Source organism: Oncorhynchus mykiss, chromosome 19, assembly GCF_057628025.1.
Source record: "Oncorhynchus mykiss isolate SJ-2025 chromosome 19, ASM5762802v1, whole genome shotgun sequence".
Lineage (NCBI taxonomy): Eukaryota > Metazoa > Chordata > Actinopteri > Salmoniformes > Salmonidae > Oncorhynchus > Oncorhynchus mykiss.
This window is the reverse complement of record NC_143040.1, coordinates 70398795-70540650: the sequence shown is the minus strand read 5'-3', so window position 1 is coordinate 70540650 and position 141856 is coordinate 70398795. Positions and strand designations below refer to the sequence as shown.

The 141856-nt window shown below is 44.4% G+C and overlaps 13 protein-coding genes and 2 long non-coding RNA genes across 22 annotated transcripts in view; 9 read left to right on the top strand and 6 right to left on the bottom strand.

Annotated features, from left to right (window-relative positions):
* trim9 (tripartite motif containing 9) overlaps positions 1-8639 on the bottom strand; it is a 118197-nt gene extending 109558 nt beyond the window's left edge. For 2 of the 4 annotated variants that reach the window (XM_036955298.2, XM_036955299.2), the window contains exon 1: positions 7663-8623. In XM_036955298.2, coding sequence (XP_036811193.1) covers positions 7663-8499 — 837 coding nt within the window. In that variant the 5' untranslated portion in view covers positions 8500-8623. Of the gene's footprint in view, positions 1-7662 lie in introns of all 4 variants that reach the window. The other 2 variants (XM_036955301.2, XM_036955300.2) reach the window with 2 other exon arrangements.
* A 35390-nt stretch (positions 8640-44029) lies between these two features.
* On the bottom strand, positions 44030-51354 carry LOC110498259 (uncharacterized). Its single transcript, XM_090211650.1, has 4 exons — positions 51135-51354; positions 49251-49371; positions 48297-48410; positions 44030-47927 (listed from the first exon to the last, which is right to left on the bottom strand). Exons 1-4 carry the CDS (start codon positions 51171-51173, stop codon positions 47158-47160), a joined length of 1044 nt encoding a protein of 347 aa, XP_090067776.1. The 5' UTR covers positions 51174-51354; the 3' UTR covers positions 44030-47157.
* A 2192-nt stretch (positions 51355-53546) lies between these two features.
* Positions 53547-57664, top strand: LOC149975322 (uncharacterized). The gene has a single exon (XM_090211649.1). The coding sequence runs from the start codon at positions 54913-54915 to the stop codon at positions 57478-57480; it is 2568 nt and encodes an 855-aa protein (XP_090067775.1). The 5' UTR covers positions 53547-54912; the 3' UTR covers positions 57481-57664.
* A 350-nt stretch (positions 57665-58014) lies between these two features.
* On the top strand, positions 58015-58763 carry LOC149975321 (uncharacterized). The gene is made up of 2 exons (XM_090209742.1): positions 58015-58036; positions 58156-58763. Exons 1-2 carry the CDS (start codon positions 58015-58017, stop codon positions 58761-58763), a joined length of 630 nt encoding a protein of 209 aa, XP_090065868.1.
* A 5101-nt stretch (positions 58764-63864) lies between these two features.
* Positions 63865-67283, bottom strand: LOC118941519 (uncharacterized). Its single transcript, XM_036955296.2, has 2 exons — positions 65286-67283; positions 63865-64464 (listed from the first exon to the last, which is right to left on the bottom strand). The coding sequence occupies exons 1-2, from the start codon at positions 67270-67272 to the stop codon at positions 63920-63922; spliced, it is 2532 nt and encodes an 843-aa protein (XP_036811191.2). The 5' UTR covers positions 67273-67283; the 3' UTR covers positions 63865-63919.
* A 1610-nt stretch (positions 67284-68893) lies between these two features.
* Positions 68894-70175, bottom strand: LOC149975320 (uncharacterized). Its single transcript, XM_090209666.1, has 2 exons — positions 70093-70175; positions 68894-69797 (listed from the first exon to the last, which is right to left on the bottom strand). The coding sequence occupies exons 1-2, from the start codon at positions 70173-70175 to the stop codon at positions 68894-68896; spliced, it is 987 nt and encodes a 328-aa protein (XP_090065792.1).
* A 10927-nt stretch (positions 70176-81102) lies between these two features.
* Positions 81103-89726, top strand: LOC118941516 (uncharacterized). Of its 3 annotated transcripts, XR_016489100.1 has the most exons (4): positions 81103-81294; positions 86536-86595; positions 86761-86845; positions 88427-89726. It is a non-coding gene; the product is annotated as an uncharacterized LOC118941516 (long non-coding RNA). The 3 variants fall into 3 exon arrangements; XR_016489099.1 differs by having other exon boundaries at positions 81104-86595; positions 86764-86845; XR_016489098.1 differs by having other exon boundaries at positions 81104-86595.
* A 6066-nt stretch (positions 89727-95792) lies between these two features.
* On the top strand, positions 95793-97038 carry LOC149975319 (uncharacterized). Its single transcript, XM_090211648.1, has 2 exons — positions 95793-95875; positions 96171-97038. The coding sequence occupies exons 1-2, from the start codon at positions 95793-95795 to the stop codon at positions 97036-97038; spliced, it is 951 nt and encodes a 316-aa protein (XP_090067774.1).
* Positions 97039-98224: 1186 nt separating this feature from the next.
* On the top strand, positions 98225-99575 carry LOC149975318 (uncharacterized; the record flags this gene model as incomplete). The annotated part of the gene is made up of 1 exon (XM_090209741.1): positions 98225-99575. A coding segment is annotated over exon 1 (1323 nt), but the record flags the coding sequence as incomplete, so codon positions are not given.
* A 105-nt stretch (positions 99576-99680) lies between these two features.
* Positions 99681-105797, top strand: LOC149975317 (uncharacterized). The gene is made up of 5 exons (XM_090209740.1): positions 99681-100497; positions 101319-101922; positions 104848-105094; positions 105389-105463; positions 105651-105797. Exons 1-5 carry the CDS (start codon positions 99681-99683, stop codon positions 105795-105797), a joined length of 1890 nt encoding a protein of 629 aa, XP_090065866.1.
* A 1263-nt stretch (positions 105798-107060) lies between these two features.
* On the bottom strand, positions 107061-111632 carry LOC110498257 (uncharacterized). Its single transcript, XM_021574885.3, has 2 exons — positions 108482-111632; positions 107061-107660 (listed from the first exon to the last, which is right to left on the bottom strand). The coding sequence occupies exons 1-2, from the start codon at positions 111630-111632 to the stop codon at positions 107116-107118; spliced, it is 3696 nt and encodes a 1231-aa protein (XP_021430560.3). The 3' UTR covers positions 107061-107115.
* Positions 110779-113365, bottom strand: LOC149975316 (uncharacterized). The gene is made up of 2 exons (XM_090209665.1): positions 113283-113365; positions 110779-112987 (listed from the first exon to the last, which is right to left on the bottom strand). Exons 1-2 carry the CDS (start codon positions 113363-113365, stop codon positions 112084-112086), a joined length of 987 nt encoding a protein of 328 aa, XP_090065791.1. The 3' UTR covers positions 110779-112083.
* Positions 113366-124524: 11159 nt separating this feature from the next.
* Positions 124525-133142, top strand: LOC118941510 (uncharacterized). 3 transcript variants are annotated; one of them, XR_016489097.1, is made up of 4 exons: positions 124525-124716; positions 129952-130011; positions 130177-130261; positions 131843-133142. It is a non-coding gene; the product is annotated as an uncharacterized LOC118941510 (long non-coding RNA). The 3 variants fall into 3 exon arrangements; XR_016489096.1 differs by having other exon boundaries at positions 124526-130011; positions 130180-130261; XR_016489095.1 differs by having other exon boundaries at positions 124526-130011.
* A 6079-nt stretch (positions 133143-139221) lies between these two features.
* On the top strand, positions 139222-140521 carry LOC149975315 (uncharacterized). The gene is made up of 2 exons (XM_090211646.1): positions 139222-139304; positions 139600-140521. The coding sequence occupies exons 1-2, from the start codon at positions 139222-139224 to the stop codon at positions 140519-140521; spliced, it is 1005 nt and encodes a 334-aa protein (XP_090067772.1).
* Positions 140522-140961: 440 nt separating this feature from the next.
* LOC110498221 (uncharacterized) overlaps positions 140962-141856 on the top strand; it is a 4059-nt gene continuing 3164 nt past the window's right edge. Inside the window, exon 1 of the mRNA XM_021574855.3 lies at positions 140962-141856. This exon is cut by the window's right edge and continues 1686 nt beyond it. Coding sequence (XP_021430530.3) covers positions 140962-141856 — 895 coding nt within the window.

Here is a 141856-nt window from a genome sequence, read left to right as displayed (position 1 = left end):
ATTTCACTGTAAGGTCTACTACACCTGTTGTATTCAGCATTTCACTGTAAGGTCTACTACACCTGTTGTATTCAACATTTCACTGTAAGGTCTACTACACCTGTTGTATTCAGTATTTTACTGTAAGGTCTACTACACCTGTTGTATTCAACATTTCACTGTAAGGTCTACTACACCTGTTGTATTCGGCGCGCGTGACAAATAAACTTTGATTTGATGTTTGTTTTGTCTCATTCCGTTTTCTTCTTCCTGCTCCAGTTAATCTTCTAAAGTTTGCACTTCCTGTTCATCCACTAGCCCCGCCCACTGTATTTGCATATCTGACACTCCACTTCCCTTTTTGAGCAAATCTACCTTCTTTTTCTTTTTAACAACAGATAGTAACAGTTCATTTGTTTTTGGTTTTGGCGTTGGGAACATTTTAGCTATATCCTGGATTTCTTTTAGCTGCTGGTTAATCTCAGTTGTTTCTTGTCGTTTCCTTTAAGGGAAGCCATGGCTTGTTGGATTGTTCCTTTTCCTTTACGGGAAGCCATGGCTTGTTGAGTTGTTCCTAGTCTTTTTCTTTAAGGGAAGCCATGGCTTGTTGAGTTGTTCCTAGTCTTTTTCTTTAAGGGAAGCCATGGCTTGTTGGGTTGTTCCTTGTCTTTTCCTTTACGGGAAGCCAAGGCTTGTTGAGTTGTTCCTAGTCTTTTTCTTTAAGGGAAGCCATGGCTTGTTGAGTTGTTCCTAGTCGTTTCCTTTAAGGGAAGCCATGGCTTGTTGGGTTGTTCCTTGTCTTTTCCTTTAAGGGAAGCCATGGCTTGTTGGATTGTTCCTTTTCCTTTAAGGGAAGCCATGGCTTGTTGGATTGTTCCTTTTCCTTTAAGGGAAGCCATGGCTTGTTGGATTGTTCCTTGTCGTTTCCTTTAAGGGAAGCCATGGCTTGTTGGATTGTTCCTTGTCGTTTCCTTTAAGGGAAGCCATGGCTTGTTGGGTTGTTCCTTGTCTTTTCCTTTAAGGGAAGCCTTGGCTTGTTGGGTTGTTCCTTTTCCTTTAAGGGAAGCCATGGCTTGTTGGATTGTTCCTTGTCTTTTCCTTTAAGGGAAGTCATGGCTTGTTGGGTTGTTCCTTTTCCTTTAAGGGAAGCCATGGCTTGTTGGATTGTTCCTAGTCTTTTCCTTTAAGGGAAGCCTTGGCTTGTTGGGTTCGAGTCACAGCGTCGCTTTACCCACAGATTGGTTTGCTGTTGTATTTACCCAACACAGCGTTGGGTTCGAGTCACAGCGTTGTATTCGAGTCACAGCGTTGGGTTCGAGTCACAGCGTTGGGTTCGAGTCACAGCGTTGGGTTCGAGTCACAGCGTTGGGTTCGAGTCACAGCGTTGGGTTCGAGTCACAGCGTTGGGTTCGAGTCACAGCGTTGGGTTCGAGTCACAGCGTTGGGTTCGAGTCACAGCGTCACCTGACTCTCTCCCAGTTGCTTATATTGACCTATTGATTTGAGAGGCTTCATTTAAAACTATGTTGTCTGTAGAAACAGAATATAATCACAGTTTTAACGATACATAACGGAGCTACGTACTCTCCCTGTGTATTACTTGATTGTGTGAGAGAAATTGTTTTTTGGGGAGGGCGCGGTGTGTTTTACATTACACTGAATCCCCAAAAAAGTGTTTTTATGTCGCTTAAGCAGAACCGTGTGTGTGTGTGTGTGTGTGTGTGTGTGTGTGTGTGTGTGTGTGTGTGTGTGTGTGTGTGTGTGTGTGTGTGTGTGTGTGTGTGTGTGTGTGTGTGTGTGTGTGTGTGTGTGTGTGTGTGAATCAGTGTTAGTGTATGTGTGTGTGTGTGTGTGTTTTAGTGTCAGTGTGTATCAGTGTGTGTGTGTGTGTGTGTGTTTTAGTGTCAGTGTGTATCAGTGTGTGTTTGCGTATAACTATCAGTGTTTGTGACACTGTGAGTGTATGCAAGTGCCAATGGAGAAGCCTCCTGTCTGTCTGTCCTAGAGGGTGTTCAGTCAGGAAGGCCCCAGGAATGCCTGTTGGGTCTGAAAGCTGCCCATCCATATCTACCAGGCCTGCCAGCTCTCCCTCCCTCTTCCTCTTCCTCTCTCTGCCTCCTTTCCCCCCTCTCGCTCCCCTTCTTTCCCCCCCTCTCCCTCCCTCTCCCTCCCTCCCTCTTTCTCCCTCCCTCTCTCTACCTCCTTTTCTCCCCCCCCTCTCCCTCCCTCCCCTCCCTCTCCCTTACCGTCTCTCTCTCCCCCTCTCTCTCTCTCATTTTCAATTTAAGTGATTATATTGGCATGGGTAACATGTGTTTGTAATGTCTTTATTCTTTTGGAACTTCTGTGAGTGTAATGTTTACTGTTAATTTCTATTCTAGTTTTTTTTCTCACTTATATATGTATATTATCTACCTCACTTGCTTTGGCAATGTTAACATATGTTACCCATGTCAATAAAGCCCCTTGAAATGAAAATGAGAGAGAGAGAGAGAGAGGGGGAGAGAGAGACGGTAAGGGAGAGGGAGGGAGAGGGGGGGTAAGAAGGAGAGCGAGAGGGGGGAGAGAGAGACGGTAAGGGAGAGGGAGGGAGAGGGGGTGGGGTAAGAAGGGGAGCGAGAGGGGGGAGAGAGAGACGGTAAGGGAGAGGGAGGGAGAGGGGGGGTAAGAAGGAGAGCGAGAGGGGGGAGAGAGAGACGGTAAGGGAGAGGGAGGGAGAGGGGGGGTAAGAAGGAGAGCGAGAGGGGGGAGAGAGAGACGGTAAGGGAGAGGGAGGGAGAGGGGGGGTAAGAAGGGGAGCGAGAGGGGGGAGAGAGAGACGGTAAGGGAGAGGGAGGGAGAGGGGGGGGGTAAGAAGGGGAGCGAGAGGGGGGAGAGAGAGACAGTAAGGGAGAGGGAGGGAGAGGGGGGGTAAGAAGGGGAGCGAGAGGGGGGAGAGAGAGACGGTAATGGAGAGGGAGGGAGAGGGGGGAGAGAGAGAGACGGTAATGGAGAGGGAGGGAGAGGGGGGGTAAGAAGGGGAGCGAGAGGGGGGGAGAGAGAGACGGTAATGGAGAGGGAGGGAGAGGGGGGAGAGAGAGAGACGGTAATGGAGAGGGAGGGAGAGGGGGGGTAAGAAGGGGAGCGAGAGGGGGGGAGAGAGAGACGGTAATGGAGAGGGAGGGAGAGGGGGGAGAGAGAGAGACGGTAATGGAGAGGGAGGGAGAGGGGGGGTAAGAAGGGGAGCGAGAGGGGGGGAGAGAGAGACGGTAAGGGAGAGGGAGGGAGAGGGGGGGGTAAGAAGGGGAGCGAGAGGGGGGAGAGAGAGACGGTAAGGGAGAGGGAGGGAGAGGGGGGGGTAAGAAGGGGAGCGAGAGGGGGGAGAGAGAGACGGTAAGGGAGAGGGAGGGAGAGGGGGGGTAAGAAGGGGAGCGAGAGGGGGGAGAGAGAGACGGTAATAACGATGTTCAAATACAAAAGACAAAATAAATAAATAAATAAATAATAAATATTGATTGTATTTACAATGGTGTGTGTTCTTCACTGGTTGCCCTTTTCTTGTGGCAACAGGTCACACATCTTGCTGCTGTGATGGCACACTGTGATATTTCACACAATTGAGTTGAGTTCATCAAAATTGGATTTGTTTCCTAATTCTTTGTGGATCTGTGTAATCTGAGGGAGTTATGTGTCTCTAATAAGGTCATGCATTTGGCAGGAGGTTAGGAAGTGCAGCTCAGTTTCCACCTCATTTTGTTTCCACCTCATCTTGAGAGCCAGGTCTGCCTTCGTGTTGTTGTTTGTTCAGAGTTTTCCAATTTTCCCAGAAGTGGTTAGATTCTAGGAATTCTTCAATTACATTGAGCTGATTTCTGACGTGCTGTTCCTTTTTTTTCCGTAGTGTATTTCTGTATTGTTTTAGTGATTCCCCATAGTGAAGGCGTAGACTCAGGTTTTCCGGGTCTCTATGTTTTTGGGTGGACAGGTTTCTCTATTTCTTTCTGAGGTTTTTGCATTCTTCATCAAACCATTTGTCATTGTTATTAACTTTCTTAGGTTGTCTGCTTGACATTTTTAGATTTGATAGGGAAGCTGAGAGGTCAAATATACTGTTTATGTTTTTGTTCTTTCATAGATTTTTGTTTGATCTCACATTGTTTTACTAGTTTTCACTTCACTGTGCACAATATGTCTGTGTATTTGTGCTGCAGTTCAAGCATACACGTTGTTATGCATGATATCTGTAGAGAGAGTGTGTGTGAGTGGGGGGGGGGGGGGGTGTTAGTGTGTAGGCTGGGGATGGTTGCTATATCAGGCCCTCTCCTCCTACTCATGGAATGACACACTGGGTGCTGAGAGAGAGCTGGAAGGGAGAGAGAGAGAGAGAGCTGGAAGGGAGAGAGAGAGAGCTGGGAGGGAGAGAGAGAGAGCTGGGAGGGAGAGAGAGAGAGAGCTGGGAGGGAGAGAGAGAGAGAGCTGGGAGGAAGAGAGAGAGCTGGGAGTGAGAGAGAGAGAGAGAGAGCTGGGAGGGAGAGAGAGAGCTGGGAGGGAGAGAGAGAGAGAGCTGGGTGGGAGGGAGAGAGAGAGAGAGAGCTGGGAGGGAGAGAGAGAGAGAGAGCTGGGAGGGAGAGAGAGAGCTGGGAGTGAGAGAGAGAGAGCTGGGTGGGAGGGAGAGAGAGAGAGAGAGCTGGGAGGGAGAGAGAGAGAGAGAGCTGGGAGGGAGAGAGAGAGCTGGGAGGGAGAGAGAGAGCTGGGAGGGAGGGAGCTGGGAGGGAGAGCGAGAGAGAGCTGGGTGTGAGGGAGAGAGAGAGCTGGGTGGGAGGGAGAGAGAGAGCTGGGTGGGAGAGAGAGCTGGGTGGGAGAGAGAGAGCTGGGTGGGAGAGAGAGCTGGGTGGGAGAGAGAGCTGGGTAGGAGAGAGAGCTGGGAGGGAGAGAGAGAGCTGGGAGGGAGAGAGAGAGCTGGGAGGGAGAGAGAGAGCTGGGAGGGAGAGAGAGAGCTGGGAGGGAAAGAGAGAGAACTGGGAGGGAGAGAGAGAGAACTGGGAGGGAGAACTATGAGAGAGAGCTGGGAGGGAGAGGGAGAACTGGGAGGGAGAGAGGAGCCGGGAGAGTGTGTTGCCCATGACAACTCAGACTCTCTAAAGTGGGCTTGACATCTGTAGCCCACTGAAACACAGCCATGCGAGACCATCTGTAGCCCACTGAAACTAAGCCATGCAAGACCATCTGTAGCCCACTGAAACACAGCCATGCAAGACCATCTGTAGCCCACTGAAACACAGCCATGCGAGACCATCTGTAGCCCACTGAAACACAGCCATGCGAGACCATCTGTAGCCCACTGAAACACAGCAATGCGAGACCATCTGTAGCCCACTGAAACACAGCCATGCGAGACCATCTGTAGCCCACTGAAACACAGCCATGCGAGACCATCTGAAGCCCACTGAAACACAGCCATGCGAGACCATCTGTAGCCCACTGAAACACAGCCATGCGAGACCATCTGTAGCCCACTGAAACACAGCCATGCGAGACCATCTGTAGCCCACTGAAACACAGTCATGCGAGACCATCTGTAGCCCACTGAAACACAGCCATGCGAGACCATCTGTAGCCCACTGAAACACAGCCATGCGAGACCATCTGTAGCCCACTGAAACACAGCCATGCGAGACCATCTGAAGCCCACTGAAACACAGCCATGCGAGACCATCTGTAGCCCACTGAAACACAGCCATGCGAGACCATCTGTAGCCCACTGAAACACAGCCATGCGAGACCATCTGTAGCCCACTGAAACACAGCCATGCGAGACCATCTGTAGCCCACTGAAACACAGCCATGCGAGACCATCTGTAGCCCACTGAAACACAGTCATGCGAGACCATCTGTAGCCCACTGAAACACAGCCATGCGAGACCATCTGTAGCCCACTGAAACACAGCCATGCGAGACCATCTGTAGCCCACTGAAACACAGCCATGCGAGACCATCTGTAGCCCACTGAAACACAGCCATGCGAGACCATCTGTAGCCCACTGAAACACAGCCATGCGAGACCATCTGTAGCCCACTGAAACACAGCCATGCGAGACCATCTGTAGCCCACTGAAACACAGCCATGCGAGACCATCTGTAGCCCACTGAAACACAGCCATGCGAGACCATCTGTAGCCCACTGAAACACAGCCATGCGAGACCATCTGTAGCCCACTGAAACACAGCCATGCGAGACCATCTGTAGCCCACTGAAACACAGCCATGCGAGACCATCTGTAGCCCACTGAAACACAGCCATGCGAGACCATCTGTAGCCCACTGAAACACAGCCATGCGAGACCATCTGTAGCCCACTGAAACACAGCCATGCGAGATCATCTGTAGCCCACTGAAACACAGCCATGCGAGACCATCTGTAGCCCACTGAAACACAGCCATGCGAGACCATCTGCAGCCCACTGAAACACAGCCATGCGAGACCATCTGTAGCCCACTGAAACACAGCCATGCGAGTACCGCAATGATAGAAAAGACAAGGAAAGGGGAAACACTACAACTACGTCCAAATTGGCACCCTAATCGCTTTATAGTGCACTACTTGGGCCCTGTTCAAATGTAGTGCACTATCAAGAGATGCTTTTGCGCATATATATATATATATATATATATATATATATATATATATATATTTACACATATATATTTACATATATCTTAGGCTTTATATATATTATATATGAGGTTTTATATATATTATATATATCTGAGGCTTTAAATATATATATAAGCCTCATATATATATATCTGAGGTTTTATATATCTGAGGTTTTATATATATATTTTATATATCTGAGGCTTATAGAGGGAGAACTGTATACATATATATATATATAGGCACGTTGAACAGCTGAGAATGTGAAGGGGACCAGAAAATACTAGAGTATGGAGATAGAAACCCCACGCTTCTGTCCTAAACGGCACCCTATCCCCTTATAATGCTCCTATATTACCATAATATAGTGCGGGCCCTTGTCAAAAGTCGTGCACTATAGAGGGTATTGGGTGCCAATTGGGAAGCAAGCCAATGTCACCTATTCCTAAGCCACAGTATAATGTATTTCTCATACGTCACAGTTAATAATCAAACCGTGTCCAAACTTTACAGGGTTACAGAAAAGAGGATGGTAGCTTTCCCCGTGACGCAGCAATACTGCTGCTGGTCCTCTCTCAACAAGAACCCTATGACTCTACCTCTGCGTCTGGCCCCTCGACAATTTATTATCCCCGGGAGACGGACGGGAGCGCCTCTTGTAAAAATGTGATTTCGCCACAGTCTTGCCCAAGTGGATTTACTGACAACCTCGGAGCAGATAAAGGATAGAAGCTCATCCCAACAGGCTACTTACTGAGACTGAAGTGAAGTGTGAGCAAAACATGTAATAGTTTTTAGGCTATTATCACACAATATGTAATCTTATTTAATCAAATTGTTTTCACACACAATCAATTCAACTTGGAACTTAAAAGTTACGCTTATATTAAAATGTAGAATAGCCTACACGCTATTCGTTTCCACAATTGCATCAACGAACGAAATTCATAGGGACACATTTAAGGACTATAATTTGTGAGTTTATGCGCGCGTTATGACATTGGAAAAATAGAGGTACAAATGTAACGATTTGGAACACGTGACCCTACCTTGTGCAGTTTCCACATAGCTCCTAGAGCCTTGACTTCGTGTGTCCCATGTTTCCCTTCCTCTAAACACTGGTAACACACCGGCATCTTGCACTGAACACAGTACATGCTCAGGTTCTCCAGTTCGTGCTCTGTACAGGTGGAGATCTTTCGGGGACTTGTCCGACGGCTTATACTGCCCTGTGCCGGGGGTACAAGGCGATGCTTGGCTAGCGGACCTCTGGGAGGGTGGCACCTCAAGCGACAAGGGTCACAGTAGAACACATCACATTGCTCGCACATCACAGTGGCCTCTTTGGGACTCTTCTCGCAGAGCTGACACTTGAGAGCGGCTGTTTTGCTCTGCTGGTACCGGTCCACGACCCCTTCCAGCACCCTGTTCTTGGCAAACCCGCGGAGCCCCCTCTCGTCCAAGATGAGGCTGCGATGACACTGCGGGCATGTGAGGCAGGAGTTGCGTGGGATTGGAGGTAGGGAACCTGGGTGTCCTAGCAAGTGGTGCTGAGAAGGGGGTTGGGGGACGGCAGGGGGGAAAACACGCACCCCGTTTGGGGATTTCTGGCAAGGGGTGGTCGGGGCACTAACGAAGCCACCATACGAACCGTATCCACTGTCCGCCTCGCTGTACAAGCTCATCTTATCGAGATCCAGATAATCATAGTCGGAGACTCCCGAGCCAGAAGCACGGCTACTCTGCGGAGATTCAGCGTCCGGGGTCTGCACTAGGATATTCCGAGCGCAAGCCAGGCAGATGTTGTGGGAGCACGGTAGAATGATCGGCTCCCGGAAAAACGATCCGCAGACAGGGCATTTTAATTCTTCCTCCATCTCATCCATTTTAAATTCTCTTCGGAGTGAAATACTTCCTCTCAATTCCAGAAAATTAGCTATATGTGATAACTCAAAATGCTATTGCGCACAGACAGCGGACTTATCTTTCAGCATCTACCACCGCAAATGCATCCTTGGAAGTAAGCAGGCAACGATATCCTGCAAACTATCCAAGACAACGCACTTTCTGACCAATAGACAAACGGTATTGCAAATGCAGGTGAATCCAGAGCAGTTATTGGACAAGGCAGCTGTCAGTGTAATGGTTATTGTCCAATCAGACGTCAGCTACGACCACAACATTTCCATATGACGATAATAGCGCCTTGCACGAACGATCCTCTAATTGATATTGATTGGAAACACAACACGCAATTTTAAAACAGTATAGGCTATTACACTATGAGCATCAACCAATAATGTACATTCTATATTGCACATTCTATATTGCACATTCTATAATGCATGTGGGACATGTTCAGCAACAAGTAATTTTCCATGAATTCTGTTATATTCTAATAGTATTATATTCTACTCAGTTCTCTCTTTCTATCTCTCAACTACTCTGCGTGTTTTATTGAACCCAGGAGGATTCATGTCTCGTCAAAAACAAAAACAAAAAAACAAGTTCCTCTTCAGTTGATGACATAATTAACATCGCAATGGAGACCAACACCTTGTCTACCCACAGTAGAAGGAAATGCCGTAGAATGCTCTAGGCGTTACGGCAGAGCCGGAGGCACCAGACCTCTCCATCTCTCCGCTCAAATAGCACCAGCCATTTCTAAGGCTTCCATGGCAACCCAGACGGGATCTATAAGAGCAGGAGGGGGGGTCTTGAGAGGAAGGGATTACACTCCTTTAATAACGGACAATCTGAGATTGGTACATCCATAATGGTAAATAGCCGTTGATTCTAAAATAATAGAACTTGTAAATGAGCTACTGAGCTTAGTTCAACTGTCCGACCCCATCCATAACGTGTGGCTATGTTTCTCCAGTCCCATCTCTGTTTACGAAAACAAGTGGTGGACGAATCCCACATTGCCTCCCTACTACTATTGAATAGGAAGTCTGTTAAAGAGGACCTGGACACCAAAAGCTTTTTAATATATTCATTTATCCTTTATTTAACTAGGCAAGTCAGTTAAGAATAAATTCTTATTTACAATGACGACCTACCGGGGAACAGTATGTTAACTGCCTTGTTCATGGGGGCAGAACGACAGATTTTTACCTTGTCAGCTCGGGGATTCATTCCAGCAACCTGCTGGTTACTGGCCCAACGCTCTAACCACTAGGCTACCTGCTGGTTACTGGCCCAACGCTCTAACCACTAGGCTACCTGCTGGTTACTGGCACAACGCTCTAACCACTAGGCTACCTGCTAGTTACTGGCCCAGCGCTCTAACCACTAGACTACCTGCTGGTTACTGGCCCAACGCTATAACCACTAGGCTACCTGCTGGTTACTGGCCCAACGCTCTAACCACTAGGCTACCTGCTAGTTACTGGCCCAACGCTCTAACCACTAGACTACCTGCTGGTTACTGGCCCAACGCTCTAACCACTAGACTACCTGCTGGTTACTGGCCCAACGCTATAACCACTAGGCTACCTGCTGGTTACTGGCCCAATGCTCTAACCACTTGTCTACCTGCTGGTTACTGGCCCAACGCTATAACCACTAGGCTACCTGCTGGTTACTGGCCCAACGCTCTAACCACTAGGCTACCTGCTAGTTACTGGCCCAACGCTCTAACCACTAGACTACCTGCTGGTTACTGGCCCAACGCTCTAACCACCAGGCTACCTGCTGGTTACTCGCCCAACACTCCAACCACTAGGCTACCTGCTGGTTACAGGCCCAACGCTCTAACCACTTGTCTACCTGCTGGTTACTGGCCCAACGCTCTAACCACTAGGCTGCCTGCTGGTTACTAGTCCAACGCTCTAACCACTAGGCTACCTGCTGGTTACTAGTCCAACGCTCTAACCACTAGGCTACCTGCTGGTTAATGGCCCAACACTCTAACCACTAGGATACCTTCTGGTTACTGGCCCAACACTCTAACCACTAGGATACCTTCTGGTTACTGGCCCAACGCTCTAACCACTAGGCTACCTGCTGGTTACTGGCCCAACGCTCTAACCACCAGGCTACCTGATGGTTACTCGCCCAACACTCCAACCACTAGGCTACCTGCTGGTTACTGGCCCAATGCTCTAACCACTAGGCTACCTGCTGGTTACTGGCCCAGCGCTCTAACCACTAGGCTACCTGCTGGTTACTGGCCCAACGCTCTAACCACTAGGCTACCTGCTGGTTACTGGCCCAACGCTCTAACCACCAGGCTACCTGATGGTTACTCGCCCAACACTCCAACCACTAGGCTACCTGCTGGTTACTGGCCCAATGCTCTAACCACTAGGCTACCTGCTGGTTACTGGCCCAGCGCTCTAACCACTAGGCTACCTGCTGGTTACTGGCCCAACGCTCTAACCACTAGGCTACCTGCTGGTTACTGGCCCAGCGCTCTAACCAAAAGGCTACCTGCTGGTTACTTGCCCAACGCTCTAACCACTAGGCTACCTGCTGGTTACTGGCCCAACGCTCTAACCACTAGGCTACCTTCTGGTTACTGCCCCAACACTCTAACCACTAGGCTACCTGCTGGTTACTGGCCCAACGCTGTAAACACTAGGCTACCTGCTGGTTACTAGTCCAATGCTCTAACCACTAGGCTACCTGCTGGTTACTGGCCCAACGCTCTAACCACTAGGCTACCTGCTGGTTACTGGCCCAACGCTCTAACCACTAGGCTACCTGCTGGTTACTGGCCCAACGCTCTAACAACTAGGCTACCTGCTGGTTACAGGCCCAACGCCCCTAACCACTAGGCTACCTGCTGGTTACTGGCCCAACGCTCTAACCACTAGACTACCTGCTGGTTACTGGCCCAACGCTATAACCACTAGGCTACCTGCTGGTTACTGGCCCAATGCTCTAACCACTTGTCTACCTGCTGGTTACTGGCCCAACGCTCTAACCACTAGGCTGCCTGCTGGTTACTGGCCCAACGCTCTAACCACTAGGCTGCCTGCTGGTTACTAGTCCAACGCTCTAACCACTAGACTACCTGCTGGTTACTGGCCCAACGCTCTAACCACTAGGCTACCTGCTAGTTATTGGCCCAACGCTCTAACCACTAGACTACCTGCTGGTTACTGGCCCAACGCTCTAACCACCAGGCTACCTGCTGATTACTCGCCCAACACTCCAACCACTAGGCTACCTGCTGGTTACTGGCCCAACGCTCTAACCACTTGTCTACCTGCTGGTTACTGGCCCAACGCTCTAACCACTAGGCTGCCTGCTGGTTACTGCCCCAACGCTCTAACCACTAGGCTGCCTGCTGGTTACTAGTCCAACGCTCTAACCACTAGGCTACCTGCTGGTTACTAGTCCAACGCTCTAACCACTAGGCTACCTGCTGGTTAATGGCCCAACACTCTAACCACTAGGATACCTTCTGGTTACTGGCCCAACGCTCTAACCACTAGGCTACCTGCTGGTTACTGGCCCAACGCTCTAACCACCAGGCTACCTGCTGGTTACTCGCCCAACACTCCAACCACTAGGCTACCTGCTGGTTACTGGCCCAACGCTCTAACCACTAGGCTACCTGCTGGTTACTGGCCCAGCGCTCTAACCACTAGGCTACCTGCTGGTTACTGGCCCAACGCTCTAACCACTAGGCTACCTGCTGGTTACTGGCCCAGCGCTCTAACCAAAAGGCTACCTGCTGGTTACTTGCCCAACGCTCTAACCACTAGGCTACCTGCTGGTTACCGGCCCAACGCTCTAACCACTAGGCTACCTTCTGGTTACTGGCCCAACACTCTAACCACTAGGCTACCTGCTGGTTACTGGCCCAACGCTGTAAACACTAGGCTACCTGCTGGTTACTAGTCCAACGCTCTAACCACTAGGCTACCTGCTGGTTACTGGCCCAACGCTCTAACCACTAGGCTACCTGCTGGTTACTGGCCCAACGCTCTAACAACTAGGCTACCTGCTGGTTACTGGCCCAACGCCCCTAACCACTAGGCTACCTGCTGGTTACTGGCCCAACGCTCTAACCACTAGTCTACCTGCTGGTTACTGGCCCAACGCTCTAACAACAGATCAGAGCCAGTAGGGATGACCAGGGATGTTCTCTGTTTAGTGAGTCCACCAGATCAGAGGCAGTAGGGATGCCCAGGGATGCTCTCTTGACAAGTGTGTTTCCTGTCCTGCTAAGCATTCAAAATGTTCCACAATTTTGTCTGTCAGGGGGAAACGTACAGAGTAAAAAGTGCACAATTTAAAGTAGTTCACTAGGAAGGGGAATCGGGTGTCATTTGGGACGCAGATTGAGTCTAGCCTGGCAGGGTTACAGTATCGGCGTTAGACGAACACAAAGAGAAGTAGAAATGGAACGGGATTGGCTGCTTGTTCTACACCAATAAACACAGGTGGACACATGGGATGTGTCTCAGGTAGTGCAATAAATTGGGAAAAAGGGTTCCAGCACATAGAACCACAACCACTCTTTACCCAGCACATTGAACCACAACCAGTCTTTACCCAGCACATCAGAGGCAGCACATAGAACCACAACCAGTCTTTACCCAGCACATAGAACCACAACCACTCTTTACCCAGCACATCAGAGGCAGCACATAGAACCACAACCAGTTTTTACCCAGCACATAGAACCACAACCAGTCTTTACCCAGCACATAGAACCACAACCAGTTTTTACCCAGCACATAGAACCACAACCAGTCTTTACCCAGCACATAGAACCACAACCAGTCTTTACCCAGCACATAGAACCACAACCAGTCTTTACCCAGCACATAGAACCACAACCAGTCTTTACCCAGCACATAGAACCACAACCAGTCTTTACCCAGCACATAGAACCACAACCAGTCTTTACCCAGCACATAGAACCACAACCAGTCTTTACCCAGCACATCAGAGGCAGCACATAGAACCACAACCAGTCTTTACCCAGCACATAGAACCACAACCAGTCTTTACCCAGCACATAGAACCACAACCAGTTTTTACCCAGCACATAGAACCACAACCAGTCTTTACCCAGCACATAGAACCACAACCAGTCTTTACCCAGCACATAGAACCACAACCAGTCTTTACCCAGCACATAGAACCACAACCAGTCTTTACCCAGCACATAGAACCACAACCAGTCTTTAACCAGCACATAGAACCACAACCAGTCTTTACCCAGCACATAGAACCACAGGGTAGTGGTTAGCCTTCCTGACTGCAGATCACATGTTCCAGCTCTATCTCTGGCCCTCTACTTCCTACTAACCCCCTCTACACTTTCCCATCTCTGACCCTCTACTTCCCACTAACCCCCTCTACTTCCTACTAACCCCCTCTACTTCCCACTAAACCCCTCTACCTCCCACTAACCCCCTCTATACTTTCCCATCTCTGGCCCTCTACTTCACACTAACCCCCTCTACTTCCCACTAACCCCCTCTACACTTTCCCATCTCTGGCCCTCTACTTCCCACTAACCCCCTCTACTTCCCACTAACCCCCTCTACTTCCCACTAACCCCCTCTACAATTTCCCATCGCTGGCCCTCTACTTCCCACTAACCCCCTCTACTTCCCACTAACCCCCTCAACACTTTCCCACTGTTTCTGTTTTTTTTAATCAATCAAATTGACATACTAAAAAAGGTAGATCAGACATCCAATGTCCTTAAAAAAAAATGAATAGCCACAAGCACAACTGACTGTTCCGTGGTCATGGAGACATTAGGATAGGGATACAGATAAGGATTGTCATCAACATCAACATTATTTAATTGCCGCTCAACCACAGTATTTGCTTGCGGTATAGTGTATATATACAGTTGAAGTCAGAAGTTTACAGACACTTAGGTTGGAGTCATTAAAACTTGTTTTTCAACCCCTCCACAAAGTTCTTGTTAACAAACTGTAGTTTTGACAAGTCGGTTAGGACATCTACTTTCTGCATGACACAAGTAATTTATCCAACAATTGTTTACAGACAGATTATTTCATTGTATCACAATTCCAGTGGGTCAGAAGTTTACATACACTAAGTTGACTGTGCCTTTAAACAGCTTGGAAAATTACAGAAAATGATGTCATGGCATTAGAAGCTTCTGATAGGCTAATTTACATCATTTGAGTCAATTGGAGGTGTACCTGTGGATGTATTTCAAGGACTACCTTCAAACTCAGTGTCTCTTTGCTTGACATCATGGGAAAATCAAAAGAAATCAACCAAGACCTACAAGAAAAAAAATTGTGGACCTCCACAAGTCTGGTTCATCATTGGGAGCAATTTCCAAACGCTTGAAGGTACCACGTTCATCTGTACAAACAGTAGTAAGCAAGTATAAACACCTTGGGACCACGTAGCCGTCATACCGCTCAGGAAGGAGACTGCGTTCTGTCTCCTGGAGATGAACGTACTTTGGTGCGAAAAGTGCAAATCAATCCCAGAACAACAGCAAAGGACCTTGTGAAGATGCTGGAGGAAAGAGGTACAAAAGTATCTATATCCACAGTAAAATTAGTCCTATATCGACATAACCTGAAAGGCCGCTCAGCAAGGAAGAAGCCACTGCTCCAAAACCGTCATAAAAAAGCCAGACTACGGTTTGCAACTGCACATGGGGACAAAGATCGTACTTTTTGGAGAAATGTCCTCTGGTCTGATGAATCAAAAATAGAACTGTTTGGCCATAATGAACATCGTTATGTTTGGAGGAAAAAGGGGGGCGCTTGTAAGCTGAAGAACACCATCCCAACCGTGAAGCACGGGGGTGGCAGCATCATGTTGTGGGGGTGCTTTGCTGCAGGTTGGGACTGGTGCACTTCACAAAACAGATGGAAATTTGAAAGAAATTATACCAAATACAAATTGAGTGTATGTACACTTCTGACCCACTGGGAATGTGATGAAAGAAATCAAATCTGAAATAAATAATTATCTCTACTGTTATTCTGACATTTCACAATCTTAAAATAAAGTGGTGATCTCAACTGACCTAAGACAGGGGATTTTTACTAGGATCAAATGTCAGGAATTGTGAAAAACTAAGTTTAAATGTAGTTGGCTAAGGTGTATGTAAACTTCCGACTTCAACTGTATATACAGTTGAAGTCGAAATATATATTTACATATTTACATAAGAATTCTGACCGTTTGCGATGCAACTCAAATGGAGCTCAGGTGCATCCTGTTTCCATTGATCATCCTTGAGATGTTTCTACAACTTGGAGTCCACCTGTGGTAAATTCAATTGATTGGACATGATTTGGAAAGACACACAATGCATGTCAGTGCAAAAACCAAGCCATGAGGTCAAAGGTATTGTCGGTAGAGCTCTGAGACAGGATTGTGTCGAGACACAGATCTAGGGAAGACTAACAAGGGAGGTGACCAAGAACCTTGATGGTCACTCTGACAGAGCGAGTTCCTCTGTGGAGATGGGAGAACCTTCCAGAAGGACAAACATCTCTGCAGCACCACTTTATTGTGGAGTGGCCACAGCCGAAGCCACTCCTCAGTAAAAGGCACATGACAGCCCGCATGGAGTTTGCCAAAAGGCACCTAAAGACTCTCAGACCATGAAAAACACGATTCTCTGGTCTGATGAAACCAAGATTGAACTTTTTGGCCTGAATGCCAAGCATCACGTCTGGAGGAAACCTGGCACCATCCCTACGGTAAAGCACACTGGTGGTAGCATCATGCTATGGGGATGTTTTTCAGCGGCAGGGACTGGGAGACTAGTCACAATCGAGGGAAAGATCAACAGAGCAACAGAGATCAGAGCAAAGTACAGAGATCCTTGATATAAAGCTGCTCCAGAGCGCTCAGGACCTCAGACTGGGGTGAAGGTTCACCTTCCAACAGGACAACGACCCTAAGCACACAGCCAAGACAACACAGGAGTGGGTTCGGGACAAGTCTCTGAATGTCCTTGAGTGACCCATCCAGAGCCTGGACCTGAACCCAATTGAACATCTCTGGAGAGACTTGAAGGTAGCTGTGCAGCGACGCTCCCCATCCAACCTGACAGAGCTTGAGAAGATCTGCAGAGAAGAATGGGAGAAACTCCCCAAATACAGGTGTGCCAAGCTTGTAGCCAAGAAGACTCGATGCTGTAATCGCTGCAAAAGGTGCTTTACAAAATACTGAGTACTTGTGTGTCTGAATACTTAAATAAATGTGATTTCAGTTTTTTATTTGTAATAAACAAGCAAAAATCTCTTAAATCCTGTGTTTGATTTGTCATTATGGGGTATTGGGATGTCATTATGGGGTATTGGGATGTCATTGTGGGGTATTGGGATGTCATTGTGGGGTATTGGGATGTCATTATGGGGTATTGTGATGTCATTATGGGGTATTGGGATGTCATTATGGGGTATTGGGATGTCATTATGGGGTATTGGGATGTCATTATGGGGTATTCGGATGTCATTATGGGGTATTGGGATGTCATTGTGGGGTATTGGGATGTCAATATGGGGTATTGTGATGTCATTATGGGGTATTGTGATGTCATTGTGGGGTATTGTGATGTCATTATGGGGTATTGTGATGTCATTATGGGGTATTGTGATGTCATTATGGGGTATTGTGATGTCATTATGGGGTATTGTGATGTCATTGTGGGGTATTGGGATGTCATTATGGGGTATTGGAATGTCATTGTGGGGTATTGGGATGTCATTATGGGGTATTGTGATGTCATTATGGGGTATTGGGATGTCATTGTGGGGTATTGGGATGTCATTATGGGGTATTGGGATGTCATTATGGGGTATTGGGATGTCATTATGGGGTATTGTATGTAGATTGATGAGGGGAAAAAAGCGAGACATTTTCCGCAGGAAGGAAGCTCCTATTGTTTAAGGTTACATAAAGTGGGCTGCTGTCAAAGCAGTGATCTATAAGAAGAGGAATCGTCCACGTCATATCAAACACCGTGGTTAAAAGAAGTAAGGCCGGAAGGAAACAGCTTACATAACACAACAGAAATACCTATATGTGAGGATATAAATGAATGTGTATGTGTGTGTGTGTCAGTTCTCCTCCCACTCACTGCTTTCTACATTCCCGCTCTTCTCCCAGATATCAACGAGACACGAGAGAGAGACAGAGAGAGAGAGAGAGACAGAGAGAGAGAGAGAGAGAGAGACAGAGAGAGAGAGAGAGAGAGACAGAGAGAGAGAGAGAGAGAGAGACAGAGAGAGAGAGAGAGAGAGACAGAGAGAGAGAGAGAGAGAGAGAGACAGAGAGAGAGAGAGAGAGACAGAGAGAGAGAGAGAGAGACAGAGAGAGAGAGAGAGAGAGACAGAGAGAGAGAGAGACAGAGAGAGAGAGACAGAGAGAGAGAGAGATCTATTCATTGAGTCATACTGTACATACATGGGCATGCTCAGACTCAGAGATGATCTGACCTAAAGACATCTTTCTTATATAAACCTCTTTAGATGTCAAGAGTCCATTGTTTACTGAAATGCCAGAACACTGAAGGTGGTGGAGCAGGCAGTTGGAAGAAAAAATCCCATGTTATTGTTTGAAGCTGTGTGGTTTGAAGCTGTGTGGTTTGAAGCTGTGTGGTTTGTGGTTTGAAGCTGTGTGGTTTGAAGCTGTGTGGTTTGAAGCTGTGTGGTTTGAAGCTGTGTGGTTTGAAGCTGTGTGGTTTGAAGCTGTGTGGTTTGAAGCTGTGTGGTTTGAAGCTGTGTGGTTTGAAGCTGTGTGGTTTGAAGCTGTGTGATTTGAAGCTGTGTGATTTGAAGCTGTGTGGTTTGAAGCTGTGTGGTTTGTGGTTTGAAGCTGTGTGGTTTGAAGCTGTGTGGTGTGAAGCTGTGTGGTTTGAAGCTGTGTGGTTTGTGGTTTGAAGCTGTGTGGTTTGAAGCTGTGTGGTTTGAAGCTGTGTGATTTGAAGCTGTGTGGTTTGAAGCTGTGTGGTTTGAAGCTGTGTGATTTGTGGTTTGAAGCTGTGTGGTTTGAAGCTGTGTGGTTTGTGGTTTGAAGCTGTGTGGTTTGAAGCTGTGTGGTTTGTGGTTTGAAGCTGTGTGGTTTGAAGCTGTGTGGTTTGAAGCTGTGTGGTTTGAAGCTGTGTGGTTTGAAGCTGTGTGATTTGAAGCTGTGTGGTTTGAAGCTGTGTGGTTTGAAGCTGTGTGGTTTGAAGCTGTGTGATTTGAAGCTGTGTGGTTTGAAGCTGTGTGGTTTTCAGATTGCATTGTTTTCATCACATGGGATCTGTAAAGTCATCTAGGCCCTGTTGCAGTAAGTTCGTTCAATTCCTCCCTTGGTCAGGACTGGTCCTGTGTGGCTCAGTAGGTAAGAGTATGGCCCTAGCAACGATCCATTTAGGATAGAAGGATCATCTGCTCAGTGAAACATAGAATAGTTCAACACAGCTCCATTTCATGGACATTATAGATGGATGGTGTTTGAATGGTGGCAGAGACGTCCTGCCGACGGGGTTGGTCAATAGTGTGAAAACAGTCAATCAGTTCACATCGACTCAATCTCCAATCAATTCACATCGACTCAATGTTCAATCAGTTCACATCGACTCAATCTCCAATCAATTCACATCGACTCAATGTCCAATAAGAAGCCAACAAGATAGAGCACACCCTCTTGCCCCCAATCCCCCCTTCCCCAAAACACGGGTAAATATAAAATTGTGCCTTCCTGTATTATACTGATGCTAAAATGTTTATTCTCTTCTACTGAGCCGTTTACTTCATGTTGGTATTCTGATATTTAATGATTTGTTGTTGTTGCTCTGTCCAGAAGGAACATCAAGGAAAAAGAGGAGGTATCCCGTGTGTATCCCGTGTGTATCCCGTGTGTATCCCGTGGGTATCCCGTGGGTATCCCGTGGGTATCCCGTGGGTATCCCGTGTGTATCCCGTGTTTATCCCGTGGGTATCCCGTGGGTATCCCGTGTGTATCCCGTGTTTATCCCGTGGGTATCCCATGTGTATCCCGTGTGTATCCCGTGGGTATCCCATGTGTATCCCGTGGGTATCCCGTGTGTATCCCGTGTGTATCCCGTGTGTATCCCGTGGGTATCCCGTGTGTATCCCGTGGGTATCCCGTGTGTATCCCGTGTGTATCCCGTGGGTATCCCGTGTGTATCCCGTGTGTATCCCGTGGGTATCCCGTGTGTATCCCGTGTGTATCCCGTGGGTATCCCGTGTGTATCCCGTGTGTATCCCGTGTGTATCCCGTGGGTATCCCGTGTGTATCCCGTGTGTATCCCGTGTGTATCCCGTGGGTATCCCGTGTGTATCCCGTGTGTATCCCGTGGGTATCCCGTGTGTATCCCGTGGGTATCCCGTGTGTATCCCGTGTGTATCCCGTGGGTATCCCGTGTGTATCCCATGGGGAATCCCGTGGGTATCCCGTGTGTATCCCGTGTGTATCCCGTGGGTATCCCGTGTGTATCCTGTACATTAGACTAATACAACTTGAAACTCTTGACACAAGCCTTAGGCCTGCGTCACAAATGGCACCCTATCCCCTATATAGTGCACTAGGTTTGATCAGAGTCCTATTCCCTATATAGTGCACTAGGTTTGATCAGAGTCCTATTCCCTATATAGTGCACTAGGTTTGATCAGAGTCCTATTCCCTATATAGTGCACTAGGTTTGATCAGAGTCCTATTCCCTATCCCCTATATAGTGCACTAGGTTTGATCAGAGTCCTATTCCCTATATAGTGCACTAGGTTTGATCAGAGTCCTATTCCCTATCCCCTATATAGTGCACTAGGTTTGATCAGAGCCCTATATAGTGCACTAGGTTTGATCAGAGTCCTATTCCCTATATAGTGCACTAGGTTTGATCAGAGTCCTATTCCCTATCCCCTATATAGTGCACTAGGTTTGATCAGAGCCCTATATAGTGCACTAGGTTTGATCAGATCCCTATTCCCTTTTCCCTATATAGTGCACTAGGTTTGATCAGAGCCCTATATAGTGCACTAGGTTTGATCAGATCCCTATTCCCTTTTCCCTATATAGTGCACTACGTTTGATCAGAGCCCTATGGGAATAGGGGGCCATTTGGGACGGTTCATCAGGGTTAGAACTATCTCTTCTAGAGTGTGTGTATACCTGAGTGTCGGGGTGAGGAAAGAAAAGGTGCCTGACCAAAGAAGAACTGAGACCGTGTCCCAAACAACACCTTTCATAGAGCCATTTGGGCAACACACTGAGTCTTGCTAACCAGAAGGACCTGAGGAGACATCACCGTCATGGACACCTTGAGGAGAGGAGAGCTGAGCCTGTGTAGACAGATTTCTATTGATAATAAATGGCAAACCAATCAATTAACCCGGACTGACAAGAGCGTAGGACCAGCTGGACACCTCAATCCATATTTTAAAGACCCCTGAGAAGCTCGGATTACAACATTACAGACCACAAGTACACACGAATTCACTAACGTGAGCGTACATGTTTAAGAAACCCCATTTTTAGAATGATGTCTCCTAGACAAGGTACACATCCGGTGTTAGAAAGAGCCTGTCCTCTCAGGCAGTTTGGGAATGTTCCCGAATGGAACCCTAATCCTGGATTGTTCCCCAATGGAACCCTGATCCTGGAATGTGCCCCAATGGAGCCCTAATCCTGGAATGTTCCCAAATGGAACCCTAATCCTGGAATGTTCCCCAATGGAACCCTAATCCTGGAATGTTCCCCAATGGAGCCCTAATTCTGGAATGTTCCCCAATGGAACCCTGATCCTGGAATGTTCCCCAATGGAACCCTAATCCTGGAATGTTCCCCAATGGAACCCTAATCCTGGAATGTTCCTCAAATGGAACCCTATTCCTGGAATGTTCCCCAAACGGAACCCTAATCCTGGAACCCTAGTCTTAACCCGAATGGGCCCTGTTGCAAAAGTAGAACACAATGACGACCTACCAGGGAATAGTGGGTTAACTGCCTTGCTCACGGGAGCAAGAACAGACGATTTTTACCTTGTCAGCTCGGGGATTTGATTTAGCAACCTTTCGGTTAGTGTCCCAACGCTCTAACCACTAGGCTACCTGCCACCCGAAACCAACGGTCCTGGCAACAATCATTACACCACACTTGGACACCACACAGCCTGATTACTCTCCCTTGATTTAGCCCTCAGTAGTTTCAGGCAGTATTGATTTTGTGTCATTCTGTACGCTTCTCCCGTTTGGTATTATCGACCTACTTTTATTATTAAACTCACCTCCTGGACCTGCTTCCTGACGTGCAGTCGAGTGTTTTCCTCCTGGACCTGCTTCCTGACGTGCAGTCGAGTGTTTTCCTCCTGGACCTGCTTCCTGACGTGCAGTCGAGTGTTTTCCTCCTGGACCTGCTTCCTGACGTGCAGTCGAGTGTTTTCCTCCTGGACCTGCTTCCTGTTTTTTAGGTCGAATCATTAAGTGGGTCATTAACCGTGTAAGTGAGATAAAATAATGTTAATTGCAACATGCATTAGTTTCACAGTTTCCTGTCACACATTCCCCTTCACAGTTCACACACCGCAGTTCGTTTAAGAGATAGTTTAGCCATTTGTTTCCTTGCCTTGAAAGCAGTCTATGGTAAGGGGTTCCCAAAGTCCTTTGGCCCACGACCCCATGTTGATGTCTGAGAATTCTCGCGACTCCAACCATGCGTAAAAATAATTATGTGATTAACAGCCAATGTTAACTTTTTTTTTTAAATTTGGGGCTATGATTGTCAATAGAAAAACATTGTAACAGTATTTCTGATTGTCTTCTCAACTCTGCATCACATACTGTTCATGTGGGACTATGACAGTCAATTGTAAATGAGTCTGACATGTGACGCCCCTCACACTCTCTCATTCCCTATATAGTGCACTACTGGAACCCTATTCCCTATATAGTGCTCTACTGGAACCCTATTCCCTATATAGTGCTCTACTGGAACCCCATTCCCTATATAGTGCTCTACTGGCACCCTATTCCCTATATAGTGCTCTACTGGAACCCTATTCTCTATATAGTGCACTACTGGAACCCTATTCCCTATATAGTGCTCTACTGGAACCCTATTCCCTATATAGTGCTCTACTGGAACCCTATTCCCTATATAGTGCACTACTGGAACCATATTCCCTATATAGTGCTCTACTGGAACCCTATTCCCTATATAGTGCTCTACTGGAACCCTATTCCCTATATAGTGCTCTACTGGAACCCTATTCCCTATATAGTGCACTACTGGAACCATATTCCCTATATAGTGCTCTACTGGAACCCTATTCCCTATTGTGACGGCCCTCCCACTATGTCTGCCGTATTCTTTCTCTTTGCTCTTGTTTTCCTTATTAGGATGTCGGAGGGCGGAGCTGTGAGTGTCGTCAGCGACATGGGACACACCTGGGTCCCAGGATAAATACACCACTTCCCCATTCACTGAGGAGACTCTCGCCATGCAGACACACTGATAGATTTTGGTTGTGGCATTTTTTTGTGTGGTTGTTTTGTTTGTTTGCGTTGGCACCTTTCAACACCCCTCATTATCACATTTATGCACGCAACCACTCACTTACACTACTGATTACTGACTACACACACAATACTAATTGCATTTAGTTTACTTCAGTTAATAAATATATTTTGTTATTCCTTATCTCCACGTTGTCTCCCTTTTTGTTCGTGACAGACATCATTTTCTCTTATCTAACCACCACTAATGAGATGGGTGTGGCTTGATGCATGTCTCGTCGGTCGGAGCTTCTCAAAGTCAGGGGGCGTGGTCGACGGGGGGCGTGGTCGACGGGGGGCGTGGTCGACGGGGGGCGTGGTCGACGGGGGGCGTGGTCGACAGGGGGCGTGGTCGACAGTACGCACCTCAGCTCTGCTGTCACATCCAACCTGGATGGATATTTGGTTTTAATGCAGACGAGAGCACTGAATCCAGCTTCACACAGATATGAGCTGGCGAAGGGTACCATGAGTTGTAATGCTCAGGGGAGGGGGGGCAGGGTATTCCCTTTGAATTTAACCTGTGAAACAAGTTGTGACCTGTGAAATAAGTTGTGATCTGTGAAACAAGTTGTGACCTGTGAAAGAAGTTGTGATCTGTGAAATAAGTTGTCTGCAACCTTTGGTTGCACCTCAATCAGCTGTTTGATTTCACTTTCCCGGCATGTCAACAGAGCCAGGATCACAGTCAAACGGATTGAGAAGTCGGTCTCAAAGTGCTTTTTCCAAAAAAACGTTGGAGGTGAGCAGTCAGTACTGGTGTGGGACACTTACTGATGCAGGTTTCTGATAGAAACAGGCACAGCCGAGGGAAGGGGGTACGGATCACTTTTGAAAAGACTCTCTCCAAAAAAGAATTATTTCCTCTGAATCCACTGATTCGTTCATCTGTAGAATGTTTTTTGTACCCCCCCCCCCCCCGCATGCTTGCGTTCAGTTCATTCAGTTTCCCAAAAACGTCTGTTACAAGGAGAAACATTTTCTTTTCATTACACAGAGAGTCAAACAAGTCTTTTTTTTATATTTCTTACTTGCACTGTGAACAACAACCTCTCTCAATTTAATGTTTTTTTTCTCCCAACACTCCCCCTCGATAACCACCAAGCCTCGGTGTGAATAGAACACTGTCATGCCCTGATCCCATATCTCCACATAGTTAACCACCAAGCCTCGGTGGGAATAGAACGTTGTCATGCTCTGATCCCATATCTCCACATAGTTAACCACCAAGCCTCGGTGTGAATAGAACGCTGTCATGCCCTGATCCCATATCTCCACATAGTTAACCACCAAGCCTCGGTGGGAATAGAACGTTGTCATGCTCTGATCCCATATCTCCACATAGTTAACCACCAAGCCTCGGTGTGAATAGAACGCTGTCATGCCCTGATCCCATATCTCCACATAGTTAACCACCAAGCCTCGGTGTGAATAGAACGCTGCCATGCCCTGATCCCATATCTCCACATAGTTAACCACCAAGCCTCGGTGTGAATAGAACACTGTCATGCCCTGATCCCATATCTCCACATAGTTAACCACCAAGCCTCGGTGTGAATAGAACACTGTCATGCCCTGATCCCATATCTCCACATAGTTAACCACCAAGCCTCGGTGTGAATAGAACACTGTCATGCCCTGATCCCATATCTCCACATAGTTAACCACCAAGCCTCAGTGTGAATAGAACGTTGTCATGCTCTGATCCCATATCTCCATATAGTTAACCACCAAGCCTCGGTGTGAATAGAACGTTGTCATGCCCTGATCCCATATCTCCACATAGTTAACCACCAAGCCTCGGTGTGAATAGAACGTTGTCATGCCCTGATCCCATATCTCCACATAGTTAACCACCAAGCCTCGGTGTGAATAGAACGTTGTCATGCCCTGATCCCATATCTCCACATAGTTAACCACCAAGCCTCGGTGTGAATAGAACGTTGTCATGCTCTGATCCCATATCTCCACATAGTTAACCACCAAGCCTCCGTGTGAATAGAACGCTGTCATGCCCTGATCCCATATCTCCACATAGTTAACCACCAAGCCTCGGTGTGAATAGAACATGCCCTGATCCCATATCTCCATATAGTTAACCACCAAGCCTCGGTGTGAATAGAACATGCCCTGATCCCATATCTCCACATAGTTAACCACCAAGCCTCGGTGTGAATAGAACATTGTCATGCCCTGATCCCATATCTCCACCTAGTTAACCACCAAGCCTCGGTGTGAATAGAACATTGTCATGCCCCGATCCCATATCTCCACCTAGTTAACCACCAAGCCTCGGTGTGAATAGAACACTGTCATGCCCTGATCCCATATCTCCACCTAGTTAACCACCAAGCCTCGGTGTGAATAGAACACTGTCATGCCCTGATCCCATATCTCCACATAGTTAACCACCAAGCCTCGGTGTGAATAGAACGTTGTCATGCTCTGATCCCATATCTCCACATAGTTAACCACCAAGCCTCGGTGTGAATAGAACGTTGTCATGCTCTGATCCCATATCTCCACATAGTTAACCACCAAGCCTCGGTGTGAATAGAACACTGTCATGCACTGATCCCATATCTCCTCATAGTTTAGTGAAGAAGTGTGCAGTGGATGTGGTTTGATGTAGTTTTAACAATGGAAGTTACCTGCTGTAGTATACAGTATATCTCTGAGTTCTGTGCTCAGCTCTTTTGCCACCAGTTGCCCTCTGTGTATCATACAACACGTCCATATGACAGAGGGAGACTCATTTATAACTAGAGTGCAGAGGCTCTAACAGTACAACAGGTCCCAGCTTGGCCCCTCTAACAGTACAACAGGTCCCAGCTTGGCCCCTCTAACAGTACAACTGGCCCCAGCTTGGCCCCTCTAACAGTACAACAGGTCCCAGCTTGGCCCCTCTAACAGTACAACTGGCCCCAGCTTGGCCCCTCTAACAGTACAACAGGTCCCAGCTTGGCCCCTCTAACAGTACAACTGGCCCCAGCTTGGCCCCTCTAACAGTACAACTGGCCCCAGCTTGGCCCCTCTAACAGTACAACAGGTCCCAGCTTGGCCCCTCTAACAGTACAACAGGTCCCAGCTTGGCCCCTCTAACAGTACAACAGGTCCCAGCTTGGCCCCTCTAACAGTACAACTGGCCCCAGCTTGGCCCCTCTAACAGTACAACTGGCCCCAGCTTGGCCCCTCTAACAGTACAACAGGTCCCAGCTTGGCCCCTCTAACAGTACAACAGGTCCCAGCTTGGCCCCTCTAACAGTACAACTGGCCCCAGCTTGGCCCCTCTAACAGTACAACTGGCCCCAGCTTGGCCCCTCTAACAGTACAACTGGCCCCTCTAACAGTACAACTGGCCCCTCTAACAGTACAACTGGCCCCAGCTTGGCCCCTCTAACAGTACAACTGGCCCCAGCTTGGCCCCTCTAACAGTACAACTGGCCCCAGCTTGGCCCCTCTAACAGTACAACTGGCCCCAGCTTGGCCCCTCTAACAGTACAACTGGCCCCAGCTTGGCCCCTCTAACAGTACAACTGGCCCCAGCTTGGCCCCTCTAACAGTACAACTGGCCCCAGCTTGGCCCCTCTAACAGTACAACTGGCCCCTCTAACAGTACAACTGGCCCCTCTAAAAGTACAACTGGCCCCAGCTTGGCCCCTCTAACAGTACAACTGGCCCCAGCTTGGCCCCTCTAACAGTACAACTGGCCCCAGCTAGGCCCCTCTAACAGTACAACTGGCCCCAGCTTGGCCCCTCTAACAGTACAACTGGCCCCAGCTTGGCCCCTCTAACAGTACAACTGGCCCCAGCTTGGCCCCTCTAACAGTACAACTGGCCCCAGCTTGGCCCCTCTAACAGTACAACTGGCCCCAGCTTGGCCCCTCTAACAGTACAACTGGCCCCAGCTTGGCCCCTCTAACAGTACAACTGGCCCCAGCTTGGCCCCTCTAACAGTACAACTGGCCCCAGCTTGGCCCCTCTAACAGTACAACTGGCCCCAGCTTGGCCCCTCTAACAGTACAACTGGCCCCAGCTTGGCCCCTCTAACAGTACAACTGGCCCCAGCTTGGCCCCTCTAACAGTACAACAGGTCCCAGCTTGGCCCCTCTAACAGTACAACAGGTCCCTGCTTGGCCCCTCTAACAGTACAACTGGCCCCAGCTTGGCCCCTCTAACAGTACAACAGGTCCCAGCTTGGCCCCTCTAACAGTACAACTGGCCCCAGCTTGGCCCCTCTAACAGTACAACTGGCCCCAGCTTGGCCCCTCTAACAGTACAACAGGTCCCAGCTTGGCCCCTCTAACAGTACAACAGGTCCCAGCTTGGCCCCTCTAACAGTACAACTGGCCCCAGCTTGGCCCCTCTAACAGTACAACTGGCCCCAGCTTGGCCCCTCTAACAGTACAACTGGCCCCTCTAACAGTACAACTGGCCCCAGCTAGGCCCCTCTAACAGTACAACTGGCCCCAGCTTGGCCCCTCTAACAGTACAACTGGCCCCAGCTTGGCCCCTCTAACAGTACAACTGGCCCCAGCTTGGCCCCTCTAACAGTACAACTGGCCCCAGCTTGGCCCCTCTAACAGTACAACTGGCCCCAGCTTGGCCCCTCTAACAGTACAACTGGCCCCAGCTTGGCCCCTCTAACAGTACAACTGGCCCCAGCTTGGCCCCTCTAACAGTACAACTGGCCCCAGCTTGGCCCCTCTAACAGTACAACTGGCCCCAGCTTGGCCCCTCTAACAGTACAACTGGCCCCAGCTTGGCCCCTCTAACAGTACAACTGGCCCCAGCTTGGCCCCTCTAACAGTACAACAGGTCCCAGCTTGGCCCCTCTAACAGTACAACAGGTCCCTGCTTGGCCCCTCTAACAGTACAACTGGCCCCAGCTTGGCCCCTCTAACAGTACAACAGGTCCCAGCTTGGCCCCTCTAACAGTACAACTGGCCCCAGCTTGGCCCCTCTAACAGTACAACTGGCCCCAGCTTGGCCCCTCTAACAGTACAACAGGTCCCAGCTTGGCCCCTCTAACAGTACAACAGGTCCCAGCTTGGCCCCTCTAACAGTACAACTGGCCCCAGCTTGGCCCCTCTAACAGTACAACTGGCCCCAGCTTGGCCCCTCTAACAGTACAACTGGCCCCTCTAACAGTACAACTGGCCCCAGCTAGGCCCCTCTAACAGTACAACTGGCCCCAGCTTGGCCCCTCTAACAGTACAACTGGCCCCAGCTTGGCCCCTCTAACAGTACAACTGGCCCCAGCTTGGCCCCTCTAACAGTACAACTGGCCCCAGCTTGGCCCCTCTAACAGTACAACTGGCCCCAGCTTGGCCCCTCTAACAGTACAACTGGCCCCAGCTTGGCCCCTCTAACAGTACAACTGGCCCCAGCTTGGCCCCTCTAACAGTACAACTGGCCCCAGCTTGGCCCCTCTAACAGTACAACTGGCCCCAGCTTGGCCCCTCTAACAGTACAACTGGCCCCAGCTTGGCCCCTCTAACAGTACAACTGGCCCCAGCTTGGCCCCTCTAACAGTACAACAGGTCCCAGCTTGGCCCCTCTAACAGTACAACAGGTCCCTGCTTGGCCCCTCTAACAGTACAACTGGCCCCAGCTTGGCCCCTCTAACAGTACAACAGGTCCCAGCTTGGCCCCTCTAACAGTACAACTGGCCCCAGCTTGGCCCCTCTAACAGTACAACTGGCCCCAGCTTGGCCCCTCTAACAGTACAACAGGTCCCAGCTTGGCCCCTCTAACAGTACAACAGGTCCCAGCTTGGCCCCTCTAACAGTACAACTGGCCCCAGCTTGGCCCCTCTAACAGTACAACTGGCCCCAGCTTGGCCCCTCTAACAGTTTAACTGGCCCCAGCTTGGCCCCTCTAACAGTACAACTGGCCCCAGCTTGGCCCCAGCTTGCCCCCCCCCCCCCCCCCCCCAGTTGAAATAGTATAGAACTGCCACTGCAGCTAACGTCCATTTGGAGCGCATAAGCTGGGGAGTTTTTTGAGTCGTTCAGTCAGAGTTTCCTCTTTATGGCTAGCAATAGCATCAATTATTAGTTTAGCAGTTGTTATCTGACAAAGGTATTAATGTGAGTTTCTGTTCCCTCTGCCTCCCCACTCACTGTTTTCACCATATCAATTGCGGCCAGTAATATCAAAGTCTCTGCAATGATTCACCATGGCAATTATTCAATAGGGTGTGGTTTCATAGTGTATCAGACCTAGTGATACAATAGGGTGTGGTTTCATAGTGTATCAGACCTAGTGATACAATAGGGTGTGGTTTCATAGTGTATCAGACCTAGTGATACAATAGGGTGTGGTTTCATAGTGTTTCAGACCTAGTGATTCAATAGGGTGTGGTTTCATAGTGTATCAGACCTAGTGACACAATAGGGTGTGGTTTCATAGTGTATCAGACCTAGTGACACAATAGGGTGTGGTTTCATAGTGTATCAGACCTAGTGATTCAATGGGGTGTGGTTTAATAGTGTATCAGACCTAGTGATTCAATGGGGTGTGGTTTAATAGTGTATCAGACCTAGTGATACAATAGGGTGTGGTTTCATAGTGTATCAGATCTAGTGATTCAATAGTGTGTGGTTTCATAGTGTATCAGACCTAGTGATACAATAGTGTGTGGTTTCATAGTGTATCAGACCTAGTGATTCAATAGGGTGTGGTTTCATAGTGTATCAGACCTAGTGATACAATAGGGTGTGGTTTCATAGTGTATCAGACCTAGTGATACAATAGTCAAACAAGGAATGGAAAGTCTTTCCTGTTTCCACGACATATTAATAGTCAGCAGAGTATCACACTGTCACTATATCGACCACCCTTCTTCTCTGTGTATGACATCACAGGGGACGTAGTGAGAACAGGAAGAGTTGGACGAAGACCCCGGTAGTAAAAGAGGAAGATGAGATATCTTCTCTATTGTTCAGAGTGAATCCCAGGGTCCCAAATGGCATCCAATTCACTATACAGTGCACTACTTCTGACCAGACCCCTGTACCTCGGTCTAAAGTACAGTAATGACCAGACAGACCCCTGTAGGCCTCGGTCAGGACAGTAATGACCAGACCCCTGTAGGCCTCGGTCAGTACAGTAATGACCAGACTGTAAGCCTGTAGTGCCGGTCTGAGTCTCAGTATGATCGTGTGTGTGTGTGTGTGTGTGTGTGTGTGTGTGTGTGTGTGTGTGTTTGTGCGTGCGTGCGTGCGTGTGTGTGTGTAGTGGAAATGTACAACTTTGGAGACAGAACAGGAGATGTAAGTCCCTGTCACCTGGGTCATTGAAACAGTAACTCATCTTAGATCCTGTACAGAACATCAGTAATGGGATTAAAATGTAAAATGAGGACAGATTATAGAAAGCAATAAAACACATCCTATTTTGGCTGCGAGTGAGCAGAGCAATCTCACCCCCTGGTCCTTCCTCAGCCTCAGCCAGCAACCCACGCACCAGCTCAGTTCCAACCCTTAGTCCCAGCCTCCCTCCTCAGTCCCAAGCCTTAGTCCCAGCCTCCCTCCTCAGTCCCAAACCTTAGTCCCAGCTTCCCTCCACAGTCCCAACCCTTAGTCCCAGCCTCCCTCCTCAGTCCCACCCTTAGTCCCAGTCTCCCTCCTCAGTCCCAACCCTTAGTCCCAGCCTCTCTCCTCAGTCCCAACCCTTAGTCCCAGCCTCCCTCCTCAGTCCCAACTGTTAGTCCCAGCCTCCCTCCTCAGTTCCAACCCTTAGTCCCAGCCTCCCTCCTCAGTCCCAACCCTTAGTCCCAGCCTCCCTCCTCAGTCCCAACCCTTAGTCCCAGCCTCCCTCCTCAGTCCCAACCCTTAGTACCAGCCTCCCTCCTCAGTCCCAACTGTTAGTCCCAGCCTCCCTCCTCAGTCCCAACTGTTAGTCCCAGCCTCCCTCCTCAGTCCCAACCCTTAGTCCCAGCCTCCCTCCTCAGTCCCAACCCTTAGTACCAGCCTCCCTCCTCAGTCCCAACTGTTAGTCCCAGCCTCCCTCCTCAGTCCCAACTGTTAGTCCCAGCCTCCCTCCTCAGTTCCAACCCTTAGTCCCAGCCTCCCTCCACAGTCCCAACCCTTAGTCCCAGCCTCCCTCCTCAGTCCCAACCCTTAGTACCAGCCTCCCTCCTCAGTCCCAACCCTTAGTCCCAGCCTCCCTCCTCAGTCCCAACTGTTAGTCCCAGCCTCCCTCCTCAGTCCCAACCCTTAGTACCAGCCTCCCTCCTCAGTCCCAACCCTTAGTCCCAGCCTCCCTCCTCAGCCCCAACCCGGAGGAGAGAGGATGGAGGAGAGAGGATGGAGGAGAGAGGACGGGGGAGAGAGGACGGAGGACAGAGGACGGAGGAGAGAGGACGGAGGAGAGAGGACGGAGGAGAGAGGACGGAGGAGAGAGGACGGAGGAGAGAGGACGGGGGACAGAGGACGGAGGAGAGAGGACGGAGGAGAGAGGACGGAGGAGAGAGGACGGAGGAGAGAGGACAGGGGAGAGAGGACGGAGGACAGAGGACGGAGGAGAGAGGACGGAGGACAGAGGACGGAGGAGAGAGGACGGAGGAGAGAGGACGGAGGAGTTGAGCATATCCAAATGAGAAAAGGCCATGGGCTAGCTAGCTAGTTAGCTTAGTCTGCTGGCTATCCATTTCAATGCCCATGTTGCTAAATAAAAGGCCATGGGCTAGCTAGCTAGTTAGCTTAGTCTGCTGGCTATCCATTTCAATGCCTATGTTGCTAAATAAAAGGCCAACATTTTCTGGAAACATTGTACGCTGCATTAAATCAGACATACTGTATCTTCTCCATTCTACCAATATTTTTGGTAAAGGGGATATTTGTTCTTGTTTTCACCGCCTCATCTTTCCTGGAAGTTTTAGGTACTTGAGAACTTTCAAATTTGAATTCAGTGACATCACAATGAAGGAGGAGGGGCCAGCTAGTAGCTACCTCCCACAAAATGGCGGCAGCGAAGACTTCCACATTCTAGTTACTAATCTGCACCATTTCCTCATGTCATCCTCTTATTAACTAGTTGTTTTGCTACAGTAAGATGTGGGATGGATTCACCATCAGATCTGTGCTAGTTTACTAAGGGCTCTATTCAATCCATAGTGTGGAAGTTCAGTTTAACAGTGGGATTTTACATTTAAAGGCAATGTTTCCGTTTTTTAGCAAAGACAGCATTCAAGGTAAATTGCTGCGTATGTCGGCTCAATCGGAAAATGACCTTTAAATTTCTGTCCACAGTCTGTAACGCTTCTGAAAAACTGATCGAACAGAGCCCTAAATGATGTTCCCATGTTTACTAGTTTAGTCGTGATGCCAGAACGGACATTTTTGCAATCAGGAGTCGTACACAGTTACTCTGGTTTTTACAGTGAAATTATGTTTTCACTACAACAGTCTGGTTGTAATAACCTCTGAAACCAGCCAGGAAGAATTCATTTGATGTAAGGACAGCAGCATTTTCAAATTCGAACCCTATTCCCTACGTAGTGCACTACTTTAGACTAAAGTCCTCCGGTCAACAGTAGTGCACTCAACGAGGAATAGGGTACGGTTTGGGATGCAGACTAGGTCTCTAATGCTCATTAAGACATTAGGCAGCGGGCCCCAGATGTGGCTGTAGCACCAGCTGCTGCTGTTCGGCTGTAATTAACATGGCAACAGCTCAGCTCTGGTGGGACCAGTATACAGCTCCTGACACTGGCACACACCCCACTGGTACCTGAGATAGGCAGATGTAAAAGTCCACACCCAACCCACTGTTTCAAACACATCATAATAGCAGGAAAATGTGTAGGCCTGCTCAATTTACAAATACACTGAAGAGAGAGAGAAAGGGATGAGATGGAGAGAGACAGAGGGATGGGATGGAGAGAGAGAGGGATGGGATGGAGAGAGAGAGGGATGGAGAGAGAGAGAGAAAGGGATGGGATGGAGAGAGAGAGGGATGGGATGGAGAGAGAGAGGGATGGGATGGAGAGGGATGAGATGGAGAGGGATGGGCTGGAGAGAGACAGAGGGATGGGATGGAGAGAGAGAGGGATGGGATGGAGAGAGAGAGGGATGGGATGGAGAGGGATGGGATGGAGAGAGACAGAGGGATGGGATGGAGAGAGAGAGGGATGGGATGGAGAGAGAGAGGGATGGAGAGAGAGAAAGGGATGGGATGGAGAGAGAGAGGGATGGGATGGAGAGAGAGAGGGATGGGATGGAGAGGGATGAGATGGAGAAGGATGGGATGGAGAGGGATGAGATGGAGAGAGAGAAAGGGATGAGATGGAGAGAGAGAAAGGGATGAGATGGAGAGAGAGAAAGGGATGGGATGGAGAGAGAGAAAGGGATGGGATGGAGAGAGAGAAAGGGATGAGATGGAGAGAGAAAGGGATGAGATGGAGAGAGAGAAAGGGATGGGATGGAGAGAGAGAAAGGGATGGGATGGAGAGAGAGAAAGGGATGAGATGGAGACAGGCAGAGGGATGAGATGGAGACAGACAGAGGGATGAGATGGAGAGAGAGAAAGGGATGAGATGGAGACAGACAGAGGGATGAGATGGAGAGAGAGAAAGGGATGAGATGAGAGAGAGAGAGGGATGAGATGGAGACAGACAGAGGGATGAGATGGAGAGAGCGAAAGGGATGAGATGGAGAGAGAGAAAGGGATGAGATGGAGAGAGAGAAAAGGATGAGATGGAGAGAGAGAAAGGGATGAGATGGAGAGAGAGAAAAGGATGAGATGGAGAGAGAGAAAGGGATGAGATGGAGACAGACAGAGGGATGAGATGGAGAGAGAGAAAGGGATGAGATGGAGACAGACAGAGGGATGAGATGGAGAGAGAGAAAGGGATGAGATGGAGAGAGAGAAAGGGATGAGATGGAGAGAGAGAAAGGGATGGGATGGAGAGAAACAGAGGGATAGGATGGAGAGAGAGAGGGATGGGATGGAGAGAGAGAGGGATGGGATGGAGAGAGAAAGGGATGGGATGGAGAGAGAGAGGGATGGGATGGAGAGAGAAAGGGATGGGATGGAGAGAGAAAGGGATGGGATGGAGAGAGAGAAAGGGATGGGATGGAGAGAGAGAAAGGGATGGGATGGAGAGAGAGAAAGGGATGGGATGGAGAGAGACAGAGGGATTGGATGGAGAGAGACAGATGGATGGGATGGAGAGAGACAGAGGGATGGGATGGAGAGAGAGAAAGGGATGGGATGGAGACAGACAGAGGGATGAGATGGAGAGAGAGAAAGGGATGAGATGGAGAGAGAGAGAAAGGGATGAGATGGAGACAGACAGAGGGATGAGATGGAGAGAGAGAAAGGGATGAGATGGAGAGAGAGAAAGGGATGAGATGGAGAGAGAGAAAAGGATGAGATGGAGAGAGAGAAAGGGATGAGATGGAGAGAGAGAAAGGGATGAGATGGAGAGAGAGAAAGGGATGGGATGGAGAGAAACCGAGGGATGGGATGGAGAGAGAAAGGGATAGGATGGAGAGAGAGAGGGATGGGATGGAGAGAGAGGGATGGGATGGAGAGAGAAAGGGATGGGATGGAGAGAGAGAGGGATGGGATGGAGAAAGAAAGGGATGGGATGGAGAGAGAAAGGGATGGGATGGAGAGAGAGAAAGGGATGGGATGGAGAGAGAGAAAGGGATGGGATGGAGAGAGAGAGGGATGGGATGGAGAGAGACAGAGGGATGGGATGGAGAGAGACAGAGGGATGGGATGGAGAGAGACAGAGGGATGGGATGGAGAGAGAGAAAGGGATGGGATGGAGAGAGAGAGGGATGGGATGGAGAGAGAAAGGGATGGGATGGAGAGAGAAAGGGATGGGATGGAGAGAGAGAAAGGGATGGGATGGAGAGAGAGAAAGGGATGGGATGGAGAGAGAGAAAGGGATGGGATGGAGAGAGAGAAAGGGATGGGATCAGAAACCTCTGAATCCCTGGACAAAATCCATCTACGATCAAAAAACGGTGCCATGGCCATAGAAATAGAGTTACTAGAATAGACATTCCCATTAAAGTCAATTTCTTCATTTGTTGTAATCGTTATATCTCTACGGCTGTGGCAGCCTCAGTGACATGGGAGATCCCTAGAGAACATCACAGGCACTGACTTAGATTCTATGGTGATGATAACCCATACAAAATTATCTGTGTTCTGTGTTCTGTGTTCTGTGTTCTGTGTTCTGTGCTCTGTGCTCTGTGTTCTGTGTTCTGTGCTCTGTGTTCTGTGCTCTGTGTTCTGTGTTCTGTGCTCTGTGTTCTGTGTTCTGTGCTCTGTGTTCTGTGTTCTGTGTTCTGTGTTTCTGGGTTAGAAAGCCAAAGGGAGGCAATATAATAATGTAGAAGGAGGGAGAGAAGGGGAAGCTCCGTGTTTCATTCTGTTCTTTAATTGGAACATACGTGATGACAGGAGAAAGGGGCCATCACAGGGACACAAAGGAATGGCATCTACAGTTTATTTTTGGAACGTGAGGTGTGCAGATGATTGCTGATCTGCCTTGGGGTTCTCAGCCTATATAGCGACAGAGAGACAAGTAGACAAAGACAGGCAGACGGACAGCAAAGGCAGACAGACAGACAGACAGACAGACAGCAAAGGCAGACAGGCAGACAGACAGCAAAGGCAGACAGACAGCAAAGGCAGACAGGCAGGCAGGCAGGCAGGCAGACAGACAGACAGACAGACAGACAGACAGACAGACAGACAGAGAGAGAGAGAGCAACAGACAGGCAGAGAGAGAGAGAGCAACAGACAGGCAGAGAGAGAGAGAGCAACAGACAGGCAGAGAGAGAGAGAGCAACAGACAGGCAGCCAGACAAGCAGGCAGGCAGACAGTGTTGAGTGTCCCCCCTTCACAAAACAACTAAAATAATAAAACTTAGACTACAGTGTGGCCTGTAGATTTGAAACTGTGGTGGGTGCTGTGGTAGGATTCTGTCACTTCCTACTTGGACAGAGCGCCAACTTTTAGAGCTTTATGATTTATGATCATTTTAGGGTGTTTCTAACGTACAAGAACACAAACACACACTCACAACAACACACACACACACACACACACACACTCACAACAACACACACAAACACACACTCACAACAACACACACACACACACACACACACACTTTCTTTAAGGCAACAGTGCCACCTCCTGGTGCTTTAGATAAAGCAGGAACGGATGATTTTATGAACGGATGATTTTATGAACGGATGATTTTATGACAGTTATATCTATATATATTGTATTTAACTTTGTTTTAACCAGGTAAGTCAGTTAGGAACAAATTATTATGTTACAATGACGGCCTACCAGAAGACAAAAGGCCTCCTGTGGGGGCGGGGCCTGGGATTAAAAATAAAAATATAGGACAAAACATCACGACAAGAGAGACACCACAACACTACATGAAGAGAGACACCACAACACTACATGAAGAGAGACACCACAACACTACATAAAGAGAGACACCACAACACTACATGAAGAGAGACACCACAACACTACATAAAGAGAGACACCACAACACTACATAAAGAGAGACAACACAACACTACATAAAGAGAGACACCACAACACTACATAAAGAGAGACACCACAACACTACATAAAGAGAGACACCACAACACTACATAAAGAGAGACACCACAACACTACATAAAGAGAGACACCACAACACTACATAAAGAGAGACACCACAACACCACATAAAGAGAGACACCACAACACTGCATAAAGAGACACCACAACACTACATAAAGAGACACCACAACACTACATAAAGAGAGACACCACAACACTACATAAAGAGAGACACCACAACACTACATAAAGAGAGACACCACAACACTACATAAAGAGAGACAACACTACATAAAGAGAGACACCACAACACTACATAAAGAGAGACACCACAACACTACATAAAGAGAGACACCACAACACTACATAAAGAGAGACACCACAACACTACATAAAGAGAGACACCACAACACTACATAAAGAGAGACACCACAACACTACATAAAGAGAGACACCACAACACTACATAAAGAGAGACACCACAACACTACATAAAGAGAGACACCACAACACTACATAAAGAGAGACACCACAACACTACATAAAGAGAGACAACACTACATAAAGAGAGACACCACAACACTACATAAAGAGAGACACCACAACACTACATAAAGAGAGACACCACAACACTACATAAAGAGAGACAACACTACATAAAGAGAGACAACACTACATAAAGAGAGACACCACAACACTACATAAAGAGAGACACCACAACACTACATAAAGAGAGACAACACAACACTACATAAAGAGAGACACCACAACACTACATAAAGAGAGACACCAAAACACTACATGAAGAGAGACACCACAACACTACATAAAGAGAGACACCACAACACTACATAAAGAGAGACACCACAACACTACATAAAGAGAGACACCACAACACTACATAAAGAGAGACACCACAACACTACATGAAGAGAGACACCACAACACTACATAAAGAGAGACACCACAACACTACATAAAGAGAGACACCACAACACTACATAAAGAGAGACACCACAACACTACATAAAGAGAGACACCACAACACTACATGAAGAGAGACACCACAACACTACATAAAGAGAGACACCACAACACTACATAAAGAGAGACACCACAACACTACATGAAGAGAGACACCACAACACTACATAAAGACACCACAACACTACATGAAGAGAGACACCACAACACTACATAAAGAGAGACACCACAACACTACATAAAGAGAGACACCACAACACTACATAAAGAGAGACCTAACACAACAACATAGCAAGGCAGCAACACATGACAACACAGCATGGTAGCAACACAACATGACAACAACATGGTAGCAACACAACATGACAACACAGTATGGTAGCAACACAACATGACAACAACATGGTAGCAACACAACATGACAACACAGTATGGTAGCAACACAACATGACAACAACATGGTAGCAACACAACATGACAACACAGCATGGTAGCAAAACAACATGACAACAACATGGTAGCAGCACAACATGGTAGAAGAACAACATGGTAGCAATACAACATGACAACAACATGGTAGCAACACAACATGACAACAACATGGTAGCAACACAACATGACAACAACATGGTAGCAAAACAACATGACAACAACATGGTAGCAACACAACATGACAACAACATAGTAGCAACACAACATGACAACAACATGGTAGCAACACAACATGGTACAAACATTATTGGTCACAGACAACAGCACAAAGGGCAAGAAGGTAGAGACAACAATACATCACGCAAAGCAGCCACAACTGTCAGTAAAAGTGTCCATGATTGAGTCTTTGAATGAAGAGATTGAGATAAAACTGTCCAGTTTGAGTGTTTGTTGCAGCTCGTTCCAGTCACTAGCTGCAGCGAACTGAAAAGAGGAGGGACCCAGGGATGTGTGTGCTTTGGAGACCTTTAACAGAATGTGACTGGCAGAACAGGTGTTGTATGTGGAGGATGAGGGCTGAAGTAGATATCTCAGATAGAGGGGAGTGAGGCCTAAGAGGGTTTTATAAATAAGCATCAACCAGTGGGTCTTGAGACGGGTATAGAGAGATGACCAGTTTACAGAGGAGTATAGAGTGCAGTGATGTGTCCTATAAGGAGCATTGGTGGCAAATCTGATGGCAGATTGGTAAAGAACATCTAGCCTCTCGAGAGCACCCTAACCTGCGGATCTATAAATGATGTCTCCGTAATCTAGCATGGGTATGATGGTCATCTAAATCAGGGTTAGTTTAGCAGCTGGGGTGAAAGAGGAACGATTACGATAGAGGAAACCAAGTCTAGATGTAACTTTAGCCAAACGTTGCAGTCTTGAAAAAAAAAGCTAACTAATCACAATTGAACGTGATACATTTAGTGTTTAATTTGCATTGTTTTTTCGTTGTAAATGCCTGCAACAGGCACCTCTCTGAATCCTGCAGCCGAGAGTATCAGGTGTGCCACTTCTGCTTCCATTTCCCCCAGTAAGTAGTTGATTGATTGGTTAGATTTATTAGATAACCAAAACTAGGCAGCTGCTTCAGCCTGAGAGTTACAGTTACATACATCAACAAGTATAAAAACATATTAAAGCATAAAAGTCTATTTCAGTGTGAAGTGCGATCTGAGGATCGTCATACAATTCATAACAGGTTATTAAAACGGAATAAAATGAGTTAACAAGAAATAACAAGAAATAAGACCAAAAAAATGAAAACTTGAGCGTGCCTAACTATTCACCCCGCCCAAACTCAATACTTTGTAGAGCCACCTTTTGCAGCAATTATATCTGCAAGTCTCTTGGGTATGTCTCTATAAGCTTGACACATCTAGTCACTGGGATTTTTGCCCATTCTTCAAGGCAAAACTTCTCCAGCTCCTTCAAGTTGGATGGGTTCCACAGGTGTACAGCCATCTTTAAGTCATACCACAGATTCTCAATTGGAATGAGGTCTGGGCTTTGACTCGGCCATTCCAAGACATTTAAATGTTTCCCCTTAAACCACTCACGTGTGGCTTTAGCAGTATGCTTAGGGTCATTGTCCTGCTGGAAGGTGAACCTCCCTCCCAGTCTCAAATCTCTGGAAGACTGAAACATGTTTCCCTCAACAATTTCCCTGTATTTAGCACCATCCATCATTCCTTCAATTCTGACCAGTTTCCCAGTCCCTGCCGATAAAAAAAATCCCCACAGCATGATGCTGCCACCGCCATGCTTCACTGTGAGAATGGTGTTCTCAGGGTGATGAGAGGTGTTGGGTTTGCGCTAGACATAGTGTTTTCCTTGATGGCCAAAAAGCCCAATTTTTTTCTCATCTGACCAGAGTACTTTCTGCCATATGTTTGGGGAGTCTCCCAGATGCCTTTTGGCGAACACCAAACGTGTTTTCTTGTTTTTTTCTTTAAGCAATGGCTTTTTTTCTGGCCACTCTTCTGTAAAGCCCAGCTCTGTGGAGTGTACAGCTTAAAGTGGCCGTATGGACAGGTACTCCAATCTCTGCTGTGGAGCTTTACAGCTCCTTCAGGGTTATTTTTGGTTTCTTTGTTGCCTCTCTGATTAATGTCCTCCTTGCCTGGTCCGTGAGTTTTGGTGGGCGGCCCTCTCTTGGCAGGTTTGTTGTGGTGCCATATTCTTTCACTTTTTAATAATGGATTTAATGGTGCTCCGTGGGATGTTCAAAGTCTCTGATATTTTGTTATAACTCAACCCTGATCTGTACTTCTCCACAACTTTGTCCCTGACCTGTTTGGAGATCTCCTTGGTCTTCATGGTGCTGCTTTCTTGGTTGTGTTGCAAACTTTGGGGCCTTTCAGAACAGGTGTATATATACTGAGATCATGTGACACTTAGATTGCACACAGGTGGACTTTATTTAACTAATTATGTGACTTCTGAAGGTAATTGGTTGCACCAGATCTTATTTAGGGGCTTCATAACAAAGGGGGTGAATACATATGCACACACCACTTTTCACATTTAAAAAAAACATTTTTTTTTAAACAAGTTATTTTTTAAATGTCACCTTACAAATTTGAATTATTTTGTGCATTACATGAAATCCAAATAAAAATACATTTAAATTACAGGTTGTAATGCAATAAAATAGGAAAAACGCCAAGGGGGATGAATACTTTTGCAAGGCACTGCATGTGATAGGTTAATGGGAAACAACAGTGATATGTGGTTTTGAAACAACACTGATATGTGTTACATGGTTGTGAAATGACAGTTTGTTTACATCCATGTTAGTGAGCATTTCTCCTTTGCCAAGATAATCCATCCACCTGTCAGGTGTGGAAGCTGATTAACTTCCTATGGCTGCAGGGGCAGTATTGAGTAGCTTGGATGAAAGGTGCCCAGAGGTGCCCAGAGTAAACGGCCTGCTCCTCAGTCCCAGTTGCTAATATATGCATATTATCATTAGTATTGGATAGAAAACACTCTGAAGTTTCTTAAACTGTTTGAATGATGTCTGTGAGTATAACAGAACTCGTATGGCAGGAAAAAACCAGAGAAGAAGTCCAAACAGGAAGTGGGAAATCTGAGGTTTGTAGTTTTTCAACCCCGCCCTTATTGAAAACACAGTGGGATATTGGTTATGTTGCACTTCCTAAGGCTTCCACTAGATGTCAACAGTCTTTAGAAACTTGTTTGAGGATTCTACTGTGAAGTGGGACCGAATGAGACCGGAATGAGTCAGAGATCTGTCAGAAACCGTCTCAGGGAAGCTCCTCTGCGTGCTCGTCTTCCTCACCATGGTCTTGACCCGACTGTAGCTCTGCATTGTAACTGACTTCAGTGAGAAAATGCTCACATTTGATGGCCATTGGCCTCGCTGGAGAAGTGTCCTCTTTATGGATGAATCCACGGTTCAACAGCACCGGGCAGATGGCAGACAGAGTGTATGGTGTTGTGGGGGTGAGCGGTTTGCTGATAACATTGTGAACAGAGTGCCCCATGGTGGCTGTGGGGTTATGGTATGTGGCAGGTATGAGCTATGTACAACGAACACAATTGCATTTTATCAATGTTTTGGAGAGAGTCTCAGTCTTAAATCATTTTCCACACACAGTCTGTGCCTGTATTTAGTTTTCATGCTAGTGAGGGCTGAGAATCCACTCTCACATAGGTATGTGGTTGCAAAGGGCATCAGTGTCTTAACAGTGTGATTTGCCAAGACAGGATACTCTGAGGGCAGCTAAATCCAGAAATCTGGCAGTGACTTCTGATTAAATTATATTTTAACAGAACCGCTGGTTGCAATTTCCGTGAGTCTCTCTTGTTCAGATATCGGTAAGTGGACTGGAGGCAGGGCATGAAAGGGATAACGAATCCAGTTGTTTGTGTCATCCATTTCGGGAAAGTACCTGCGTAATTGCGCACCAAACTCACTCAGGTGCTTCACTATATCACATTTGACATTGTCCGTAAGCTTGAGTTCATTTACACATAAAAAAATCATACAATGATGGAAAGACCTGTGTGTTGTCCTTGTTAATGCAGACAGAGAAGAGCTCCAACTTCTTAATCATAGCCTTAATTTTGTCCCGCACATTGAATATAGTTGCGGAGAGTCTCTGTAATCCTATATTCAGATCATTCAGGCAAGAAAAAACATCACCCAGGCAGGCCAGTCGTGTGAGAAACTGAGAAACATGCAAGTAATCAGAAAATTATGGTCAGTAAAGAGAACTTTAAGCTCGTTTCTCAATTTTAAAAAACATGTCAATACTTTGCCCCTTGATAACCAGCACTCCTCTATGTTGTAAAAGCGTTACATGGTCGCAGCTCATATCATTGCATAATGAAGAAAATACACGAGAGTTCAGGGGCCTTGCTTTAACAAAGTTAACCATATTCACTGTAGTGTCCAAAACGTCTTTCAAGCTGTCAGTCATTCCCTTGGCAGCAAGAGCCTCTCGGTGGATGCTGCAGTGGACCCAAGAGCCTCTCAGGGGATGCTGTAGTCTACCCAAAAGCCTCTCGGTGGATGCTGCAGTGTACCCAAGAGCCTCTCGGTGGATGCTGTAGTCTACCCAAGAGCCTCTCGGTGGATGCTGCAGTGTACCCAAGAGCCTCTCGGTGGATGCTGCAGTGTACCCAAGAGCCTCTCGGTGGATGCTGCAGTGTACCCAAGAGCCTCTCGGTGGATGCTGCAGTGTACCCAAGAGCCTCTCGGTGGATGCTGCAGTGTACCCAAGAGCCTCTCGGTGGATGCTGTAGTGTACCCAAGAGCCTCTCGGTGGATGCTGCAGTGGACCCAAGAGCCTCTCGGTGACTGCTGCAGTGTACCCAAGAGCCTCTCGGTGGATGCTGCAGTGTACCCAAGAGCCTCTCGGTGGATGCTGTAGTGTACCCAAGAGCCTCTCGGTGGATGCTGCAGTGGACCCAAGAGCCTCTCGGTGACTGCTGCAGTGTACCCAAGAGCCTCTCGGTGGATGCTGCAGTGAACCCAAGTCGGGAGCAACTGCTTGCACCCACGTTACCACTCCACTATGTCTCCCTGTCATGGCTTTTGCTCCATCAGTACAGATACCAACATGAGCAGCAGCTACGTTTGGCTCCACGAGAGAGTAACGGTTAATGTGATTGGATGTTAATTACTTGACTAGGCTTCCTGTATTTGACATTGTGTTGTTATTTCACTGAACACTAGATTATTTTTGGCAGTGAAATGAGGCTACTCAGGTGTGAAGAAAAACCTCAACCAAATGTATAGCCCCATTGGAAAATATAAATGGACTGTTTGAAAATGTGAAGAATAGAAACTTAAAATAAAAAAATAAAAAAATGTGAATTACATTTTTATTTGGCGTACCCCAGTTTGGGATGCTCTGGATCGACGTGTACGACAGCGCGTTTCAGATCCCGACAATATCCAACAACTTCATACAGCCGTTGAAGAGGAGTGGGACAACATTCCACAGGCCACAATCAACGTCCTGATCAACTCTATGTGAAGGAGATGTGTCACACTGCACAAGGCAAAGTATGGTCACACCAGATACTGACTGGTTTTCTGATCCATGCCCCTACTTTGTTTTTTAAAGGTATCTGTTGACCAACAGATGCATACAACAACAGACGTGAATTTCCTACGATACTTTGTACAATTGAATAATTTCCTCATCATTAAAATAAAATCAGGCTTTACTTACACACAGTTGAAGTCGGAAGTTTACATACACCTTAGCCAAATACATTTAAACTCAGTTTTTCACAATTCCTGACATTTAATCCTAGTAAAAAATCCATTTTAGGTCAGTTACGATCACCACTTTATTTTAAGAATGTGGAATGTCAGAATAATAGTAGAGAGAATGATTTATTTCAGATTTGATTTATTTTATCACAATCCCAGTGGGTCAGAAGTTTACATACACTCAATTAGTATTTGGTAGCATTACCTTTAAATTGTTTAACTTGGGTCAAAAGTTTTGGGTAGCCTTCCACAAGCTTCCCACAATAAGTTGGGTGAATTTTGGCCCATTCCTCCTGACAGAGCTGGCGTAACTGAGTCTGGTGTGTAGGCCTCCTTGCTCGCACACGCTTTTTCAGTTCTGCACACACATTTTCTATAGGATTGAGGTCAGGGCTTTGTGATGGCCACTCCAATACCTTGACTTTGTTGTCCTTAAGCCCTTTTGCCACAACTTTGGAAGTGTGCTTGGGGTCATTGTCCATTTGGAAGACCCATTTCCAACCAAGCTTTAACTTCCTGACTGATGTCTTGAGATGTTGCTTCAATATATCCACATAATTTTCCTAACTCATGATGCCATCTATTTTGTGAAGTGCACCAGTCCCTCCTGCAGCAAAGCATCCCCACAACATGATGCTGCCACCCCCGTGCTTCACGATTGGGATGGTGTTCTTCAGCTTGCAAGCCTCCCCCTTTTTCCTCTAAATAATATGATGGTCATTATGGCCAAACAGTTCTATTTTTGTTTCATCAGACCAGAGGACATTTCTCCAAAAAAGTACGATCTTTGTCTCCATGTGCAGTTGCAAACCGTAGTCTGGCATTTTGTATGGCGGTTTTGGAGCAGTGGCTTCTTCCTTGCTGAGCTGCCTTTCAGGTTATGTCGATATAGGACCCGTTTTACTGTGGAAATAGATACTTTTGAACCTGTTTCCTCCAGCATCTTCACAAGGTCCTTTACTGTTGTTCTGGGATTGATTTGCACTTTTCGCACCAAAGTACGATCACCTCTAGGAGACAGAACGCGTCTCCTTCCTTCTCCTTAGTCCCCTTTCTGCATCTACAACCAGGTTTTCATTCAACCTTTTTTATTCCATTCCCATCCTTGGCCTTAGCTATCAGACACTATTCCCAGCTCTGTGGTGGACATTGAAAGGAATATGTTCTCTATAATAGACACAGAAGCAGACAAGGGGGGGGGGGGGGGGGGGGGTGTAGGGATGCACATCAACCCTCTCACAGGAGACCTGAGCTCGAGTTGGAGGAGAAATCTGCTGTGTAGAAATCTGAACACACGCAAGAAACAGGTCGGGAGGGTATCTAAAAATCAGTTCACACACACACACACACACACACACACACAACCAATGGAACAAATAAAACAGAAATGGACAGAAACATATTGTTGGCTTAAAAGTTCCAAGAAATATTATATTTTGGTTTTGTCATTATGTGGTAATTGTATGTAGATTGATGAGGGTAAAAAACAACAACAATTTAATCCATTTTAGAATAAGGCTGTAACGTAACAAAATGTGGGAAAAGTCAAGGGGTCTGAATACTTTCCGAATGCCCTGTATATAATTTTTGTTTGTTTGTTTGTCTGTATAGTGTCCAAGCAACTTACTGCTCTGAAACCCAGGTTACGTCCCAAATCACACTCTATTCCCGATATAGTGCACTACTGTTACAAATAGGAGAAGGACTTGAGCGAAATTGCAAGCTAATACAGGTAACAAAAAAAGCAGCTAAAAACGAAGCCGTTCGCCAGGAAACAGATTTCCATGACCTTTATTACCAGGAAGTTGTTTTTACGACATTGTGCAAGTAACCTATTGGTTAGGACGGTGTTTCCCAACCCTGGTCTCCAACACTACACATTTTTGTTCTAGCCCTACACCTCATTCAGCTCATTGAGGCAAGGTAGGCTAGTGGTTAGATCGTTAGGACCAGTAGTAACCGAAAGGGTTGCTGGATCGAATCCCCCGAGCTGACAAGGTAAAAATCTGTCGTTCTTCCCCTGAACAAGGCAGTTAACCCACTCGTTCCTAGGCCGTCATTGAAAATAAGAATTTGTTCTTAAAACTGACTTGCCTTGTTAAATAAAGGTTAAAGTAAAAAAATAAAATTTGAGAACTTGATGATTAGTTGACAAGTTGAATCAGGTGTGCTTGTCCAATAAGAATGTGTCCTGTTGGGGGGGGTACTGGAGGAATGCTGCCACTCCAAGGCTGTGGCTCATTGGACACGCCCATCCCCTCTAACATTGGACACGCCCATCCCCTCTAACATTGGACACTCCCATCCCCTCTAACATTGGACACTCCCATCCCCTCTAACATTGGACACTCCCATCCCCTCTAACATTGGACACGCCCATCCCCTCTAACATTGGACACGCCCATCCCCTCTAACATTGGACACGCCCATCCCCTCTAACATTGGACACGCCCATCCCCTCTAACATTGGACACGCCCATCCCCTCTAACATTGGACACTCCCATCCCCTCTAACACTGGACACGCCCATCCCCTCTAACACTGGACACGCCCATCCCCTCTGACATTGGACACGCCCATCCCCTCTAACATTGGACACGCCCATCCCCTCTAACATTGGACACGCCCATCCCCTCTAACATTGGACACGCCCATCCCCTCTAACATTGGACACGCCCATCCCCTCTAACATTGGACACGCCCATCCCCTCTGACACTGGACACGCCCATCCCCTCTGACATTGGACACGCCCATCCCCTCTAACATTGGACACGCCCATCCCCTCTAACATTGGACACGCCCATCCCCTCTAACATTGGACACGCCCATCCCCTCTAACATTGGACACGCCCATCCCCTCTAACATTGGACACGCCCATCCCCTCTAACATTGGACACGCCCATCCCCTCTAACATTGGACACGCCCACCCCCATGTCAAGAGTACCAAAACTTGGAAGAGAGAAAAGATGACTTGAAGGTGGAATATAATTGTCATTGCAAGGACTAAATCCAAGAGCGAAAACAAGTTATTTGACCAAATCAACTTTAAAGATTGGATGCAAACATCAACTGAATGCTTTGAAAATCATTTTCAATGTGTTTGAATTCTACATTTTTTTTCCCATACAATTCACTTTTTTGTTTACATAATTGTTTTTGTTTTTTACATTTCAGTTTCACCGTGCATCACTTCACAATTATACTTTTCCTTTCCGTTCTTTTTCTTTTTGGGTAAATTCTTTTGAACTCAAATTGGCTCCAAGGCTTCTCCCCCGTGTGCACTCTGATGTAGCGTTAGATTGCTTGATGTGGTGAAGCATTTCCCGCAGTCGGCGCAGCAGTAAGGCTTCTCTCCAGAATGTTTCCGCAGGTGTCTTTCAAGATATGACGGGAATGGGAAACTCTTCCCACAGTCAGAGCAGGAGTAAGGCTTCTCCCCTGTGTGAGTTCTCCGATGAGAGGTTAGATGACTTGATGTTGTGAAGCATTTCCCACAGTCGGAGCAGGAGTACGGTTTCTCTCCAGAATGTTTCCGCAGGTGTATTTCAAGATAAGATGGGAATGGGAAACTCTTCTCACAGTGAGGACAGTGGTGAGGCTTCTCTCCAGTATGCGTTCGATGGTGCACGTTCAAGCCACTCAGTTGGGAGAAACTCATCCCACAGTCAGAACAGGAATAAGGCTTCTCTCCAGAATGTTTACGCACGTGTCTTTCAAGATATGATGGAAATGGGAAACTCTCCTCACAGTGAGGACAGCGGTGAGGCTTCTCTCCAGTGTGCGTTCGATGGTGCACGTTCAAGCCACTCAGTTGGGAGAAACTCATCCCACAGTCAGAACAGGAATAAGGCTTCTCTCCAGAATGTTTACGCACGTGTCTTTCAAGATATGAAAGGAAAGGGAAACTCTTCTCACAGTGGGGACAGCGGTGAGGCTTCTTTACTTTGGTCACTTTCCGACGTTGCTTGACTGAAGCTGGAAATGTCTCAACTTGGTCAGAGGAGTTAGGGGTCTCTCCTGTGTAAAATGACAGCAGAACAACAGATGAACAGGTGTAACACAATCATTGCATCAAATTCTAATAAAAGACGTGCACAATTAAGCAGTACTGAAAATGGATATAGACAACTCTGCTTTAAATGGGAGGTTTCTCTGCTTGAAGTGTATGGAGATCCATGGTGGGGCTACCTTTTTATTTTGTTTTATTCTACCTAGTTTTATTTTACCTTAATTTAATTAGGCTATGTATTCTATTTACAATGAGTTCTACTACCACTGGTGAGCACCTTTAATCTGAGATTAATCAACTCATTAAAAAAAATAATAATATGAATAATATGAATACTCTGACAGGCCTAAAAATTCTACATAAAACCTGATTTTTACCAGGATCAACAGATTCACCAACGTCTTCCTTCTCCTCTCTGTTAACGATGACATTCAGCCCCAGTGTTTGACTGCTGTCGGCCATCTTTTCTGACTGCGCCTCTGGACTCTCTCCTGTGTGAACGAGAACAGACGAACATTATCAGAAGCTTGCAATACACATCAAAACTATAGTGTTGAAAGTAGTCAACTTGCAGGGGATAAATGTATTTATTTATTACTAAAACCACGTCACAAAGTGGCACTGCAAACAACTAAATAACCCAAGTATGTATTTTAATCTGACGTGCTCAAGCCACAACAGCACATGAAAAATAGGATAGTGTCTTTAAAAAAAAAAAATAACGTAATCAATCTGTCTGGCTAAAAAGGTAAGTAATGAAAACCAGCAGACACCGTTGCCCTCGGACGAGAAAACCTGTTCTTCCTTACCTGGGTAATCGTCACATTCCCTTCCTTACCTGGGTAATCGTCACATTCCCTTCCTTACCTGGGTAATCGTCACATTCCCTTCCTTACCTGGGTAATCGTCACATTCCCTTCCTTACCTGGGTAATCGTCACATTCCCTTCCTTACCTGGGTAATCGTCACATTCCCTTCCTTACCTGGGTAATCGTCACATTCCCTTCCTTACCTGGGTAATCGTCACATTCCCTTCCTTACCTGGGTAATCGTCACATTCCCTTCCTTACCTGGGTAATCGTCACATTCCCTTCCTTACCTGGGTAATCGTCACATTCCCTTCCTTACCTGGGTAATCGTCACATTCCCTTCCTTACCTGGGTAATCGTCACATTCCCTTCCTTACCTGGGTAATCGTCACATTCCCTTCCTTACCTGGGTAATCGTCACATTCCCTTCCTTACCTGGGTAATCGTCACATTCCCTTCCTTACCTGGGTAATCGTCACATTCCCTTCCTTACCTGGGTAATCGTCACATTCCCTTCCTTACCTGGGTAATCGTCACATTCCCAAATCTTCACTTCCTCCTCTTTATCTTTCGTGATGACATTGAGCAGGAGTGTTTGACTGCTGTCTTTCACTGACGCCATCTCTCCTGTGATGCACAAAACCTGTCAAATAAAAATAAAAAAGTCTGTATGAAATGTAGGACTGTTACATAATTTGATGGCTTGCTAGCTAGTTACCTCCTAGTTACCCCCCCCGCCAATCCCTCCTTACCCCAAACATGTGTAAAATTGATATACCATATGCATCCTATACATACGACCAATACATTTTTTAAAAAACTAATCCGCAATCACACGTCCCTTGCTTAAAAAAAATAAGATAAAAACATCCCGTATTTTCCGATGTATTCAATTATTGCCACGGAAAGTCAGTTCCCTATCCCGGGCCTTTGGCTGGCTAAGCTACTAAATAAAGTCTAAAATTGTAAGGTACATGTAGCTGGCTAACGTTAGCTATATGGGGTTTGGGTTCTTATCTAGCCCTGTAATGGACTGAAGGAGCCTAACTGGACTCTTTAAGCGGAATGCTTCCCAGGCGAAACAATTGGCACATATATTACTACAACATTTGGTGATGTTTTTGTTCGTTTTGGTGTTCGGCTGTTCGTGCCGACACACATTTTTGTTGTTGTTGTTGTTGAGGCAAGGCAAAGGTCAGTAGCTGAAGGATACACCCCTTTGTCAGTGATCGGTCAACAGTACTACTCCTAGTAGGAGTGGGAAAATTAAGTGTTGGTTGTCATTCAAAGAAGAGAAGACTAGTTTCCATGCAATTTTTTTTCACTTGAGAAATACTGCACCAAACATGTTAGGTAGATGTAAAATTGCGCCACTAATACCTCTTCGGCAAAACCGTCAAAATTAATGACAGATTCCATGATTTATCAATGATTAAATCCGACTATTTTGAGGAAGTGTTTCTGGCTATACTGTTGCTACGGTGGCTCAACAGGGACAAACCTAAATATTACCGCTTTTTTTTCCCTCCAAGTTTTTCAAGCGAAGGTCATTAGGGAGTATGCGAGCAGACGGTCGCTTCTCTTAGCCGAGTTCTGCTAGGAGCAAACTGAACCTGTATGCGAACACCTTCATAGTCCAATGACCTTACATGCTCTCCTTAGAGGCGAAACGGCACTGGCAGCCAAGTACTCCATCTAAACTTGAATAAATTCCTAATTGCGGTACGATTTTAGAAACACAAGGCCCTCTACTTTCATATCACGTCAAAAATAATTTCACAAATGCAAAATATACACTTACTTACTCTATCTGTTTTAAAACAGTGGCAGCAGACAGTATTAAAAAAAAAAAAAAAAGTATACATGAGTTTATTATGGATAAGAGCAGGAATATTTTTATTTGTCAAAAAGGCAGTAAACCCATCAGTCACCATGACACCAGAATTAGACCATTGAGGTTTATTGGAAAGGTGCATCAAGCTCATCACCGTGCACTTTCACCACCCTGTGAAATTCACCATAATATACTTAATTTGGAGTTTAATAAAACTACACGGTCTGCTGATCCATAGTGGCAGAACCACACGGCATCACGTGTGAATCACAAATTCACTTCGATATGATATGTTTCCCCACAAGCTATTTCTCACATAATTACATTTTACTGACACAAAAAATATCCCACCATGTCAAACGAACAAATGTGTATCTATTGCCACAGCTGTAGGGTTTGTGATTTTTCTTTTTATATACAGTACGACTTCACAATAAATAAATAAAAAACAGTGGATGGAAATGTGGTTTACTGAGAAGATACTATCGTCAATAGGTTGCTAAAGGTAGCTAGGCCATGCCTGGCCATCTGCCTTACAACAGACCCCTTCGACTAATGGGGGAGATTCTTACCTGAAGCCTTGTTTTGGTAGTTAAAGCGAAATCATACATTTATTTTTTTTTGTAAAGTTTTTTGTTCATTGTTTGACGAGTAGTGTTATTTATGCCTTGACATCGCCTTCCCCCACCAAAAAAATAAAGATCCCCAAAACAAACGCAATGTCAATTTCCGCATTTTCTCCTTCGACAGACTAGGCCTGTTGTCAAGCTACACAGATGTAGACTTACGCCACCTGTTGTACGGGAGTGGGAATCACAGGCGTGATATAATCATTATGCAATGTTGGATTCTGCTCCTTGGCAAACCGAACAACAACACACACACCAGAAGAGGTTATACAAATGGAACGGGGTCAAACGTGGTTTCAATATGTTTGATGTGTTTTATGATACCGTTCCATTTATCCCATTCCAGCCAATACAGAGGACGTCCTGCTATAGCTCCTCCCACCAGCCTCCACTAACACACACACACACACACACACACACACACGCACACAAAATAGCGATAGTTTAGCCTTTCTGGCCACCAAGTTCTCTAAATGAACAAAGATTATTAGCCTGTCCATCAAAGATGTTTCGAAACCATAAGAGGTATGTATGTATGTGCGCCACAAAAGGTACTAGGTGCACTACATCATCATTGGGGTGGCCTAGTGGTTAGAGTGTAGAGGCGGCAGGGTAGCCTAGTGGTTAGCGTGTTGGCCTAGTAACCGGAAGGTTGCAAGTTCAAACCCCCAAGGTACAAATCTGTCGTTCTACCCCTGATCAGGCATTGAAAATTTGAGTTTGTTCTTAACCGACTTGCCTGGTAAAATAAATCACACGCAGCCTTTTACCTGTTTACACAATTGGATGGAAACACGTCTCTGGAGGGAAAAATGAGCACATCGTTTTGGGGATTTTAGAAATGTCTCTTGAAAATCTGTCTCCAATTGGATGGAAACCTAGCTACAGTTCTGTGAATATTGTTAAACCGACCCAATCCTCCTAGATTGTTCTACCATTGTACCACAGATAATTCACTGCGTGTATAAATGAGAAGCATCCGGTTGGTAGTGAGAGGAAGCCCGGTGGCCATCAGTGGGAAAAGATTGAACGAGATGGATTTTGACCAATATTCAGTTCAATTTCTCATCTATGAAACATTTGATCTCCATACATCTTTCTGTTTCCAAAACTAAAATCTGTAACAGAGTGTGTTATGGGTGTAATATGGCACAGTGTTGCCATCTGTTGGTAAATGTTCATTACTGCAACTCTTGTGTTTTACCGGGGTGCTTGAGATACCCGGATGTGTTGTGATGTACTGAACAAGACTGGTTACTCGCATCAATGCCTCTGTGTCGTCATTTAACATTCAAACAATTATGACGCTCAAGCGTTCCAAATGACGCAACAATACAGCTCCAGACCAGAGAAAGTTAATGCCGAAGTTATTATTCGGTTCAACACTAAAACTGAGGTTTGACACGTGTGATTTGAGGTGAGTCAAATATTTACAAAAGTTTACAATACATTAACCATCCGCTTCGTTATTTCTGTTGCTATCAATCACTCCGTCTGTATCTACTCTTCTGTCTGTCTGTCGGACTATCTGAATTGTCTGTGTACTGTCTAGCCAGCATATGCCAGAAAGGCTCATATTCACAAAGTCTCATAGAAGGAGTGCTGATCAATAATCAGTTTGGTCTTTTAAATCAAACTGAATACGTTTTGATGGACAGGAGGCGACCTGATCCTAGATCAGCACTCCTACCCTGAAACACTTTGTGAACACAATCCAGGTGTACTGTGATTATGAAGTTGTGATGAGGTATTATTATATTAGTTGTGCTGATGCATGATGGGTTGTAGGCTAGAGCTTGAGGACTCAACTCTGAAGACTGTTTCTGAATTCACTGACCTGGTGAGTAAATGTTGTGTACAATGGCACCATCTAGTGACAGAAACATAGAAACACACATTGTTGCTGAACGAAGGCATCTCTTTATTTTCCAGAAATAAAACTTGTAGACCTTTCCTGCAGTCTCTGAGGAGATGGACACCTCTTCTTCTTCTGGACGATCTCCGTCTCCTACTGGGACTGTCTTCTTACCCCCTCCTATCATGTGGAACAGTCTGTAAGTCATTCATCACATAACCTAGCTCTGGTCCAGGGCATTATGTGCGGCTTGCTGAAGGAAGGCTCAGTGTCTGCAAGCTGTACGTAACGCCCTGGACCAGAGTGACACATTACCCACCTCTGGCCATCATGGACAGTCAACTCATCACATTCACGTACTGTAAGTCACAGTTGTGTGATTTGTGTTATTAAAGACAGTTAAATTGAGCAGAAGTTTAATTATTAGTTTAATATTGTAGTAAATTGTCTGAGTTCACTTCCTAAATAATGTGTTGACATTCCTTTGCTCCCAGCTACAAGCAGGCAGAGATGGAGGTTCACTTCCCGAGAGAAGAGAAGAAGACCTGTACAGAGAAGGAAGCCCACATGCTTGAGTTGAGGGGGAAGGATCGAACGATCCGAAACCAGAAGAAGGAGATGGACAGACTTCAAGTGTGCCTCTGGGAGGAGGAAAAGAAGAAGAGGAATGGTGGAACGGAGAAGGACAAGATCATTGAACAATTACAGTCTGAGTCAGACAGTCTCCGAGCCCTTTTAAAAGATGAAAGGAGGAGAAGAAGAGTAGAAAGGGGTATAATGACAGAGTGGAAGGCTGAGATCCTGAGACTGAGGGAGGCAGAGAGCCAGAGGGAGGCAGAGAGCCAGAGGGAGGCAGAGAGCCAGAGGGAGGCAGAGTGCCAGAGGGAGGCAGAGTGCCAGAGAGATGCAGAGAGAGAGAGAGAGAAGCAGAGAGACAGAGAGAAGCAGAGAGCCAGAGAGATGCAGAGAGACAGAGAGAAGCAGAGAGACAGAGAGAAGCAGAGAGACAGAGAGAAGCAGAGAGACAGAGAGAAGCAGAGAGACAGAGAGAAGCAGAGAGACAGAGAGCAGCAGAGAGACAGAGGGAAGCAGAGATAGCCACAGAAGCAATGGAGCACCAGAGAAAAATGCAGGAGATCCACAGACTCAAAAAACTGCTGGATCTACTGATGGTGGACCTACAACTGGCCCACGTAAGACATGTCATTGTTATTATTAAAAGGCAGTGTATATTTACCCAGCTGAAAATGAATAGTGGCAGACAGCGGTACGCTAACCCAATGTTAACTTTTATTCCTTTCCTTAACCCTTACCTTAACCTCACTGAAACTATACCTAACCTTTACCTTAACCCAACCCTAGGTCCTGAACCTAACCTTCATTTATCTCAACCCCTATGCCTTTCTTTTGCCGGTTGAATATCCACTTCCTTATTAACGTCATTACTGTTGTTGTTGTTGACTGTATCTGTGCAGGTTGTAAATAGCTGCATTAGTGAAGCATCATTTGTAGGAGTAATTTCTACAAGCATAAACATCAGAGGCAACATTGTTGTAACATCACACAAATTGTAACAGGAATTTCTCAAACCCCTAACTGAATGGGCAAGAAGGTTGTGTGTTTGTATTTGAACACATTTTGGACATAATTGATTCCATAAAATGTCTCGTAATTTTTTCAAACAATGATAATACATTAATTGACATTGAATTGTCCAGATGAATTGATCAAAATGACCCTGCTATTGATGTTGTCCAGTGTTTGATTCAATTACCTAGCTCTAGGTTGTATTTCTATGTATCATTCTCTGCAAATCCTTTGAAAGTATGTCTTGGTCATAGATTATCACAAATTTTACCTTTTAAAATGAAGCAAGAGATAGAGAGATTGAGGCTATGGCAGAAAGTCATGGAGGATCAGCGACCAAGACTGGCCTGGAACAACAAACCTATTGAGACAGGAAGAGAGAGGGAAAGAGAGAGGGAAAGAGAGAGAGAAAGGGAGATGGAAAGTGAGAGAAAAGCAGAATTGGAAAGACAAGAAATGAAGAAGAAAGTGGAACAGGCAGAAGAAACGATAAAAGTGTTAGAACGAGAGATTGAGAGATTGAAAGAGATTGAGAAGGAAATCACATTTGAAAGAGAAAGAGACGTGCGTATTGGAGAGAATGAGAAAGTCAAACTGGTTAACGAAAAGGTAAAAGAGTTAGAGAGAGAGGTTGACAGACTGAAAGAAGATATGACAACAAAAGAGATTCAATACAAAATCAAATTTGAAAGAGTGAAAGAAGCGTTTAGAAGACAGAATGAGAGAGTGAAACAGGTTAACCAAAATGTGCTAGTGTTAGACAGAGAGGTTGTGAGAATGAAAGAAGAGATTAGATTGAAAGACGAGACTGAACCAGAGAGAACATTTGATAGAGACAGAGAGAGAGAAAATGATTGGAGACGAAGTGAAGAGGAGATGAAAAATAGAGTGGAGAGAGAGATGGAGATGGAGACAGACCTCATCAATGACAAAAATACGTCTGAATTGGAGGAAGTCTGCAAGAAAATCAAGGAACAGCGGATAGAATTAGAAAATATGGAAACAGACAAATATAAATGGAAACAGAACCAAATGGACATGGAGGAGAAGATGGAGGGTGAGCACAACAAACAGAAAGAGGTAGAAAGAAAGAGAATGGAGAAAATACTAAAACAGAGACAATGGGAAGATGAGAAGAAGAAGGAGATGGAGAGAGAAGAAGAAGAGAGACGCAAACAGAAGAACATAGAGATGGAAGAGGAAGAAAGAGAGAGGGAGAAAGAGAGACAGAGGGAGATCAAAAGGAAGAGAATGGAGAAGAGACAGAAAATTATGAAAAGAGAAGAAGAGAGACAGAGAGAGATTGAAAGAGAGATTGAAGAAGAAAGATGTAAACAGAAGCAAATAGAGATGGAAGAGGAAGAAAGAGAGAGGGAGAAAGAGAGACAGAGAGAGATTGAAAGAGAGATTGAAGAAGAAATATGTAAACAGAAGCAAATAGAGATGGAAGAGATAGAACGAGAAAGGGAGAAAGAGAGACAGAGCGAGATCAAAAGGAAGAGAATGGAGAAGAGACAGAAAATTATGGAAAGAGAAGAAGAGAGACAGAGAGAGATTGAAGAAGAAAGATGTAAACAGAAGCAAATAGAGATGGAAGAGGAAGAAAGAGAAAGGGAGAAAGAGAGACAGAGAGAGATCAAAAGGAAGAGAATGGAGAATAGACAGAAAAATATGGAAAGAGAAGAAGAGAGACAGAGAGAGATTGAAAGAGAGATTGAAGAAGAAAGATGTAAACAGAAGCAAATAGAGATGGAAGAGGAAGAAAGAGAAGAAGAGAGACAGAGAGAGATGGGTGAGAAAGAGAGACAACAACAACAAGAGGAGAGACAGAAACAAAAGGAGAAGGAGAAAGAAAGGGAGAAAGACAATGAGAATCAGAGAGAGATGGAATTAAGAGATCAGCAACAGAAAGAGATGGAGAGAGAAAAGATGACTATGAGAGAAAGGGAGGAAGCAGGAAGAAGAAAGGAGGGGCAGAAAAATATTTTGGGGGAAGTTGAGGGACAGAATGAACTGGAGATAGAACAGGAGAGAGAGATGGAAGAAAAGCAGGAAGTGATTAAGGAAGCAGAGGAAGAGTACAGGGAAAGAGAAGAGAGAGGAAAGGAAGTAAGCATGAAGAAACATGTAGTAGTTAATGTTAAAGCAAAAGCACGGGAAGTCTTCAATAGGCGTAAAGAGAGGAGGTTAGAAGTGTTGAAGGGGGAACGAGAACACATAGAAAGAGGACAACAAATCAGGAGGGAGAAGGAGGAAAGACGGCTGGAGATGGAAAGAAAACAGGAGAGGGCAAGACAACAAGAGGAGCAGGATAGAAAACAAGAGATTGAAATTGCTAGACAGAAAGAAATGTTGAGACTAAGAGAGGAGGAGAGGCAGAGAGAGGATGAGAGAGAGGAGCAGAGAAAGAGAGCCATTGAAGGCCATTTAGCTTTAATCAGAGAGAGAGAAAATATAATACAGGCAAAAAAAAGAGAGGAGATGGTGGAAGAGGAAAGAAGGGAGATCCTTGAGTACAAGAGGGGTGACTTAGAGAAGGAGGAGAAGGAAGATGACAAGGAGGACATTCTCCCACCTGATAATAGTATCCGAAGGAGAGCTGTGGGCTGGGTGAACAAGAAGTGGGAGAAGAGGAACCTCAAAAAGATAGAGAGAACCTGTCAGAGAGAAGCTGAGGAGGGCCATAAGATCGTCCACATAGGTAAGACCTGTTTTCCCTCTACTTATGACATCATCCTCTGTAGTCTCCTCTACACACATACGTTCCACACCAGTCATCATGTTGCATCATTGTTTCAATATAAAACTACTGTCCAAAATGGTCAAGCTGATCTGGTATCAACTTAAATGTAATGTACACAGGGAATTTAGAATGGAAAACTCAACTGGATCTCAATGACCCTGGTCTAAAGTAGTGCATCATCGCCTTTTGAGGCCCTAAGAAACATTTTGTTCAGGTTTTTGACAACATTTCCTCCCAATCTACACTTTGCAACGGGGCGTAGAGAACATATTGCATTTTTTAAGCAAGTTTGCTGCAATTCTACACATTTTCCCATGGGGTGGAGAGAAGAATTAGCCATTTTGAAATCTATTTCCTTCAATTCTACACATTTTGCCATGACTTATGGCATGTTAAGATAATATCTGAATGAAATTGACTAACAAAATTAATGGGGGCTCACTGTAGTTCAAGGCCCCTGGATAATTTGACCAAAAAAGGTTTTTTGGGGGGTCAGGGGGCCCCTAGTTGCCATGGGGCCCTAAGCAATCGCATATGCCCTGGCACTTTACAAAGAATAGGTGCCATTTGGGACTCGTGTTAAACTTTGGGTCAGGTCAATTCGGGATGGGAATTATTTAAATGTATTGACAAATTCCATGCCATGCTCAAATGAGAAGAGTAAAGAATCATTGAGATCCAACTGGGTTTTCTATTCTTCATTCCCTGTGTCCATTACATTTAAGTTGATACCAGATCCACTAAGTTGAATGAGAACTCTACTTCTTCTCCCCTTCCAGTCATCCCTGGACCCATAAGGATAACCATGACCCGGGCAGAGAGAGAGAGGGAGAAGAGGAAGGAGCTGCTGAAGGCTGAGGAGAGAAGGAAGAAGATGGAGGATTTCAATAAGCAGTGGAGAGAGCGGTCCCTGCTTAAAAAACAGACTCATGAAAAACTGAAGGAGGAGAGGGAGAAGATGAAGGAAAAGTACCTGGAGCAGATGAATCTGGAGGCTGATGAGCAAATCCAGAAGTTCAGCACCCAGTACATCACCCGTTGTCCAACCACCCAACACAGCCACGACTACAACCAAGGTCAGGAATTGCCGCGGTGGGCGACAGGCCAACAAGTAAGCCACGAGCCTGTTGCATCTGGAGATGGCCAGCAGGAGGGGCCAAGGAGGCAACAGGCATGGGCAGAGAACCAGGAGGGGAGTTCAGAGAACCAGCAGGAGGGGCCAGAGAACCAACAGGGGGGGCCAGAGAACCAACAGGAGGGGCCAGAGAACCAACAGGAGGGGCCAGACAGCCAGCATCTAGAAGCTCCAGAAGAGGTTGAAACATCAGAGCCAACTTCCAAGAACAAGAAAAAGCCAAGCATCTGGAAGAAAATTAGGATGAGGTAAAGAATGTTTAAACATCTATTCATGTTTTACACTGTTAATATATACATGTCATCACTTTAAAAAGTGACATTATCCAAATGTGAGGGTTTAGTGTACATGCAACACACATGTAAATATATAGATACTTACCTGTCTCTGTGATGTCTTACAGCCTTCCTGATGTGCTGTCTGCCTAGAGCTGGAACTCGATGAAGCCACAGTTCCACTGAGGTTACGTTGGTAATTAAAAGTGTCGCCCAATAATTCCTCCTCCTCTTTAAGTCATCAAGCCACATTTCCTCCTCAAAACATTATAGTCTCCTCAAGCCAGCAAGTATCCTCTTTATCAGGCAACAAACCATCGAAGGTCAGTGACCCTCCTCCCCAGAGCAGAGACTCTCATCTTTATCCTAGTTAAATTAATCTCTGATCACCACCTCTACAGTCCTAGAAAATATCCCCAAAATGGAAATGGTTTCAACAGAAGTCCTCCCCTCAGACCAGTGGCTCCACAGACCAGAGTTTCTCATCTTTATTCAAGTTGAATGCAACTCTGATCATTTCCACCACCTCTCCTGTTAAGGGGAGGTGCTGAAAAGGAGGTCTGGGAGGAGGTCTGCAGGTAGCCTGGACCGGACCGGTAGCAGCTAAGTTGCTGGCTCCATCCCCGGGCAGAGCTGCTCAAGTCAGGCCACTGATGTTTGATGATGTCATTTTTGTTATCAAATTTATTAAAAAACAATATTGTTGTTACGGTGTGGATTGTTTTGTTATTTATTAGAATTGAAACATCCAGTAGTCATGGTAGATGTTAGACTTTCAATGAGACACCTAACATTCCATCAGTTTGATACAATGTGTGACATGTTATACTAGGGAGGAGTCCTCTATACACATCTATTTTAGACCATAGGAGAAATATCAGATTGAAATAGCTTCTCTAAGAATCTGAGGAGAGAGCAACAGTAGACGCATCGTTAGCTCTCCCACCTCCAGTTCAGTACTCGGGTCATTCCACCTTTTGGGGAGTGTAACTTTTATTTCTCCTAATTCTAACATTCTGTCATAAAGAGCACATGTTCAACTTAATATAAAACATGTTTCCCATCTCAAGAGTAACAAATACATACTATAGTAAGTGCCTATTAAGGGCCAAATAAAGTGACAGGGTTGACTGTAACAGAGTTGACTATTTCATCTAGAATCAACCATAGATCCCCATGTGACAGGGGGAATGGAATGCAAGCTTACCAAACACATGTAAATAGTTTCAACATGTCTAGACTGTCTATCTATAGGTAACAGGGTTGGTGTGTTATAATTCACCCACCCAGTGGTGATTGCAGCATGTACATCTTGGTGGTTAAAACTCCCCCCCCAAAATGTTTTAGATGAATGCCAGCAAAGCCACTACACAACACAACACTAAACAATACATTAATGGCACTATAACTTTAACAAACGATGCCCACAAACTGTTAGGGTCGACCTAAAGCTGTCCCAACAGCAGAGCTTTCTTTACAGCACCATGGAGTCACGGCTTCAATAAGTAGTGAGTGCAGGAGTCAGGCGCAGAGAGCAGGGTAGTTCAAAAGATGTGGATCTTTAATATTCCAACAAAACCATTACATTTTTACATTTTTTATTTTTATTTCACCTTTATTTAACCAGTAGGCTAGTTGAGAACATGTTCTCATTTGCACCTGCGACCTGGCCAAGATAAAGCATAGCAGTGTGAACAGACAACACAGAGTTACACATGGAGTAAACAATTAACAAGTCAATAACACAGTAGAAAAAAAAGAGAGTCTATATACATTGTGTGCAAAAGGCATGAGGAGGTAGGCAGATAATTACAATTTTGCAGATTAACACTGGAGTGATAAATGATCAGATGGTCATGTACAGGTAGAGATACTGGTGTGCAAAAGAGCAGAAAAGTAAATAAATATAAACAGTATGGGGATGAGGTAGGTAAAATTGGGTGGGCTATTTACCGATAGACTATGCACAGCTGCAGCGATCGGTTAGCTGCTCAGATAGCAGATGTTTGAAGTTGGTGAGGGAGATAAAAGTCTCCAACTTCAGCGATTTTTGCAATTCGTTCCAGCCACAGGAAGCAGAGAACTGGAACGAAAGGCGGCCAAACGAGGTGTTGGCTTTAGGGATGATCAGTGAGATACACCTGCTGGAGCACGTGCTACGGGTGGGTGTTGCCATCGTGACCAGTGAACTGAGATAAGGCGGAGCTTTACCTAGCATGGACTTGTAGATGACCTGGAGCCAGTGGGTCTGGCGAATACTTTCAAGGGGGCCGAATACTTTCGCAAGGCACTGTATACAACAAGTAATGAGGGAAATGATAACCAGGTATGTGGGAAAACAAGACAAAACAAATGGAAAATGAAAAGTGGATCGATGATGGCTAGAAGACCGGCGACGCACACTGCAGTACGACCCCCGAACAAGGAGAAGGACCGACTTCGGCGGAAGTCGTGACAGTACCTCACCCCCCCCTCCACCGACACCCGGAGGGCGAGGTGCAGGGCGATCCGGACGGAGACGGTGGAACTCCCGCAGCATTGAAGGGTCCAACACGTCCTCCACCGAAACCCAGCATCTCTCCTCCGGACCGTACCCCTCCCACTCCATGAGGTACTGAAGGCCCCTCGCCCGACGCCTTGAATCCAGTATGGATGGAGCGAAAGGAATACACTGGGGCCCCCTCAATGTCCAGAGGGGGCAGAGGAACCTCCCGCACCTCAGACTCCTGGAGCGGGCCAGCCACCACTGGCCTGAGGAGAGACACATTGAACGAGGGGTTAAAAAGGTAATCTGGGGGAAGCTATAACCTGTAACTAACCTTATTCAGTCTCCTCAGGATTTTAAGTGGCCCCAGCTTCCGGCAGGCGGAGGGGCAGGTTTTGGGTAGAGAGCCAGACCCCGGTCCCCCGGTGCGAAAACCGGGCCCTCACCGTGGTGATGGTCTGCGCTGGCTTTCCTGCGCAGCACGGCCCGCTGGAGGTGAACATGAGCTGCTTCCCATGTCTCCTCCACGCGCCTGAACCAGTCGTCCACCGCAAGAGCCTCGATCTGACTCTGATGCCAAGGTGCCAAAACCGGCTGGAATCCCAGTACTCACTGGAATGGGGAGAGGTTAGTGGAGGAGTGGCGGAGCGAGTTCTGGGCCATCTTTGCCCAGGGCACGAACGCAGCCCACTCCTCCGGCCGGTCCTGGCAATAAGACCTCAGAAACCTACCCACATCCTGGTTAACTCTCTCCACCTGCCCATTACTCTCGGGGTGAAAACCTGAGGTAAGTCTGATCGACACCCCCAGACGTTCCATGAACGCCCTCCAGACCCTCGAAGTGAACTGAGGACCCCGATCAGACACTATATCCTCAGGCACCCCGTAGTGCCGGAAGACGTGTGACCTCTTCGGCCACAGATGGTGCACGAGATGGAACCTCCTCCGGTCTCCCTAAACGCAGCACCTCCCAGCACCATGGGCATCGGAGCGGTGGTGCTGGGGGATGGAACTGACAGACCCCGATCTGGATGTCCGCGGGTAGCCAGCAGGTTATCCAGCCGAATGGACAGGTCCACCAGCTGATTGAAGGTGAGGGTGAAGGCCAGCTCCCGACAGACATCCTCGCGCAAACTGCAACGATAGTGGTCGATCAGGGCCCTGTCGTTCCATCCCGCTCCAGGGGCCAGTGGAGGCCCCTGTTGTGCTGGTGGAGGTGCTGGAGGGTTTGGACGACGCGGTCCATGGCAGCGCCAAGATGGTGGAGCATCGCTGCGTGCTCCCGGACGCGGTCCTCGACCCCTATACCAAGGGCACCTGCTACTGCTGACTCCATATAGTTGTTGTGGAATTCTGTAAGGGGTGCGTAACTGGCGGCAGGGAAGTCAGGCGCAGGAGAGCAGAACTGGGTAATAACCGGAGCAGTTTATTTAACAAAACAAACGGCATCCAGAACAACAAAATGTGGGTACAAAATAACCCGTTGTGCACCAGTCAAACGTGCACTTACAACAAACAATTCCACACAAGCACTTGCTATAGTATGTATTTGTTACTCTTGAGATGGTAAACATGTTTTATATTGAGTTGAACATGTGCTCTTTATGACAGAATGTTAGAATTAGGAGAAATAAAAGTTACACTCCCCAAAAGGTGGAATGACCCGAGTACTGAACTGGAGGTGGGAGAGCTAACGATGCGTCTACTGTTGCTCTCTCCTCAGATTCTTAGAGAAGCTATTTCAATCTGATATTTCTCCTATGGTCTAAAATAGATGTGTATAGAGGACTCCTCTCTAATATAACATGTCACACATTGTATCAAACTGATGGAATGTTAGGTGTCTCATTGAAAGTCTAACATCTACCATGACTACTGGATGTTTCAATTCTAATAAATAACAAAACAATCCACACCGTAACAACAATATTGTTTTTTAATAAATTTGATAACAAAATGACATCATCAAACATCAGTGGCCTGACTTGAGCAGCTCTGCCCGGGGATGGAGCCAGCAACTTAGCTGCTACCGGTCCGGTCCAGGCTACCTGCAGACCTCCTCCCAGACCTCCTTTTCAGCACCTCCCCTTAACAGGAGAGGTGGTGGAAATGATCAGAGTTGCATTCAACTTGAATAAAGATGAGAAACTCTGGTCTGTGGAGCCACTGGTCTGAGGGGAGGACTTCTGTTGAAACCATTTCCATTTTGGGGATATTTTCTAGGACTGTAGAGGTGGTGATCAGAGATTAATTTAACTAGGATAAAGATGAGAGTCTCTGTTCTGGGGAGGAGGGTCACTGACCTTCGATGGTTGTTGCCTGATAAAGAGGATACTTGCTGGCTTGAGGAGACTATAATGTTTTGAGGAGGAAATGTGGCTCGATGACTTAAAGAGGAGGAGGAATTATTGGGCGACACTTTTAATTACCAACGTAACCTCAGTGGAACTGTGGCTTCATCGAGTTCCAGCTCTAGGCAGACAGCACATCAGGAAGGCTGTAAGACATCACAGAGACAGGTAAGTATCTATATATTTACATGTGTGTTGCATGTGCACTAAACCCTCACATTTGGATAATGTCACTTTTTAAAGTGATAACATGTATATATTAACAGTGTAAAACATGAATAGATGTTTAAACATTCTTTACCCCATCCTAATTTTCTTCCAGATGCTTGGCTTTTTCTTGTTCTTGGAGGTTGGCTCTGATGTTTCAACCTCTTCTGGAGCATCTAGCTGCTGCCTGTCTGGCCCCTCCTGTTGGTTCTCTGGCCCCTCCTGCTGGTTCTCTGAACTCCCCTCCTGGTTCTCTGCCCATGCCTGTTGCCTCCTTGGCCTTTCCTGGTGGCCATCTGCAGATCCAGTGGGATCTTGGCTTACCTGCTGGCCTGTGGCCCATCCGGGCAACTCCTGACCATGGTTGTAATCATGGCTGTGTTGGGTGGTTAGACACCGGGTGTTGATTTGAGCATCAGCCTCCAGATTCATCTGCTCCAGGTAGTTTTCCTTCATCCTCTCCCTCTCCTCCTTCAGTTTTTCATGAGTCTGTTTTTTAAGCAGGGACCGCTCTCTCCACTGCTTATTGAAATCCTCCATCTTCTTCCTTCTCTCCTCAGCCTTCAGCAGCTCCTTCCTCTTCTCCCTCTCTCTCTCTGCCCGGGTCATGGTTATCCTTATGGGTCCAGGGATGACTGGAAGGGGAGAAGAAGTAGAGTTCTCATTCAACTTAGTGGATCTGGTGTCAACTTAAATGTAATGGACACAGGGAATGAAGAATAGAAAACCCAGTTGGATCTCAATGATTCTTTACTCTTCTCATTTGAGCATGGCATGGAATTTGTCAATACATTTAAATAATTCCCATCCCGAATTGACCTGACCCAAAGTTTAACACGAGTCCCAAATGGCACCTATTCTTTGTAAAGTGCCAGGGCATATGCGATTGCTTAGGGCCCCATGGCAACTAGGGGCCCCCTGACCCCCCCAAAAACCTTTTTTGGTCAAATTACCCAGGGGCCTTGAACTACAGTGAGCCCCCATTAATTTTGTTAGTCAATTTCATTCAGATATTATCTTAACATGCCATAAGTCATGGCAAAATGTGTAGAATTGAAGGAAATAGATTTCAAAACGGCTAATTCTTCTCTCCAACCCATGGGAAAATGTGTAGAATTGCAGCAAACTTGCTTAAAAAATGCAATATGTTCTCTACGCCCCGTTGCAAAGTGTAGATTGGGAGGAAATGTTGTCAAAAACCTGAACAAAATGTTTCTTAGGGCCTCAAAAGGCTATGATGCACTACTTTAGACCAGGGTCATTGAGATCCAGTTGAGTTTTCCATTCTAAATTCCCTGTGTACATTACATTTAAGTTGATACCAGATCAGCCTAACCATTTTGGACAGTAGTTTTATATTGAAACAATGATGCAACATGATGACTGGTGTGGAACGTATGTGTGTAGAGGAGACTACAGAGGATGATGTCATAAGTAGAGGGAAAACAGGTCTTACCTATGTGGACGATCTTATGGCCCTCCTCAGCTTCTCTCTGACAGGTTCTCTCTATCTTTTTGAGGTTCCTCTTCTCCCACTTCTTGTTCACCCAGCCCACAGCTCTCCTTCGGATACTATTATCAGGTGGGAGAATGTCCTCCTTGTCATCTTCCTTCTCCTCCTCCTCTAACTCACCCCTCTTGTACTCAAGGATCTCCCTTCTTTCCTCTTCCACCATCTCCTCTCTTTTTTTTGCCTGTATTATATTTTCTCTCTCTCTGATTAAAGCTAAATGGCCTTCAATGGCTCTCTTTCTCTGCTCCTCTCTCTCATCCTCTCTCTGCCTCTCCTCCTCTCTTAGTCTCAACATTTCTTTCTGTCTAGCAATTTCAATCTCTTGTTTTCTATCCTGCTCCTCTTGTTGTCTTGCCCTCTCCTGTTTTCTTTCCATCTCCAGCCGTCTTTCCTCCTTCTCCCTCCTGATTTGTTGTCCTCTTTCTATGTGTTCTCGTTCCCCCTTCAACACTTCTAACCTCCTCTCTTTACGCCTATTGAAGACTTCCCGTGCTTTTGCTTTAACATTAACTACTACATGTTTCTTCATGCTTACTTCCTTTCCTCTCTCTTCTCTTTCCCTGTACTCTTCCTCTGCTTCCTTAATCACTTCCTGCTTTTCTTCCATCTCTCTCTCCTGTTCTATCTCCAGTTCATTCTGTCCCTCAACTTCCCCCAAAATATTTTTCTGCCCCTCCTTTCTTCTTCCTGCTTCCTCCCTTTCTCTCATAGTCATCTTTTCTCTCTCCATCTCTTTCTGTTGCTGATCTCTTAATTCCATCTCTCTCTGATTCTCATTGTCTTTCTCCCTTTCTTTCTCCTTCTCCTTTTGTTTCTGTCTCTCCTCTTGTTGTTGTTGTCTCTCTTTCTCACCCATCTCTCTCTGTCTCTCTTCTTCTCTTTCTTCCTCTTCCATCTCTATTTGCTTCTGTTTACTTCTTTCTTCTTCAATCTCTCTTTCAATCTCTCTCTGTCTCTCTTCTTCTCTTTCCATAATTTTCTGTCTCTTCTCCATTCTCTTCCTTTTGATCTCGCTCTGTCTCTCTTTCTCCCTTTCTCGTTCTATCTCTTCCATCTCTATTTGCTTCTGTTTACATCTTTCTTCTTCAATCTCTCTTTCAATCTCTCTCTGTCTCTCTTCTTCTCTTTTCATTATTTTCTGTCTCTTCTCCATTCTCTTCCTTTTGATCTCGTTCTGTCTCTCTTTCTCCCTTTCTCGTTCTATCTCTTCCATCTCTATTTGCTTCTGTTTACATCTTTCTTCTTCAATCTCTCTTTCAATCTCTCTCTGTCTCTCTTCTTCTCTTTCCATAATTTTCTGTCTATTCTCCATTCTCTTCCTTTTGATCTCGCTCTGTCTCTCTTTCTCCCTTTCTCGTTCTATCTCTTCCATCTCTATTTGCTTCTGTTTACATCTTTCTTCTTCAATCTCTCTTTCAATCTCTCTCTGTCTCTCTTCTTCTCTTTCCATAATTTTCTGTCTATTCTCCATTCTCTTCCTTTTGATCTCGCTCTGTCTCTCTTTCTCCCTCTCTCTTTCTTCCTCTTCCATCTCTATTTGCTTCTGTTTACATCTTTCTTCTTCAATCTCTCTTTCAATCTCTCTCTGTCTCTCTTCTTCTCTTTCCATAATTTTCTGTCTATTCTCCATTCTCTTCCTTTTGATCTCGCTCTGTCTCTCTTTCTCTCTTTCTCTTTCTTCCTCTTCCATCTCTATTTGCTTCTGTTTACATCTTTCTTCTTCAATCTCTCTCTGTCTCTCTTCTTCTCTTTCCATAATTTTCTGTCTCTTCTCCATTCTCTTCCTTTTGATCTCGCTCTGTCTCTCTTTCTCCCTTTCTCGTTCTATCTCTTCCATCTCTATTTGCTTCTGTTTACATCTTTCTTCTTCAATCTCTCTTTCAATCTCTCTCTGTCTCTCTTTCTCCCTCTCTCTTTCTTCCTCTTCCATCTCTATTTGCTTCTGTTTACATCTTTCTTCTTCAATCTCTCTTTCAATCTCTCTCTGTCTCTCTTTCTCCCTCTCTCTTTCTTCCTCTTCCTCTTCAATCTCTATTTGCTTCTGTTTACATCTTTCTTCTTCAATCTCTCTTTCAATCTCTCTCTGTCTCTCTTCTTCTCTTTTCATTATTTTCTGTCTCTTCTCCATTCTCTTCCTTTTGATCTCCCTCTGTCTCTCTTTCTCCCTTTCTCGTTCTTCCTCTTCCATCTCTATGTGCTTCTGTTTGCGTCTCTCTTCTTCTTCTCTCTCCATCTCCTTCTTCTTCTCATCTTCTTCTTGTCTCTGTTTTAGTATTTTCTCCATTCTCTTTCTTTCTACCTCTTTCTGTTTGTTGTGCTCACCCTCCATCTTCTCCTCCATGTCCATTTGGTTCTGTTTCCATTTATATTTGTCTGTTTCCATATTTTCTAATTCTATCCGCTGTTCCTTGATTTTCTTGCAGACTTCCTCCAATTCAGACGTCTTTTTGTCATTGATGAGGTCTGTCTCCATCTCCATCTCTCTCTCCACTCTATTTTTCATCTCCTCTTCACTTCGTCTCCAATCATTTTCTCTCTCTCTGTCTCTATCAAATGTTCTCTCTGGTTCAGTCTCGTCTTTCAATCTAATCTCTTCTTTCATTCTCACAACCTCTCTGTCTAACACTAGCACATTTTGGTTAACCTGTTTCACTCTCTCATTCTGTCTTCTAAACGCTTCTTTCACTCTTTCAAATTTGATTTTGTATTGAATCTCTTTTGTTGTCATATCTTCTTTCAGTCTGTCAACCTCTCTCTCTAACTCTTTTACCTTTTCGTTAACCAGTTTGACTTTCTCATTCTCTCCAATACGCACGTCTCTTTCTCTTTCAAATGTGATTTCCTTCTCAATCTCTTTCAATCTCTCAATCTCTCGTTCTAACACTTTTATCGTTTCTTCTGCCTGTTCCACTTTCTTCTTCATTTCTTGTCTTTCCAATTCTGCTTTTCTCTCACTTTCCATCTCCCTTTCTCTCTCTCTTTCCCTCTCTCTTTCCCTCTCTCTTCCTGTCTCAATAGGTTTGTTGTTCCAGGCCAGTCTTGGTCGCTGATCCTCCATGACTTTCTGCCATAGCCTCAATCTCTCTATCTCTTGCTTCATTTTAAAAGGTAAAATTAGTGATAATCTATGACCAAGACATACTTTCAAAGGATTTGCAGAGAATGATACATAGAAATACAACCTAGAGCTAGGTAATTGAATCAAACACTGGACAACATCAATAGCAGGGTCATTTTGATCAATTCATCTGGACAATTCAATGTCAATTAATGTATTATCATTGTTTGAAAAAATTACGAGACATTTTATGGAATCAATTATGTCCAAAATGTGTTCAAATACAAACACACAACCTTCTTGCCCATTCAGTTAGGGGTTTGAGAAATTCCGATTACAATTTGTGTGATGTTACAACAATGTTGCCTCTGATGTTTATGCTTGTAGAAATTACTCCTACAAATGATGCTTCACTAATGCAGCTATTTACAACCTTCACAGATACAGTCAACAACAACAACAACAGTAATGACGTTAATAAGGAAGTGGATATTCAACCGGCAGAAGAAAGGCATAGGGGTTGAGATAAATGAAGGTTAGGTTCGGGACCTAGGGTTGGGTTAAGGTAAAGGTTAGGTATAGTTTCAGTGAGGTTAAGGTAAGGGTTAAGGAAAGGAATAAAAGTTAACATTGGGTTAGCGTACCGCTGTCTGCCACTATTCATTTTCAGCTGGGTAAATATACACTGCCTTTTAATAATAACAATGACATGTCTTACGTGGGCCAGTTGTAGGTCCACCATCAGTAGATCCAGCAGTTTTTTGAGTCTGTGGATCTCCTGCAATTTTCTCTGGTGCTCCATTGCTTCTGTGGCTATCTCTGCTTCCCTCTGTCTCTCTGCTGCTCTCTGTCTCTCTGCTTCTCTCTGTCTCTCTGCTTCTCTCTGTCTCTCTGCTTCTCTCTGTCTCTCTGCTTCTCTCTGTCTCTCTGCATTTCTCTGGCTCTCTGTTTCTCTCTGTCTCTCTGCTTCTCTCTCTCTCTCTGCATCTCTCTGGCACTCTGCCTCCCTCTGGCACTCTGCCTCCCTCTGGCACTCTGCCTCTCTCTGGCTCTCTGCCTCCCTCTGGCTCTCTGCCTCCCTCAGTCTCAGGATCTCAGCCTTCCACTCTGTCATTATACCCCTTTCTACTCTTCTTCTCCTCCTTTCATCTTTTAAAAGGGCTCGGAGACTGTCTGACTCAGACTGTAATTGTTCAATGATCTTGTCCTTCTCCGTTCCACCATTCCTCTTCTTCTTTTCCTCCTCCCAGAGGCACACTTGAAGTCTGTCCATCTCCTTCTTCTGGTTTCGGATCGTTCGATCCTTCCCCCTCAACTCAAGCATGTGGGCTTCCTTCTCTGTACAGGTCTTCTTCTCTTCTCTCGGGAAGTGAACCTCCATCTCTGCCTGCTTGTAGCTGGGAGCAAAGGAATGTCAACACATTATTTAGGAAGTGAACTCAGACAATTTACTACAATATTAAACTAATAATTAAACTTCTGCTCAATTTAACTGTCTTTAATAACACAAATCACACAACTGTGACTTACAGTACGTGAATGTGATGAGTTGACTGTCTATGATGGCCAGAGGTGGGTAATGTGTCACTCTGGTCCAGGGCGTTACGTACAGCTTGCAGACACTGAGCCTTCCTTCAGCAAGCCGCACATAATGCCCTGGACCAGAGCTAGGTTATGTGATGAATGACTTACAGACTGTTCCACATGATAGGAGGGGGTAAGAAGACAGTCCCAGTAGGAGACAGAGATCGTCCAGAAGAAGAAGAGGTGTCCATCTCCTCAGAGACTGCAGGAAAGGTCTACAAGTTTTATTTCTGGAAAATAAAGAGATGCCTTCGTTCAGCAACAATGTGTGTTTCTATGTTTCTGTCACTAGATGGTGCCATTGTACACAACATTTACTCACCAGGTCAGTGAATTCAGAAACAGTCTTCAGAGTTGAGTCCTCAAGCTCTAGCCTACAACCCATCATGCAACAGCACAACTAATATAATAATACCTCATCACAACTTCATAATCACAGTACACCTGGATTGTGTTCACAAAGTGTTTCAGGGTAGGAGTGCTGATCTAGGATCAGGTCGCCTCCTGTCCATCAAAACGTATTCAGTTTAATTTAAAAGACCTAACTGATTATTGATCAGCACTCCTTCTATGAGACTTTGTGAATATGAGCCTTTCTGGCATATGCTGGCTAGACAGTACACAGACAACTCAGATAGTCCGACAGACAGACAGAAGAGTAGATACAGATAGAGTGATTGATAGCAAATTTAATAACGAAGCGGATGGTTAATGTATTGTAAACTTTTGTAAATATTTGACTCACCTCAAATCACACGTGTCAAACCTCAGTTTTAGTGTTGAACTGAATAATAACTTCGACATTAACTTTCTCTGGTCTGGAGCTGTATTGTTGCGTCATTTGGAACGCTTGAGCGTCATAATCCGTTCACCGCGCCTGCTTGATTGACAGCTAGGGGTTCTCCTGCGCATCAGTGTCCAAAAGTCGATCACGTTTAGCTACTCATAATTGATAAAGACATTTATAACTATTTTCACTTGATTTTTATTTCGTGTATTTTTGCCTAAGGTTATTTGGTAGTCTATGTTGTGTGATTTGTCTTTGTATGGGCCTAAAGTTCAATGAAATAAATCCTCGTGGACCAGATTGACCCACTCTCCCCACTATTTATTATTTCTGCAGTGAGGATTCACCCCCTTTAGATAATGATGGTGTAATTTATCTGCAGAAAAGCGTTGTTCTGAGCTCAACAAGCAGTAGTAGCAGTATGCAAATCATAGAGCCAGATGAATGGCTCTTTCACCGATGCAATTCGGTTCCCGAGGTTCAACAAAAAGATCCGTTCAGAAAGAGCCGTTCGTTCGTGAACGACACATCATTACACTGTAGTTCTCCACCATCTCGTATCGTGAGCTGGAGGAGCGTTCGTCCAACTTCTCATCCAAGTAAATGGCAGCGGCGCATCATCCATCCGATGAACTCCCAAGGGACTGGGAGGATAGTTCACGATGCAACAAGCGTTTGGGGAGTACAATCATTGAAACGCAATGACTGTTTTTAAATTCTTGAGGGACTCTTGCTCCAGGGGAAATCTCAGCAGCGATGTCTCTGCTGTGCGTCAGAGGTGGGATCTTTTCCTTCTTCACTCTGCTTATTATACTGTACATATCGGTCACATTAATGACATTGCACTCAGGAAAGTTGTCTGTAGGCTATTGGGGAGATGCGCATAGCCCGTTGAGTTGTCACGTTCCAGTCCAACCATGACCTGGGATGTGAGAAGGGAGCTATTCTATAACACATGTAGATGACATGTTGTCTTTATATGTAGATTATATTTTGGTTTTATATTTCATATTTGATTGATGATTAGGCCTATGACTTTTGATTCCACTTTGGCTACCTTGCATATTGTCCTTTCTTGCTATATCTTAAACTTTATGCCCTTGTGCAGATCTTCTCTCTAAACAATAGTCATGATAGTTTGAATGAGTTGAGTAAACTACACTGTTGTTAGCTTCTCAGTCTGTACTGTACTGTCCCTGGAAGACTCTCCACATAGTTCACCTAGATCCAGTCCACTTTGGTCCACTGGTCAACTAATCATCCAAACCTCTGATTAGTGAATCAGGTGTGCTGGTGGTGGAATACATGATATGAGCTGGTTAGGGGGAGGACAGGTTTGAGAAGGGAAAGACTAAATGGGCATTTCTGACTAACATCCCATTGACAGCCCGTCTGACCAAAACCTAAAACTGACCCTAACCTTAACCCTAACCTTAACCCTAACATTAACCAAACCCTTACGCCTTAAAGGTAGTCTCATCATGGGTGGGATTCAGACTGTAGTTTCTCCCTGTGTGTCCAGTAAACCTCCTCTCATCATGGGTGTGATTCAGACTGTAGGTCCTCCCTATGTGTCCAGTAAACCTCCTCTCATCATGGGTGTGATTCAGACTGTAGTTTCTCCCTGTATGTCCAGTAAACCTCCTCTCATCATGGGTGTGATTCAGACTGTAGTTTCTCCCTGTATGTCCAGTAAACCTAATCTCATCATGGGTGTGATTCAGACTGTAGTTTCTCCCTGTGTGTCCAGTAAACCTCCTCTCAACATGGGTGTGATTCAGACTGTAGTTTCTCCCTGTGTGTCCAGTAAACCTCCTCTCATCATGGGTGTGATTCAGACTGTAGTTTCTCCCTGTGTGTCCAGTAAACCTCCTCTCATCATGGGTGTGATTCAGCCTGAAGCTGGAGAGGCCAGTAGCAACCACTTTATTACTAGTTGGGGATGGATAGTATCTCTAGAGGTACAGTAGGGCATTTCCATGTAAAAGGATTGTCTATTATGTATTTGTTGTGAAATTGTTAGATATTACTTGTTAGATAATACTGCACTGTCGGAACTAGAAGCACAAGCATTTCGCTAGACTCGCAATATCATCTACTAACCATGTGTTGTGACCAATAAAATGGGATTTTGATTTAAGCACCAATTATGACGTTCATAGGAGCATGTGTAATTGGGTGTGAAATGAAATCTAAGAGTGTATATTTTTGGTAAATGTAATTCTAGATACATTTTTGAACCAGTGAAGGCTTTGATTTCTGGGTAAACAGATGGAAAAGGGGTCCTAGAAAACATCACCAGAAAAAGTCTGAAGAGGTCCAATATCAGAACTACATAAAACCAGAATCATGTTGACATAAAGACCCCTGACTACTATTATCAACACTTACATTTGGGTTTGGAGAAATCGTTTTGGTAATATTGTCTTGTGCCTTGTAATTCCGTTACCAAAACCCCACATAACTTCAAGATATTTTCACATTTGTCTTTGTGAGGAGGGGGGATAATGAAAGTTCACAGAAGTAACCAGTAAGGTAACAATTAGTTCTAGTGATTTTTCTGATGTATATTTTGGTTGTGAATTATTAAGTGATTAAAACTCATAATTCCGTTACCAAATGATACTATACTAGCGTATACGTCCAACTTAAATGGTTTGTCAAAGTTGGGAGCGGCAAGCACTGGGGCACTACCAAGTAGTGCTTTGGCTGAATCTAAATGTAATGTCAGATTTCCTCCTCTTCGTCAGAGGTTTTGCAAGGATCGGGCCAAAACGCAGTGTGGTAAGTGTCCATGTTTTAATAGAATAAACTGAACATGACACAATATAAAATAACAAAGTTAATATTAACGAAACAGTCCCGTGTGGCACAAAGACTGACACAGGAAACAAACACCCACAAAACAACAGTGAAACCCAGGCTACCTAAGTATGGTTCTCAATCAGGGACAACGATAAACAGCTGCCTCTGATTGAGAACCATATCAGGCCAAACATAGAAATAGAAAAACATAGAAAAACACACAGACTGCCCACCCCAACTCACGCCCTGACCATACTAAATAAAGGTCAGAACGTGACAGTACCCCCCCCCCCCCAAAAGGTGCAGACTCCGGCCGCAAAACCTGAACCTATAGGGGAGGGTCTGGGTGAGCGTCTGTCTGCGGTGGCGGTTCTGGTGCAGGATGTGGACCCCACTTCACCAAAGTTCTGGTGCGCCTCTTCGCCCGCCTCTGTGGCCTCTTTAAAGCGGCGACCCTCGCCACCGACCTAGGACTGGCAACCCTACTAAAGGGCCCCACTGGACTGAGGGGCAGCTCCGGACTGAGGGGCAGCTCCGGACTGAGGGGCAGCTCCGGACTGAGGGGCAGCTCAGGACTGAGGGGCAGCTCCGGACTGAGGGGCAGCTCCGGACTGAGGGGCAGCTCCGGACTGAGGGGCAGCTCAGGACTGAGGGGCAGCTCAGGACTGAGGGGCAGCTACGGACTGAGGGGCAGCTCAGGACTGAGGGGCAGCTCAGGACTGAGGGGCAGCTCAGGACTGAGGGGCAGCTCCGGACTGAGGGGCAGCTCAGGACTGAGGGGCAGCTCCGGGCTGAGGGGCAGCTCCGGACTGAGGGGCAGCTCAGGACTGAGGGGCAGCTCCGGACTGAGGGGCAGCTCCGGACTGAGGGGCAGCTCCGGACTGAGGGGCAGCTCAGGACTGGCTGACGGCTCTGGCAGAGAAAAACACACATAGAAAAACACAGACTGCCCACCACAACTCACGCCCTGACCATACTAAATAAAGACAAAACAAAGGAAACGAAGGTCAGAACGTGACACAAAAGCATAGTTACATTCCTCGGACCACTTAAATGGTACTTTGGGACTAAGCAGAGATGTCAGGGGAGCTACTACCATCTAAACATTCTTACAGAACGTACGATAGTACCCTACCATCCCCAGGAATCTGCACAACTGGCGACATGTCGTGAGAGCAGGAAAAGCAACAATTGCTTCCACTTTGCCAGTTATTTGGCACACTTGACCTCATCCCACCTGCGTCCCCAAGTAAGCCACAGTAGCCTTCCCAAACTCACACTTGACCTCGTCCCACCTGCGTCCCCAAGTAAGCCACAGTAGCCTTCCCAAACTCACACTTGACCTCGTCCCACCTGCGTCCCCAAGTAAGCCACAGTAGCCTTCCTAAACTCACACTTGACCTCGTCCCACCTGCGTCCCCAAGTAAGCCACAGTAGCCTTCCCAAACTCACACTTGACCTCGTCCCACCTGCGTCCCCAAGTAAGCCACAGTAGCCTTCCTAAACTCACACTTGACCTCGTCCCACCTGCGTCCCCAAGTAAGCCACAGTAGCCTTCCCAAACTCACACTTGACCTCGTCCCACCTGCGTCCCCAAGTAAGCCACAGTAGCCTTCCCAAACTCACACTTGACCTCGTCCCACCTGCGTCCCCAAGTAAGCCACAGTAGCCTTCCCAAACTCACACTTGGCCAAATTGAGGGTTAAAGAAGCATTCTACAACCACTGAAACACACTTTTCAAGGTGGCGAGATGATAAGACCAAGTAGACGAATGAATCACCACATCGTCAATGTAAGCAGTACAATTTGGCACATCCACGAACACAATGTTAACTAGGCGCTGAAAAGTAGCAGGTGCATTACACATTCCAAAGGGCATCACAGTATATTGTACGAAGTTATCAGGCGTAATGAAAGCTGAGATGTCAGAAGCTCGAGAGTTCAGAGGCACCTGCCATTAACCTTTTAGCAAATCTAACTAACGTAAGCAGCAGAGCCAATTCTATCAATGCAGTCATCTAAGTGAGGTTTGAGGATCTGGATTTCATTTAATTGTTATCCCTTGTCCTAACAGTTAACTCAATTTCTGTAACTTTCAAGTCCTTGACACCTGTTGACATATGTTACACGCCTCGGACTGGGACGTGGTCAGCAGATAATAAACCTGAATTAACAGGGTAAAATGATGAGACAGAGAAACGTTACTAGTGTTCAGTAGTAGGAATTCTCCAAGATGTATTCAAATACTGTTCTCTTTTGTTCATCTTTTTGGTTATCAAAACCAAGTATCCATTACAACTATTATTGCATTACATCTCCACAGTTCATACTCCAGCATCAAAAAAGGTCTGAGGTTAAAATACTATCACCACACATCTGGGGCGGCAGTGTAGCCTAGTGGTTAGAGTGTTGGACTAGTAACTGGAAAGTTGCAAGTTCAAACCCCCGAGCTGACAAGGTACAAATCTGTTGTTCTGCCCCTGAACAGGCAGTTAACCTAGGCCGTCATTGAAAATAAGAATTTGTTCTTAACTGACTTGCCTAGTTAAATAAAGATAAAATACAATCTACACATTCACATCATATATAACTCACTGTACTATCAGTGTCAATTTGGAAAGAGCTATACATTACTGGAGGCCTGTGCTAAATGTTGCTACAACCATTATATTAAGCTATCAGACTGAGATAAACTAGCCTAGAGCTAGCTAGTGCTTAGCCAAGCTAAATTTGGTTAGCATCAAATGCTATTTTTGTAGAAATATTAACACATTTTCTTGTGACATCACATATTTACAAATATTACCTGAACTAAACTGTTAGAAAATAAAACAAATAGGATCTAAAACGTTGTTGAAAAGAAGTACAGAAATTTCAGACGCCATCTTGATCCCTTCAGAGGCAGTAGGGGTGACCGAGGAAGTTCTCTTGATAAGTGTGTAAATGGGACCATTTTCCTGTCAAAATGTAATAAAAAATACTTTTTGGTGTCAGGGAAAATGTATGGAGTAAAAAGTACATTATTTTCTTTAGGAATTTAGGGAAGTAAAAGTAAAAGTTGGCAACAATATAAATAGTAAAATACAGTACAGATACCCCCCCAAAAACGACTTAAGAAGTACTTTAAAGTAGTTGTACTTAAGTACTTTATACCACTGGCTATCTTCAATAAATGAATGCTAGAACATTGGTAGCCAGGATTAGCTGTTTGTATCTAGTCTCTTAATAATTGCATAACGGTGCAAGCTAGACACATGTTGTCTTTTGTTTGCATGTGAGCATGTCTTTTTCTGTCGGTCCTGTCAATGTTGAGTGATCACACATGCCTCAGCACACATAGGAGGTTACTTTGCCTGCTTGTAAATGTGGGCTAAAAGTGGGGATGTTTCATATGATTTCAGATCATCTTAACCTAGCTGCATCATAGTTTGCCCTCCTTAGGCAGTTAGCCTAGCTGCATCATAGTTTGTCCTCAGGCAGTTAGCCTAGCTGCATCATAGTTTGCCCTCCTTAGGCAGTTAACCTAGCTGCATCATAGTTTGCCCTCCTCAGGCAGTTAGCCTAGCGGCATCATAGTTTGTCCTCCTTAGGCAGTTAGCCTAGCTGCATCATAGTTTGCCCTCCTTAGGCAGTTAACCTAGCTGCATCATAGTTTGTCCTCAGGCAGTTAGCCTAGCTGCATCATAGTTTGTCCTCCTTAGGCAGTTAGCCTAGCTGCATCATAGTTTGCCCTCCTCAGGCAGTTAGCCTAGCGGCATCATAGTTTGTCCTCCTTAGGCAGTTAGCCTAGCTGCATCATAGTTTGCCCTCAGGCAGTTAGCCTAGCTGCATCATAGTTTGTCCTCAGGCAGTTAGCCTAGCTGCATCATAGTTTGTCCTCAGGCAGTTAGCCTAGCTGCATCATAGTTTGTCCTCCTCAGGCAGTTAGCCTAGCGGCATCATAGTTTGTCCTCCTTAGGCAGTTAACCTAGCTGCATCATAGTTTGTCCTCAGGCAGTTAGCCTAGCTGCATCATAGTTTGTCCTCAGGCAGTTAGCCTAGCGGCATCATAGTTTGTCCTCCTTAGGCAGTTAGCCTAGCTGCATCATAGTTTGTCCTCCTTAGGCAGTTAGCCTAGCTGCATCATAGTTTGTCCTCCTTAGGCAGTTAGCCTAGCGGCATCATAGTTTGCCCTCCTTAGGCAGTTAGCCTAGCTGCATCATAGTTTGTCCTCCTCAGGCAGATAGCCTAGCGGCATCATAGTTTGTCCTCCTTAGGCAGTTAACCTAGCTGCATCATAGTTTGTCCTCAGGCAGTTAGCCTAGCGGCATCATAGTTTGTCCTCAGGCAGTTAGCCTAGCGGCATCATAGTTTGTCCTCAGGCAGTTAGCCTAGCTGCATCATAGTTTGTCCTCAGGCAGTTAGCCTAGCGGCATCATAGTTTGTCCTCAGGCAGTTAGCCTAGCTGCATCATAGTTTGTCCTCAGGCAGTTAGCCTAGCGGCATCATAGTTTGTCCTCAGGCAGTTAGCCTAGCTGCATCATAGTTTGTCCTCAGGCAGTTAGCCTAGCTGCATCATAGTTTGTCCTCAGGCAGTTAGCCTAGCGGCATCAGAGTTTGTCCTCAGGCAGTTAGCCTAGCGGCATCATAGTTTGTCCTCAGGCAGTTAGCCTAGCGGCATCATAGTTTGTCCTCAGGCAGTTAGCCTAGCGGCATCATAGTTTACATCCCTTGAGTAAAGCATTCATTAGTAATACATCATTTTACTACATGATGTTCACTCTTTTCATGTATTAATATTTGTATAGTTATTTGGTAGTAGAGTATTTTCAAGCAATAACAAGTTAGTGTAGTGAACGTATAAAGTGTATGAATTTGTACATTTAGTGTCAATATTTGCTAATATTTATGTTAATGTGCTTCTTTACCCGACAGAGACAGTGTGTCTAATAAACACCTGTGTTGCCAGCTTCACTCCCATGTTTGTGGAAGAGTGACAAATGAATGCGTTTGTCCGTCAGCTTTGGAACCATCCTGATTGGCTGCCTTTTTTTCCATCTTATACAACAACACCAGATGGTTACAAAGGATTTCATCTCTGACTTGGTGAATTAAAAGGAATGACATTAGTCAATTTTTATTGTATTTTTTAAAATTTATTTTATCCATTTAATTGTAATTATAACATCTTTGAATCTTAATTCATCCCATTACTCTTGAAGAGTTATTCCACACTAATTTGACCTGGTGAGGAACAACAAAGATGAAGGGGATTGTGTGTTCTTCAACTGTGACGCAGTGGGCCCTGTCAGTGTGGTCTTCAACTGTGACGCAGTGGGCCCCGTCAGTGTGGTCTTCAACTGTGACGCAGTGGGCCCCGTCAGTGTGGTCTTCAACTGTGATGAATGGCGCATTGGCAGCCCCAACCCTGCAACAGGAGCCACACCAAGACCTCCTGTGACCCAGAATGGCGCATTGGCAGCCCCAACACTGCAACAGGAGCCACACCAAGACCTCCTGTGCCCCAGAATGGCACATTGGCAGCCCCAACCCTGCAACAGGAGCCACACCAAGACCTCCTGTGCCCCAGAATGGCGCATTGGCAGCCCCAACACTGCAACAGGAGCCACACCAAAACCCCAGAATGGCACATTGGCAGCCACTTCGGTCCCCTGCAGCTGCTCCACTTTCTTGGGGCGGGAGCTTCATCCGGGTGGACTGAGCTCTGCCAACACCGCTCTGCCAGTTCTCTCCCAGTTCTCTCTGCAGTGTATCCAGCTACTTGAGGGAGGTCTGTTAAATGTTCAGTCTGCTCTCGTATGGTGGGCCAGGGACCTTGGCAAAGTCTCAGTTCACTCAACAAACAACTGCAGATGATCCTATGCCCGTTAGCTCCCATGGGAAAGATCTTAATACCCCCTTCTGACTTTAAATCAGGAGCCTGCGGAAGAGTCTGATCTCTCTGTCAAAATGCTTTGTAGTTGAGACTGGTTCTGAGCAGAATTTTTTTTTAAATCCTTGCTGTATAGCATCAAAACATGGTTCAAACTACGATGTTGATATCATGGACGGTCAGTCGTTGCATCCATAGCTCTGTCTATGAATTTGAGAGTGTTTCTCCAGCTCCATCCTTCAGCTTTTTACAGAAACGGGCGGGGGAAAACGATTTGCTATGGTTTCATCTGCTGAGTGCCACTTTAGAGGACCTGTGCGGTCAAAAACGTGGTTTTCCTGTGTTTTATATATATTTCCACACAGGCTGCATGGATCCTTTAACTCTGGACAGGATGTAGCCCAACTGAAGAAATTACTGAAACTGACTGATACACACATTCAAATGACAAATCAATGACCAGATTGGCAACCAAACTTTTTAATGCATTGTTGGTTAGGGGCTTGTAAGTAAGCATTTCACTGTAAGGTCTACTACACCTGTTGTATTCAGCATTTCACTGTAAGGTCTACTACACGTGTTGTATTCAGCATTTCACTGTGAGGTCTACTACACCTGTTGTATTCAGCATTTCACTGTAAGGTCTACTACGCCTGTTGTATTCAGCATTTCACTGTAAGGTCTACTACACGTGTTGTATTCAGCATTTCACTGTGAGGTCTACTACACCTGTTGTATTCAGCATTTCACTGTCAGGTCTACTACACCTGTTGTATTCAGCATTTCACTGTAAGGTCTACTACACCTGTTGTATTCAGCATTTCACTGTAAGGTCTACTACGCCTGTTGTATTCAGCATTTCACTGTAAGGTCTACTACACGTGTTGTATTCAGCATTTCACTGTGAGGTCTACTACACCTGTTGTATTCAGCATTTCACTGTAAGGTCTACTACACCTGTTGTATTCAGCATTTCACTGCACTACACAACATCAATATATATTTTTTTTTAAATCATTTGTTCTGTAAAGTGTGTTGAGACATGGTGAAATACACTTGACATAAAAAAAAGTAGTGGCCACCAGGCTAATGCCCTGCGTGTCTGGTCGGTAACCGGCCTTGCTGCTATGTCAGGGGTCCCTAAACTTTTTCTGCAAATGACCCCAAATTGACACTAGAAAATGCAGGGGACCCTATTTGGAAAAATGTGAACCCCTTGGTAATGCAGGTAGCTTAGAGGTTAAGAGTGTTGGGCCAGTAACTGAATCCCCTAGCCGACTAGGTAACACATCTGCCAAGGTACATTTGAGCAAGGCACTTAATCCTAATTGTTCCTGTAAATCGCTCTGGATAAGAGTGTCTGCAGAGTGACTAAAATGTCAATGTCAATGCTGTTTGTTCAAATTATAATTCACTCAATTGTAGGTGCAGCAGCCTGTACCAGCACAAACAATGACGTGAACGTGCATTCTAATCGTGTAAAAAGCCCTTACTTGAAACTAAAAGGTTGTATTCTATACCCATTTGGAGAGAAACAAGTACTTCAATTTGTTTGATAAAATAAATATAAATATCAACTTCTGTCCAAAGCTGTACTCCTTTCTAGCCAAGAGCGAATCGCATGGCGAAAGAATAAGGAATATGACATCACTTCCGCCTGTACTTCCTGGAGCCACAACCCTCAGACGTCGACTTCAAAACGCTTCCGTAAAATATTCCACTCCGGTGCGTACTGCTCCGTTTTCAGTGTACTAGCTAGTATACGACGTTTTTGGAAATATTGTTCAACATTTATCTAAATAGAATGAAGGCCAAGGGATTTGCAGTTACCCATCACCTGTAAAGGTAAAGCGTTAGTTAGCAGGTTACGGACAACTAACCTAGTTATTTTACTCGCCATTTTGATAAGAGCTACGACCCGAAATTATTTTAATAGCAGGTTAGGAGGGCAGTTTTGCCATCCCTAATTATTTTTCATAACCGTAACCAAATTGTCCTAACCTGCTACATTGATTCTCATAACCCGTTGCGTAATACTTTGTACTAATCTGCTACGAAAAAGTAACTTCCGGTCGTAACTGTATCGAAGTGGCGCGAAGAGTGTTTCTCATGGTTAGATAGCTACATCTCCAAATACGATGTAGGCATTTGGCTAGGTAATTTATATAGTGGAAATTACATTATCTGTCTAGTTCATGTGGAGAGGAATGTCATCGGGGTGTTTTTGATTACTTTGTCTTTGTAGAGACATTGGTGCAAAATGGATGTTGACGTTAAACTAGAGGAAGATGAGAGGGAGATATCCCATACAGTAATTTGGTCTGATTCGATTAATGCCTGGATAGATTACCCAAATTCAACATTGTCAGAAAACACAGAAACAGGTTACCATGTGGGTTTACTGAAAGAGCATTCACATGTACCTCCCATCAGTCCCCAAACAACAAGCCACAGGCAGATTTTACGTCTTTTTCCTGAAATGACCGGAGCAAGTGATGGGGAGAACAGGGCTGTCAAAGTGGTTTATTTCTGTAAAGATCAAGATACCATCGGCACATCTGAAGGGAATTCAATCAAAGAACAGTCATGGCATTTAGCGCCGTCCAGTGATATTCTGACAGGACATGCATCCACTTTCAGTGGTTATTTTGAAGCTCAAATCAACCCAACTTCACAGGTTTCTAGCCAAACACAGACCAATAATAAATTGCCCTCTGACAATGTTAATATCCCAAGCCCTAGTACTGCCATTCATTCTGTGCTAACCTCACCTGCTACAGAAAGCGACTGTCATTTAGCTGTATCTACTAGACCTATTCTTCCAGAATATTGTGAGCCATTGAACTTTCCCTCTGATGAAGAGGAAGACTACAATGCCAATTTAAGTCCAAGACTACAATGCCAGAAAACGTTAGAGGATAAATGGATATGTCAGTGTCGTGGCAGTTACTCAAGACCCAACCTAAGAAAGTTTGGGAGATATTGGAAAGATCCATACGTCAAGTGCAAGGAGATCGGTGTAGATTTCAATGTTGGATCTGGAGCGAAACAGAAACTGAATTTGCATTTACTGACAGTTGATGTAATGCTTGAGGTGTCAGAATATGCTAGAATCATTAATAGATCTCGCCCTCATGTTATCTTTGATATTCTAGATTACAACTTTGTTCTTGGTGTACAAAATGAACAACAATATAACTTTTCATACAGGGTAGAAAATAAATTAAAAGAAATGCTGAAGAGTCGTTCTAAGAGAACACCTGAGTGGTTAACATAAGTCTTTGACCTTCCTGATCCAAAGACAGTTACAGTTTTGGAATACTCCCTTAAATGGGCACAGTTGAATTTGCAAAACAGCTTGTCAAATCCTACACCTTTTGACATTTGCATAAAGGAGGAGCCTGTTGTGGGCCTGATCTCTCCTCTGCATGTGACGACTGAGAGCTTCTCCACTGAGACAGATGTGACACAGTGTGCTGATGAGACGGCAATCCTTGGCCCTGAAAATGGACGTAATGATACCTGCACAAGGCCTTATATGGGCATCGTCCGTCCTCAACATGTCCAGACGGAAACCTTCCCAACTCAGACAGATATAACATCCTTCATGATGCCCACTGTAGAAGAAGCATTGAGGGAACTCTACCCAATCTGTAAGGGAAAAGGACTTGACCTTGTTGTGAAATCAAAATATGGGAAAAATAAGAAACTTGACTTGCATCTATTGACCAGAGATGTAATGTTTGAATTGGCTGATTTTGCCTCACAAGTGTGTGGAAAACGGAAGCAGGTTGTGTGTGAGGTTCTCGAGCGTAATTTTGATTTGGATTTAAAAAGTGGGAAAACTGAGCTGGCCAAAGATATTATGAGAAAGTTAGGAAAGGTTTTAAAGCGCAAGATGGGTAAAAAAGGTACATGGAGATTGGGACTTGAAAATGAAGCTTTCTTAAAGAAGTCACTCAAACGAAAGAACCCTGCGGAGATGTCCACTAGCCAGAAGGTCACTACAGCATCACTTGAGCCAAAATACCAAATGAAAGAAGTATCAAAAAGGAGGAGATTGAATTTAATGAGCAAGAAGAAAGACATGGACATGTTAGTAACCAAGGAGACCGAGGGAGGCCATTTCTCTGAAGTAGTACAAATAGAACCTCGTCTTGTCAAAATAGAGAGAATCTCTGATGAGACTGACCTTGCACTTTGTACTGACGAAACAAAGCAAATTGTCGTTACCAACTTGAACCAATCAAATGTGACGTCTCACACCAAAAATATGGTGAAAGCCAAAGCGTGCTACCCACTCTGTGAGGAAATAGGTCTGGACCTTGATGTCACATCCAAACCATCTAAACAGAAACTGGAATTTAATTTACTGACAAACGGTGTAATATTTGAGGTGTATAACTATGCAGGGATAAAATCCTATTGTCAAAAAAGAAGAAGTGGGTGCATTCTCATTGATATTCTAAAATACAATTTTGATCTTAGTTTGCAAAATCAGAGACGTAATCTATTTCCACTGCATATTTGCTGTAAAGTGAAACGATTGGTTCAGAAACACAAATCTGAGCTCGTGAGAAAAAGAGAAATCTCAAAAGAGGTGTTCACAATACCGAGTGTGCTTAAAAGCCAAGCAAAAACAAATGTGCTTTCAGAAAAAAATATGGAACAAAACCCAAGGCTGGTTTATCCTCATCATGGTAAAGACACTATCTCTGTGGAGACAGCTGAAACAGTCTCCACTGATGAAGCAGCGATGCTTGACCGGGATAATGGACCTGCTGAGATCTGCATAAAGGAGGAGGAGGAGGAGGAGTCAGATCTTCACTCTGAGGTCAAACTGGTTTATTTCTGCAAAGACCAAGATACCGTCAGAACATCTGAAGAGCATTTGATTGAAGATGGATCATGGCATGAATCAACACCCAGTAATATCCTGCCTGGAAATGTGTTCAGCCTTCCACAGGCACCACTACCAGCTGCAGAAAGTGGTCCTTTCGGAAGTAAAACCGAGCCAACTTCACAGATATAACCAGATGGTCCAATGCAGAATCACTCGAGACAAAATACCATAGACTTGACAGAAGTAACCAGGGGAAAAAAGGGATTTAATGAGGATAAATACATGTTTATAGCCAAGAAGGAAAAGAAAGTTGTCAGACAAGTAGAACCTCATTGAGATGAGATGGATCTGCCAGGGAAAACTTTACTTTACTTTACTTCCTGACTGAGATCTCAGGGGGGGAAGATACAAGATGGGAGCAAAAGTCTGATCTGCTCGCTGTGAAACGCCAGTTTCTCATTTGCCTGAAAAAAAAAATGAGAAAAAGATTGATATTGTTATATGTGATGAAGTGCAACACGAGGTGGATTCTTACCGAAGGTTCAGAATGCTTTGTAGTCGAGACTGGTTCTGAGAAGAAATGCTAACAAATCCTTGCTGGATACAGATCAGGTTGCTATTGAAAATCTGCAAAAGGCTAAGTCATAAAGTCCCTCAGTTCAAGAAGACGACTCGTACCTGGGAATGGCTCTGGACTAATTACAAAAAAACTGTTTAAAATCACTGCAGAAAGCAGAGACAACAAGAGTTTTGCCAAAACTAAGAACACTTGTTGATCACTTGTGTGGTAGAGAGAAACACCCAGAATCAGTCTGGACAGGATGGAGTTTTAGTCTGGACAGGATGGAGTTTTAGTCTGGACAGGATGGAGTTTCAGTCTGGACAGGATGGAGTTTCAGTCTGGACAGGATGGAGTTTCAGTCTGGACAGGATGGAGCTTCAGTCTGGACAGGATGGAGTTTCAGTCTGGACAGGATGGAGCTTCAGTCTGGACAGGATGGAGTTTTAGTCTGGACAGGATGGAGCCTAACTGTGGAAAAACAGAAACTGACTGATACACACATTACAATGACAAATCAATGACCAGATTGTCAACCAGCTCCAGCTACTCAGCATCACTCTGACTATTTGTGCTGGTTGGCTTCTGTCTCAGCTGAAGGGAGGACATTGTGTTTTAAAGTCTTTTCTTTCTGTCCTGAAGTAGGCCTACCTGCTTAATACACACAGACTTTCATATAGGTAAAGCAAAGGCATGCTATGACTTAACTCTACCTTCATATATTGGGCTGCCTTTATCCCAATAGTTTCACAGTTTAAAAACGTGTGTTTTCAAATGACTGTATGCTACATTGATCTTTGGATCACACTTGGAATGTGAAAGGTTTCCTAGTGTTAGTTTTAGGTCTCCCTGAAGTCCGTTGACTTCCATTCTATTAGTCACCCTAGAACACAGTCAACGAGCCTAACGGAGATGTGTATTCATTAGGGATATACTGTAGCTAAATGTTTAATGGAGGGCTACGCAAGCGTTTCTTGGACCAATTCAGAAATTGGTACACAAGGAGGAGTAGCACTAGTCTTTTTAGGATTAGGTGAAAATAGGGAGACAATGTATTTGTATTAAGGGTTTAGTCTTTGAATGGTGGATTTGTGCAGATTCCCTTGGCCTTCCTTCCTGTTTAACTCTTGATGTCTGGTCTTGCTGTAGAGACTGAACACAGCAGGATTATTGCTAGACTTTTTTTTGTTTTCTTAACTATTTTACGACGTATTCATTGACGAAACGAACTCCACTACAAATACAAGCCTCAATAGAAGAACCTCTGATCCTTTTTTAGTTAGGAATAAAAAGACAAAGATGTTTTATTTTCTAAGAGTATGTAGCATTAGTGAAATAACCTACTATGATGGATCATATTTTTTATTTTTTATCAGTGGGCTATTTTGTTTTTTTTGTTCCTTTTTTTGTGGAAAGATTTAGAGACTGTATCCAGACCTGCCTTACTCTTACCAATATGTTCCTTTTTTGAACAGGGAGTTATTCTACCGTAAACTAAGATTATTTTTACGTATTTTTTTGTTTTGTTTTTAAAGGATACTTCCTCTGACATTCTTAGAGCTGTCATTTTATTGTGAGGAACTGCAGTTCGATCGGAATAGTTGTTCTGTTTTTGTCCTCTGTTTTGTGAGTGACCCTCTCACTCAGTCAACTCGTCTCAGTGCACAAGTCTCCCCTTCTCCAGACACCGCGTATGAATCAGAATCCGTAGCTAGTTGTGACACGTGAGCCTCTGGATGAAAAGGTATGCAAGTCATTTGTTTTTTATGAGGGGGGGGGTAAATTATATTAACATTTTAAGAATTCATAGAATCTGACTGGTGCCAATAGCATTCAGGTCAACACTTAAAGGAATGTGAATTAGCTGTAATTGCTTGGTCTGATATCACACATGTGTTTGTGTTTCCAGCAGAGTATCCCTAAAGCAGCGTGGTCGTATCAGCCCCCCATGTTGGACTAAACTCTACACAAGTGAAAACCCCAAATCCCTAAAGGTCTGTTAAATCCCTAAATATTATATTTAAGAATCTGCATTTTTTTTGTAAAATTTTGCTGCCTTGAAACAGGCAGCCCAATTCTGAATTTGTTTTCTTCAGTAATTGGTCTTTTGACCAATCAAATCAGCTTTGAAAAAGATCTGATGTGATTGGTCAAAATGTAAATTAATGGAACATTGGAACATTTATCAGAATTGGGCTGCCTGCCTCAACGCAAACATTGTGGCTTAGAAGAATAGCTTATTGGGGATGTCAACGTTATCCAATTATTATACTGTATGTGGAGTGGACATCACTGTGATTAACACTGGAACTAAACACTGTGATTAACACTGGCACTAAACACTGGCACTAAACACTGTGATTAACACTGGCACTAAACACTGTGATTAACACTGGCACTAAACACTGTGATTAACACTGGCACTAAACACCTTGATTAACACTGGCACTAAACACTGTGATTAACACTGATTAACACTGGCACTAAACACTGTGATTAACACTGATTAACACTGTGATTAACACTGGCATTAAACACTGTGATAACACTGTGATCAACACTGTGATTAACACTGGCACTAAACACTGTGATTAACACTGGCATTAAACACTGTGATAACACTGTGATTAACACTGTGATTAACTCTGGCACTAAACACTATGATTAACTCTGGCACTAAACACTGTGATTAACACTGGAACTAAACACTGTGATTAACACTGATTAACACTGTGATTAACACTGGCACTAAACACTATGATTAACACTGTGATTAACACTGGCACTAAACACTGATTTACACTGGAACTCAACACTGTGATTTACACTGGAACTAAACACTGTGATTAACACTGTGATTAACACTGGCACTAAACACTGATTAACACTGATTAACACTGATTAACACTGTGATTAACACTGTGATTAACACTGGCACTAAACACTGTGATTAACACTGATTAACACTGTGATTAACACTGGCGCTAAACACTATGATTAACAATGTGATTAACACTGGCACTAAACACTGTGATTTACACTGGAACTCAACACTGATTTACACTGGAACTCAACACTGTGATTAACACTGATTAACACTGTGATTAACACTGGAACTAAACACTGTGATTAACACTGGAACTAAACACTGTGATTAACACTGGAACTAAACACTGTGATTAACACTGATTAACACTGGCACTAAACACTGTGATTAACACTGGCACTAAACACTGTGATTAACACTGGCACTAAACACTGTAATTAACACTGGCACTAAACACTGTGATTAACACTAGCACTAATCACACAGTGTAGCCTAGTGGTTAGAGTGTTGGACTAGTAACCGAAAGGTTGCAAGTTCAAATCCCCGAGCTGACAAGGTACAAAATCTGTCGTTCTGTCCCCTGAACAAGGCAGTTAACCCACTGTTCCCCGGTAGGCCGTCATTGAAAATAAGAATTTGTTCTTAACTGACTTGCCTAGTTAAATAAAGGTAAAAATAAATATATATATAATATTTAACCACCTCCAGAAAGTTGATTGCATCATTTCTCTCTTCATTTTATTCACAGATCCTCTATTTGCCAAACTAGAGGGACATGAAGTCTGACTCCTTCCTCAACATGTGGACCTGCCCTGAGGATGTTGGACACCACTGTTACACCTTCAGCCTTGTTGATTTCCTGTCAGACTGGTTGTTTTTCAACTCCATTCCATGGACGGACTGACCTGAACTTTTACCAGAACAGGAATACAATGTTCAACAGACTCTCTCCTCACCAGTGGGACTGACTACTGAGACTGGTTGTCTTTGAACTCAAGAGGAACACAATGTTCATCAGACTCTCTCCTCACCAGTGGACTGACTACTGAGACTGGTTGTGAGGTCACAGGAAATAGAGTGATCTGTTAGGAGGGATGCAGGTTTGTTCTCCTGATTTAGATGATGGTTATAAGGAGAGTTCAGGTCGTAACCAGTCCACTGAGATGAATGTAGATGTCGACACCCTGGCCAATATAAAAGGCTTTGGAGAGGGACCACGCTTTCAGGAGAAGGATAACTGACATTTACTCCTGGGGTGTCTGACTTGTTGCACCCTCGACAACCACTGTGATTATTATTATTTGACCCTGCTGGTCATTTATGAACATTTGAACATCTTGGCCATGTTCTGTTATAATCTCCACCCGGCACAGCCAGAAGAGGACTGGCCACCCCTCATAGCCTGGTTCCTCTCTATCCAGCACAGCCAGAAGAGGACTGGCCACCCCTCATAGCCTGGTTCCTCTCTACCCGGCACAGCCAGAAGAGGACTGGCCACCCCTCATAGCCTGGTTCCTCTCTATCCAGCACAGCCAGAAGAGGACTGGCCACCCCTCATAGCCTGGTTCCTCTCTACCCGGCACAGCCAGAAGAGGACTGGCCACCCCTCATAGCCTGGTTCCTCTCTAGGTTTCTTCCTAGGTTCTGGCCTTTCTAGGGAGTTTTTCCTAGCCACCGTGCTTCTACACCTACATTGCTTGCTGTTTGGGGTTTTAGGCTGGGTTTCTGTACAGGCTGGGTTTCTGAAAGAGATATGAGCTGATGTACGAAGGGCTATATAAATAAATTTGATTTGATAACAAGGCCTTGTCCAGAAACAACCCCCAGCCCTTACCTCCAAGGCACCAATGTAACATAACTTTACACCGTCCCCTCGCCCATACCCGGGGCGTGAACCAGGGACCCTCTGCACACATCAACAACAGTCACCCCTCGAAGCATCGTTACCCATCGCTCCACAAAAGCTGCGGCTGTATGTAAAAGAAATCCCTGATTGTATTAAATAATGTATGACATTCCCTTCATTAAAGTTTTTTTGTGCATCTTAAGAGTGGAAACCCTATGTGATTGGCTCTTTAAACATTTCATCTAGCCTATCAGTGGGTATGTTTTGTCACTTTGCTTTGTTACACCACGATCGTTTGAGTTTTATGTTAATTCTAGTCTGGCAACAGGTTCTCCGGTTTAAATCAAATGAGATCTCCTAGGGCCAGTTTCTCAGACGTAGATAAATCCTAAAAAAATGATGTTCAATGGAGATTCCCCGTTGTGAAGTGTGTTTTACAGGCCTGCTACACTGGACAGTCATTAGTGCAGGGCATTAGAGGCTCTTGTTTATGATCAATGAAACCCAGCCATGGTGTGTGTAGGTCCCTCAGGGTTGGGCTGAATATGAATTGAACTCAGACATGGTGTGTGTAGGTCCCTCAGGGTTGGGCTGAATTTGAATTGAACCCAGCCATGGTGTGTGTAGGTCCCTCAGGGTTGGGCTGAATTTGAATTGAACCTAGCCATGGTGTGTGTAGGTCCCTCAGGGTTGGGCTGAATTTGAATTGAACCCAGCCATGGTGTGTGTAGGTCCCTCAGGGTTGGGCTGAATTTGAATTGAACCCAGCCATGGTGTGTGTAGGTCCCTCAGGGTTGGGCTGAATATGAATTGAACCCAGCCATGGTGTGTGTAGGTCCCTCAGGGTTGGGCTGAATTTGAATTGAACCCAGCCATGGTGTGTGTAGGTCCCTCAGGGTTGGGCTGAATTTGAATTGAACCCAGCCATGGTGTGTGTAGGTCCCTCAGGGTTGGGCTGAATTTGAATTGAACCCAGCCATGGTGTGTGTAGGTCCCTCAGGGTTGGGCTGAATTTGAATTGAAGGCAGTCAATTCAGGAAGTTATCACAAATTACTATATTAATTGGAGAGAAAAAAAAGTAATTTTCAAAACTTAATAAACTGAAAAGTAGAAGCTATTTATTTAAAAGATTTTTCAATTTAAGACTTGTTTTATTCAAATAATTTCCTGAATTGACTGCTTTTAATTTGAATTGAGGCCACACCTGGTGACCAGCGTGACATAACTGGTTCTATTTCCAAGGATTCGTTGCGCAGCTCATACCCAGGAACACTTGGCAGTGTGTTTTCTGCTAATGCCAACAAAAAAACGTTCAACTATATCTACATGACTCCTGCAGGAACATCTTTGCGGTTAACGAGCGCAAACCCAGTAATAACATTGTTCAGCAGTAACTTCAAAACACCGCTATCACTCGATCCTTGTTGGAAATGTTTTGAGGTGGGCCTCCAGAGTGTCGCAGCGGTCTCATGCCCCGTGTACATTTATTCCCAGGCTGTGACACAGCCTGCGGGCTGAGCCGGTCGCCAGTTGAACGGTGTTTCCTCCGACACATTGGTGCGGCTGGCTTCCGGGTTAAGCGGACGGGTGTTGGATCATGTTTCGGAGGACGCATGACTTCGCCTCTCCCGAGCCCGTTTGGAAGTTGCAGTGATGTGACAGAATCGAAAAGGGGGGTAAAATACAACAACAAAAATGATTTGGGGTGTAGGTTTTTCCGTCTAAGTGACTAGTCTAAGTTACTAGTCCAACAAATTGCTGCAATGGAACAATTCACACTCCAATGTACGACTTTAACATATCGTCTGTCCAGAAGACGGCAGCAGAGATCACTATTATATAAAGATAAAGAACCAACTGTCACCACCAGGTGGCGACACAACCATTATCTAATTCACTAATGCGACCCTCAGTTCAGACAAAATTAATTGGTCCAGACGTTGCTGGAATAATCATTGACTGTCTTGTACCAACATCGTTTGCCCAAAAGATATCAATACATTCACGTGGGAGTTGGTCAATTAAATATATCTCAATTGTACATGAGAAATTCAGAGTTTCCGTACTTCTGATCTCCTCCAATGGGTTTCGAGAAGGACGTGAGAAGTCAATGAGCAATTGAGATTCTCCCACTGACCCACACCCAAGCTAATTCATACTATCTTTTGGCCACACGATGGTGGTATAAGATTGTCAATGGTTTTCTCCAGCAACGTCTGAGCCATTTTATGTTGTCTGAACTGAGGGTTGCAAAAATTCCCGCTACCTTTCCCAGAATTCCCAGAACTCCTGATTGGAAGATTTCCTTCTTACTCCCGATTTCAAATATACTTATGTAAATGGGATATTGCAAAGATTTCTAAAAATGTGTTTTTGCTCTGTCATTATGGGGTATTTTGTTTAGATTGATGATGGAAAATACTATTGAATCCATTTTAGAATTAGGATGTAAAGTAACATAATCAAGGGGTCTGAATCCTTTCTGAAGCCACTGTAGATGTGTTCCTGACGCTCCTTGTTGATGTAAAATAAACATACTAAAAGTTAGGAGATATCTAATCAATGGAAGATGGAATTAAAATGATGTCATTAAAAGTTAGGCTACAACGACCAAGTGCTACTTGATATTCTGAATGGAGTGATTGTTATCTGTAGGATTTGAAAGCGCATGCTCTGCAGCCTTAATTAGCCTAGCTAGCATTGGTAAACTAACCTTAACTAGCTGCATCATGCTAGTTGTGTTAAACCCAGCTGTAGTTTAGTTTTCATTGCTGGTATGTGTAATACATCAGTGGTCATTGCTTTGGTGATTGATTGCATGGGTAGTCATGGATCCAGCCCATTATTGATTACACAGCCAACGATGTGTGCTTCGCCATGCCTTAATTACTCCAAATGCATCTTCTCATTATGTACTACATACCTTTCCACGTCTGTTGGAAACTGGAACAGGGATATTTACTCCCTTCCTCTGGACAGTATTGCAGCACATAGCCTCAACTTTGTAATAATTGCAGTCTTTATCAGTATCTTTGACAACAAACACATGAGATTCCAGCTCAACAATTTCATAATCAAGCGGGAAATTAGATGTGAATGTGAAAGTGATTCGTATATATATATTGCTTCTTCTCCGTAAACAAAATAACATTTGAACATTTTACAGTAAACAAGGTATTTATTGATGCCATGTTTCTTATCGTGAAAAATAAGTTGATTCACTCACAGGAGTACTAGTAGTGGGAAAACTTGCAAAGACATCGATTTGTTGCTATTTAAACTAAGTACATTTTTTGGTGGGGGTGAGTTGTGAATTAGCCAGCTAGTTAGATATCTACTAGGGACAAGCTAGCTACCGTCAAAAAGAGGATGAAGAACATTTGTGCCTTACTGAATGACGTTCATTAGGAAAACACCCACTATCTAGTGCACTCGTCCTAAATAAAGTCATATCCATAAACAATTAGGTAAGTCTACCGAATGTTGTGCACTCTGTTTGAATGTTAAATGACGACACAGAGGCATTGATGCGAGTAACCAGTCTTGTTCAGTACATCACAACACATCCGGGTATCACAAGCACCCCGGTAAAACACAAGAGTTGCAGTAATGAACATTTACCAGCAGATGGCATCACTGTGCCATCTTACACCCATAACAGTAGGCAGCTACAGTAGCTGAAAGATGTTAAACATCTTGAGGTTTTGTTTCATTAAATGTATTTTATTTAATCTGGGTGCTTGCGTCACCTACTAACACCCTGGTACAACCCGTAGCTCCCGTTCTCCTCAGTCTGAGAAAACACTGAGACAGAACAACTTGTCAGATGGTGCATTGGAGACTGATGTGTTCCTGTCCTGTCTTTTCACAATACTATTGCAGATCAACATAAGCCAGCAGCATACCACCCTGCATACCACTGCTGGCTTGCTTCTGAAGCTAAGCAGGGTTAGTCCTGGTCAGTCCCTGGAAGGGAGACCAAATGCTGCTGGAAGTGGTGTTGGAGGGCCAGTAGGAGGCACTGTTTCATCTGGTCTAAAAAATATCCCAATACCTGAGGGCAGGGATTGGGGACACTAGGGTGTAGGGTGCTGTCTTTTGGCTGGGATGTTAAACGGGTGTCCTGACTCTGAGGTCATTAAAGTTCCCATGACACTGATCGTAAGAGTAAAGGTGTTAACCCCTGGTGTCCTGGCTAAATTCCGATTCTGGCCCTCAAACCATCTCAGTCACCTAATAATCCCCAGTTTACAATTGTCTCATTCATCCCCGTCCTCTCCCCTGTAACTATTCCCCAGGTCATTGCTGAAAATGAGATCGTATTCTCAGTCAATTTACCTGGTAAAATAACAGATAAATAAATATAAATAAAAAAATGTATTCATTAAAGTAATATGGGGTGGAAGCTATTGACGTTTTAAGAAAGTCTTTTTAATATAAAGTCAATTTAAATTGGTAGAATATCACCCCAAAGTCAAAAAATACAAAAGTTATTGCTATTGATTGGAGGCATGAGGTCCCTGAACCAATAAGAGTTAGTTTTACTCATGAAAGTCATATGGGGTGGAAGATATTATCTCATCTCAGTAAACTTACCTGGTAAAATAATGGATAACATTTTTTAAAAAGTATAGAAGACAGCCGTTCTTCTCTTCATTTCCTGCTTCTCCTGTGGTGCATATAAGACCCGCTACATAAAGACAACATGTCATCTACATGTGTTATAGAATAGCTCCCTTCTCACATCCCAGGTCATGTTTGGACTGGAACGGGACAACTCAACGGGCTATGCGCATCTCCCCAATAGCCTACAGACAACTTTCCTGAGTGCAATGTCATTAATGTGACCGATATGTACAGTATAATAAGCAGAGTGAAGAATGAAAAGATCCCACCTCTGACGCACAGCAGAGACATCGCTGCTGAGATTTCCCCTGGAGCAAGAGTCCCTCAAGAATTTAAAAACAGTCATTGCGTTTCAATGATTGTACTCCCCAAACGCTTGTTGCATCGTGAACTATCCTCCCAGTCCCTTGGGAGTTCATCGGATGGATGATGCGCCGCTGCCATTTACTTGGATGAGAAGTTGGACGAACGCTCCTCCAGCTCACGATACGAGATGGTGGAGAACTACAGTGTAATGATGTGTCGTTCACGAACGAACGGCTCTTTCTGAACGGATCTTTTTGTTGAACCTCGGGAACCGAATTGCATCGGTGAAAGAGCCATTCATCTGGCTCTATGATTTGCAAACTGCTACTACTGCTTGTTGAGCTCAGAACAACGTTTTTCTGTAGATACATTACAACATCATTATCTAAAGGGGGTGAATCCTCACTGCAGAAATAATAAATAGTGGGGAGAGTGGGTCAATCTGGTCCACGAGGATTTATTTCATTGAACTTTAGGCCCATACAAAGACAAATCACACAACATAGACTACCAAATAACCTTAGGCAAAAATACACGAAATAAAAGTCAAGTGAAAATAGTTATAAATGTCTTTATCAATTATGAGTAGCTAAACATTATCGACTTTTGGACACTGATGCGCAGGAGAACCCCTAGCTGTCAATCAAGCAGGCGCGGTGAACGGATTATGACGCTCAAGCGTTCCAAATGACGCAACAATACAGCTCCAGACCAGAGAAAGTTAATGCCGAAGTTATTATTCAGTTCAACACTAAAACTGAGGTTTGACACGTGTGATTTGAGGTGAGTCAAATATTTACAAAAGTTTACAATACATTAACCATCCGCTTCCTTATTTCTGTTGCTATCAATCACTCCATCTGTATCTACTCTTCTGTCTGTCTGTCGGACTATCTGAATTGTCTGTGTACTGTCTAGCCAGCATATGCCAGAAAGGTTCTTTCACAAAGTCTCATAGAAGGAGTGCTGATCAATAATCAGTTTGATCTTTTAAATCAAACTGAATACGTTTTGATGGACAGGAGGCAACCTGATCCTAGATCAGCACTCCTACCCTGAAACACTTTGTGAACACAATCCAGGTGTACTGTGATTATGAAGTTGTGATGAGGTATTATTATATTAGTTGTGCTGATGCATGATGGGTTGTAGGCTAGAGCTTGAGGACTCAACTCTGAAGACTGTTTCTGAATTCACTGACCTGGTGAGTAAATGTTGTGTACAATGGCACCATCTAGTGACAGAAACATAGAAACACACATTGTTGCTGAACGAAGGCATCTCTTTATTTTCCAGAAATAAAACTTGTAGACCTTTCCTGCAGTCTCTGAGGAGATGGACACCTCTTCCTCTTCTGGACGATCTCCGTCTCCTACTGGGACTGTCTTCTTACCCCCTCCTATCATGTGGAACAGTCTGTAAGTCATTCATCACATAACCTAGCTCTGGTCCAGGGCATTATGTGCGGCTTGCTGAAGGAAGGCTCAGTGTCTGCAAGCTGTACGTAACGCCCTGGACCAGAGTGACACATTACCCACCTCTGGCCATCATGGACAGTCAACTCATCACATTCACGTACTGTAAGTCACAGTTGTGTGATTTGTGTTATTAAAGACAGTTAAATTGAGCAGAAGTGTAATTATTAGTTTAATATTGTAGTAAATTGTCTGAGTTCACTTCCTAAATAATGTGTTGACATTCCTTTGCTCCCAGCTACAAGCAGGCAGAGATGGAGGTTCACTTCCCGAGAGAAGAGAAGAAGACCTGTACAGAGAAGGAAGCCCACATGCTTGAGTTGAGGGGGAAGGATCGAACGATCCGAAACCAGAAGAAGGAGATGGACAGACTTCAAGTGTGCCTCTGGGAGGAGGAAAAGAAGAAGAGGAATGGTGGAACGGAGAAGGACAAGATCATTGAACAATTACAGTCTGAGTCAGACAGTCTCCGAGCCCTTTTAAAAGATGAAAGGAGGAGAAGAAGAGTAGAAAGGGGTATAATGACAGAGTGGAAGGCTGAGATCCTGAGACTGAGGGAGGCAGAGAGCCAGAGGGAGGCAGAGAGCCAGAGAGAGGCAGAGAGACAGAGAGAAGCAGAGAGACAGAGAGAAGCAGAGAGACAGAGAGAAGCAGAGAGCCAGAGAGATGCAGAGAGACAGAGAGAAGCAGAGAGACAGAGAGAAGCAGAGAGACAGAGAGAAGCAGAGAGACAGAGAGAAGCAGAGAGACAGAGAGCAGCAGAGAGACAGAGGGAAGCAGAGATAGCCACAGAAGCAATGGAGCACCTGAGAAAAATGCAGGAGATCCACAGACTCAAAAAACTGCTGGATCTACTGATGGTGGACCTACAACTGGCCCACGTAAGACATGTCATTGTTATTATTAAAAGGCAGTGTATATTTACCCAGCTGAAAATGAATAGTGGCAGACAGCGGTACGCTAACCCAATGTTAACTTTTATTCCTTTCCTTAACCCTTACCTTAACCTCACTGAAACTATACCTAACCTTTACCTTAACCCAACCCTAGGTCCTGAACCTAACCTTCATTTATCTCAACCCCTATGCCTTTCTTCTGCCGGTTGAATATCCACTTCCTTATTAACGTCATTACTGTTGTTGTTGTTGTTGACTGTATCTGTGAAGGTTGTAAATAGCTGCATTAGTGAAGCATCATTTGTAGGAGTAATTTCTACAAGCATAAACATCAGAGGCAACATTGTTGTAACATCACACAAATTGTAATCAGAATTTCTCAAACCCCTAACTGAATGGGCAAGAAGGTTGTGTGTTTGTATTTGAACACATTTTGGACATAATTGATTCCATAAAATGTCTCGTAATTTTTTCAAACAATGATAATACATTAATTGACATTGAATTGTCCAGATGAATTGATCAAAATGACCCTGCTATTGATGTTGTCCAGTGTTTGATTCAATTACCTAGCTGGTCATAGATTATCACTAATTTTACCTTTTAAAATGAAGCAAGAGATAGAGAGATTGAGGCTATGGCAGAAAGTCATGGAGGATCAGCGACCAAGACTGGCCTGGAACAACAAACCTATTGAGACAGGAAGAGAGAGGGAAAGAGAGAGGGAAGGAGAGAGAGAAAGGGAGATGGAAAGTGAGAGAAAAGCAGAATTGGAAAGACAAGAAATGAAGAAGAAAGTGGAACAGGCAGAAGAAACGATAAAAGTGTTAGAACGAGAGATTGAGAGATTGAAAGAGATTGAGAAGGAAATCACATTTGAAAGAGAAAGAGACGTGCGTATTGGAGAGAATGAGAAAGTCAAACTGGTTAACGAAAAGGTAAAAGAGTTAGAGAGAGAGGTTGACAGACTGAAAGAAGATATGACAACAAAAGAGATTCAATACAAAATCAAATTTGAAAGAGTGAAAGAAGCGTTTAGAAGACAGAATGAGAGAGTGAAACAGGTTAACCAAAATGTGCTAGTGTTAGACAGAGAGGTTGTGAGAATGAAAGAAGAGATTAGATTGAAAGACGAGACTGAACCAGAGAGAACATTTGATAGAGACAGAGAGAGAGAAAATGATTGGAGACGAAGTGAAGAGGAGATGAAAAATAGAGTGGAGAGAGAGATGGAGATGGAGACAGACCTCATCAATGACAAAAAGACGTCTGAATTGGAGGAAGTCTGCAAGAAAATCAAGGAACAGCGGATAGAATTAGAAAATATGGAAACAGACTAATATAAATGGAAACAGAACCAAATGGACATGGAGGAGAAGATGGAGGGTGAGCACAACAAACAGAAAGAGGTAGAAAGAAAGAGAATGGAGAAAATACTAAAACAGAGACAAGAAGAAGATGAGAAGAAGAAGGAGATGGAGAGAGAAGAAGAAGAGAGACGCAAACAGAAGAACATAGAGATGGAAGAGGAAGAAAGAGAGAGGGAGAAAGAGAGACAGAGGGAGATCAAAAGGAAGAGAATGGAGAAGAGACAGAAAATTATGAAAAGAGAAGAAGAGAGACAGAGAGAGATTGAAAGAGAGATTGAAGAAGAAAGATGTAAACAGAAGCAAATAGAGATGGAAGAGGAAGAAAGAGAGAGGGAGAAAGAGAGACAGAGAGAGATTGAAAGAGAGATTGAAGAAGAAATATGTAAACAGAAGCAAATAGAGATGGAAGAGATAGAACGAGAAAGGGAGAAAGAGAGACAGAGCGAGATCAAAAGGAAGAGAATGGAGAAGAGACAGAAAATTATGGAAAGAGAAGAAGAGAGACAGAGAGAGATTGAAAGAGAGATTGAAGAAGAAAGATGTAAACAGAAGCAAATAGAGATGGAAGAGATAGAACGAGAAAGGGAGAAAGAGAGACAGAGCGAGATCAAAAGGAAGAGAATGGAGAAGAGACAGAAAATTATGGAAAGAGAAGAAGAGAGACAGAGAGAGATTGAAGAAGAAAGATGTAAACAGAAGCAAATAGAGATGGAAGAGGAAGAAAGAGAAAGGGAGAAAGAGAGACAGAGAGAGATCAAAAGGAAGAGAATGGAGAATAGACAGAAAAATATGGAAAGAGAAGAAGAGAGACAGAGAGAGATTGAAAGAGAGATTGAAGAAGAAAGATGTAAACAGAAGCAAATAGAGATGGAAGAGGAAGAAAGAGAGAGGGAGAAAGAGAGACAGAGAGAGATTGAAAGAGAGATTGAAGAAGAAATATGTAAACAGAAGCAAATAGAGATGGAAGAGATAGAACGAGAAAGGGAGAAAGAGAGACAGAGCGAGATCAAAAGGAAGAGAATGGAGAAGAGACAGAAAATTATGGAAAGAGAAGAAGAGAGACAGAGAGAGATTGAAAGAGAGATTGAAGAAGAAAGATGTAAACAGAAGCAAATAGAGATGGAAGAGATAGAACGAGAAAGGGAGAAAGAGAGACAGAGCGAGATCAAAAGGAAGAGAATGGAGAAGAGACAGAAAATTATGGAAAGAGAAGAAGAGAGACAGAGAGAGATTGAAAGAGAGATTGAAGAAGAAAGATGTAAACAGAAGCAAATAGAGATGGAAGAGATAGAACGAGAAAGGGAGAAAGAGAGACAGAGCGAGATCAAAAGGAAGAGAATGGAGAAGAGACAGAAAATTATGGAAAGAGAAGAAGAGAGACAGAGAGAGATGGGTGAGAAAGAGAGACAACAACAAGAGGAGAGACAGAAACAAAAGGAGAAGGAGAAAGAAAGGGAGAAAGACAATGAGAATCAGAGAGAGATGGAATTAAGAGATCAGCAACAGAAAGAGATGGAGAGAGAAAAGATGACTATGAGAGAAAGGGAGGAAGCAGGAAGAAGAAAGGAGGGGCAGAAAAATATTTTGGGGGAAGTTGAGGGACAGAATGAACTGGAGATAGAACAGGAGAGAGAGATGGAAGAAAAGCAGGAAGTGATTAAGGAAGCAGAGGAAGAGTACAGGGAAAGAGAAGAGAGAGGAAAGGAAGTAAGCATGAAGAAACATGTAGTAGTTAATGTTAAAGCAAAAGCACGGGAAGTCTTCAATAGGCGTAAAGAGAGGAGGTTAGAAGTGTTGAAGGGGGAACGAGAACACATAGAAAGAGGACAACAAATCAGGAGGGAGAAGGAGGAAAGACGGCTGGAGATGGAAAGAAAACAGGAGAGGGCAAGACAACAAGAGGAGCAGGATAGAAAACAAGAGATTGAAATTGCTAGACAGAAAGAAATGTTGAGACTAAGAGAGGAGGAGAGGCAGAGAGAGGATGAGAGAGAGGAGCAGAGAAAGAGAGCCATTGAAGGCCATTTAGCTTTAATCAGAGAGAGAGAAAATATAATACAGGCAAAAAAAAGAGAGGAGATGGTGGAAGAGGAAAGAAGGGAGATCCTTGAGTACAAGAGGGGTGACTTAGAGAAGGAGGAGAAGGAAGATGACAAGGAGGACATTCTCCCACCTGATAATAGTATCCGAAGGAGAGCTGTGGGCTGGGTGAACAAGAAGTGGGAGAAGAGGAACCTCAAAAAGATAGAGAGAACCTGTCAGAGAGAAGCTGAGGAGGGCCATAAGATCGTCCACATAGGTAAGACCTGTTTTCCCTCTACTTATGACATCATCCTCTGTAGTCTCCTCTACACACATACGTTCCACACCAGTCATCATGTTGCATCATTGTTTCAATATAAAACTACTGTCCAAAATGGTCAAGCTGATCTGGTATCAACTTAAATGTAATGTACACAGGGAATTTAGAATGGAAAACTCAACTGGATCTCAATGACCCTGGTCTAAAGTAGTGCATCATCGCCTTTTGAGGCCCTAAGAAACATTTTGTTCAGGTTTTTGACAACATTTCCTCCCAATCTACACTTTGCAACGGGGCGTAGAGAACATATTGCATTTTTTAAGCAAGTTTGCTGCAATTCTACACATTTTCCCATGGGGTGGAGAGAAGAATTAGCCATTTTGAAATCTATTTCCTTCAATTCTACACATTTTGCCATGACTTATGGCATGTTAAGATAATATCTGAATGAAATTGACTAACAAAATTAATGGGGGCTCACTGTAGTTCAAGGCCCCTGGATAATTTGACCAAAAAAGGTTTTTGGGGGGGTCAGGGGGCCCCTAGTTGCCATGGGGCCCTAAGCAATCGCATATGCCCTGGCACTTTACAAAGAATAGGTGCCATTTGGGACTCGTGTTAAACTTTGGGTCAGGTCAATTCGGGATGGGAATTATTTAAATGTATTGACAAATTCCATGCCATGCTCAAATGAGAAGAGTAAAGAATCATTGAGATCCAACTGGGTTTTCTATTCTTCATTCCCTGTGTCCATTACATTTAAGTTGATACCAGATCCACTAAGTTGAATGAGAACTCTACTTCTTCTCCCCTTCCAGTCATCCCTGGACCCATAAGGATAACCATGACCCGGGCAGAGAGAGAGAGGGAGAAGAGGAAGGAGCTGCTGAAGGCTGAGGAGAGAAGGAAGAAGATGGAGGATTTCAATAAGCAGTGGAGAGAGCGGTCCCTGCTTAAAAAACAGACTCATGAAAAACTGAAGGAGGAGAGGGAGAAGATGAAGGAAAAGTACCTGGAGCAGATGAATCTGGAGGCTGATGAGCAAATCCAGAAGTTCAGCACCCAGTACATCACCCGTTGTCCAACCACCCAACACAGCCACGACTACAACCAAGGTCAGGAATTGCCGCGGTGGGCGACAGGCCAACAAGTAAGCCACGAGCCTGTTGCATCTGGAGATGGCCAGCAGGAGGGGCCAAGGAGGCAACAGGCATGGGCAGAGAACCAGGAGGGGAGTTCAGAGAACCAGCAGGAGGGGCCAGAGAACCAACAGGGGGGGCCAGAGAACCAACAGGAGGGGCCAGAGAACCAACAGGAGGGGCCAGACAGCCAGCATCTAGAAGCTCCAGAAGAGGTTGAAACATCAGAGCCAACTTCCAAGAACAAGAAAAAGCCAAGCATCTGGAAGAAAATTAGGATGAGGTAAAGAATGTTTAAACATCTATTCATGTTTTACACTGTTAATATATACATGTCATCACTTTAAAAAGTGACATTATCCAAATGTGAGGGTTTAGTGTACATGCAACACACATGTAAATATATAGATACTTACCTGTCTCTGTGATGTCTTACAGCCTTCCTGATGTGCTGTCTGCCTAGAGCTGGAACTCGATGAAGCCACAGTTCCACTGAGGTTACGTTGGTAATTAAAAGTGTCGCCCAATAATTCCTCCTCCTCTTTAAGTCATCAAGCCACATTTCCTCCTCAAAACATTATAGTCTCCTCAAGCCAGCAAGTATCCTCTTTATCAGGCAACAAACCATCGAAGGTCAGTGACCCTCCTCCCCAGAGCAGAGACTCTCATCTTTATCCTAGTTAAATTCATCTCTGATCACCACCTCTACAGTCCTAGAAAATATCCCCAAAATGGAAATGGTTTCAACAGAAGTCCTCCCCTCAGACCAGTGGCTCCACAGACCAGAGTTTCTCATCTTTATTCAAGTTGAATGCAACTCTGATCATTTCCACCACCTCTCCTGTTAAGGGGAGGTGCTGAAAAGGAGGTCTGGGAGGAGGTCTGCAGGTAGCCTGGACCGGACCGGTAGCAGCTAAGTTGCTGGCTCCATCCCCGGGCAGAGCTGCTCAAGTCAGGCCACTGATGTTTGATGATGTCATTTTTGTTATCAAATTTATTAAAAAACAATATTGTTGTTACGGTGTGGATTGTTTTGTTATTTATTAGAATTGAAACATCCAGTAGTCATGGTAGATGTTAGACTTTCAATGAGACACCTAACATTCCATCAGTTTGATACAATGTGTGACATGTTATACTAGTGAGGAGTCCTCTATACACATCTATTTTAGACCATAGGAGAAATATCAGATTGAAATAGCTTCTCTAAGAATCTGAGGAGAGAGCAACAGTAGACGCATCGTTAGCTCTCCCACCTCCAGTTCAGTACTCGGGTCATTCCACCTTTTGGGGAGTGTAACTTTTATTTCTCCTAATTCTAACATTCTGTCATAAAGAGCACATGTTCAACTTAATATAAAACATGTTTCCCATCTCAAGAGTAACAAATACATACTATAGTAAGTGCCTATTAAGGGCCAAATAAAGTGACAGGGTTGACTGTAACAGAGTTGACTATTTCATCTAGAATCAACCATAGATCCCCATGTGACAGGGGGAATGGAATGCAAGCTTACCAAACACATGTAAATAGTTTCAACATGTCTAGACTGTCTATCTATAGGTAACAGGGTTGGTGTGTTATAATTCACCCACCCAGTGGTGATTGCAGCATGTACATCTTGGTGGTTAAAACTCCCCCCCCAAAATGTTTTAGATGAATGCCAGCAAAGCCACTACACAACACAACACTAAACAATACATTAATGGCACTATAACTTTAACAAACGATGCCCACAAACTGTTAGGGTCGACCTAAAGCTGTCCCAACAGCAGAGCTTTCTTTACAGCACCATGGAGTCACGGCTTCAATAAGTAGTGAGTGCAGGAGTCAGGCGCAGAGAGCAGGGTAGTTCAAAAGATGTGGATCTTTAATATTCCAACAAAACCATTACATTTTTACATTTTTTATTTTTATTTCACCTTTATTTAACCAGGTAGGTTAGTTGAGAACACCTTTATTTAACCAGGTAGGCTAGTTGAGAACATGTTCTCATTTGCACCTGCGACCTGGCCAAGATAAAGCATAGCAGTGTGAACAGACAACACAGAGTTACACATGGAGTAAACAATTAACAAGTCAATAACACAGTAGAAAAAAAGAGAGTCTATATACATTGTGTGCAAAAGGCATGAGGAGGTAGGCAAATAATAAACATTTTGCAGATTAACACTGGAGTGATAAATGATCAGATGGTCATGTACAGGTAGAGATACTGGTGTGCAAAAGAGCAGAAAAGTAAATAAATATAAACAGTATGGGGATGAGGTAGGTAAAATTGGGTGGGCTATTTACCGATAGACTATGCACAGCTGCAGCGATCGGTTAGCTGCTCAGATAGCAGATGTTTGAAGTTGGTGAGGGAGATAAAAGTCTCCAACTTCAGCGATTTTTGCAATTCGTTCCAGCCACAGGAAGCAGAGAACTGGAACGAAAGGCGGCCAAACGAGGTGTTGGCTTTAGGGATGATCAGTGAGATACACCTGCTGGAGCACGTGCTACGGGTGGGTGTTGCCATCGTGACCAGTGAACTGAGATAAGGCGGAGCTTTACCTAGCATGGACTTGTAGATGACCTGGAGCCAGTGGGTCTGGCGAATACTTTCAAGGGGGCCGAATACTTTCGCAAGGCACTGTATACAACAAGTAATGAGGGAAATGATAACCAGGTATGTGGGAAAACAAGACAAAACAAATGGAAAATGAAAAGTGGATCGATGATGGCTAGAAGACCGGCGACGCACACTGCAGTACGACCCCCGAACAAGGAGAAGGACCGACTTCGGCGGAAGTCGTGACAGTACCTCACCCCCCCCTCCACCGACACCCGGAGGGCGAGGTGCAGGGCGATCCGGACGGAGACGGTGGAACTCCCGCAGCATTGAAGGGTCCAACACGTCCTCCACCGAAACCCAGCATCTCTCCTCCGGACCGTACCCCTCCCACTCCATGAGGTACTGAAGGCCCCTCGCCCGACGCCTTGAATCCAGTATGGATGGAGCGAAAGGAATACACTGGGGCCCCCTCAATGTCCAGAGGGGGCAGAGGAACCTCCCGCACCTCAGACTCCTGGAGCGGGCCAGCCACCACTGGCCTGAGGAGAGACACATTGAACGAGGGGTTAAAAAGGTAATCTGGGGGAAGCTATAACCTGTAACTAACCTTGTTCAGTCTCCTCAGGATTTTAAGTGGCCCCAGCTTCCGGCAGGCGGAGGGGCAGGTTTTGGGTAGAGAGCCAGACCCCGGTCCCCCGGTGCGAAAACCGGGCCCTCACCGTGGTGATGGTCTGCGCTGGCTTTCCTGCGCAGCACGGCCCGCTGGAGGTGAACATGAGCTGCTTCCCATGTCTCCTCCACGCGCCTGAACCAGTCGTCCACCGCAAGAGCCTCGATCTGACTCTGATGCCAAGGTGCCAAAACCGGCTGGAATCCCAGTACTCACTGGAATGGGGAGAGGTTAGTGGAGGAGTGGCGGAGCGAGTTCTGGGCCATCTTTGCCCAGGGCACGAACGCAGCCCACTCCTCCGGCCGGTCCTGGCAATAAGACCTCAGAAACCTACCCACATCCTGGTTAACTCTCTCCACCTGCCCATTACTCTCGGGGTGAAAACCTGAGGTAAGTCTGATCGACACCCCCAGACGTTCCATGAACGCCCTCCAGACCCTCGAAGTGAACTGAGGACCCCGATCAGACACTATATCCTCAGGCACCCCGTAGTGCCGGAAGACGTATGACCTCTTCGGCCACAGATGGTGCACGAGATGGAACCTCCTCCGGTCTCCCTAAACGCAGCACCTCCCAGCACCATGGGCATCGGAGCGGTGGTGCTGGGGGATGGAACTGACAGACCCCGATCTGGATGTCCGCGGGTAGCCAGCAGGTTATCCAGCCGAATGGACAGGTCCACCAGCTGATTGAAGGTGAGGGTGAAGGCCAGCTCCCGACAGACATCCTCGCGCAAACTGCAGCGATAGTGGTCGATCAGGGCCCTGTCGTTCCATCCCGCTCCAGGGGCCAGTGGAGGCCCCTGTTGTGCTGGTGGAGGTGCTGGAGGGTTTGGACGACGCGGTCCATGGCAGCGCCAAGATGGTGGAGCATCGCTGCGTGCTCCCGGACGCGGTCCTCGACCCCTATACCAAGGGCACCTGCTACTGCTGACTCCATATAGTTGTTGTGGAATTCTGTAAGGGGTGCGTAACTGGCGGCAGGGAAGTCAGGCGCAGGAGAGCAGAACTGGGTAATAACCGGAGCAGTTTATTTAACAAAACAAACGGCATCCAGAACAACAAAATGTGGGTACAAAATAACCCGTTGTGCACCAGTCAAACGTGCACTTACAACAAACAATTCCACACAAGCACTTGCTATAGTATGTATTTGTTACTCTTGAGATGGTAAACATGTTTTATATTGAGTTGAACATGTGCTCTTTATGACAGAATGTTAGAATTAGGAGAAATAAAAGTTACACTCCCCAAAAGGTGGAATGACCCGAGTACTGAACTGGAGGTGGGAGAGCTAACGATGCGTCTACTGTTGCTCTCTCCTCAGATTCTTAGAGAAGCTATTTCAATCTGATATTTCTCCTATGGTCTAAAATAGATGTGTATAGAGGACTCCTCTCTAATATAACATGTCACACATTGTATCAAACTGATGGAATGTTAGGTGTCTCATTGAAAGTCTAACATCTACCATGACTACTGGATGTTTCAATTCTAATAAATAACAAAACAATCCACACCGTAACAACAATATTGTTTTTTAATAAATTTGATAACAAAATGACATCATCAAACATCAGTGGCCTGACTTGAGCAGCTCTGCCCGGGGATGGAGCCAGCAACTTAGCTGCTACCGGTCCGGTCCAGGCTACCTGCAGACCTCCTCCCAGACCTCCTTTTCAGCACCTCCCCTTAACAGGAGAGGTGGTGGAAATGATCAGAGTTGCATTCAACTTGAATAAAGATGAGAAACTCTGGTCTGTGGAGCCACTGGTCTGAGGGGAGGACTTCTGTTGAAACCATTTCCATTTTGGGGATATTTTCTAGGACTGTAGAGGTGGTGATCAGAGATTAATTTAACTAGGATAAAGATGAGAGTCTCTGTTCTGGGGAGGAGGGTCACTGACCTTCGATGGTTGTTGCCTGATAAAGAGGATACTTGCTGGCTTGAGGAGACTATAATGTTTTGAGGAGGAAATGTGGCTCGATGACTTAAAGAGGAGGAGGAATTATTGGGCGACACTTTTAATTACCAACGTAACCTCAGTGGAACTGTGGCTTCATCGAGTTCCAGCTCTAGGCAGACAGCACATCAGGAAGGCTGTAAGACATCACAGAGACAGGTAAGTATCTATATATTTACATGTGTGTTGCATGTGCACTAAACCCTCACATTTGGATAATGTCACTTTTTAAAGTGATAACATGTATATATTAACAGTGTAAAACATGAATAGATGTTTAAACATTCTTTACCCCATCCTAATTTTCTTCCAGATGCTTGGCTTTTTCTTGTTCTTGGAGGTTGGCTCTGATGTTTCAACCTCTTCTGGAGCATCTAGCTGCTGCCTGTCTGGCCCCTCCTGTTGGTTCTCTGGCCCCTCCTGCTGGTTCTCTGAACTCCCCTCCTGGTTCTCTGCCCATGCCTGTTGCCTCCTTGGCCTTTCCTGGTGGCCATCTGCAGATCCAGTGGGATCTTGGCTTACCTGCTGGCCTGTGGCCCATCCGGGCAACTCCTGACCATGGTTGTAATCATGGCTGTGTTGGGTGGTTAGACACCGGGTGTTGATTTGAGCATCAGCCTCCAGATGCATCTGCTCCAGGTAGTTTTCCTTCATCCTCTCCCTCTCCTCCTTCAGTTTTTCATGAGTCTGTTTTTTAAGCAGGGACCGCTCTCTCCACTGCTTATTGAAATCCTCCATCTTCTTCCTTCTCTCCTCAGCCTTCAGCAGCTCCTTCCTCTTCTCCCTCTCTCTCTCTGCCCGGGTCATGGTTATCCTTATGGGTCCAGGGATGACTGGAAGGGGAGAAGAAGTAGAGTTCTCATTCAACTTAGTGGATCTGGTGTCAACTTAAATGTAATGGACACAGGGAATGAAGAATAGAAAACCCAGTTGGATCTCAATGATTCTTTACTCTTCTCATTTGAGCATGGCATGGAATTTGTCAATACATTTAAATAATTCCCATCCCGAATTGACCTGACCCAAAGTTTAACACGAGTCCCAAATGGCACCTATTCTTTGTAAAGTGCCAGGGCATATGCGATTGCTTAGGGCCCCATGGCAACTAGGGGCCCCCTGACCCCCCCAAAAACCTTTTTTGGTCAAATTACCCAGGGGCCTTGAACTACAGTGAGCCCCCATTAATTTTGTTAGTCAATTTCATTCAGATATTATCTTAACATGCCATAAGTCATGGCAAAATGTGTAGAATTGAAGGAAATAGATTTCAAAACGGCTAATTCTTCTCTCCAACCCATGGGAAAATGTGTAGAATTGCAGCAAACTTGCTTAAAAAATGCAATATGTTCTCTACGCCCCGTTGCAAAGTGTAGATTGGGAGGAAATGTTGTCAAAAACCTGAACAAAATGTTTCTTAGGGCCTCAAAAGGCTATGATGCACTACTTTAGACCAGGGTCATTGAGATCCAGTTGAGTTTTCCATTCTAAATTCCCTGTGTACATTACATTTAAGTTGATACCAGATCAGCCTAACCATTTTGGACAGTAGTTTTATATTGAAACAATGATGCAACATGATGACTGGTGTGGAACGTATGTGTGTAGAGGAGACTACAGAGGATGATGTCATAAGTAGAGGGAAAACAGGTCTTACCTATGTGGACGATCTTATGGCCCTCCTCAGCTTCTCTCTGACAGGTTCTCTCTATCTTTTTGAGGTTCCTCTTCTCCCACTTCTTGTTCACCCAGCCCACAGCTCTCCTTCGGATACTATTATCAGGTGGGAGAATGTCCTCCTTGTCATCTTCCTTCTCCTCCTTCTCTAAGTCACCCCTCTTGTACTCAAGGATCTCCCTTCTTTCCTCTTCCACCATCTCCTCTCTTTTTTTTGCCTGTATTATATTTTCTCTCTCTCTGATTAAAGCTAAATGGCCTTCAATGGCTCTCTTTCTCTGCTCCTCTCTCTCATCCTCTCTCTGCCTCTCCTCCTCTCTTAGTCTCAACATTTCTTTCTGTCTAGCAATTTCAATCTCTTGTTTTCTATCCTGCTCCTCTTGTTGTCTTGCCCTCTCCTGTTTTCTTTCCATCTCCAGCCGTCTTTCCTCCTTCTCCCTCCTGATTTGTTGTCCTCTTTCTATGTGTTCTCGTTCCCCCTTCAACACTTCTAACCTCCTCTCTTTACGCCTATTGAAGACTTCCCGTGCTTTTGCTTTAACATTAACTACTACATGTTTCTTCATGCTTACTTCCTTTCCTCTCTCTTCTCTTTCCCTGTACTCTTCCTCTGCTTCCTTAATCACTTCCTGCTTTTCTTCCATCTCTCTCTCCTGTTCTATCTCCAGTTCATTCTGTCCCTCAACTTCCCCCAAAATATTTTTCTGCCCCTCCTTTCTTCTTCCTGCTTCCTCCCTTTCTCTCATAGTCATCTTTTCTCTCTCCATCTCTTTCTGTTGCTGATCTCTTAATTCCATCTCTCTCTGATTCTCATTGTCTTTCTCCCTTTCTTTCTCCTTCTCCTTTTGTTTCTGTCTCTCCTCTTGTTGTTGTTGTCTCTCTTTCTCACCCATCTCTCTCTGTCTCTCTTCTTCTCTTTCTTCCTCTTCCATCTCTATTTGCTTCTGTTTACTTCTTTCTTCTTCAATCTCTCTTTCAATCTCTCTCTGTCTCTCTTCTTCTCTTTCCATAATTTTCTGTCTCTTCTCCATTCTCTTCCTTTTGATCTCGCTCTGTCTCTCTTTCTCCCTTTCTCGTTCTATCTCTTCCATCTCTATTTGCTTCTGTTTACATCTTTCTTCTTCAATCTCTCTTTCAATCTCTCTCTGTCTCTCTTCTTCTCTTTTCATTATTTTCTGTCTCTTCTCCATTCTCTTCCTTTTGATCTCGCTCTGTCTCTCTTTCTCCCTTTCTCGTTCTATCTCTTCCATCTCTATTTGCTTCTGTTTACATCTTTCTTCTTCAATCTCTCTTTCAATCTCTCTCTGTCTCTCTTCTTCTCTTTCCATAATTTTCTGTCTATTCTCCATTCTCTTCCTTTTGATCTCGCTCTGTCTCTCTTTCTCCCTTTCTCGTTCTATCTCTTCCATCTCTATTTGCTTCTGTTTACATCTTTCTTCTTCAATCTCTCTTTCAATCTCTCTCTGTCTCTCTTCTTCTCTTTCCATAATTTTCTGTCTATTCTCCATTCTCTTCCTTTTGATCTCGCTCTGTCTCTCTTTCTCCCTCTCTCTTTCTTCCTCTTCCATCTCTATTTGCTTCTGTTTACATCTTTCTTCTTCAATCTCTCTTTCAATCTCTCTCTGTCTCTCTTCTTCTCTTTCCATAATTTTCTGTCTATTCTCCATTCTCTTCCTTTTGATCTCGCTCTGTCTCTCTTTCTCCCTTTCTCTTTCTTCCTCTTCCATCTCTATTTGCTTCTGTTTACATCTTTCTTCTTCAATCTCTCTCTGTCTCTCTTCTTCTCTTTCCATAATTTTCTGTCTCTTCTCCATTCTCTTCCTTTTGATCTCGCTCTGTCTCTCTTTCTCCCTTTCTCGTTCTATCTCTTCCATCTCTATTTGCTTCTGTTTACATCTTTCTTCTTCAATCTCTCTTTCAATCTCTCTCTGTCTCTCTTTCTCCCTCTCTCTTTCTTCCTCTTCCATCTCTATTTGCTTCTGTTTACATCTTTCTTCTTCAATCTCTCTTTCAATCTCTCTCTGTCTCTCTTTCTCCCTCTCTCTTTCTTCCTCTTCAATCTCTATTTGCTTCTGTTTACATCTTTCTTCTTCAATCTCTCTTTCAATCTCTCTCTGTCTCTCTTCTTCTCTTTTCATTATTTTCTGTCTCTTCTCCATTCTCTTCCTTTTGATCTCCCTCTGTCTCTCTTTCTCCCTTTCTCGTTCTTCCTCTTCCATCTCTATGTGCTTCTGTTTGCGTCTCTCTTCTTCTTCTCTCTCCATCTCCTTCTTCTTCTCATCTTCTTCTTGTCTCTGTTTTAGTATTTTCTCCATTCTCTTTCTTTCTACCTCTTTCTGTTTGTTGTGCTCACCCTCCATCTTCTCCTCCATGTCCATTTGGTTCTGTTTCCATTTATATTTGTCTGTTTCCATATTTTCTAATTCTATCCGCTGTTCCTTGATTTTCTTGCAGACTTCCTCCAATTCAGACGTCTTTTTGTCATTGATGAGGTCTGTCTCCATCTCCATCTCTCTCTCCACTCTATTTTTCATCTCCTCTTCACTTCGTCTCCAATCATTTTCTCTCTCTCTGTCTCTATCAAATGTTCTCTCTGGTTCAGTCTCGTCTTTCAATCTAATCTCTTCTTTCATTCTCACAACCTCTCTGTCTAACACTAGCACATTTTGGTTAACCTGTTTCACTCTCTCATTCTGTCTTCTAAACGCTTCTTTCACTCTTTCAAATTTGATTTTGTATTGAATCTCTTTTGTTGTCATATCTTCTTTCAGTCTGTCAACCTCTCTCTCTAACTCTTTTACCTTTTCGTTAACCAGTTTGACTTTCTCATTCTCTCCAATACGCACGTCTCTTTCTCTTTCAAATGTGATTTCCTTCTCAATCTCTTTCAATCTCTCAATCTCTCGTTCTAACACTTTTATCGTTTCTTCTGCCTGTTCCACTTTCTTCTTCATTTCTTGTCTTTCCAATTCTGCTTTTCTCTCACTTTCCATCTCCCTTTCTCTCTCTCTTTCCCTCTCTCTTTCCCTCTCTCTTCCTGTCTCAATAGGTTTGTTGTTCCAGGCCAGTCTTGGTCGCTGATCCTCCATGACTTTCTGCCATAGCCTCAATCTCTCTATCTCTTGCTTCATTTTAAAAGGTAAAATTAGTGATAATCTATGACCAAGACATACTTTCAAAGGATTTGCAGAGAATGATACATAGAAATACAACCTAGAGCTAGGTAATTGAATCAAACACTGGACAACATCAATAGCAGGGTCATTTTGATCAATTCATCTGGACAATTCAATGTCAATTAATGTATTATCATTGTTTGAAAAAATTACGAGACATTTTATGGAATCAATTATGTCCAAAATGTGTTCAAATACAAACACACAACCTTCTTGCCCATTCAGTTAGGGGTTTGAGAAATTCCGATTACAATTTGTGTGATGTTACAACAATGTTGCCTCTGATGTTTATGCTTGTAGAAATTACTCCTACAAATGATGCTTCACTAATGCAGCTATTTACAACCTTCACAGATACAGTCAACAACAACAACAACAGTAATGACGTTAATAAGGAAGTGGATATTCAACCGGCAGAAGAAAGGCATAGGGGTTGAGATAAATGAAGGTTAGGTTCGGGACCTAGGGTTGGGTTAAGGTAAAGGTTAGGTATAGTTTCAGTGAGGTTAAGGTAAGGGTTAAGGAAAGGAATAAAAGTTAACATTGGGTTAGCGTACCGCTGTCTGCCACTATTCATTTTCAGCTGGGTAAATATACACTGCCTTTTAATAATAACAATGACATGTCTTACGTGGGCCAGTTGTAGGTCCACCATCAGTAGATCCAGCAGTTTTTTGAGTCTGTGGATCTCCTGCAATTTTCTCTGGTGCTCCATTGCTTCTGTGGCTATCTCTGCTTCCCTCTGTCTCTCTGCTGCTCTCTGTCTCTCTGCTTCTCTCTGTCTCTCTGCTTCTCTCTGTCTCTCTGCTTCTCTCTGTCTCTCTGCTTCTCTCTGTCTCTCTGCATTTCTCTGGCTCTCTGTTTCTCTCTGTCTCTCTGCTTCTCTCTCTCTCTCTGCATCTCTCTGGCACTCTGCCTCCCTCTGGCACTCTGCCTCCCTCTGGCACTCTGCCTCTCTCTGGCTCTCTGCCTCCCTCTGGCTCTCTGCCTCCCTCAGTCTCAGGATCTCAGCCTTCCACTCTGTCATTATACCCCTTTCTACTCTTCTTCTCCTCCTTTCATCTTTTAAAAGGGCTCGGAGACTGTCTGACTCAGACTGTAATTGTTCAATGATCTTGTCCTTCTCCGTTCCACCATTCCTCTTCTTCTTTTCCTCCTCCCAGAGGCACACTTGAAGTCTGTCCATCTCCTTCTTCTGGTTTCGGATCGTTCGATCCTTCCCCCTCAACTCAAGCATGTGGGCTTCCTTCTCTGTACAGGTCTTCTTCTCTTCTCTCGGGAAGTGAACCTCCATCTCTGCCTGCTTGTAGCTGGGAGCAAAGGAATGTCAACACATTATTTAGGAAGTGAACTCAGACAATTTACTACAATATTAAACTAATAATTAAACTTCTGCTCAATTTAACTGTCTTTAATAACACAAATCACACAACTGTGACTTACAGTACGTGAATGTGATGAGTTGACTGTCTATGATGGCCAGAGGTGGGTAATGTGTCACTCTGGTCCAGGGCGTTACGTACAGCTTGCAGACACTGAGCCTTCCTTCAGCAAGCCGCACATAATGCCCTGGACCAGAGCTAGGTTATGTGATGAATGACTTACAGACTGTTCCACATGATAGGAGGGGGTAAGAAGACAGTCCCAGTAGGAGACAGAGATCGTCCAGAAGAAGAAGAGGTGTCCATCTCCTCAGAGACTGCAGGAAAGGTCTACAAGTTTTATTTCTGGAAAATAAAGAGATGCCTTCGTTCAGCAACAATGTGTGTTTCTATGTTTCTGTCACTAGATGGTGCCATTGTACACAACATTTACTCACCAGGTCAGTGAATTCAGAAACAGTCTTCAGAGTTGAGTCCTCAAGCTCTAGCCTACAACCCATCATGCATCAGCACAACTAATATAATAATACCTCATCACAACTTCATAATCACAGTACACCTGGATTGTGTTCACAAAGTGTTTCAGGGTAGGAGTGCTGATCTAGGATCAGGTCGCCTCCTGTCCATCAAAACGTATTCAGTTTAATTTAAAAGACCTAACTGATTATTGATCAGCACTCCTTCTATGAGACTTTGTGAATATGAGCCTTTCTGGCATATGCTGGCTAGACAGTACACAGACAACTCAGATAGTCCGACAGACAGACAGAAGAGTAGATACAGATAGAGTGATTGATAGCAAATTTAATAACGAAGCGGATGGTTAATGTATTGTAAACTTTTGTAAATATTTGACTCACCTCAAATCACACGTGTCAAACCTCAGTTTTAGTGTTGAACTGAATAATAACTTCGACATTAACTTTCTCTGGTCTGGAGCTGTATTGTTGCGTCATTTGGAACGCTTGAGCGTCATAATCCGTTCACCGCGCCTGCTTGATTGACAGCTAGGGGTTCTCCTGCGCATCAGTGTCCAAAAGTCGATCACGTTTAGCTACTCATAATTGATAAAGACATTTATAACTATTTTCACTTGATTTTTATTTCGTGTATTTTTGCCTAAGGTTATTTGGTAGTCTATGTTGTGTGATTTGTCTTTGTATGGGCCTAAAGTTCAATGAAATAAATCCTCGTGGACCAGATTGACCCACTCTCCCCACTATTTATTATTTCTGCAGTGAGGATTCACCCCCTTTAGATAATGATGGTGTAATTTATCTGCAGAAAAGCGTTGTTCTGAGCTCAACAAGCAGTAGTAGCAGTATGCAAATCATAGAGCCAGATGAATGGCTCTTTCACCGATGCAATTCGGTTCCCGAGGTTCAACAAAAATATCCGTTCAGAGAGAGCCGTTCGTTCGTGAACGACACATCACCACACTGTAGTTCTCCACCATCTCGTATCGTGAGCTGGAGGAGCGTTCGTCCAACTTCTCATCCAAGTAAATGGCAGCGGCGCATCATCCATCCGATGAACTCCCAAGGGACTGGGAGGATAGTTCACGATGCAACAAGCGTTTGGGGAGTACAATCATTGAAACGCAATGACTGTTTTTAAATTCTTGAGGGACTCTTGCTCCAGGGGAAATCTCAGCAGCGATGTCTCTGCTGTGCGTCAGAGGTGGGATCTTTTCCTTCTTCACTCTGCTTATTATACTGTACATATCGGTCACATTAATGACATTGCACTCAGGAAAGTTGTCTGTAGGCTATTGGGGAGATGCGCATAGCCCGTTGAGTTGTCACGTTCCAGTCCAAACATGACCTGGGATGTGAGAAGGGAGCTATTCTATAACACATGTAGATGACATGTTGTCTTTATATGTAGATTATATTTTGGTTTTATATTTCATATTTGATTGATGATTAGGCCTATGACTTTTGATTCCACTTTGGCTACCTTGCATATTGTCCTTTCTTGCTATATCTTAAACTTTATGCCCTTGTGCAGATCTTCTCTCTAAACAATAGTCATGATAGTTTGAATGAGTTGAGTAAACTACACTGTTGTTAGCTTCTCAGTCTGTACTGTACTGTCCCTGGAAGACTCTCCACATAGTTCACCTAGATCCAGTCCACTTTGGTCCACTGGTCAACTAATCATCCAAACCTCTGATTAGTGAATCAGGTGTGCTGGTGGTGGAATACATGATATGAGCTGGTTAGGGGGAGGACAGGTTTGAGAAGGGAAAGACTAAATGGGCATTTCTGACTAACATCCCATTGACAGCCCGTCTGACCAAAACCTAAAACTGACCCTAACCTTAACCCTAACCTTAACCCTAACATTAACCAAACCCTTACGCCTTAAAGGTAGTCTCATCATGGGTGGGATTCAGACTGTAGTTTCTCCCTGTGTGTCCAGTAAACCTCCTCTCATCATGGGTGTGATTCAGACTGTAGGTCCTCCCTATGTGTCCAGTAAACCTCCTCTCATCATGGGTGTGATTCAGACTGTAGTTTCTCCCTGTATGTCCAGTAAACCTCCTCTCATCATGGGTGTGATTCAGACTGTAGTTTCTCCCTGTATGTCCAGTAAACCTCATCTCATCATGGGTGTGATTCAGACTGTAGTTTCTCCCTGTGTGTCCAGTAAACCTCCTCTCATCATGGGTGTGATTCAGACTGTAGTTTCTCCCTGTATGTCCAGTAAACCTCATCTCATCATGGGTGTGATTCAGACTGTAGTTTCTCCCTGTGTGTCCAGTAAACCTCCTCTCATCATGGTTGTGATTCAGACTGTAGTTTCTCCCTGTGTGTCCAGTAAACCTCCTCTCATCATGGGTGTGATTCAGACTGTAGTTTCTCCCTGTGTGTCCAGTAAACCTCCTCTCAACATGGGTGTGATTCAGACTGTAGTTTCTCCCTGTGTGTCCAGTAAACCTCCTCTCATCATGGGTGTGATTCAGACTGTAGTTTCTCCCTGTGTGTCCAGTAAACCTCCTCTCATCATGGGTGTGATTCAGCCTGAAGCTGGAGAGGCCAGTAGCAACCACTTTATTACTAGTTGGGGATGGATAGTATCTCTAGAGGTACAGTAGGGCATTTCCATGTAAAAGGATTGTCTATTATGTATTTGTTGTGAAATTGTTAGATATTACTTGTTAGATAATACTGCACTGTCGGAACTAGAAGCACAAGCATTTCGCTAGACTCGCAATATCATCTACTAACCATGTGTTGTGACCAATAAAATGGGATTTTGATTTAAGCACCAATTATGACGTTCATAGGAGCATGTGTAATTGGGTGTGAAATGAAATCTAAGAGTGTATATTTTTGGTAAATGTAATTCTAGATACATTTTTGAACCAGTGAAGGCTTTGATTTCTGGGTAAACAGATGGAAAAGGGGTCCTAGAAAACATCACCAGAAAAAGTCTGAAGAGGTCCAATATCAGAACTACATAAAACCAGAATCATGTTGACATAAAGACCCCTGACTACTATTATCAACACTTACATTTGGGTTTGGAGAAATCGTTTTGGTAATATTGTCTTGTGCCTTGTAATTCCGTTACCAAAACCCCACATAACTTCAAGATATTTTCACATTTGTCTTTGTGAGGAGGGGGGATAATGAAAGTACACAGAATTAATCCAGTAATGGTGGAGCTAACAATTAGTTCTAGTGATTTTTCTGATGTATATTTTGGTTGTGAATTATTAAGTGATTAAAACTCATAATTCCGTTACCAAATGATACTATACTAGCGTATACGTCCAACTTAAATGGTTTGTCAAAGTTGGGAGCGGCAAGCACTGGGGCACTAACAAGTAGTGCTTTGGACTCAAAATGTAACGCCAGATTTCCTCCTCTTCGTCAGAGGTTTTGCAAGGATCGGGCCAAAACGCAGTGTGGTAAGTGTCCATGTTTTAATAGAATAAACTGAACATGACACAATATAAAATAACAAAGTTAATATTAACGAAACAGTCCCGTGTGGCACAAAGACTGACACAGGAAACAAACACCCACAAAACAACAGTGAAACCCAGGCTACCTAAGTATGGTTCTCAATCAGGGACAACGATAAACAGCTGCCTCTGATTGAGAACCATATCAGGCCAAACATAGAAATAGAAAAACATAGAAAAACACACAGACTGCCCACCCCAACTCACGCCCTGACCATACTAAATAAAGGTCAGAACGTGACAGTACCCCCCCCCCCCAAAAGGTGCAGACTCCGGCCGCAAAACCTGAACCTATAGGGGAGGGTCTGGGTGAGCGTCTGTCTGCGGTGGCGGTTCTGGTGCAGGATGTGGACCCCACTTCACCAAAGTTCTGGTGCGCCTCTTCGCCCGCCTCTGTGGCCTCTTTAAAGCGGCGACCCTCGCCACCGACCTAGGACTGGCAACCCTACTAAAGGGCCCCACTGGACTGAGGGGCAGCTCCGGACTGAGGGGCAGCTCCGGACTGAGGGGCAGCTCCGGACTGAGGGGCAGCTCAGGACTGAGGGGCAGCTCCGGACTGAGGGGCAGCTCCGGACTGAGGGGCAGCTCCGGACTGAGGGGCAGCTCAGGACTGAGGGGCAGCTCAGGACTGAGGGGCAGCTACGGACTGAGGGGCAGCTCAGGACTGAGGGGCAGCTCAGGACTGAGGGGCAGCTCAGGACTGAGGGGCAGCTCCGGACTGAGGGGCAGCTCAGGACTGAGGGGCAGCTCCGGGCTGAGGGGCAGCTCCGGACTGAGGGGCAGCTCAGGACTGAGGGGCAGCTCCGGACTGAGGGGCAGCTCCGGACTGAGGGGCAGCTCCGGACTGAGGGGCAGCTCAGGACTGGCTGACGGCTCTGGCAGAGAAAAACACACATAGAAAAACACAGACTGCCCACCACAACTCACGCCCTGACCATACTAAATAAAGACAAAACAAAGGAAACGAAGGTCAGAACGTGACACAAAAGCATAGTTACATTCCTCGGACCACTTAAATGGTACTTTGGGACTAAGCAGAGATGTCAGGGGAGCTACTACCATCTAAACATTCTTACAGAACGTACGATAGTACCCTACCATCCCCAGGAATCTGCACAACTGGCGACATGTCGTGAGAGCAGGAAAAGCAACAATTGCTTCCACTTTGCCAGTTATTTGGCACACTTGACCTCATCCCACCTGCGTCCCCAAGTAAGCCACAGTAGCCTTCCCAAACTCACACTTGACCTCGTCCCACCTGCGTCCCCAAGTAAGCCACAGTAGCCTTCCCAAACTCACACTTGACCTCGTCCCACCTGCGTCCCCAAGTAAGCCACAGTAGCCTTCCTAAACTCACACTTGACCTCGTCCCACCTGCGTCCCCAAGTAAGCCACAGTAGCCTTCCCAAACTCACACTTGACCTCGTCCCACCTGCGTCCCCAAGTAAGCCACAGTAGCCTTCCTAAACTCACACTTGACCTCGTCCCACCTGCGTCCCCAAGTAAGCCACAGTAGCCTTCCCAAACTCACACTTGACCTCGTCCCACCTGCGTCCCCAAGTAAGCCACAGTAGCCTTCCCAAACTCACACTTGACCTCGTCCCACCTGCGTCCCCAAGTAAGCCACAGTAGCCTTCCCAAACTCACACTTGGCCAAATTGAGGGTTAAAGAAGCATTCTACAACCACTGAAACACACTTTTCAAGGTGGCGAGATGATAAGACCAAGTAGACGAATGAATCACCACATCGTCAATGTAAGCAGTACAATTTGGCACATCCACGAACACAATGTTAACTAGGCGCTGAAAAGTAGCAGGTGCATTACACATTCCAAAGGGCATCACAGTATATTGTACGAAGTTATCAGGCGTAATGAAAGCTGAGATGTCAGAAGCTCGAGAGTTCAGAGGCACCTGCCATTAACCTTTTAGCAAATCTAACTAACGTAAGCAGCAGAGCCAATTCTATCAATGCAGTCATCTAAGTGAGGTTTGAGGATCTGGATTTCATTTAATTGTTATCCCTTGTCCTAACAGTTAACTCAATTTCTGTAACTTTCAAGTCCTTGACACCTGTTGACATATGTTACACGCCTCGGACTGGGACGTGGTCAGCAGATAATAAACCTGAATTAACAGGGTAAAATGATGAGACAGAGAAACGTTACTAGTGTTCAGTAGTAGGAATTCTCCAAGATGTATTCAAATACTGTTCTCTTTTGTTCATCTTTTTGGTTATCAAAACCAAGTATCCATTACAACTATTATTGCATTACATCTCCACAGTTCATACTCCAGCATCAAAAAAGGTCTGAGGTTAAAATACTATCACCACACATCTGGGGCGGCAGTGTAGCCTAGTGGTTAGAGTGTTGGACTAGTAACTGGAAAGTTGCAAGTTCAAACCCCCGAGCTGACAAGGTACAAATCTGTTGTTCTGCCCCTGAACAGGCAGTTAACCTAGGCCGTCATTGAAAATAAGAATTTGTTCTTAACTGACTTGCCTAGTTAAATAAAGATAAAATACAATCTACACATTCACATCATATATAACTCACTGTACTATCAGTGTCAATTTGGAAAGAGCTATACATTACTGGAGGCCTGTGCTAAATGTTGCTACAACCATTATATTAAGCTATCAGACTGAGATAAACTAGCCTAGAGCTAGCTAGTGCTTAGCCAAGCTAAATTTGGTTAGCATCAAATGCTATTTTTGTAGAAATATTAACACATTTTCTTGTGACATCACATATTTACAAATATTACCTGAACTAAACTGTTAGAAAATAAAACAAATAGGATCTAAAACGTTGTTGAAAAGAAGTACAGAAATTTCAGACGCCATCTTGATCCCTTCAGAGGCAGTAGGGGTGACCGAGGAAGTTCTCTTGATAAGTGTGTAAATGGGACCATTTTCCTGTCAAAATGTAATAAAAATTACTTTTTGGTGTCAGGGAAAATGTATGGAGTAAAAAGTACATTATTTTCTTTAGGAATTTAGGGAAGTAAAAGTAAAAGTTGGCAACAATATAAATAGTAAAATACAGTACAGATACCCCCCCAAAAACGACTTAAGAAGTACTTTAAAGTAGTTGTACTTAAGTACTTTATACCACTGGCTATCTTCAATAAATGAATGCTAGAACATTGGTAGCCAGGATTAGCTGTTTGTATCTAGTCTCTTAATAATTGCATAACGGTGCAAGCTAGACACATGTTGTCTTTTGTTTGCATGTGAGCATGTCTTTTTCTGTCGGTCCTGTCAATGTTGAGTGATCACACATGCCTCAGCACACATAGGAGGTTACTTTGCCTGCTTGTAAATGTGGGCTAAAAGTGGGGATGTTTCATATGATTTCAGATCATCTTAACCTAGCTGCATCATAGTTTGCCCTCCTTAGGCAGTTAGCCTAGCTGCATCATAGTTTGTCCTCAGGCAGTTAGCCTAGCTGCATCATAGTTTGCCCTCCTTAGGCAGTTAACCTAGCTGCATCATAGTTTGCCCTCCTCAGGCAGTTAGCCTAGCGGCATCATAGTTTGTCCTCCTTAGGCAGTTAGCCTAGCTGCATCATAGTTTGCCCTCCTTAGGCAGTTAACCTAGCTGCATCATAGTTTGTCCTCAGGCAGTTAGCCTAGCTGCATCATAGTTTGTCCTCCTTAGGCAGTTAGCCTAGCTGCATCATAGTTTGCCCTCCTCAGGCAGTTAGCCTAGCGGCATCATAGTTTGTCCTCCTTAGGCAGTTAGCCTAGCTGCATCATAGTTTGCCCTCAGGCAGTTAGCCTAGCTGCATCATAGTTTGTCCTCAGGCAGTTAGCCTAGCTGCATCATAGTTTGTCCTCAGGCAGTTAGCCTAGCTGCATCATAGTTTGTCCTCCTCAGGCAGTTAGCCTAGCGGCATCATAGTTTGTCCTCCTTAGGCAGTTAACCTAGCTGCATCATAGTTTGTCCTCAGGCAGTTAGCCTAGCTGCATCATAGTTTGTCCTCAGGCAGTTAGCCTAGCGGCATCATAGTTTGTCCTCCTTAGGCAGTTAGCCTAGCTGCATCATAGTTTGTCCTCCTTAGGCAGTTAGCCTAGCTGCATCATAGTTTGTCCTCCTTAGGCAGTTAGCCTAGCGGCATCATAGTTTGCCCTCCTTAGGCAGTTAGCCTAGCTGCATCATAGTTTGTCCTCCTCAGGCAGATAGCCTAGCGGCATCATAGTTTGTCCTCCTTAGGCAGTTAACCTAGCTGCATCATAGTTTGTCCTCAGGCAGTTAGCCTAGCGGCATCATAGTTTGTCCTCAGGCAGTTAGCCTAGCGGCATCATAGTTTGTCCTCAGGCAGTTAGCCTAGCTGCATCATAGTTTGTCCTCAGGCAGTTAGCCTAGCGGCATCATAGTTTGTCCTCAGGCAGTTAGCCTAGCTGCATCATAGTTTGTCCTCAGGCAGTTAGCCTAGCGGCATCATAGTTTGTCCTCAGGCAGTTAGCCTAGCTGCATCATAGTTTGTCCTCAGGCAGTTAGCCTAGCTGCATCATAGTTTGTCCTCAGGCAGTTAGCCTAGCGGCATCAGAGTTTGTCCTCAGGCAGTTAGCCTAGCGGCATCATAGTTTGTCCTCAGGCAGTTAGCCTAGCGGCATCATAGTTTGTCCTCAGGCAGTTAGCCTAGCGGCATCATAGTTTACATCCCTTGAGTAAAGCATTCATTAGTAATACATCATTTTACTACATGATGTTCACTCTTTTCATGTATTAATATTTGTATAGTTATTTGGTAGTAGAGTATTTTCAAGCAATAACAAGTTAGTGTAGTGAACGTATAAAGTGTATGAATTTGTACATTTAGTGTCAATATTTGCTAATATTTATGTTAATGTGCTTCTTTACCCGACAGAGACAGTGTGTCTAATAAACACCTGTGTTGCCAGCTTCACTCCCATGTTTGTGGAAGAGTGACAAATGAATGCGTTTGTCCGTCAGCTTTGGAACCATCCTGATTGGCTGCCTTTTTTTCCATCTTATACAACAACACCAGATGGTTACAAAGGATTTCATCTCTGACTTGGTGAATTAAAAGGAATGACATTAGTCAATTTTTATTGTATTTTTTAAAATTAATTTTATCCATTTAATTGTAATTATAACATCTTTGAATCTTAATTCATCCCATTACTCTTGAAGAGTTATTCCACACTAATTTGACCTGGTGAGGAACAACAAAGATGAAGGGGATTGTGTGTTCTTCAACTGTGACGCAGTGGGCCCTGTCAGTGTGGTCTTCAACTGTGACGCAGTGGGCCCCGTCAGTGTGGTCTTCAACTGTGACGCAGTGGGCCCCGTCAGTGTGGTCTTCAACTGTGATGAATGGCGCATTGGCAGCCCCAACCCTGCAACAGGAGCCACACCAAGACCTCCTGTGACCCAGAATGGCGCATTGGCAGCCCCAACACTGCAACAGGAGCCACACCAAGACCTCCTGTGCCCCAGAATGGCACATTGGCAGCCCCAACCCTGCAACAGGAGCCACACCAAGACCTCCTGTGCCCCAGAATGGCGCATTGGCAGCCCCAACACTGCAACAGGAGCCACACCAAAACCCCAGAATGGCACATTGGCAGCCACTTCGGTCCCCTGCAGCTGCTCCACTTTCTTGGGGCGGGAGCTTCATCCGGGTGGACTGAGCTCTGCCAACACCGCTCTGCCAGTTCTCTCCCAGTTCTCTCTGCAGTGTATCCAGCTACTTGAGGGAGGTCTGTTAAATGTTCAGTCTGCTCTCGTATGGTGGGCCAGGGACCTTGGCAAAGTCTCAGTTCACTCAACAAACAACTGCAGATGATCCTATGCCCGTTAGCTCCCATGGGAAAGATCTTAATACCCCCTTCTGACTTTAAATCAGGAGCCTGCGGAAGAGTCTGATCTCTCTGTCAAAATGCTTTGTAGTTGAGACTGGTTCTGAGCAGAATTTTTTTTTAAATCCTTGCTGTATAGCATCAAAACATGGTTCAAACTACGATGTTGATATCATGGACGGTCAGTCGTTGCATCCATAGCTCTGTCTATGAATTTGAGAGTGTTTCTCCAGCTCCATCCTTCAGCTTTTTACAGAAACGGGCGGGGGAAAACGATTTGCTATGGTTTCATCTGCTGAGTGCCACTTTAGAGGACCTGTGCGGTCAAAAACGTGGTTTTCCTGTGTTTTATATATATTTCCACACAGGCTGCATGGATCCTTTAACTCTGGACAGGATGTAGCCCAACTGAAGAAATTACTGAAACTGACTGATACACACATTCAAATGACAAATCAATGACCAGATTGGCAACCAAACTTTTTAATGCATTGTTGGTTAGGGGCTTGTAAGTAAGCATTTCACTGTAAGGTCTACTACACCTGTTGTATTCAGCATTTCACTGTAAGGTCTACTACACGTGTTGTATTCAGCATTTCACTGTGAGGTCTACTACACCTGTTGTATTCAGCATTTCACTGTAAGGTCTACTACGCCTGTTGTATTCAGCATTTCACTGTAAGGTCTACTACACGTGTTGTATTCAGCATTTCACTGTGAGGTCTACTACACCTGTTGTATTCAGCATTTCACTGTCAGGTCTACTACACCTGTTGTATTCAGCATTTCACTGTAAGGTCTACTACACCTGTTGTATTCAGCATTTCACTGTAAGGTCTACTACGCCTGTTGTATTCAGCATTTCACTGTAAGGTCTACTACACGTGTTGTATTCAGCATTTCACTGTGAGGTCTACTACACCTGTTGTATTCAGCATTTCACTGTAAGGTCTACTACACCTGTTGTATTCAGCATTTCACTGCACTACACAACATCAATATATATTTTTTTTTAAATCATTTGTTCTGTAAAGTGTGTTGAGACATGGTGAAATACACTTGACATAAAAAAAAGTAGTGGCCACCAGGCTAATGCCCTGCGTGTCTGGTCGGTAACCGGCCTTGCTGCTATGTCAGGGGTCCCTAAACTTTTTCTGCAAATGACCCCAAATTGACACTAGAAAATGCAGGGGACCCTATTTGGAAAAATGTGAACCCCTTGGTAATGCAGGTAGCTTAGAGGTTAAGAGTGTTGGGCCAGTAACTGAATCCCCTAGCCGACTAGGTAACACATCTGCCAAGGTACATTTGAGCAAGGCACTTAATCCTAATTGTTCCTGTAAATCGCTCTGGATAAGAGTGTCTGCAGAGTGACTAAAATGTCAATGTCAATGCTGTTTGTTCAAATTATAATTCACTCAATTGTAGGTGCAGCAGCCTGTACCAGCACAAACAATGACGTGAACGTGCATTCTAATCGTGTAAAAAGCCCTTACTTGAAACTAAAAGGTTGTATTCTATACCCATTTGGAGAGAAACAAGTACTTCAATTTGTTTGATAAAATAAATATAAATATCAACTTCTGTCCAAAGCTGTACTCCTTTCTAGCCAAGAGCGAATCGCATGGCGAAAGAATAAGGAATATGACATCACTTCCGCCTGTACTTCCTGGAGCCACAACCCTCAGACGTCGACTTCAAAACGCTTCCGTAAAATATTCCACTCCGGTGCGTACTGCTCCGTTTTCAGTGTACTAGCTAGTATACGACGTTTTTGGAAATATTGTTCAACATTTATCTAAATAGAATGAAGGCCAAGGGATTTGCAGTTACCCATCACCTGTAAAGGTAAAGCGTTAGTTAGCAGGTTACGGACAACTAACCTAGTTATTTTACTCGCCATTTTGATAAGAGCTACGACCCGAAATTATTTTAATAGCAGGTTAGGAGGGCAGTTTTGCCATCCCTAATTATTTTTCATAACCGTAACCAAATTGTCCTAACCTGCTACATTGATTCTCATAACCCGTTGCGTAATACTTTGTACTAATCTGCTACGAAAAAGTAACTTCCGGTCGTAACTGTATCGAAGTGGCGCGAAGAGTGTTTCTCATGGTTAGATAGCTACATCTCCAAATACGATGTAGGCATTTGGCTAGGTAATTTATATAGTGGAAATTACATTATCTGTCTAGTTCATGTGGAGAGGAATGTCATCGGGGTGTTTTTGATTACTTTGTCTTTGTAGAGACATTGGTGCAAAATGGATGTTGACGTTAAACTAGAGGAAGATGAGAGGGAGATATCCCATACAGTAATTTGGTCTGATTCGATTAATGCCTGGATAGATTACCCAAATTCAACATTGTCAGAAAACACAGAAACAGGTTACCATGTGGGTTTACTGAAAGAGCATTCACATGTACCTCCCATCAGTCCCCAAACAACAAGCCACAGGCAGATTTTACGTCTTTTTCCTGAAATGACCGGAGCAAGTGATGGGGAGAACAGGGCTGTCAAAGTGGTTTATTTCTGTAAAGATCAAGATACCATCGGCACATCTGAAGGGAATTCAATCAAAGAACAGTCATGGCATTTAGCGCCGTCCAGTGATATTCTGACAGGACATGCATCCACTTTCAGTGGTTATTTTGAAGCTCAAATCAACCCAACTTCACAGGTTTCTAGCCAAACACAGACCAATAATAAATTGCCCTCTGACAATGTTAATATCCCAAGCCCTAGTACTGCCATTCATTCTGTGCTAACCTCACCTGCTACAGAAAGCGACTGTCATTTAGCTGTATCTACTAGACCTATTCTTCCAGAATATTGTGAGCCATTGAACTTTCCCTCTGATGAAGAGGAAGACTACAATGCCAATTTAAGTCCAAGACTACAATGCCAGAAAACGTTAGAGGATAAATGGATATGTCAGTGTCGTGGCAGTTACTCAAGACCCAACCTAAGAAAGTTTGGGAGATATTGGAAAGATCCATACGTCAAGTGCAAGGAGATCGGTGTAGATTTCAATGTTGGATCTGGAGCGAAACAGAAACTGAATTTGCATTTACTGACAGTTGATGTAATGCTTGAGGTGTCAGAATATGCTAGAATCATTAATAGATCTCGCCCTCATGTTATCTTTGATATTCTAGATTACAACTTTGTTCTTGGTGTACAAAATGAACAACAATATAACTTTTCATACAGGGTAGAAAATAAATTAAAAGAAATGCTGAAGAGTCGTTCTAAGAGAACACCTGAGTGGTTAACAGAAGTCTTTGACCTTCCTGATCCAAAGACAGTTACAGTTTTGGAATACTCCCTTAAATGGGCACAGTTGAATTTGCAAAACAGCTTGTCAAATCCTACACCTTTTGACATTTGCATAAAGGAGGAGCCTGTTGTGGGCCTGATCTCTCCTCTGCATGTGACGACTGAGAGCTTCTCCACTGAGACAGATGTGACACAGTGTGCTGATGAGACGGCAATCCTTGGCCCTGAAAATGGACGTAATGATACCTGCACAAGGCCTTATATGGGCATCGTCCGTCCTCAACATGTCCAGACGGAAACCTTCCCAACTCAGACAGATATAACATCCTTCATGATGCCCACTGTAGAAGAAGCATTGAGGGAACTCTACCCAATCTGTAAGGGAAAAGGACTTGACCTTGTTGTGAAATCAAAATATGGGAAAAATAAGAAACTTGACTTGCATCTATTGACCAGAGATGTAATGTTTGAATTGGCTGATTTTGCCTCACAAGTGTGTGGAAAACGGAAGCAGGTTGTGTGTGAGGTTCTCGAGCGTAATTTTGATTTGGATTTAAAAAGTGGGAAAACTGAGCTGGCCAAAGATATTATGAGAAAGTTAGGAAAGGTTTTAAAGCGCAAGATGGGTAAAAAAGGTACATGGAGATTGGGACTTGAAAATGAAGCTTTCTTAAAGAAGTCACTCAAACGAAAGAACCCTGCGGAGATGTCCACTAGCCAGAAGGTCACTACAGCATCACTTGAGCCAAAATACCAAATGAAAGAAGTATCAAAAAGGAGGAGATTGAATTTAATGAGCAAGAAGAAAGACATGGACATGTTAGTAACCAAGGAGACCGAGGGAGGCCATTTCTCTGAAGTAGTACAAATAGAACCTCGTCTTGTCAAAATAGAGAGAATCTCTGATGAGACTGACCTTGCACTTTGTACTGACGAAACAAAGCAAATTGTCGTTACCAACTTGGACCAATCAAATGTGACGTCTCACACCAAAAATATGGTGAAAGCCAAAGCGTGCTACCCACTCTGTGAGGAAATAGGTCTGGACCTTGATGTCACATCCAAACCATCTAAACAGAAACTGGAATTTAATTTACTGACAAACGGTGTAATATTTGAGGTGTATAACTATGCAGGGATAAAATCCTATTGTCAAAAAAGAAGAAGTGGGTGCATTCTCATTGATATTCTAAAATACAATTTTGATCTTAGTTTGCAAAATCAGAGACGTAATCTATTTCCACTGCATATTTGCTGTAAAGTGAAACGATTGGTTCAGAAACACAAATCTGAGCTCGTGAGAAAAAGAGAAATCTCAAAAGAGGTGTTCACAATACCGAGTGTGCTTAAAAGCCAAGCAAAAACAAATGTGCTTTCAGAAAAAAATATGGAACAAAACCCAAGGCTGGTTTATCCTCATCATGGTAAAGACACTATCTCTGTGGAGACAGCTGAAACAGTCTCCACTGATGAAGCAGCGATGCTTGACCGGGATAATGGACCTGCTGAGATCTGCATAAAGGAGGAGGAGGAGTCAGATCTTCACTCTGAGGTCAAACTGGTTTATTTCTGCAAAGACCAAGATACCGTCAGAACATCTGAAGAGCATTTGATTGAAGATGGATCATGGCATGAATCAACACCCAGTAATATCCTGCCTGGAAATGTGTTCAGCCTTCCACAGGCACCACTACCAGCTGCAGAAAGTGGTCCTTTCGGAAGTAAAACCGAGCCAACTTCACAGATATAACCAGATGGTCCAATGCAGAATCACTCGAGACAAAATACCATAGACTTGACAGAAGTAACCAGGGGAAAAAAGGGATTTAATGAGGATAAATACATGTTTATAGCCAAGAAGGAAAAGAAAGTTGTCAGACAAGTAGAACCTCATTGAGATGAGATGGATCTGCCAGGGAAAACTTTACTTTACTTTACTTCCTGACTGAGATCTCAGGGGGGGAAGATACAAGATGGGAGCAAAAGTCTGATCTGCTCGCTGTGAAACGCCAGTTTCTCATTTGCCTGAAAAAAAAAATGAGAAAAAGATTGATATTGTTATATGTGATGAAGTGCAACACGAGGTGGATTCTTACCGAAGGTTCAGAATGCTTTGTAGTCGAGACTGGTTCTGAGAAGAAATGCTAACAAATCCTTGCTGGATACAGATCAGGTTGCTATTGAAAATCTGCAAAAGGCTAAGTCATAAAGTCCCTCAGTTCAAGAAGACGACTCGTACCTGGGAATGGCTCTGGACTAATTACAAAAAAACTGTTTAAAATCACTGCAGAAAGCAGAGACAACAAGAGTTTTGCCAAAACTAAGAACACTTGTTGATCACTTGTGTGGTAGAGAGAAACACCCAGAATCAGTCTGGACAGGATGGAGTTTTAGTCTGGACAGGATGGAGTTTTAGTCTGGACAGGATGGAGTTTCAGTCTGGACAGGATGGAGTTTCAGTCTGGACAGGATGGAGTTTCAGTCTGGACAGGATGGAGCTTCAGTCTGGACAGGATGGAGTTTCAGTCTGGACAGGATGGAGCTTCAGTCTGGACAGGATGGAGTTTTAGTCTGGACAGGATGGAGCCTAACTGTGGAAAAACAGAAACTGACTGATACACACATTACAATGACAAATCAATGACCAGATTGTCAACCAGCTCCAGCTACTCAGCATCACTCTGACTATTTGTGCTGGTTGGCTTCTGTCTCAGCTGAAGGGAGGACATTGTGTTTTAAAGTCTTTTCTTTCTGTCCTGAAGTAGGCCTACCTGCTTAATACACACAGACTTTCATATAGGTAAAGCAAAGGCATGCTATGACTTAACTCTACCTTCATATATTGGGCTGCCTTTATCCCAATAGTTTCACAGTTTAAAAACGTGTGTTTTCAAATGACTGTATGCTACATTGATCTTTGGATCACACTTGGAATGTGAAAGGTTTCCTAGTGTTAGTTTTAGGTCTCCCTGAAGTCCGTTGACTTCCATTCTATTAGTCACCCTAGAACACAGTCAACGAGCCTAACGGAGATGTGTATTCATTAGGGATATACTGTAGCTAAATGTTTAATGGAGGGCTACGCAAGCGTTTCTTGGACCAATTCAGAAATTGGTACACAAGGAGGAGTAGCACTAGTCTTTTTAGGATTAGGTGAAAATAGGGAGACAATGTATTTGTATTAAGGGTTTAGTCTTTGAATGGTGGATTTGTGCAGATTCCCTTGGCCTTCCTTCCTGTTTAACTCTTGATGTCTGGTCTTGCTGTAGAGACTGAACACAGCAGGATTATTGCTAGACTTTTTTTTGTTTTCTTAACTATTTTACGACGTATTCATTGACGAAACGAACTCCACTACAAATACAAGCCTCAATAGAAGAACCTCTGATCCTTTTTTAGTTAGGAATAAAAAGACAAAGATGTTTTATTTTCTAAGAGTATGTAGCATTAGTGAAATAACCTACTATGATGGATCATATTTTTTATTTTTTATCAGTGGGCTATTTTGTTTTTTTTGTTCCTTTTTTTGTGGAAAGATTTAGAGACTGTATCCAGACCTGCCTTACTCTTACCAATATGTTCCTTTTTTGAACAGGGAGTTATTCTACCGTAAACTAAGATTATTTTTACGTATTTTTTTGTTTTGTTTTTAAAGGATACTTCCTCTGACATTCTTAGAGCTGTCATTTTATTGTGAGGAACTGCAGTTCGATCGGAATAGTTGTTCTGTTTTTGTCCTCTGTTTTGTGAGTGACCCTCTCACTCAGTCAACTCGTCTCAGTGCACAAGTCTCCCCTTCTCCAGACACCGCGTATGAATCAGAATCCGTAGCTAGTTGTGACACGTGAGCCTCTGGATGAAAAGGTATGCAAGTCATTTGTTTTTTATGAGGGGGGGGGTAAATTATATTAACATTTTAAGAATTCATAGAATCTGACTGGTGCCAATAGCATTCAGGTCAACACTTAAAGGAATGTGAATTAGCTGTAATTGCTTGGTCTGATATCACACATGTGTTTGTGTTTCCAGCAGAGTATCCCTAAAGCAGCGTGGTCGTATCAGCCCCCCATGTTGGACTAAACTCTACACAAGTGAAAACCCCAAATCCCTAAAGGTCTGTTAAATCCCTAAATATTATATTTAAGAATCTGCATTTTTTTTGTAAAATTTTGCTGCCTTGAAACAGGCAGCCCAATTCTGAATTTGTTTTCTTCAGTAATTGGTCTTTTGACCAATCAAATCAGCTTTGAAAAAGATCTGATGTGATTGGTCAAAATGTAAATTAATGGAACATTGGAACATTTATCAGAATTGGGCTGCCTGCCTCAACGCAAACATTGTGGCTTAGAAGAATAGCTTATTGGGGATGTCAACGTTATCCAATTATTATACTGTATGTGGAGTGGACATCACTGTGATTAACACTGGAACTAAACACTGTGATTAACACTGGCACTAAACACTGGCACTAAACACTGTGATTAACACTGGCACTAAACACTGTGATTAACACTGGCACTAAACACTGTGATTAACACTGGCACTAAACACCTTGATTAACACTGGCACTAAACACTGTGATTAACACTGATTAACACTGGCACTAAACACTGTGATTAACACTGATTAACACTGTGATTAACACTGGCATTAAACACTGTGATAACACTGTGATCAACACTGTGATTAACACTGGCACTAAACACTGTGATTAACACTGGCATTAAACACTGTGATAACACTGTGATTAACACTGTGATTAACTCTGGCACTAAACACTATGATTAACTCTGGCACTAAACACTGTGATTAACACTGGAACTAAACACTGTGATTAACACTGATTAACACTGTGATTAACACTGGCACTAAACACTATGATTAACACTGTGATTAACACTGGCACTAAACACTGATTTACACTGGAACTCAACACTGTGATTTACACTGGAACTAAACACTGTGATTAACACTGTGATTAACACTGGCACTAAACACTGATTAACACTGATTAACACTGATTAACACTGTGATTAACACTGTGATTAACACTGGCACTAAACACTGTGATTAACACTGATTAACACTGTGATTAACACTGGCGCTAAACACTATGATTAACAATGTGATTAACACTGGCACTAAACACTGTGATTTACACTGGAACTCAACACTGATTTACACTGGAACTCAACACTGTGATTAACACTGATTAACACTGTGATTAACACTGGAACTAAACACTGTGATTAACACTGGAACTAAACACTGTGATTAACACTGGAACTAAACACTGTGATTAACACTGATTAACACTGGCACTAAACACTGTGATTAACACTGGCACTAAACACTGTGATTAACACTGGCACTAAACACTGTAATTAACACTGGCACTAAACACTGTGATTAACACTAGCACTAATCACACAGTGTAGCCTAGTGGTTAGAGTGTTGGACTAGTAACCGAAAGGTTGCAAGTTCAAATCCCCGAGCTGACAAGGTACAAAATCTGTCGTTCTGTCCCCTGAACAAGGCAGTTAACCCACTGTTCCCCGGTAGGCCGTCATTGAAAATAAGAATTTGTTCTTAACTGACTTGCCTAGTTAAATAAAGGTAAAAATAAATATATATATAATATTTAACCACCTCCAGAAAGTTGATTGCATCATTTCTCTCTTCATTTTATTCACAGATCCTCTATTTGCCAAACTAGAGGGACATGAAGTCTGACTCCTTCCTCAACATGTGGACCTGCCCTGAGGATGTTGGACACCACTGTTACACCTTCAGCCTTGTTGATTTCCTGTCAGACTGGTTGTTTTTCAACTCCATTCCATGGACGGACTGACCTGAACTTTTACCAGAACAGGAATACAATGTTCAACAGACTCTCTCCTCACCAGTGGGACTGACTACTGAGACTGGTTGTCTTTGAACTCAAGAGGAACACAATGTTCATCAGACTCTCTCCTCACCAGTGGACTGACTACTGAGACTGGTTGTGAGGTCACAGGAAATAGAGTGATCTGTTAGGAGGGATGCAGGTTTGTTCTCCTGATTTAGATGATGGTTATAAGGAGAGTTCAGGTCGTAACCAGTCCACTGAGATGAATGTAGATGTCGACACCCTGGCCAATATAAAAGGCTTTGGAGAGGGACCACGCTTTCAGGAGAAGGATAACTGACATTTACTCCTGGGGTGTCTGACTTGTTGCACCCTCGACAACCACTGTGATTATTATTATTTGACCCTGCTGGTCATTTATGAACATTTGAACATCTTGGCCATGTTCTGTTATAATCTCCACCCGGCACAGCCAGAAGAGGACTGGCCACCCCTCATAGCCTGGTTCCTCTCTATCCAGCACAGCCAGAAGAGGACTGGCCACCCCTCATAGCCTGGTTCCTCTCTACCCGGCACAGCCAGAAGAGGACTGGCCACCCCTCATAGCCTGGTTCCTCTCTATCCAGCACAGCCAGAAGAGGACTGGCCACCCCTCATAGCCTGGTTCCTCTCTACCCGGCACAGCCAGAAGAGGACTGGCCACCCCTCATAGCCTGGTTCCTCTCTAGGTTTCTTCCTAGGTTCTGGCCTTTCTAGGGAGTTTTTCCTAGCCACCGTGCTTCTACACCTACATTGCTTGCTGTTTGGGGTTTTAGGCTGGGTTTCTGTACAGGCTGGGTTTCTGAAAGAGATATGAGCTGATGTACGAAGGGCTATATAAATAAATTTGATTTGATAACAAGGCCTTGTCCAGAAACAACCCCCAGCCCTTACCTCCAAGGCACCAATGTAACATAACTTTACACCGTCCCCTCGCCCATACCCGGGGCGTGAACCAGGGACCCTCTGCACACATCAACAACAGTCACCCCTCGAAGCATCGTTACCCATCGCTCCACAAAAGCTGCGGCTGTATGTAAAAGAAATCCCTGATTGTATTAAATAATGTATGACATTCCCTTCATTAAAGTTTTTTTGTGCATCTTAAGAGTGGAAACCCTATGTGATTGGCTCTTTAAACATTTCATCTAGCCTATCAGTGGGTATGTTTTGTCACTTTGCTTTGTTACACCACGATCGTTTGAGTTTTATGTTAATTCTAGTCTGGCAACAGGTTCTCCGGTTTAAATCAAATGAGATCTCCTAGGGCCAGTTTCTCAGACGTAGATAAATCCTAAAAAAATGATGTTCAATGGAGATTCCCCGTTGTGAAGTGTGTTTTACAGGCCTGCTACACTGGACAGTCATTAGTGCAGGGCATTAGAGGCTCTTGTTTATGATCAATGAAACCCAGCCATGGTGTGTGTAGGTCCCTCAGGGTTGGGCTGAATATGAATTGAACTCAGACATGGTGTGTGTAGGTCCCTCAGGGTTGGGCTGAATTTGAATTGAACCCAGCCATGGTGTGTGTAGGTCCCTCAGGGTTGGGCTGAATTTGAATTGAACCTAGCCATGGTGTGTGTAGGTCCCTCAGGGTTGGGCTGAATTTGAATTGAACCCAGCCATGGTGTGTGTAGGTCCCTCAGGGTTGGGCTGAATTTGAATTGAACCCAGCCATGGTGTGTGTAGGTCCCTCAGGGTTGGGCTGAATATGAATTGAACCCAGCCATGGTGTGTGTAGGTCCCTCAGGGTTGGGCTGAATTTGAATTGAACCCAGCCATGGTGTGTGTAGGTCCCTCAGGGTTGGGCTGAATTTGAATTGAACCCAGCCATGGTGTGTGTAGGTCCCTCAGGGTTGGGCTGAATTTGAATTGAACCCAGCCATGGTGTGTGTAGGTCCCTCAGGGTTGGGCTGAATTTGAATTGAAGGCAGTCAATTCAGGAAGTTATCACAAATTACTATATTAATTGGAGAGAAAAAAAAGTAATTTTCAAAACTTAATAAACTGAAAAGTAGAAGCTATTTATTTAAAAGATTTTTCAATTTAAGACTTGTTTTATTCAAATAATTTCCTGAATTGACTGCTTTTAATTTGAATTGAGGCCACACCTGGTGACCAGCGTGACATAACTGGTTCTATTTCCAAGGATTCGTTGCGCAGCTCATACCCAGGAACACTTGGCAGTGTGTTTTCTGCTAATGCCAACAAAAAAACGTTCAACTATATCTACATGACTCCTGCAGGAACATCTTTGCGGTTAACGAGCGCAAACCCAGTAATAACATTGTTCAGCAGTAACTTCAAAACACCGCTATCACTCGATCCTTGTTGGAAATGTTTTGAGGTGGGCCTCCAGAGTGTCGCAGCGGTCTCATGCCCCGTGTACATTTATTCCCAGGCTGTGACACAGCCTGCGGGCTGAGCCGGTCGCCAGTTGAACGGTGTTTCCTCCGACACATTGGTGCGGCTGGCTTCCGGGTTAAGCGGACGGGTGTTGGATCATGTTTCGGAGGACGCATGACTTCGCCTCTCCCGAGCCCGTTTGGAAGTTGCAGTGATGTGACAGAATCGAAAAGGGGGGTAAAATACAACAACAAAAATGATTTGGGGTGTAGGTTTTTCCGTCTAAGTGACTAGTCTAAGTTACTAGTCCAACAAATTGCTGCAATGGAACAATTCACACTCCAATGTACGACTTTAACATATCGTCTGTCCAGAAGACGGCAGCAGAGATCACTATTATATAAAGATAAAGAACCAACTGTCACCACCAGGTGGCGACACAACCATTATCTAATTCACTAATGCGACCCTCAGTTCAGACAAAATTAATTGGTCCAGACGTTGCTGGAATAATCATTGACTGTCTTGTACCAACATCGTTTGCCCAAAAGATATCAATACATTCACGTGGGAGTTGGTCAATTAAATATATCTCAATTGTACATGAGAAATTCAGAGTTTCCGTACTTCTGATCTCCTCCAATGGGTTTCGAGAAGGACGTGAGAAGTCAATGAGCAATTGAGATTCTCCCACTGACCCACACCCAAGCTAATTCATACTATCTTTTGGCCACACGATGGTGGTATAAGATTGTCAATGGTTTTCTCCAGCAACGTCTGAGCCATTTTATGTTGTCTGAACTGAGGGTTGCAAAAATTCCCGCTACCTTTCCCAGAATTCCCAGAACTCCTGATTGGAAGATTTCCTTCTTACTCCCGATTTCAAATATACTTATGTAAATGGGATATTGCAAAGATTTCTAAAAATGTGTTTTTGCTCTGTCATTATGGGGTATTTTGTTTAGATTGATGATGGAAAATACTATTGAATCCATTTTAGAATTAGGATGTAAAGTAACATAATCAAGGGGTCTGAATCCTTTCTGAAGCCACTGTAGATGTGTTCCTGACGCTCCTTGTTGATGTAAAATAAACATACTAAAAGTTAGGAGATATCTAATCAATGGAAGATGGAATTAAAATGATGTCATTAAAAGTTAGGCTACAACGACCAAGTGCTACTTGATATTCTGAATGGAGTGATTGTTATCTGTAGGATTTGAAAGCGCATGCTCTGCAGCCTTAATTAGCCTAGCTAGCATTGGTAAACTAACCTTAACTAGCTGCATCATGCTAGTTGTGTTAAACCCAGCTGTAGTTTAGTTTTCATTGCTGGTATGTGTAATACATCAGTGGTCATTGCTTTGGTGATTGATTGCATGGGTAGTCATGGATCCAGCCCATTATTGATTACACAGCCAACGATGTGTGCTTCGCCATGCCTTAATTACTCCAAATGCATCTTCTCATTATGTACTACATACCTTTCCACGTCTGTTGGAAACTGGAACAGGGATATTTACTCCCTTCCTCTGGACAGTATTGCAGCACATAGCCTCAACTTTGTAATAATTGCAGTCTTTATCAGTATCTTTGACAACAAACACATGAGATTCCAGCTCAACAATTTCATAATCAAGCGGGAAATTAGATGTGAATGTGAAAGTGATTCGTATATATATATTGCTTCTTCTCCGTAAACAAAATAACATTTGAACATTTTACAGTAAACAAGGTATTTATTGATGCCATGTTTCTTATCGTGAAAAATAAGTTGATTCACTCACAGGAGTACTAGTAGTGGGAAAACTTGCAAAGACATCGATTTGTTGCTATTTAAACTAAGTACATTTTTTTTTGGGGGGGGGGGGGGGGGGTGAGTTGTGAATTAGCCAGCTAGTTAGATATCTACTAGGGACAAGCTAGCTACCGTCAAAAAGAGGATGAAGAACATTTGTGCCTTACTGAATGACGTTCATTAGGAAAACACCCACTATCTAGTGCACTCGTCCTAAATAAAGTCATATCCATAAACAATTAGGTAAGTCTACCGAATGTTGTGCACTCTGTTTGAATGTTAAATGACGACACAGAGGCATTGATGCGAGTAACCAGTCTTGTTCAGTACATCACAACACATCCGGGTATCACAAGCACCCCGGTAAAACACAAGAGTTGCAGTAATGAACATTTACCAGCAGATGGCATCACTGTGCCATCTTACACCCATAACAGTAGGCAGCTACAGTAGCTGAAAGATGTTAAACATCTTGAGGTTTTGTTTCATTAAATGTATTTTATTTAATCTGGGTGCTTGCGTCACCTACTAACACCCTGGTACAACCCGTAGCTCCCGTTCTCCTCAGTCTGAGAAAACACTGAGACAGAACAACTTGTCAGATGGTGCATTGGAGACTGATGTGTTCCTGTCCTGTCTTTTCACAATACTATTGCAGATCAACATAAGCCAGCAGCATACCACCCTGCATACCACTGCTGGCTTGCTTCTGAAGCTAAGCAGGGTTAGTCCTGGTCAGTCCCTGGAAGGGAGACCAAATGCTGCTGGAAGTGGTGTTGGAGGGCCAGTAGGAGGCACTGTTTCATCTGGTCTAAAAAATATCCCAATACCTGAGGGCAGGGATTGGGGACACTAGGGTGTAGGGTGCTGTCTTTTGGCTGGGATGTTAAACGGGTGTCCTGACTCTGAGGTCATTAAAGTTCCCATGACACTGATCGTAAGAGTAAAGGTGTTAACCCCTGGTGTCCTGGCTAAATTCCGATTCTGGCCCTCAAACCATCTCAGTCACCTAATAATCCCCAGTTTACAATTGTCTCATTCATCCCCGTCCTCTCCCCTGTAACTATTCCCCAGGTCATTGCTGAAAATGAGATCGTATTCTCAGTCAATTTACCTGGTAAAATAACAGATAAATAAATATAAATAAAAAAATGTATTCATTAAAGTAATATGGGGTGGAAGCTATTGACGTTTTAAGAAAGTCTTTTTAATATAAAGTCAATTTAAATTGGTAGAATATCACCCCAAAGTCAAAAAATACAAAAGTTATTGCTATTGATTGGAGGCATGAGGTCCCTGAACCAATAAGAGTTAGTTTTACTCATGAAAGTCATATGGGGTGGAAGATATTATCTCATCTCAGTAAACTTACCTGGTAAAATAATGGATAACATTTTTTAAAAAGTATAGAAGACAGCCGTTCTTCTCTTCATTTCCTGCTTCTCCTGTGGTGCATATAAGACCCGCTACATAAAGACAACATGTCATCTACATGTGTTATAGAATAGCTCCCTTCTCACATCCCAGGTCATGTTTGGACTGGAACGGGACAACTCAACGGGCTATGCGCATCTCCCCAATAGCCCACAGACAACTTTCCTGAGTGCAATGTCATTAATGTGACCGATATGTACAGTATAATAAGCAGAGTGAAGAAGGAAAAGATCCCACCTCTGACGCACAGCAGAGACATCGCTGCTGAGATTTCCCCTGGAGCAAGAGTCCCTCAAGAATTTAAAAACAGTCATTGCGTTTCAATGATTGTACTCCCCAAACGCTTGTTGCATCGTGAACTATCCTCCCAGTCCCTTGGGAGTTCATCGGATGGATGATGCGCCGCTGCCATTTACTTGGATGAGAAGTTGGACGAACGCTCCACCAGCTCACGATACGAGATGGTGGAGAACTACAGTGTAATGATGTGTCGTTCACGAACGAACGGCTCTTTCTGAACGGATCTTTTTGTTGAACCTCGGGAACCGAATTGCATCGGTGAAAGAGCCATTCATCTGGCTCTATGATTTGCAAACTGCTACTACTGCTTGTTGAGCTCAGAACAACGTTTTTCTGTAGATACATTACAACATCATTATCTAAAGGGGGTGAATCCTCACTGCAGAAATAATAAATAGTGGGGAGAGTGGGTCAATCTGGTCCACGAGGATTTATTTCATTGAACTTTAGGCCCATACAAAGACAAATCACACAACATAGACTACCAAATAACCTTAGGCAAAAATACACGAAATAAAAGTCAAGTGAAAATAGTTATAAATGTCTTTATCAATTATGAGTAGCTAAACATTATCGACTTTTGGACACTGATGCGCAGGAGAACCCCTAGCTGTCAATCAAGCAGGCGCGGTGAACGGATTATGACGCTCAAGCGTTCCAAATGACGCAACAATACAGCTCCAGACCAGAGAAAGTTAATGCCGAAGTTATTATTCAGTTCAACACTAAAACTGAGGTTTGACACGTGTGATTTGAGGTGAGTCAAATATTTACAAAAGTTTACAATACATTAACCATCCGCTTCCTTATTTCTGTTGCTATCAATCACTCCATCTGTATCTACTCTTCTGTCTGTCTGTCGGACTATCTGAATTGTCTGTGTACTGTCTAGCCAGCATATGCCAGAAAGGTTCTTTCACAAAGTCTCATAGAAGGAGTGCTGATCAATAATCAGTTTGATCTTTTAAATCAAACTGAATACGTTTTGATGGACAGGAGGCAACCTGATCCTAGATCAGCACTCCTACCCTGAAACACGTTGTGAACACAATCCAGGTGTACTGTGATTATGAAGTTGTGATGAGGTATTATTATATTAGTTGTGCTGATGCATGATGGGTTGTAGGCTAGAGCTTGAGGACTCAACTCTGAAGACTGTTTCTGAATTCACTGACCTGGTGAGTAAATGTTGTGTACAATGGCACCATCTAGTGACAGAAACATAGAAACACACATTGTTGCTGAACGAAGGCATCTCTTTATTTTCCAGAAATAAAACTTGTAGACCTTTCCTGCAGTCTCTGAGGAGATGGACACCTCTTCCTCTTCTGGACGATCTCCGTCTCCTACTGGGACTGTCTTCTTACCCCCTCCTATCATGTGGAACAGTCTGTAAGTCATTCATCACATAACCTAGCTCTGGTCCAGGGCATTATGTGCGGCTTGCTGAAGGAAGGCTCAGTGTCTGCAAGCTGTACGTAACGCCCTGGACCAGAGTGACACATTACCCACCTCTGGCCATCATGGACAGTCAACTCATCACATTCACGTACTGTAAGTCACAGTTGTGTGATTTGTGTTATTAAAGACAGTTAAATTGAGCAGAAGTGTAATTATTAGTTTAATATTGTAGTAAATTGTCTGAGTTCACTTCCTAAATAATGTGTTGACATTCCTTTGCTCCCAGCTACAAGCAGGCAGAGATGGAGGTTCACTTCCCGAGAGAAGAGAAGAAGACCTGTACAGAGAAGGAAGCCCACATGCTTGAGTTGAGGGGGAAGGATCGAACGATCCGAAACCAGAAGAAGGAGATGGACAGACTTCAAGTGTGCCTCTGGGAGGAGGAAAAGAAGAAGAGGAATGGTGGAACGGAGAAGGACAAGATCATTGAACAATTACAGTCTGAGTCAGACAGTCTCCGAGCCCTTTTAAAAGATGAAAGGAGGAGAAGAAGAGTAGAAAGGGTTATAATGACAGAGTGGAAGGCTGAGATCCTGAGACTGAGGGAGGCAGAGAGCCAGAGGGAGGCAGAGAGCCAGAGAGAGGCAGAGTGCCAGAGAGAGGCAGAGTGCCAGAGGGAGGCAGAGTGCCAGAGGGAGGCAGAGTGCCAGAGAGATGCAGAGAGAGAGAGAGAAGCAGAGAGACAGAGAGAAGCAGAGAGCCAGAGAGATGCAGAGAGACAGAGAGAAGCAGAGAGACAGAGAGAAGCAGAGAGACAGAGAGAAGCAGAGAGACAGAGAGAAGCAGAGAGACAGAGAGCAGCAGAGAGACAGAGGGAAGCAGAGATAGCCACAGAAGCAATGGAGCACCTGAGAAAAATGCAGGAGATCCACAGACTCAAAAAACTGCTGGATCTACTGATGGTGGACCTACAACTGGCCCACGTAAGACATGTCATTGTTATTATTAAAAGGCAGTGTATATTTACCCAGCTGAAAATGAATAGTGGCAGACAGCGGTACGCTAACCCAATGTTAACTTTTATTCCTTTCCTTAACCCTTACCTTAACCTCACTGAAACTATACCTAACCTTTACCTTAACCCAACCCTAGGTCCTGAACCTAACCTTCATTTATCTCAACCCCTATGCCTTTCTTCTGCCGGTTGAATATCCACTCCCTTATTAACGTCATTACTGTTGTTGTTGTTGTTGACTGTATCTGTGAAGGTTGTAAATAGCTGCATTAGTGAAGCATCATTTGTAGGAGTAATTTCTACAAGCATAAACATCAGAGGCAACATTGTTGTAACATCACACAAATTGTAATCGGAATTTCTCAAACCCCTAACTGAATGGGCAAGAAGGTTGTGTGTTTGTATTTGAACACATTTTGGACATAATTGATTCCATAAAATGTCTCGTAATTTTTTCAAACAATGATAATACATTAATTGACATTGAATTGTCCAGATGAATTGATCAAAATGACCCTGCTATTGATGTTGTCCAGTGTTTGATTCAATTACCTAGCTGGTCATAGATTATCACTAATTTTACCTTTTAAAATGAAGCAAGAGATAGAGAGATTGAGGCTATGGCAGAAAGTCATGGAGGATCAGCGACCAAGACTGGCCTGGAACAACAAACCTATTGAGACAGGAAGAGAGAGGGAAAGAGAGAGGGAAGGAGAGAGAGAAAGGGAGATGGAAAGTGAGAGAAAAGCAGAATTGGAAAGACAAGAAATGAAGAAGAAAGTGGAACAGGCAGAAGAAACGATAAAAGTGTTAGAACGAGAGATTGAGAGATTGAAAGAGATTGAGAAGGAAATCACATTTGAAAGAGAAAGAGACGTGCGTATTGGAGAGAATGAGAAAGTCAAACTGGTTAACGAAAAGGTAAAAGAGTTAGAGAGAGAGGTTGACAGACTGAAAGAAGATATGACAACAAAAGAGATTCAATACAAAATCAAATTTGAAAGAGTGAAAGAAGCGTTTAGAAGACAGAATGAGAGAGTGAAACAGGTTAACCAAAATGTGCTAGTGTTAGACAGAGAGGTTGTGAGAATGAAAGAAGAGATTAGATTGAAAGACGAGACTGAACCAGAGAGAACATTTGATAGAGACAGAGAGAGAGAAAATGATTGGAGACGAAGTGAAGAGGAGATGAAAAATAGAGTGGAGAGAGAGATGGAGATGGAGACAGACCTCATCAATGACAAAAATACGTCTGAATTGGAGGAAGTCTGCAAGAAAATCAAGGAACAGCGGATAGAATTAGAAAATATGGAAACAGACAAATATAAATGGAAACAGAACCAAATGGACATGGAGGAGAAGATGGAGGGTGAGCACAACAAACAGAAAGAGGTAGAAAGAAAGAGAATGGAGAAAATACTAAAACAGAGACAAGAAGAAGATGAGAAGAAGAAGGAGATGGAGAGAGAAGAAGAAGAGGAGAGACTCAAACAGAAGAACATAGAGATGGAAGAGGAAGAACGAGAAA

Excerpts from the sequence above, each read along its gene's own strand:
- LOC110498259 (XM_090211650.1), bottom strand. The coding sequence starts at position 51,173 with ATGTATGATTTCGCTTTAACTACCAAAACAAGGCTTCAG. Across the intron at positions 48,411-49,250 it reads GGAATGTGACGATTACCCAG|GAGAGAGTCCAGAGGCGCAG; the intron begins GTAAGGAAGGGA and ends TCGTTCACACAG. Across the intron at positions 47,928-48,296 it reads TGGTGAATCTGTTGATCCTG|GAGAGACCCCTAACTCCTCT; the intron begins GTAAAAATCAGG and ends CATTTTACACAG.
- LOC149975322 (XM_090211649.1), top strand. The coding sequence starts at position 54,913 with ATGAAGCAAGAGATAGAGAGATTGAGGCTATGGCAGAAAGTCATGGAG.
- LOC149975321 (XM_090209742.1), top strand. The coding sequence starts at position 58,015 with ATGCCATGCTCAAATGAGAAGA. Across the intron at positions 58,037-58,155 it reads GCCATGCTCAAATGAGAAGA|TCATCCCTGGACCCATAAGG; the intron begins GTAAAGAATCAT and ends CTCCCCTTCCAG.
- LOC118941519 (XM_036955296.2), bottom strand. The coding sequence starts at position 67,272 with ATGGAAGAGGAAGAAAGAGAGAGGGAGAAAGAGAGACAGAGAGAGATT. Across the intron at positions 64,465-65,285 it reads CCATAAGATCGTCCACATAG|TCATCCCTGGACCCATAAGG; the intron begins GTAAGACCTGTT and ends CTCCCCTTCCAG.
- LOC149975320 (XM_090209666.1), bottom strand. The coding sequence starts at position 70,175 with ATGGACACCTCTTCTTCTTCTGGACGATCTCTGTCTCCTACTGGGACT. Across the intron at positions 69,798-70,092 it reads CCTATCATGTGGAACAGTCT|CTACAAGCAGGCAGAGATGG; the intron begins GTAAGTCATTCA and ends CTTTGCTCCCAG.
- LOC149975319 (XM_090211648.1), top strand. The coding sequence starts at position 95,793 with ATGGACACCTCTTCCTCTTCTGGACGATCTCCGTCTCCTACTGGGACT. Across the intron at positions 95,876-96,170 it reads CCTATCATGTGGAACAGTCT|CTACAAGCAGGCAGAGATGG; the intron begins GTAAGTCATTCA and ends CTTTGCTCCCAG.
- LOC149975317 (XM_090209740.1), top strand. The coding sequence starts at position 99,681 with ATGGAATTAAGAGATCAGCAACAGAAAGAGATGGAGAGAGAAAAGATG. Across the intron at positions 101,923-104,847 it reads TGGAAGAAAATTAGGATGAG|GCGGAGGGGCAGGTTTTGGG; the intron begins GTAAAGAATGTT and ends AGCTTCCGGCAG. Across the intron at positions 105,464-105,650 it reads CCATGGGCATCGGAGCGGTG|GGGCCAGTGGAGGCCCCTGT; the intron begins GTGCTGGGGGAT and ends ATCCCGCTCCAG.
- LOC110498257 (XM_021574885.3), bottom strand. The coding sequence starts at position 111,632 with ATGAAGCAAGAGATAGAGAGATTGAGGCTATGGCAGAAAGTCATGGAG. Across the intron at positions 107,661-108,481 it reads CCATAAGATCGTCCACATAG|TCATCCCTGGACCCATAAGG; the intron begins GTAAGACCTGTT and ends CTCCCCTTCCAG.
- LOC149975316 (XM_090209665.1), bottom strand. The coding sequence starts at position 113,365 with ATGGACACCTCTTCTTCTTCTGGACGATCTCTGTCTCCTACTGGGACT. Across the intron at positions 112,988-113,282 it reads CCTATCATGTGGAACAGTCT|CTACAAGCAGGCAGAGATGG; the intron begins GTAAGTCATTCA and ends CTTTGCTCCCAG.
- LOC149975315 (XM_090211646.1), top strand. The coding sequence starts at position 139,222 with ATGGACACCTCTTCCTCTTCTGGACGATCTCCGTCTCCTACTGGGACT. Across the intron at positions 139,305-139,599 it reads CCTATCATGTGGAACAGTCT|CTACAAGCAGGCAGAGATGG; the intron begins GTAAGTCATTCA and ends CTTTGCTCCCAG.